Source organism: Labrus mixtus, chromosome 20, assembly GCF_963584025.1.
Source record: "Labrus mixtus chromosome 20, fLabMix1.1, whole genome shotgun sequence".
Classification (NCBI taxonomy): Eukaryota; Metazoa; Chordata; class Actinopteri; order Labriformes; family Labridae; genus Labrus; species Labrus mixtus.
In genome coordinates this window covers 1,061,403-1,183,298 of record NC_083631.1, presented here as the reverse complement: position 1 = coordinate 1,183,298, position 121,896 = coordinate 1,061,403, and the positions used below count along the sequence as shown (strand labels likewise).

At 38.6% G+C, this 121,896-nt stretch overlaps 3 protein-coding genes across 5 annotated transcripts in view; all 3 read right to left on the bottom strand.

The window, feature by feature from the left end:
* Positions 1-873: 873 nt before the first annotated feature.
* Positions 874-73,518, bottom strand: LOC132953894 (potassium voltage-gated channel subfamily C member 1-like). Of its 3 annotated transcripts, XR_009665677.1 has the most exons (6): positions 72,737-73,518; positions 38,733-38,864; positions 36,814-37,675; positions 31,860-32,072; positions 6,415-10,893; positions 874-3,216 (listed from the first exon to the last, which is right to left on the bottom strand). XR_009665677.1 is itself a non-coding variant. In XM_061026249.1 (5 exons), exons 1-5 carry the CDS (start codon positions 73,277-73,279, stop codon positions 3,203-3,205), a joined length of 1,764 nt encoding a protein of 587 aa, XP_060882232.1. In that variant the 5' UTR covers positions 73,280-73,518; the 3' UTR covers positions 874-3,202. The 3 variants fall into 3 exon arrangements, 2 of the variants coding, with proteins under 2 accessions (XP_060882232.1, XP_060882231.1); XM_061026249.1 differs by lacking the exon at positions 6,415-10,893; XM_061026248.1 differs by lacking the exons at positions 874-3,216; positions 6,415-10,893 and adding an exon at positions 12,344-13,852 and having other exon boundaries at positions 72,737-73,512.
* A 28,819-nt stretch (positions 73,519-102,337) lies between these two features.
* LOC132995633 (pyruvate dehydrogenase (acetyl-transferring) kinase isozyme 2, mitochondrial-like) lies at positions 102,338-112,967 on the bottom strand. Its single transcript, XM_061065703.1, has 11 exons — positions 112,688-112,967; positions 110,514-110,655; positions 108,663-108,734; positions 108,365-108,552; positions 108,168-108,257; positions 106,714-106,791; positions 106,401-106,477; positions 106,128-106,226; positions 104,462-104,572; positions 104,159-104,272; positions 102,338-103,969 (listed from the first exon to the last, which is right to left on the bottom strand). Exons 1-11 carry the CDS (start codon positions 112,815-112,817, stop codon positions 103,826-103,828), a joined length of 1,245 nt encoding a protein of 414 aa, XP_060921686.1. The 5' UTR covers positions 112,818-112,967; the 3' UTR covers positions 102,338-103,825.
* A 3,022-nt stretch (positions 112,968-115,989) lies between these two features.
* Positions 115,990-121,896, bottom strand: part of prkar1aa (protein kinase, cAMP-dependent, regulatory, type I, alpha (tissue specific extinguisher 1) a) — a 12,838-nt gene continuing 6,931 nt past the window's right edge. Inside the window, exons 10-11 of the mRNA XM_061065704.1 lie at positions 121,682-121,763; positions 115,990-119,659 (exon numbers count right to left, since the gene is read on the bottom strand). Coding sequence (XP_060921687.1) covers positions 119,487-119,659; positions 121,682-121,763 — 255 coding nt within the window. The 3' untranslated portion in view covers positions 115,990-119,486. The remainder of the gene's footprint in view (positions 119,660-121,681; positions 121,764-121,896) is intronic.

The window sequence follows — 121,896 nt, the reverse complement described above, 5'->3', positions numbered from 1 at the left end:
TAACAGATGTACTAGGCCAACCCTGTTTGAACACACAGAACAAAGATGGCTGCCTCTCATCCAAGGGAAATCACTATTTTGTTATAGCAGTCTAAACCCCTCCCAATGTCAACATACCCTTTTGTTCAAGTTTGACCACAGCGTTTAATTTAGACATTCTTTGGAGTTTTTGTGTATTACCTCGCCAAACAACCATCTATGTTTTAGCTCTGCATATCACACTAGTAGTATAAGTTAGGGTTATACAAACTGTTGTCATGTTGCATGTGTGGAGAATGATACTTGTTTTGTTAGAGTCCCTTTTGTTTTATGAAATCTGAAATACTTGGAGTATAATTGAGGTGCAACTCTCTCTGGAAGAAGTACATTGGCTTCAGCTGTGTTTTTATATTTGATGCACATTGTGTTAATTAAACTCACTAATAAATCTGGCACTGTCTAGCAGTAAGATATCAATATTGAAATGTCTTATTGCCTAAATTCAGTGGGTAAATAACAACTCTTAGAGTGAAGCGACAACAAGCTTTAACTGAGTGATTTTGTGGCTACATTACAGCTATTTCAAGTAAGTTAATCCATCAAAGTGCCCTTTAGAACACATGTTGGAGGGAAATATTCAAAATAAAGACAAAAATAATCCCTTGTGATAATCTCACAGAGTGAAAGGCTAAATTGGGTAAAGCTACACCATGAAAAGGCTACTGGAGCAAACAGACATGGCATGTTTAAATGGAGCCCTTGATTCTCCTAAACCACATAATATATTTAGTTTCACATACACCAGACCGCAACAAAGAGGGAGAACATTTATTTGTTAAATGTCTTATTCAATAAAATAACATTTTTGGTGAATTCAGGCAAATCTGGGCAAAATTGGATATCAGTTTTCCTTCTGCCGTACTCCAAATCCTAACCCTGACCTCATCAAGCAGGAATTAATTTTTAGTTATCATAACTTATATAACTACAGAGAATAACTGAATGACCAAAAAAAAAAGAAAGCTGAGCTAGTAGGAAAATAGTCCTTGATGAAGAGGCAGCCATCTTGGATCACTGTGTGGCTTAAATAACTTTACATTGCATTTTACTTAACTTAACCTGACCGCAGATTTCAGATGACCATTCTAACCTTGAATGCAGTGCTGCCACAAATATATAAGGGTCAAGACAAAATTCCAAGGGAAGGATCGACAGAGAATCGAAAAACATGGACATCTCAAAGTCGACAGCACAGTTCAGTTCAATATAATCTTGATAGTTCTGGGTCCAGATTATCACACAGACACAAACAGCTGCCATCGGAGAGTGATACATACAAGTGTTGTTGTAAAAAGGCTACAAGAGGAAGGAAGAAGAAAGAGAAGAAGAAGAGGAGGAAGAAGCAGAATATCAGCCAGGTGAGAAATAGAAGTAGTAGTAGTAGTAGTAGATGAACTTGTAGTAGCAGAATAAATACTTGCAGTAGTTGGGACAAGTCTTCTTGGATTTTCGAGGGTTGGGGATCTTCTTAAAGAAAACAACACAGGGTAGATGTTGCACCCTTTTTTTTCTTCATTATTCGGGTTTTGTAATTAAAACCATTTTTTAACACTATGTTACATTTTTTTATTTATTGCATATAACATAATTTTTTGTTTAATTTTCATGTTTAAAATCTCAATTACTAGCCCTGTTATTCATGGTGGGGGTCAGAATGGCTTGCAGAAGTCATGCAAAATAGTCATGCTGGTAAACAATGTCATAAAAATGCATTTTAATTTGAAATCACTGCAATTTTTTTTGTCCCTGGAATAGTTTCTCAGAGATGTTCTCCCACTCCTGCTTTCTTTAAAAAGCTTCTGTCTTCTTGCTACACATACCCAGAGGGAGAAGCTATTGAGTTTGGTGGTCTGCAGAACCTCCTCCCCCTCCTCTTCGTTTCCTTCAGGAGGGGAAGGGAGCGCCTCCTCATCCATTATACCTTCTGAGAGTGCAGTTTGCTGCAGGATATGCTGTTTTACACGTATAAGCAGACAGTTTGGGGGGTTACAAGTAGCTTGAATGGACATGATGATGATTTGCATTGAAATTGCTGGGAAGAAGAACATTTAGGGTCTTTCCCCCCATTTCTCATGGACTCCTTCCCTTCTCTCTTCTTTCTTTTTCCAACCATTGTGACTTTGACTTTCTTTCTTCTGGTGTTAATTGGTTTCATTCATGCCATGCATTTTTGCTTAAGAGGAGGAGCAGCAGCATTGCTGAGATGCAGGAAAGGATGGGTCAAGATACCATAATGACCCAAGAGGGAAGGAGAGAGTGAGAAAGAGAGAAAGACTTGTTCGTTTCCATTCACAGGTCCTCTTTTTTTTAGCAGAAGTTAGGGATAGTTTGTGTCTCTGAGGGGTTTTGTTCACCCCCAACTGTTACGTCCATCCGTGTGTCTGTCTTTGGGTTTAAGTCCATCACAGGTTGGATTCAACTGGTTGTTTGACATTGGCTGAGATCTCTGTAGTTTAAACAACCAGTTAAACTCGATGTCCCAAGTTCATTATTGTCTCCTGGAAGATCCAGATGATATCAAATAGACGGGATCATGTCAAAAACATGTGATATGGCTAATGTGTTCTGATATGTATGAGTAGATTTCAGCTTGCAGTTAGAAGTCCTGTTGCTCAGCAGAGATTAGCAGGCGAGCTCAGCCTGCGTAGCCTTTTGAGTACTGGATCAGACTCTGCTGGAGCAGACATCACGATGGACCACTCCTCACCTTGCATAGTGTTTTGAGTGCCAAAATAATGGATTAAACAGAGAAAATCCACAGTTGCAAGCTTCTTAAAAAAAAGAAGAAAAAGAAGAAGAAAAAACTCAACCAAATCATAGAAAGTTGTGGGCATAGAAGGCCTTCCTGTTCCATATCCAAGTGGGTCATTGGCCCTCTGACTGCTACACTGGGAGCATCCATGCTGGGGTTTGCTCTGGAAAACAGCCCAGAAGAAGCCTTTTCTTCACTGTGATCGTCAGAGAGGTTGCATATGAATGTGTCACACAGATGATGAAATGTCTGGGTCAGAGTGTCAGCAACGGTGATCATTTCTATCATATTCTTTCTTTCTCTTTTCTCTCTATCTCCCTCCCATTTTGTTCAGTGAATCTCATCAGGGGAGATGGAGGAACAGTGGTTTAACGTTTATTGTTTCCCTCTTCTTGTAGGGAAATGGGTAGATTAGAAACTAAGCACTGAAAGGGAAAAAGAAAAGAAGATTTAGTAAGGATCTGAGGTGAATGAGTATTGGCTCTTGACCCTCAGACACCAGACCATGGCATCAAGAATGATCATGCACAAATAGTATATATAGTTTAATAAATACAACATTTTCAAGCATAAAAGCAACCAAGGATTGCCCAAACACCATCATTTAACAGAAGCAAATGTTGTATCAGTTGGTAAAGGCTATAAATAATTCAAATGCAAAATTTGGTTACCATCCGATTGATCTTATTTCTGATTTTTATTTTAAAGTTGATTCAATAGGAGCTAGGTCTGGTGCACATGATGGTCAATTTGTTGGAATGTAACTGGTGGGTAAAGTAATGTTTTCTTTGATATCATGACACTCAGATAAACAGTCCTTGAGTGGGATGCAGCAGCTGTTCACACTAAGACAAGTTCTGACAGAATTATCACTAAGTGGATTTTTACACTTTTATCGATAAGTTGTTAAACCCGACAAACCTTTTCTATGAGAGAGAGATAACATAGAGATATAAAAATAAAAATGTACTTGCAATAACTGTCTGTAAAACTGTTTGCTAAAGTAAGTAATAGATATGAACATGGAGTGTTGACTATTGTTGCTTATTGGAATTAGCAGTCCATCATACTTAGAGTTACATTTTAAAAGTTAAATATCTGCACTGTTCTTTTTTTTCTTTTCTGCAACACTGTAAACAGAGCAGTGCAGGAGCAACAAACACACAAGTGAAAATAAGCCCACTGGTGAAATCCCTAAATAAAGTTGTTTGACATTAAATGTTTTTGGCTTTGGATCAGGGGCTGCAAGCTGAGCTACTATTTACTTCCACTAGCTAGCTAAAAAATATATTTGATGCTCTGAAATGATAGTTAAAAACCACATCTGCATGACATTAAACAATAAAAAGGTAGTCATCTGGAAAGGTGGAAATAATTATGTGACTTACAAGTCAAACAAAAGACTGATATAGGTTGATATAGAAGTTTAGTAAGATGCTGAAACTGCAAAAAAAAGGATTGAACTGTTGTCTCTTATATTAAACAGCCAAATCTGATTCCACTGACAGAATTCTGACTCCTGTTGAGGCCTACAATTATATATATTTGACCTAAAACTGGATTAATGCTGTTTATTAACGACTATGGGGTAAACACGTTTCTAAAAATCTTACAACATGTCGTTAGATTACACTCTAGCATTACATAATTCTAACATTTCACCAAATTTCTTAATTACATCAGTAAGCTGAGCATAATTGGAGTCTTTACATTTCTGAAGTTTTATTGGTGCTACTGGGCTGAGCTACCAAACAATTCTTAATGGCTGCTGCAATCTTTTCTGGAGCTAATGGTTTTGAGATTGTTTTTTCTTTTTAAAGAAATTCACATATAATTGACAAAGGACCAATTATTCCCACAGTACCATAAAAAGTCATCCATTTGTAGATTCATCTTTGGACTAATGAGCCAAACTGACATCATCACCGAACATGATTTACCCACCATTACATAGAAAAATAAAACTTTCATCAACAGTTATGACACTACAACTTTTCTGGAATGTTACCTCTTTCTGAGGTCCAGAAACCATATTATATTGGCCTGTTTCCCAAAAGCATCAGGGTGGTATAAGACAAACCTCTTTGATCATGTGTCTCAACCATGTTGGACTTGTAATGCTTTAGAGAGTGACATGTTTTTGTAAAAACAAACAATCTAATTTCAAATTCCATTTTGTATCTTGAGCTTTCAACTCCTTGTCATGATATTCATTAGCATTGGGTTAAAGGTGCATAAGTCCAACGGCCTTTTGTCTACAGAACACATATAGAAACATAATCACTGACTGACTGGTTATGTTTCTGTCAGCCAAGGTTGATGATCAGATTTTATAAATATCTTGTTTTATTATGTGTTTATAGCAATGTGATATCAAAAGGCGTATGCGGTGACCACTCAAACCTTCAAATGAATCACTTCAAGATAGGAATCAAGCATTTGGGAGGGGCGAAAAAATGAAATTTCAATAACATTGTGAAAGAGTTGCAATTTAGCTAGATTTAGAAAAAATATCATGGTTTGTGGTTAAATAAGTACTTAAAAATTAGGAGCTATAGAAGTTATAGAACTTGAGAATAGCGTCTTTATGCTAATATCGACTTTTGGATTCATATGAGAATTAAACATATTAGAGATGCTGTTGGCAAAGAGGCCGTGTTCTAAATAAGACTGAAAGTGTTAGCCATTGTAGAAACCCCTACTTTCTGCTACTTTCCAAACTGGCTGGAACAAGACCAAATAATCTTCAAGACTTCTACAATGGCCGACTGAGCATTTCAAATGACCTGTAGGTTTTCAGTTTAGCTCAGTAATAATTCAACAACATAACACTTTACACAAGAGCAAGAAAATGATACACCAAAACACATCACTTAAGCAAAAAAAGACACATCACTGCAAAGCTCACCCAGCAAAGCTAACATGCAAGGACACCAAGAACACAGAGCTTAAAGTGACATGCTAACATTTCTCTTGTCTCACATACACACACAGACATACACACACACACACACACACACATATATATTCTGCTGAAGTCCTTGGAGGGCAATTCAGTCCTCTGATCTAACAAATCTTTGGATGCTAATTAAGAGATCAGGAGACACAGAGGTCACAAACATTCTGTAATCAGAAGAAGTCAGAGGTTAAACAGAGGACTGCAGCCAACCAGGACAAGGCTTAAATCCAGACCAAGAGATGAGAGTGGAACATCTCAGCTGGTGTGTCCGGCACATTAACAGACCAGACCTTGGCCAAATGTCAATGGGTTTGACTTTTGTTTCATCCCACTTCCTTCAGACCGGAGGGGTTCACTAAATCATTCATTTCATTATTTCTAGTTTATTTCACTCTGGTGCTGCTTGTGTTTGTCTGGACGACAAACTACAATTCTTCCGCAACAGTGTGGGATTACACAAGCTGGAGTGTTGGTGAAGGCTGTTTGACCCAGGTGTGGTACACACAACGGAAAGGAAAAAAAGTAAGGAAATATAGTGCAACACAAAAACACACAACATAAAACAAAATGTCACACCAACACAGAACCACACATAGTTGAGGAAACACAACACAAAGGAGCAAAAACAGTGCACAAAGAACAACAGTGAGGTACACATTCTTACATGGAGAAGTCTCGCTTCTTTCTTTTCTCCTCCATATCATCACCACACTTTTCTGTCTTCCCCAAACTTTTCCTCCTTCATTTCCTCCCTCTGACGCAGCTCAGCTGACAGTCGACACTCATTTCATCCCACATTTCATCCCCCCCACACCATCTACAGTCTTTTTCGTTCATTGAAATGTCCATTCCTGTCTTCCTCCTTGGTGAAATCCAGTGTTTTGCAAACCTTTTTTTCAGGTGGGAAGGTGCTCCACTTTCACTCAATTTCCTTTTTTTGGTTTATGCTATGGGAGACTTCTGGGTTGGGGGGGTTGGATGGTGGGTTGGGGGGTATAACGTCTCACAGAAAGCAGGACAAAATTATTAAGAAAGGGGTGAAAGTGGTGGGACTACACAAGGAGAAGACAGGAAGCACAGTTGGACGAAGAATACGAAACAGCATTTTTGGAAAACAAAACAACAGTAATAAAAACAGCACAGAAGCTAGGAAATGCTCTTTTTTTTCTTTCCCTGCCTTTTGCGGACATACAGTACATCTTTGAGGAAACATGGGTGGATAGGAGAGATTGAAGAAGAGATACCTGAGTTGTGAATGGATAAAAAGGAAAAAAATGTTGGTAACAAGGGGAAAAGCATGAGAGGAAGAAGAAATTTGGATTCAAAACTAATTTCAAGGGATGCCTCAGCAGTGCAGTGTCTCACAAGGAAGTCAATGCAACTTCATAATAATGATGATTTGACAATTTGATTAATTGCAGAATAGTTTTCCAAAATGAACCTGTATAATATTTTGTATAATATTGTGAAAGAAAAATAATCACACAAACATTTTTAATTAAGGATTCTGCAGAACCTTGACTTGCCTGATAGCAGTTATATTGAATTTGTTTTAATGAGAAGTGTTCGTCTTTTTCTATTCAACCTCAGTCTTTTTTAAAATCTGGTTACACTATATGCATGGTTAAGGTAAAAAAAAAGGTAATTTCTATGGAAAATAAGCACCAACTTTAAATTTGAGCCAAAGAGTTAAACACCCATCTGCAACCAGACTCCCACACCCCTCAGCCTGAATTTATGGTCGTTAACATTTAAAGGTTGGTTGCTTCAGAGTGTGATGCCATTCATGTTGTTTGTAGACTTGACCTAACAGCAGGAGTGTCATCAAACGTTAACATGGACAATGTTTAAGAGGCCCAAATAAAACATGGGTAAAAGGTATCAACCTCTGCAGGCGGTTTTCCCAAATTAAGGGAAGGCTTATACTCTCTGTAAATCCCTGTGTTTACTAACATTGAGTATTTCAAATCAAGTTACACTCAATTAAGGTTTGTTCAAACTTACATGGTCAGCTGGGTTAGGGTGGGTTTGATGAAAGGGGGCCTACAGGTCAGATTGGCCAAAGGTGGCCTAGCAAATTAATCCGGCCCTGATCTTCCTCCTCTGTGAGAGGCTGCATTGAAATATTGCTTTTTCACATTGCAGAGGCATCCTTCCTCTCAACTCACAAGGCCTGTGTAGAGAACAGGGCAGGACAGGACAGAAGGCAATGCAATGCAACATGAACAGAGTGAAGTCACAAACAGATGATGAAGAAGCAGACACGTGAAATGATGGACAGGGGGACTTTTGGTAAGGAGGTATATTGGGAGAAGAAGGGTCTCTCCTCTCTCTTGCAGAAGAGGAGTTGAGACAGTGATGGAAGCAGCTGGATTTTTTTAAGCATTAGTTCACAGTTACTGCTTCTTTTTGCATATATCTGATAAGCACGGGGCTTTCAGAACAATTCTCTGTGAAAAGAGAAGCAAAAGAAAGAAGAAAAATCATAAGCTACGATTGTTAATATGTTTCTGTTATCATAAGTCTCTCGAGATCGATAAGAAAGCAGCTATACAAGACCAACTAGAAACTAAGCCCCTGCCCGTCCTGCAAAAATAAACTCTCCCACCCCCACCCAGCCCTGTTACAGTACCTAACGTGGTCCTTATCGACCAATAGCATCCTAGCATTTTGGCATGCATAATGTCAGCCTGTTCTACCTCTTGCATTCAAAGAGGTTAAGCTCTTTTGTCCTGCATGCTTTGTTAGTGCATATGTATGCATCTTAAAACACATTCATACACACTCTTAGTAGTCTAAATATTATATACACATTCGTTATGATCAAGACTAAAATCTTATCAAACTTCCTCACATTATTAGTCATATCAGTATCATTATTGCTTGCGATGGAATCCCCATGCAGATTACTCTAAAACACAAACTTTACATATGTACATCATCATGACAAAGGACACAAATCTCAGTGGCCTTGAGGAAATGACAGACTAAAAAGGAGTGGACTTTGGGAAGTGAAGGGAGGATAGGCAAAGGGTGATATGGTAGGGAACAATAGACAGGTTCAGAAGAGAGACTGGCATTTGTGTTTACATATTTGCATGTGTTTGTTTGTGTGTGTGTGTGTGTGTGTGTGTGTGTGTGTTCATCTGTCTGATGTGCATTTGGGGTAGCAAATTTAATCCTGAGCATGAGCTGAATTCAAAACTTCAAAATTATGACTTCTGATGCCCCGCTCGAACAAGAGGTGAAACAGGAAACCCTGCAGAGCCATTAATAAGGCTCAGTTAAGGTGAAGGGAATAGCTTAACATTTCAGACAAAAAGGGTATTCATGTTCTTTTTGAGAGCAAGATGAGGCATTGGTGTGAACTCAGTCCTCTGCAGTGCAGAGCTAGAGTTAGGAGTCATTAGGATGATTGTTTGCCATACAGATTGAAAACTAAAGTGAAAGTTACACCACCACCTCTAAAGTGTACTAATTAAGATGTCGATCTATTTTCTGTATATAAGTAGATTGGCGTCAAGGTTCCAAAAGACAAACCAGTACCACAATGCCTTAAATCTGCATTCAAGCTACCACCAAAAGGGGGCGACACCACTACTTGTAAAGAGAAACCTCATTGTATGCTAATCAATGGGAAAATGACCCAACGTCTCACTCAGTTAGTTATTCTACACAAAAAAATTCCAAATTAGTTTTTGGACTCAATCGCTCTCTTTTAAAGTAGCAAGATATTCTTTCAGTAGGTTTAGGTTTATTATAGAATAAAATAGACATAAAGTAGTGCAGGCTTTATGGTGTAGCTTCTTTGTGACTATTAAGCAGCAACCATGTCAAACGGATGCTGTGTGTTTGGTGGTACTAAATGATACTCTCAGAAGTCTGCTTTTAATCTTTGTGGTGGGTGAAATAAGTTTAAACTTTGTTTTTTGTAAGTCAAAATAAGCATCCAAGTCAGTATCACAGATGCTGTAAAGGACAGTTCAGATGCGCCTTGCTGAATGAAGATGATGAAAGGTAAAAAAGAACAAACCTTTGAGGTGTTGGTGTAAGCTTTGATTTAATGCCAGGCGTTTGCTCTCTGGCTTAAGATCCAAATACACCGCACAGGCATTGAATTGATATGTTTCCTCATCTTACTCTCGGCAGAAAAAGGAATCACAGTATGTGTTTTTTTTTTTTCCCAATTTGGGAAACCTTTCCGTTCATTTGGTGCTCTCACCTTCCAACACTGCAGCCTGAACGCAAAAACAAGTGACAGATAGGAGATGCTTTCAGAGCTCTGAAACATTAATCTGAGAAAGTAAATCCTCGGCTGTTTTTTTCTTCCACAATTAGCATATTTGTACTATCTGTCTCTTGACACATTTATTCTTAAACTAAACTAAGTCAGTCTTTACTAAGTTGGAAGTGATGGGAATCTATAATAATACAAAAGGAATGATTTCAAGGTAACTGACATCCTTTTTTTTTCTGTGAATTTTTCATTCTGGCGGAAGAAAAAGAAGGTGAGAGCTATAGAGATAATTACAGGACATTAAAACCGAAATTAAACTTAACCAAAGACACATCAGTACTGTCTACAACAATTAAGAAGTGTGACAATGTTACATGACATTGCTGCAACATCAGAAAATATCAGTTTAAATGTTTTTCATTAAAAAACAACCTTTCAATTTTGTGGAGAATAAATTAAATAAGTACAGACATACACACACTGAAAGGATGACATCATCACATATAGATTCTTTATAGGTAACAGTAAAACTAAACTGAAGATTTTTTTCCTCTCTCAAGAAACAAAAAGAAAAGTCATTTTTTCCATCAAATCATATTTGTGCATCCTAGTTCAAAGGTAGATGCAGGTCTAGGCACACACACACGCACACACTGACACACACATTCCCACACAAATATCCTCAGCACACTCGTTCAGTGTGCTGCTGATTCAACATTACATGTCCGAACAGAAATAGGCAGATCCCACAACTGCTGTCTCATTTATCTACATTGCATATTTCTAGGTTTGTATGCTGTCTGTTGTTCATGTTCTCTCTCTCCTCTTCTTCCCATTTGGCTTTTTGTTGTCCAGTCTTCTTCTACCAGGGGCTGTCACTCCAGTAGCCGTTCATGGGGCCTCCTACTGCTCAGCCGCAGCCGAAACAAAGAAGAAATGGAGGGACAGAAGAGGAGGAGAGGGTGTGGGGGGGGGGGGGGGGGGGGGGGGGGGGGGGGGCAGTTCAGGAGGGGCAAAAAGAAGGGAAAGAAAGAGAAGCCAAAAAGGGAGAAAACTAAAAATATTGCCATTGGCCGCTGAGTCACACTGGATTCAGTGTAAGTAGTAACGTTGTAGGTGATAGTGGTGATGGTGATGATGGTGGATGAAGTCAGACTTGAGGAAAACTCTAGCATTCACACTCTGGTTGGGTTATAATGTGAACTTCCTCGAAAAAGTAGAAAGCCAATCAATCTGCCACCTAAAGGAAGCTGTTTTCAGAAACACATAGATTTACTTTCTTTCTTAAGATCATGTTTAAAGGTGAATATCAGTCTCTTATCGATGAATTAACACAGAGGTGACGTCCAGATGTAGGTAGCCTATCTTAGCATGAAGAAGTGCAAGCAGTAGCCCATGTTTACCAATGAGAACAAGGCTAGCTGCTTCGCCCTGTTTCCAGTCTTCATGTAAAGCTTGGCTTACCTCACCTGACTCTTAGCTCGGTTCTCAGTGCACAAAGAAAGAGAGTGATGTCTTTTTCTCATCTCACTCTCGAAAATAGAGCAGATAAGGTCATTTGTATTGTTCCTTTACACCTTGACTTGTGATTGCACAAAGCACAAAAAAAATCCCTGTCTTCCGGCTTCGCAGCTCAGCCTTTTGCTGAGATCCGTGGTGAGAGATAATGGAGGGCAGGTAAGGAGCGATGCTAGCAGAGTGATGAGGTGTGGTAAAGATCCGACCCTACTGACAACAGGTCCTGGTTCAGGTTCAGGTTCAACCAAAATAAAAATGATTTTCCTTTTCATGTAACAGGTTTTGTCCAGCTGTTCAACAAAACATGTTTTACGCAGCAGCTCTTCAGTGTAAGTCAAGAGACAGCTAAGTCTGTATAAGTTTGAGACCTTCCCCCCTAGCATCCCTCAATCCTCTTTGACAGTGATTCCCAACCTTTTTAGCTTGTAATTCCTTCTAACCCTATACTTAACATTTACTTAACAGTACATTCTCGAATCAAAACATTGAGGACACAGTCCTCTTTATATATTCTGGATTTATTTTACATTGATCAAACTTGGGGTAGCGATTACATTCTTCAAACACTTTGAAATAAAAGTCCTTAATATACTCTCATTCCTGTATTTCGTTGGATTATTTATACCAGGGCTTATATAATGATTACAATTTTTAAACTGCAATTAATTGCTAGATTAAAAAAAATGATCACGATTAAAAGCGTTGCAAATTTGAGATTAATTGCACATTCTATTATTAATTAATAAATACAAATATTTCATTTTTAGTGTCTTGTCAAAATAACTTGAAAGCGGTTTGTTCAACTAATTACCTCAACATATCACATAACCTGTCTCAAATAATATCAAGACAAGTGTGACACCATAAAAAAACTGTTCCTTATTATTGGTGTGTAGGATAACCTCTTAAAAAACACATATTTTCATTATAATGGATATTTAAATCAAAATTTTTAAAATAACATTTCATGTTATTTACAGTTTCAGTGCATGGAACATTAAATAAAAATTTCTTTGCTGATTTAGCATAAAATTGAATGTGCGACCCTTTTGGTTGGAAGGCTAGGAACCACTCTCTTCTGCGTTCCATCCTGAGCTGACAGAAACATTCTTTACACTGCTTCTCAAGTGTTTGAGAAATTACTCCTGCATGTCATCCTATGAGCGTTGTTAGCATTAGCATTTAGCGTCTTAAGCTTGAGGAGGAAGCGGCAGAAAGAGGGGACGCTACTGCTTTTATAAGATGTTTACGGAGTTGATGTACAACTACAATCTCATTGAAAACGATTTCTCACTGCATTAAAGGGATGTGCAGAGAACCAACTACGTGTCCCTTCAAATTAATGTGTGTGCAAGTTTGCATGTGTGTGTTTATATAATTTAAAAGAAATACAAACAATATAACATCTACTGCCTACATAGCATTTTTTTTTTTTAAAGGTGCAGAGGTGCTACGCTTTGGGTTATTTTCTCTTCAAAGATATGCGTTTGATTTAAGTGTATAAAAACTTTTTCTTTACAATCATTTTGAAGCTACTGTGTATGTTCTTGTTCTGGAGATTCTCATAATAAAAGCATGCATGCTGCAGCGTGATGTTAGTGTCTGTGTGTGTGTGTGTGTGTGTGTGTGTGTGTGTGTGTGTGTGTGTGTGTGTGTGTGTGTGTGTGTGTGAGTGTGACGCTTAATATTAGAAAAGTCTCTTATTTATAGCTACTCTTAAGTATCACTCTTAAAGTATTGAAGTGCAAGTGCAGTTGAGAAACAGGCAAGAAGTAGCACAGCTATAGCTAGGAGTAATCTAACTCAACTATCATTTCAGTCTAAACTAGACTCTATCCTTGTTAGTAAGGCAGATGTTTAGTTGTGAGTTAAAGTGTGTGTGTGTGTGTGTGTGTGTGTTTGTGTTTTTACACTTGCCAAAGCAGCTTTCTAAGCGTCATAAGCAAGGTTTGGATATTAAATGGTTCTTAAAATAGGTGCCTAGAGTCTCTCTTGGTTTGCTGTTGTGTCTTTACGTAATGGTGATGAAAGAGCAGCCAGGATGAACCAAATGTCCATGAGACCTTCTGTCCATTTTTTAGCTTTTGTTTCTTTTGCATGTTCCCCAGGGAAAAAAAAAAAAAAAAGGAAAAAAAACCTTAAATATTTTGTTGTTGCTGTTGTTGACATTTTGTCGTGTTTTCCTGTCAGCTATGCTACAAGATGGAGGGAATAGGGGAGTGGCATCGCCTGAGTCCAGGTGGTTCGAAGGGTTCAAAGGTGGAGTTGGTGATGGGGGTTAGGCGCAGTGGGGCGCCCGTCAACCCGGAGATATTATTGAGGCTGCGCGACTTCTCATAACCCGTGGCTACACGAAGATGACAAGCACAGGTAAGGGCAAAGGTTAGAGGAGGATTAGGCAATATTGATATTGAACGGTGTTCAATGTTGTAATGAAGGCGATGTGTGTTGATGGATGGAAATGCAATGTTTCATGGCAGAAAGTAATATGATAAATTCATTTATGTTATGTTATGACAGCATTGCACATCAGAAATAGCAAATATAAACAATTTGTTACAGTTACAAGCATTTGTAAATGAAACAAAGTTGAAAAAGATAAATAACTCAAAACAAAACCAGCCCAAAGCAAAAATATTTTAGACCAAAAGAGGAAGTTAGAAAAAGACAGACAGACAGATGGATGGATAGAGGGACAAACAGAAAGACAGACAGACAAAAAGAGACAGGACAAAACAGGAATATTGGTTATGAAAATAAGCTATTAGTTGCCACAATAGCCCTTAGACACCTAGGTATGGTGCTAGTTCAGCACCGCCATGAGCTGTGTAAGGTAGGGAGGATGCATTAGTCCAGTGTATGTACACATACTGTATTGAAGTGAAATTATTCAACAAGATTTTTGTTCTTGTACATTCACTGGACTTGCTGCTCTGAGATTCCCAAAAAGTACATACTTTGTCCAGGAAACTGGACTTGGTGGTTTGATGATTTTTTGGGAAACTCAGAGAAACTCATGGGTAAATCATCTGGAGCTGAGCACAGTTGGAAAGACACACAATGCATGTAAACATTTGAATCTTAAAACATCTCCGCATTGAAGACATTTGATCTCAGAATCCAGGTGTTTTAACCAGTCGAGACAACAGGCTGCTGTTATCAGGGAAACAGTCACTGAGACTGACAGAAAGACAGACAAATTGACAGAAGACAAACCCCTCCTTAAAGTTGGGCTTAAAGTAGTAGTGTTTCTCTTCATTTACAGGGTAAAATGTAAGTTCAATAAGTTGACATAGGTTGACATTTTAAAGCTGCAGCCATGCTAGCAGCTCTTTGAAGCTAATTTTATGGCCAAAGCAGCACTTTGTCCCAACTTCTTTTAATCAGCATTTTCATGCCACCAGAACTGCTCAGTTTAGGACTTTTGCATTCACATTTGTGAATTAAGTCAAAAGAAAGATTAAGAGGCTAAGGCTGATTGTAAATGAATAATTACTTATTCATTAGTTTTTTTTCGTTTATTTGACAAGCAGCTTAAATTAGCAGAAAGTGGCAGAGTAAAGCCTGGCGTACACTGTACGGCTGAATTGTTTTTGATGAACGACCTAAGCTCATGATTTATGTGCTCACATTGAACAAACAGATTGTCCGACATGACCTGAGAGCTCACACTGTACGAGTTAACACGGGGCAGAGCATGAGTCAGTAGATACTGTATATGTGTATTTCAGTTGTCTCATATGCACGGCTCAAATACACACACCAGCAAAATCACTCTCACACACACACACACTCAGCATCACCCATAAACACAACAGTAGCTTAGTCCTAAAAAATATTCCCTGTCATCTGGAGGTCAGCAGAAATTTCCTGCCAACGTTTCTATTATTAAAGGAAGGTGAAGACATGTTAAACAGGCATGCCTGCTGTTGCCACAGCGATTCAGACATTGTCTGTCAGAGGCACAATCAGGATAAAAAAGTCCAGAAGTATGGGAAGCGTGCAGCTGTACCACCAGAATGGTCTTTATCGGCCTAAAATCATACAGTGTACGCTCAGTTTAAGGTGGTGTTTCAACATGTTGGGTTTGCACTTGGTGTACAAACATTGCAAAGAGACTATACTGAAGGTTCATCGCCCTGACTGTGACTATTTAAGTACAATGCTTAACAAAATACACAGAGGTTTGGTAAAGCTGTTAAAACAAAGTATACTCTGTCAGCCGGATGCAACGACCCCTTAACTGTATGATGTTGATACAAAAAACAATGTGAGACAACAGGTCAAAACTCCTTATTCCAGCTGACATATGATTGCAAGCATGGACAGTAATGTTCACAATAAGATTTGATATAAGCCTGAAAGAGAAATAGATTGTGTCTGTTTGACTTTGACTTTAACGGGCAATGTGGTCATTGTGGACACTGTGCTGGCTACTGAATTTTTTAGAGGTTCCATTTGACATATATCGAGGTCATCTTAAAAAAGAAGAGCATAGCTACATGGTTTAACGCTGACACCCGCCATTAACTTAAAAAAATTCAAAAAGTTTTGTCTGGCAAGGTAGTCTAAAAATATATAGGAAGGCCCTATAAATGGTAGAACAGTCTATTAGTCCTCTTAAATGAAAGGACATCAGAACAACATATCAATTTATTTTTAGCACTGTTGCAAGGCTACGAACGTGCTCCACTTAGCCATGTCTCTATAGTTCTTAATAGTGACAACCTCATGAGCTTCTTTAACATATAAAGTTAGGTGTATAGTTATAAACCATCCGCCTGTGTCCCAGACCCCATTACAACAAGACTGCTTTCGGAAGTCGTACCCATGATAACTACTACTTTCGATCAATCTATTTACCCTTTATCGCCTCAAGAAGAAAGTAGTGCCACTGTAAAACAAAGTGAATGGCTATGAATATTGATATTATTATGATGTAAATATGTTTATATGTTTGCATTGAACTATTTCCCATCCTTGTAAAAAGTTCATTTTAAAATATGACTTGTTGGACAACCACTGTAATAGGTATAAGTTATATACCTATATAAGCTGTTGTTAACGGCAGAGCAGTATTAATAAGAGATGTCGTGATGTTAGTGACGTTGAATCAAAAAGTGTATAATATACTGTACATGTATGCACAGCATTTAAATGCATGAATAATGTGTTGAAATTTCAAAATAAACAGAAACTAAATTGGTCAGGGGCTGTCCACGGCTAATGCTCGTCACATGGGGGTGCACTGCATAGGGGGGAATGTTTAACCATCTGGACGACTGCTCAAGCTGGCTTTGCTTTAGAGGAAAGCTGTGTTAAAGACAGTGCAACTGTTATCACATCTGTCCAGTCTGTGTATAAGAATAAATAACAGAACTTTTCTCCCAGCAAGTCACAAATATATATTTCAATAAATAGAATTGAACTCTGTCACTATGTCCTTTATGAATTACTAATTACTAGCTCCATAGTCCCTGTTACAGATCATGTTGGGCCTACTCGGAATCCTCAAGTGATGTTGATCATCTTGACAAAAGGAATTCTTATAATTACTGACACAGTGTCGCCATGGTCTCACTCAAATCTATCGCAGTATGGCACATCATTTTATGGACCATATTATGAGATATGTGGAGATTGAGCTGATTGACAAATGGATTTCAGGAGGCATTCTAGATACTGGTCACCGTAGTGACATTTCAATGTGTCTGTCTGTGTGTGTGTGTGTGTGTGTGTGTGTGTGTGTGTGTGTGTGTGTGTGTGTGTGTGTGTGTGTGTGTGTGTTCCATCAAATACTGAAGGTGATTGTGTCTCATTTTCTCAGATAAATGTATGCAAGTGTTCAACTGCATGTGCAAATACATATGTTTATTGCAGAATACCATGAATTATTCATGCCACATTCAGCTTCATAGGCTTAGTGCGTGCATGCTTGTGTGTTTTTTCTGCATGTTTACTTGTGTCGCAGCACATATTCTGCTGTGTTTAAATAGATGTGTTTGCAACATCAAGTCCTGTAACCATAGGCATAAATCAGCAGCACTGCGCCATTAGCTGATTGGAACACACACACATACACTGACATACACAAACACAATCACACACACATAAAAGCAGCAGCAGCTTTGGATTGATTGGGATCAATAACCTACATTTGCCAATGTACTGCAGAATTTATAGTGACCTGTAATGCCTGGTCTGACTGCTATCATCAGAGATCTTATGAATATGACTCATTTTAAGAACACAGGCCTGTTATCCCATCATAAAGAACATATGGGAGAAAACACATTTTTGATTGGCACTTATATGTCCTAGTGCATTAAATGCATTCAATTTAAATGTAGACGCCTCTTCTATGGCTCTCACAGTAGCCATAATGGTGGCAAATTTACAATTCGTCCAATGTGGCCAATGATACTGTATCATTGGACTATCTTAGAAGGATTTCATTATCTTAAAAAATGATCCTCTCAAAGCTTAAGTAAAATCTAAATTATTTCCAGAGAACGACCTAAATGGTGAAGGACTAGGAGGGAAGGGGCAGTTCATAAAAAGTTTACTGTGAAGACTAGACTTGAAACATGGTATACTATCTTTATTATATCTGTAACTCAGTTTGTTCAAATTCACACTGTTGTCCCTATACTCCTGAAGGGCTCCTCTTTACACATCTGGAAAATGTGCCCTGATGTGCCAGGGTTCAGCTTGGGGCAGCCCCATCCCACTTCAACTGCTAATTCTTAAACTAGTAATGTTAAAATATTCTCTAGATATGCTATTCAAAACATTTTTACATTTTACTTTAGGTGGCCCTGTTTTATGATCAATGAGTAAGTCTCAGCTAAGGACCCCACTGCATTGTAGTTGCCCCTTTCTAAAAGACAAAAATGATTTCACTCTAACATCTGCCTATCACAGCTGGTGTTTGTCAATCGGTGCTTTTTACAATGAGGCATATTTTGTGGTGCATTTAAACATTTTCATCTGAACACGTCTCGTTGAGTCTATGTGTTGATGTGTTTGTACACCAAGGCCAGTTTATTATTGTGTTGGGCAGTGACATTGTTTTCTAATCAATAACGATGTATTCTTCCTGTCTATTATATGGTGGGTGATCTTGGGATCTGCTCGAAAGGTGTCTCTTCCACAGCATATTTAGGAGCTGCCTTTATTTTTCCTGTACGGAAATTAGCTGGTGACTATTGGACGCAGTTAGAAGAAATACTCTCTTATATCATGCTCCTGGCTGAACAGCATTGCCTCCAACATTTGTATTTTTTTTCTACAGCCAATCACATGTTCAGAGTCATTTTGAACCATCATTCACTTCTGACAACTGTGAAGCCAATTTCTCACCCCTAATTCCCTTTAGAAATCCAATAGACCTAACCCATTCACTAACCAGACTATACCCAAGCGACTAAGCTACTTAACTAGGGTTAGCTAGGTGTCTCATATTACGACTTAAATCGAAGCCTATCAGGCTGTAGCCGTTAAACTAGGATAGCTTCTTTACATCTACCAACACGACATAGCCTAATAATAGCTCTATGTTTTTAACAATTAAACATTGATTTCTGATGAAAACTCTTTGAAGCCAAAGCAAGCTAAGCGAGTGTAGCAGCGCATCTGTTAGCTGTGCTGTGTTGTCGGATTGTTATACATACCTGCACTCAGTCAGACTTTAGTAACACAACGAAGGGGGAGAGACTGAGGCGGATAGCCTACGAATGGAATGGATACACCAGTGTTAAAATGAAATGAGGGAACATGGGGGGTCAAGAGTTGATAGGAAAAGAGGAATAGGAAGAGGAAGAGAGGAAATACGTGGAGGGGGGACAGTTGATGGTAGTTATGACAAAACTGCGAAAATGAATGGGACGGCATGTGCCAACTGTGTTCAAAAATCACGATAAGTCGAGATAAGAAACACATGTTTCCTTTTCCATATATTTCTTTAAAGGATAACTGTCAATTAATGTACAATACTTGTAAATACACAGATAATTTGTAAATCTATATTGTAATTTTTTTAAATAGTTAGTCATTTGGTGTATTTGTTTTATAGAATATTGTTTTTACGGTCCCAGCTGCACCCATTCCCCTGTGTGAAAATAACCTCTGTTTTGGAGTGTCTGTGTGTGTCTTGGTGAATGTTTTCTCCAGGCCAGATACCATTCACCTGTGGAGTCTGCTGGAAAAGCTTGATTGGAACACAGCTGCAGGAGGCAATTAACCAATCAGAGGATAGCCCTGCCGACACACTCCTTTAAGCAACGTGGTCAGCCAGCAGTGTAGTTCGTGTATAGTTATTTTCATTTATTTCACTCTTTAGACTTAGCATGTAAAACACTTATTTAGAGTCCTTCTGTTTTACTATGTTTTTGATTTGAGCAGCACTCGTTGGCCCTTTCAGTTTGCATCACCTTTTGTTGTGTATCAGAATGCGCTTCTTTTGTAATAAATAACTTTAATTCACCAAAAACAACTGGTTTTATGTTGCTTCCCTTTCCCCACACTGTATCTATAAAGTGGTAGTATGTGTCAAGCTACGATTGGTGATTCATTCAGTAATGCAGCACAGTTATTTCTTCTGCTGGGTCTTCTATAGTAAAAATTTCCACTCAGTATTAATTGCAGTTTGCAATGCTTTAGGTATACAGTATATTGCATGCATATTGTGAGTGTATAAGTACTTGTCATAAGTAACACACTAGGTGATACTTTGTTGGCTTTGTCTTGAAAGAGGACAAAACAGCCAGGCCGGCTCCATAAGAAAGAGCAATTATGAAATTCAGACTGTTTATACATATTTAATTAAGAACAACCAACACACCCTGGTGGATGTGTGGACTGTTGCTTTTGTGATTTGGTTCTCTGTGGGATCAAAAAAGGAGAAGAGGATCAGGATACAAAAGCTATCCTTAAACTACAGGTTTATCTGTTCATAGGCCAAAGAGACGCACACACACATACAGTTGCTATAGTAATTGGGGTCTCCTGGTGAACAGATAAGGGCCAGCAGTTCATTTTGATGGTTTTGTAATACCTTCTATATATTTTCTGAAATAGTAAAGTAATAGTAATAGTAAATAAATCAATACATCATAAACAGTTGAGGGGAAAAAATTACAACTCAAGGTGCTTTTGTGTGGTCAAAATGTAAATGCTATTGGCTCAATGATGAGATTTTCTGGACTAGAATAACCTGCTGAAATTGCTCAAATGTCAACATAGGAACAAATTAAAACATTCTCCAAGTGCTCTGCTTGTGAAAGTTCTGCTGTCATTGAACATCCTGTTGCTTGGATGCTCTCTAAAAGATTTCTTTAGATAATAAGAATAAGGAATACACACAATGATTTTTAATAGTTTTGTAAACTTTAAAATGGTCTGGAGACCTGCGGGTATAAAGTCTAATGGTTGAAAGAATGCACAGTATAAAAAGAGAAGAATTACTGTTCATAGTTTTGTGTATGATCTGTGGTTACTGCATTGTGTTGAAGTTGAGAATAGAGTGTGTGAGATGTGAAAATGGAGGGTGACTTGTGAGAGGTGTAGAAAGGCTAATGATAAAGGTAAGGAAGGCAGAGGGGAAGAAAGGGGAAGGGGAAGACTTGGGGCTTAGGAAGAGTGTACAGTAACAAACAACAAAGGCAAATATTATCCTAATGTCAATCTGCATGCAAAAAAATATACATGTGTTTCAGTTTACAGCACAATAGTAATAATATTAAAGATTGAAGGAAGCAAAGCTTTCTAAAGTATTGGTTTTTAGATAAGATCACACAAAAAAGAAACGCTTGAAATGTCATTTCATCCCTTGAAACCACATGTGGATTTGAGATTGTCCAGAAATAATATTTGCATCAAATACAGAAATATAAACATGCAATTTGTAAGTTAAACATTACACACACACACACCCAAATAACATGTATGTGATATGTTTCATAGCTCAGAGACAAGAAGAGGACAGAAAGGCAAAGAGGAAACACACATGCAGAATAGTTGAACGAGCAGGATGAAGCAGGCCGACAAGACAATTACAAAAAGGATCTAATTATGAAGGTCTTAGAGTAATATTGTACTGGATATAGAACCCAGCAGACTAATGAGATTAGTAAGATGTATGTGTGTGTTTAGTTCGAGCGGTAATAAAAGTGAAACTTTTAATGTACTGTGTAAGCCACATTGACAATTTGCACAGCTACAGTTTGTTATTTCAAAACTACATGGAAGCTGGTTTGGGATTAATGAGGGAGGAGAAAATGGATCTGGAAATGTTGTTTAAAAGATAAAGGTAATTAATCAGCATCAAGAGGGAGATGAAAAAGAGGAATTATAAACTAATACCAAATCACATTGATCCTTAAAAGGTAATGCGTCTCTCTTATTTGAAAAAGCCATTCATGAAAATTTGATTAACAGGCTACAACGGCAGCACCTGCAGAGAGGAGAAGAACAGAGTCTGAAGAAGCCTGGAAATATAAATCTTTAGAAGGAGGTAACCTTAAGAAGCTGTTAGGTCATTTTACCGGATGATGTTGTCACTTAATATTAAGAATAACACTGACATGGTTTATAAGCCACAATGTCTGCTCTATAAACATAATCGAACAGTTTACACTTTCCTTAGCAACATGATTCGACTCCCGGCAACCACAGAGGCTAAACTGTTGTAGGAGCACTACGGAAATAAAATAGTGTGAGTGCAACACAATAGGCCTCTGGGGACTCTGACCACCGATAATGATTAAATCCTGTCCTTAAGGCCATTGATCATTGGTTAGAGAAAAGGAAAGAGAAAGAAAAACAGTTGTGTGTTAATGAGAGACGAATGGAATGAATTCTAGTCAAAAGGTGGTATGAAATTCTATCTTAGTGGTGGAACTCAAGGGAGATGTCGTGAAAGACTGAAAGAGAGATGAGAGCTTTCCACTCTGCTATGGCGCAGCATATCTCCTTACATCAATGAGCCGCTAAGTAAGACTCAAGAGTCAGTTCATGCCAATGGTATCTGTCTGTCAATGAAGACAATCAATACTATTTCTACAGAGAGCAGGGAGGAGGAGGACAGGAAAAAGAGAGAGAAAATTATGGACGGGAAAAAACAAAACAAGGGGAGCACAGACGGCAGTCAGAGAGAGCATGAAGTACAAAGCGAGTGAGTGATTAATGCAACATTTCATTCCTTTCGCGACCTCCACCCACTCACTGATTAGGTTTCTCAACCAAAGGAGAGATAGACGTGTGCAGTATCATAATGCGGAGTGTGTCTGCTGCCTTTAAAACTAATGCAGTTAGGGGGGTGTAATGTGCAGTCTTGGCCTTCGGAGGCACTAGCAGCACTGCACCAACAGTCACTTTAGAGCTCAGTACCTCTCTGCAGTTCTTTTTTTTTTCTCTTTTCTGAGGGAGAGCAGGGAGGCAGTGTTCTCCTCTCTTTCTGCATTCTAGCCAGCACCATTCATTTATCCTGTTTTGCACTGAGTCAGACCTTGGCAAGTTGCAGAGTCACTGAAAAAACAGCGTTTTTTTTTGGGGGGGGGGGGGGGGGGTTGTTCCCTGCACAATAAGGACAAATGTAACTTAAGGTTTTAGTCCCCCTATGTAAAAGACAAAAGATTTATGCCTTTTCTTAAAACTGACTCTCCTAAGAAACAACTATTTGTAGTAAAGGTTTTTTTCAAAATCCAGTAATAAGGCTTTGAAATGTAACTGAAATGTAAGAAAGAGATGGCTTTAAATACATTAAAAGAGCAAAATCCCCAAATGATTTGATGAATGATAGGCTTATCAGTGTGTAAAATCTGTTCTTCTATAATTCTGTCTTGATATAATATTTGGATATTCTCAGGGATAATGTTAACAAATGGTGTTTAAAAAAACACTCTGCCCTTATGAATGAACAGCACAAAACACAAAAACATTGGAAAGCTTATACTTTATCAAAATATTCAACAACATTCTGTGTCTCAAACACATTCTTAAGTAAAGTAATGGTCTATAAACATTTCTGTACAGTGACTTGTATCTTAAGCTGTGTGTGTTGCTGTATAAAATCCTGATCATGAATCAAACTAAACGTCCATTCTTAACTGTCAGGGTCATAACTTGAAGCGCCTCTATGTCACATCAGCAACGGCTACTGTTATTCTGTTTAGTAATAACCGGTAAAAGCTTTGTGTATCTAATTAATTCATAAAAAATGGCAAAAAGGAGAGTCTTCAATGCAAAAAGGTAAGTCCTTTTGCTCTGTGTGTTGTGTCAGGTTGTCATTTTCTGATAACTACTCCAGTGTTTAAGAATCAGGAAGGAAGACATCTCATAATCTCATAATATATAATATAAGATTCAGACTGCCCAATCACACATGGCTTGCTTATATATCAGTGGAGATCAATGACTGAATGCTAAGTAGATTGTTAGCATGATGTCAAACATTACATTACATTTATTTGCTCAGGTTTGGCTTACCACGTATTTCAAATCTTTTCCTCAAAACCAGCAAAGTATAGGCTATTTGGGCGCTTTTGCTTTTGGTTTCATCATGTCCTTGTCTTTGTCATCATTTACATCACAAAAGGTTTCATTCATCTCACAGTTCCAGTTCTGCCTCATGGCATGCTGAGTGCAATTCAGCCCACTGTATCGGTATGAATCAATAATCTGATCAGAACTAAGGCTTGACCCTAAATGCTTTGTTGCAACCAAGTCCTAGAATTCGCCTGTCCACTGTTTCCGTAGCAACAGTGGGGAGATATAAGGATAAAGTCAAGCAGCGAGAAGAAAGAGAGACAGGAAGAGAGAGTGAGAGAGCATGTAGGAATGTTGAGGTTGACGTCAAATGATTGGAGAGTAAGACAAAATGAAAAGATCGAACACAACAAACCAAATCTTAAACATGATGTCATGGAGGTAAAAGTAAAACAGAAAGACAGACAGAAAGACAGACCAACAGACAGACAGATAGATAGATAGATAGATAGATAGATAGATAGATAGATAGATAACAGAGGACAGGTCCACTCATTTCTTTGACCTCTTGTGACTTGTGCCAAGGAACACCAAAATGTCTACGCATTTCACAACATGGAACCAAGCTGCAAGCCAACAGGAATCCTTCAGGCGAGGATGAAGCTGAAGTAGATGTTGGAGAGTTTGACATCGATACAGATTTTGGTTTTAGTGCTATTCGTGTTTCGCTGTCCTAGTTCAGTGTCTTTGAAGTCCAGCAGTTGTAGTTTGCATGCGCCCCTGTCTTTAAGCTTGTGCATACAAAGGCATGAGAGCCAGTAAAGAAGCAGCAGCACAAGAAGAAGAAGAAGAAGAAGAAGAAGAAGAAGAGCACTACAATGCAATGCTGCCATTTCTAAATGCCTTTGAAAAGCTCAAGGTATAGTTCTTTCCACCCCTCGCAAAACCACAGATTTGAAGGCGTTGGATCACAGTTACAGTTGAAACTTTAAGATCTGTAATAAATCCCATCCAAGCACAATCTGTGGTGATGTCAGTGTGAAGGGAGGGAAGAAGAAAAGAGGGGTGTCTTAAGAGAGATTGGAAGAGAGCCGTGGTGGCACATCTAAAGCTATAGTGTTGTGACTATGTTGAACGGCTTGATTTACTCTCTCAGGACTCTTGTCCAAACACAAATGTAATAATCTATCAATTAATCAATATTTGTTTGTATGGCGCCAATTTTTTCTAAATGTTTTCTCAGGACACTTGACGAAAGAGCAGGTAAAATACCTTACTCTTTGTTAGATTAAGCACAAAGATCCAACACTAATCCATCATCGAGCACTAAGCAACAATTAGCAAAGTAACAGTGGTAAGTAAAAGCTTCCTTTTAAGAGATAAGATAACTTTAAAGATGAATAAGGCAAAAATGTGTCTTACCAGTGGATTTGAGGCTTAAAAGAGCAGAGAGAAAAAGGCTAAGAGCCCAACACAGCTCAGCTAACAGTGCCACCACTGTGCTAATCACCACAGCCCTTCGAAGTTGTTCTTGTACTTACCAGAAAGTGTTTGCATGTTTGTCTTTTTGGGATTACAGTTTGTCTGTCTTTCTTTCTCCCAGCCCTGCTCACATATCTCATAGATCTTGTTTGTTTATGAACTTCAAAAACAACCTCAAGCTGTCAAACCTTCGAAGCACTACAGTAGTCAGTGTTCCAGTGCAACCCAACAGAGAGTCAGACGCAGCTAAGCTACGAAAGACGTTTTTTTTTTGGAATGGGAACATTTTACAATGCTTTAGTTGATTAGATGTATAATTCCCCCAATGAACTGAGCCCTTAATGTAATGGCTGGCGCTGAGTCAGCTATCAAACAAAATAGTACTCTCTGTGGACTGCACTGTAAAAACTGACCTGAGCTCAGTTCCAGAGGAAAGGACAGAGAAAACCCTCCAGCTAACCAATCAGCAACCAGCTCTTACTCTCAGTGGCAGAGCAACGAGCCAGCCAATGCACTTCAGCCACTTCCACTCTGGCATCCACCCATAACAAACGCATTTCATTGGATCACCATTTATACCTTTTACTTTGATACTTCAGTTGATTTTTTTTAAAGAAAGTCATTAATTTTATTTCTGAAAAATAGTTTTTAAATTTTGGTTAACTTCAATTATGTTTGTTTTATCTCACAAAGATTTCTTAGTGAAAAATTAAACCATCATACAAAAATAGTTGTATCATCAAAGTATGGAAAGACCATTTCCCCAAAAAGCATTCTGGCATTTAGACCCACCAACCCCTTTTGAACAGGGGTGTGGGGCGTTTGTTTCATGGTGCCCCCTATCTGTAAGTACCAGAGTGAGAAGAGACTGGGTGAGAGGAAGAGAAGGAGGAGGAAGAGGAGGAGCAGGAGGAGGGGAAGACAGCTACACACACAAAATACAGACACACAGAAAAAGGACAGACATACAGACAGAAACAAAGAAAAATAGAGAAAAAGACAGACAGACAGACAGACAGATGGGTAGTGTGACACAGACAAAAAAGAGCCAACATACAAACATATGACCTGACACAACCTGGAGAAGGAGACAGTAACACAACAAAAATAACAACAACAACAGCACACATCAGACATAAACCCGCACTTTTCACTTGAACCTTACGCCCACTCTTTTCACCCAGGTTTTTCCTCTTCCGCAGATCAAGGGGGATGGCATTTCCCTCTCTCTCACACACTATGAGGCTCACCGGCAGTCCACAGAGGCATGCATTTAGTCACACACACTCATGTCTCACACAGTCAGACTCACATAGTGTGTTCATGTGGTTGAGTACAGCTAGGTTGAGTTGGATGTCCAAATGTGAGGGCTGATTCCTCTAATGAAACTATTTAGGTTTAAACTTCAGGAATCAAAATGTTAGTGTTTCTGTGAATTAAAATATGATGTGTGACTGGCATCATATTTGTGTCACAATTCTGAACAGGAGATGGAACATTAATAGTCTTTTTTTTAATTAACACTTTTTACATTTTGTTGAGGATTCATCATGAAAACTAAATTATTTGAAAAAAAAACTTGTCAAGTACATTCATTAAGATTAATTTATTTGCAATCATGCTATTATCAACACCTTTAGTGCACAATAACTTGTGGTATAACTACAAATATGTATGTATATAATCTTATAGCCTAGGTAATACAGCTAAGCAAAAAGCAATATCAATAATACATTTGTAAAACAAATATTTCTCTCCTGACATTCTTTAAATAACCATCTCCAAATGTGAAATTGGGACACATATACAAAGTTAAACTAATTCTATATGTATTATGTGTGTTTTATTTGTATTAGCTGTAGGAGGGGATGTTGCCCGCCCAACTACAGGACATCCAGTGGAGCTAACCTGCTTGATGCTATCTTAATGCTAAACATGTTTAAAAATAGTAGCACTAACGAGATGTAGCAGTAGCACATGGGAGCATGATAGTTTGGAAAGGTGAAAGCCTGTGGCTTAAAATGAAATGGACTTATACGGACTCTTAGATTGTTTACATTATGTTAAAAAAAATGTTTTAGATTATATCCATGATATGTATTCTATCTACTAAAACCACTGTCTTTTGTGAAGCAAATAAGACTATAATTTCTATTTTGTAGTGTATGGGCATCACACACACACACACACACACACACACACACACACACACACACACACACACACACACACGCACACACACACAAAAAAACACATACACAAACCATGCATTTGCCTCCCACTGCACACACAATTAGTATTCACTGTATGATGCTGAAACCACACTTAAGAGCTTTACAATAAAAAAGCACCCTTCATGCACCTCTTTGCATTCAATTGTGTTTATGTGTATGTGTTTGTTTGTGTGTGCGTGTGTGTCTTTGTATCTGTGTGTGTAAGGGTGATTGTTTTATGTTGCGAGGCCTCAGATTAGGAGACTGTGGCTCAGTAGTCACTAATTGCATGATTACAGTTCATCCCAGACTTTCCACTCCAAGTCAAAGTGTCATGAACCCCATATTGTAAATAATTATAAATGTGTTTGTGAATAGGAATGTAGAGGGTTAGGGGATAGAAAAGCTTTATATAAGCAAAGTACATTTACAAACCAGAGTTGTGTGACCTTATCATGTTGGTATTTCTGGATGCAGAACTCTCCTCTTATTCACTCTGTTTAACTGTGAGGTCATATTCTGTGCATTAGCTGTTTGCACTAATCCCTCCTGTCAAATACAACTTTTGTTGTCTTCTGTTTCTCTTATCGTTCTGGCACTTACACATATGGAATCAAACTGATACGACATGTGCAGAGCTATAATGCAATGATCTCATAAACCAACGTTTTGTCCAATACAGTACAATGGAGTCCCATCTATTCTACTGTATCTAATTAAGTACTGATTAAAGGAATTATTAATTCCACCCAAACGTAATCTTCTTTTATTATTTTTACTTTATTACAGTCTAATCCAGCAGGGTGCAATCTAGTCTAGTTTAGCCTTGTGTTGTTTAACCCACTCTGGTATAACCTAATTTAAATTAATAGAACAACTAAGTCTAGTCCGGTATTCGATTTAACATGAATTAAATGTAAGCAGACCGGTCCATTCTAATTAGTTGTAGTCCAGTTTAGTCGAATGGATTTAGTCATGTCTGGTCCGATCTGTTTGGTTGTATGCTGGTGTAATCTAATGTTATCCTGTCTATAACTCTTTATTTAACCATTTTTAATCAAATCTACTTGTATCTAATCTCTTACATTCGATGTTGACATACTCATAACAAATCTGATCGAGTCTAATCAGGTTTAATCTATACATTTATGGGGGGTAAGGGTTGTGTTGTTTACTGCAGAATGGTTTTGCACCACTTTTTGCTATGTGTTTGTAAGATTTGATCCAGGAGGAGGTGGGGCTAACAGTGAGCTCTCGCTGTAGCAGAGCCCCCTTTTTGGCCAGAGGAGCAACTCCTCTACCAGGGAGGATGTCACACTGCTGGAGTTCGTGCCATCTGTTGGGGTGTGTACTTTGGAGTATGTTGTGTGAGTCAGAGGAAATAGCATGTGGAGAGTGTATAGAGGTATGTGTGTAGAGTGTTATACTCTAGATGACAAGTGAGGGGTTACATTTTGAAAACAAGTAAACATTAATTCAGTGTTAGCAGGTCATGGTCGCCAGAAGAAGGAAAAATAAAAAGGAAGATGTGTAAACACCGCTAGAAATCATGTAGATGAGGATTAAAAAGGGAAATAAAACAGTGAGATGAAGAGGCATTGTCAGAATGTTGAACATTAAACATGGACAGTTGATAGTGGAAGTGGGCGAAAGCAAACAGAGAGAGAAATTAGTAAAATAATGAAAAAAAGTTAGAAAAGTATGAAAAGAGGTACAATGAGAAAGAGATACAGCTGAAGAATAAAGAAGTCTGATTTGATGACTGAGGACAGAGTGACTCTCATCTGATCTGCGAAATCAGATTCTTAAGAATGTAAGTTCACATAATGAAGAGTTTCATTTCAAAATGATACACCGAAACATTCCTCAACATTAATAGATCAACAGTAGCTACGTTTCAGGATGAGGCTTAAGGTATTTTGTTTCCTTTTTCTGATTATCACTCCATCAAATCCCAAGAAATGAACAACGCTATGCTGTTACTATAATGAATGGAAGTGGCTCATTTGGGAGTTTTGTGGATGCTGAATGAAATTGTCAAATTGTCTAACATAAAAAGCCTTCTAACAATTGCAGGCTCAATTTCAAGAGGCTTTGAGAAAAGCTCAGAGTATTTCTGACTCTCAAAATTGACCCAATTAAAACATACATGGACTTGAAGTGGTTGAAGAGGCCGAGACTCAAACCAAGAGCTTCACACCTGGAATCAACAATCTGATATCTGCATTCAAAATAATGAAAATAAAAATGTTTTTCTGTTTGAGTAACAATTGCCCAACTGTTTTAAGAAGTTGCTGAGCCTTCAAAAAATACTGTGCATAAAGCCTATGTGTTAGTAAGTATACTAACATTCAATAATTAGCACAAAAAGACAAAGTGCAGTTGATGATGACTGGAATTATTGATGTAAAGTATATGGCTTATTCTGGCTTGATGAAGCCTGAGAAGTTATAGAAAAGATAATTCAAATCAAAACTTGTTATAACAGGGAGATGGAAAGTGCATGAGCCTCTTGAACAAAAATGCTGGTATGTATAGACAAAAAGTTAAAAAGAATGAATTGTATTGTGCCAGTACAAGGACACTGGAGTGTAAAAGAACAATTCAATCTTGGAAAACGTAAAACCTAGATGAATATTGTACAGTATGTATAGAAATGTGTAAGGAATAATAACAAAAATTAAGCTTGAACACACATTGTGTATTTAAGAATGACAAAGGCTTTGGTTGATGTGTCCCCAGTTAGCAGTGTTAGCAGATTGAGATACAACTGATGGCCTCCTAGTAGCAAAATAACATTCTGTGAAGTCTGATTAACTCAGGCAACATCCAGACAATTATGTTCTGTTTAAAAACACCAATGGTCAAAGCAACATAGGCATTTGTATAAGCCCTCAACACTAAGACTCAGAGAAACACTACATGCACCCTTTGAGCTCTTTATTGTCTTCAAGAAGATTTTGGAAAAGGACACAGGTGAGCATTTTTCACATTTGTTTTTGTTTTTGGCCCATCCACTCACCCTTGACCTTTCTTTCTGAGGTTTTGTGTTGCATTTTCTAGATATATCAGATTAACGAAGGGAAAAAAAGCACAATTTATGTGAAACATACATGACGCCTATCTTCTGCCTTTCTTTGGGATTTGTTGATATTACAGACAAACAGATTAAACACAGATCTTCTATGTAGCACTCAACATTAAAAATAAGAGGAACACTAAAATCTCAACAAAGGCCTGTTTTGAAATGAAACTTTATGTACACATGTTCAAATAAAAGGTGAACACAGAATAAAAAACACACAGAAGACAAATGTTTTCTTGTATTTAGTATTGATGAATGATTGCTGACCCACCTCAATGAATAATTAATTCACCTCAGTGAATAAAGCATTCTTTGACCACAATTCAGAAATCTGTCTGATAATAATATTTTACAGAGGATTAAATCCAGTCAATTCAACATTAGCCCACATGGCAGTGCTGCAGCCGCAGCCTCTGCAGTACCTCTGCAGCAAAGATGCGGGATAGATGCATGAAGGGGACCTCTCCTACTTCAGCTGTAGTTTGAGGTGCTAATAATAAGAATCATTAAGTGAAATATCAATGTTGTTCAATGGACATTGATATGTTGTTTGTGCTGCAGAACAGAGCTGGTCATGTTGTTCAGACATGGTGACACAGACTCAAAGTGATGGAGAGGGAGTGAGGAAAAAAAGGAATAATAAAGTGTGTTTTTGAGTGTTTTTGATTTTTACTTGTAAATTATTTTGAAGCCCTACATTCCACACATTCTTCAAAATGTATTCTATGATGTTTGTTCTTTTGCATCTTCCTTTTCTCTGTATCAGTGAATGATGGGTTCACAAGGGAATCATGAACACCTGTAAAATCCATTTTTACAAGTTTATAAGGTTTGCTGTTCTTCTTCTTTTGTTCTTCTTAAGTTGACCCGCGTCCCTCCCCTGAATGTGTATATAAGGGTGTGTGTGTGTTTTTTGTAACATGTATGTTTGACTGTTTCACAATGTTTTTGCACACAACACACCATGTCAGCACATATCAATCAGTTCCATGCATCAAGCGACAGCCCACTGCTGTCACTCAAGTACTGCCCTCCCCCCACTCCTTCTCCTCCTTCAATCCTCCACAGGACCCCCTCCACCCTCCTACCTTTCCGAACGTTCCCATCCGTCGTGCGCTGGAATTCCCCGGTGCTCAGCAGGAAACAGGCCCGGTCATGCGGGTAACGCTCACGGCTGGTGACGGAGCCAAGACCCCCAGTTGCTGGGCTACGCTCGTCCCCTAGGACCTGGTCAATGGTGGGGCAGTCCTCATTGGCCAAGGCTGCTGCATTGGCCGCTGCATCCCCATTCTGTTTGGAGTCTGTTGGAAGGGGTTGGTGCAACAAGGGGTAGATTTTGAGTGGTAAGGGGGTAAAGAATAGCAAGTGGTAGAAATTAAGATACAAAAAACAAGGGACAGTGCAAGGACGAAGAAACAGGTTGCAGGTGTGAGGAGGAAGTTGAGGATAAGAAAGAAAGTGGATGACGATAGGAAAGAAAAGGGATAGGGTGAGGAGAGGAGAGGAGAGGAGAGGAGAGGAGAGGAGAGGAGAGGAGAGGAGAGGAACAGTTAAAGAAGGCATGAGGTGAGAAAGTGGGGTAAAAGAGGAGAACAGAGAAAATAATAAGAAAAAAGGTGTTATGGGGAGAATAAAAAAAGATTGAATGAAGTCAATAGAAGATGATAAGTGGAGGAATATGAAGGGAAAAGAGAAAACAGGAGAGGAAGGAGAAAAGGGAAAGGAGAAGAGAGAGAGAGAAAAAACAATAAATAGAAACAAGCAAGGAAAGGAGGCAAGGCATAAAGATGATGTGGAGGGGGTTGAGAGAGAGTGAAGAGGAGGAAAGGTAAAGAAAAAGAAGATTGATGGTCAGGGGAGAGAAGGAGGAGCACAGGGAGAGTGGGTAGGGGGGATAGGGAAGGGGTGGTTGAGAGCATCAGAGTAATAAAAATGGAAAATGGAGATAAGACCAGGAGCAGTGAGGAGCAAGTCAGAGGAGGACAAGGAGAAGGGATTTGGAGATGAGAAACAGAAGCCAAAGAACGTGAGATGAAAGCGAAGTAGAGAGAGAGAAAAAAGAGTGGACGGTAAAAATAAAATCAAAAAGGGTAAAAGGAAAAAAAAGAATAAAAGACAGCGAAAGAGAAGAGAGTGCAGGAGAAGGGAGGGTGGGGGGAGGGGTGGGGGGTAAAGGAGCGTTAGTGCCTCGTGATAGCTGTCCTGATCACATGACCAACGCACTGCAGCAGAGCAAGCACACATACACAAACACGCACACACTTCATGTGCTACGATCATTCAGCACTAAATGAGAGGACCTAAACTAAGGCATGGGAGTCTGTTATATGCACACACACACATGCACGCACGCACGCACGCACGCACACACACACACACACACACACACACACACACACACGCATACACACACATATACACTCTCACACACACACACACACACACACACACACACACACACACACATGCATACACATTCATATACACTCTCACACACACACACACACACACACACACACACACACACACACACACACACACACACACACACACATGCATACACATTCATATACACTCTCTCACACACACACACACACACACACAAACACACACACACACACACACACACACATACACAGAGGAGATGGCTGTTTGAAAGAAGAGTTTGTATCTTTCAACACAGCTGTCACTCCTAACCTGATATGATTTAATGCTCAACAGCTATAGATATGGCCAAAGAGGTAATCACACAACCACACACACACATACTGCTAGTTAAATCAAGTGTTGTATTGTCTTTCTGACCACCATAATCAAAGATTTAGAACTGGCTGTCATAGAGTTCAGCCAAATCAGTCCATTCTCTGCACCAACCTTGCTCAGAGCAATGCAGGACTAACATCAGGGCAAGCAGTAAACTTTACAAATCAGTCCCTCAGTGTTGTTCTTTTCATGTCTGTGCATTTGTTTATAGAAATATTTAGCTGAACACAATTTGTGAGTTTTCTATTGCTGTCATTACAGTCCGCAGCACACATAGCAGACCTTAAGCTGAGTAAATAGTGATCTGCACTAGAATTGGTCAGATAAGTTGTAGTCATAGTAATATTAACCATTCATGATTTAATAGCATTGTTTCCATGTTTATTGTTCTTTTGTAAAGTATTTTTTCTAAGATCATAGCCATAAAACAAAATTTCACACGATGATTTAGTTGCAAAATCAATTCACAGCCCACATAGAAAATAATATTATTGGCTGCATTATCTGTAAATGGTAATGAGCCAACGCTATCATATGTTAGCTTGCTATCAAACTGTGTGAAGGTGTAGCAAACTCAGACTATGTGTAAATACAGAGCTTTAAGTCTGTAAAAACTAACAATCATAAACACACACACACACACACACACACACACACACACACACACACACACACACATATGCACAAAGTTGACTGCGTGCTGATGATTGACATGTCAGCAGCAGGGCAGAGACAAGATGATATGGCCTGGATCAATGTTCAGACAGGCAGAAAATACTGTATATCTATATAGAGCCAATCCGAGATTATTTTAACATGTCAGCCTTGGCAGTATAGAATCTGAAAATGGATTTGTCCGGAGAAAGTAATAAGCATTCTTATCCCGTCGCATATTAAAATCTTGTTTAGTGCACTCCCCTCATGAAGGAACGAGGACATCGGCAAGTTATTTACAGCATGAAAACAGAGAAGCACTTCTCACAACAGTTCAGTGCTTGAAATCCGACCTCTGGTCATCACTTTGATGAGAAAGTGAAAAACTTGGCAGTTCAATATAATCACATTTGTTAAGGCAGCTCCAGTGATTGACATAAGTATTTGAAACTTTGTAAGTAGTAAAGTAAAGAAGCAGAGATGACACGTGTCTGGCAACAGTAAATCACTTTTAACCACGCCAAACCATGTCTAAAACCACATCAATGGTAATACATACAAATACAGAAAACCCACAACCCTGTTCCAACACATTCATCTGAAGCCTGCACTCTTTATTGACTTTTGCAATTAAATTAGAAGAAACATAATTTATGATATGATTTTACTTCAATAAAGTGTGTAGGTAATTCTCCAACTATACTTCCATGGTAAGGAAAGCCATCTTTAGGTCTGATCATTTTTTAAGCCAATTCTCTATCCATCCCAATTTTCTGATTGTTGCTAATTTGAGAAAAAAAAGATGCTATTTGAAGATGTCAGCTATAGCTCCAATATTGCGCATTTAACACTATTTTGAGATAACAATGGACTAAAATCAATCTGAAAAAAGGAAGAGATCGATAGAAAACCTGACATCTCTATCGCTAGTTTTGTTCCTGGAATAGAGAGAAACTCATAAGGGTATGAAAGTGGTACTGGATGTAGGGCTGGTAAATAAATCCATTTTATCAATAAATCGGGTTTGTGGAAAACTGAGATTTTCCAACCCCAGGTTTGTTGCAACCAGCTGCATGTATTTTGCTGAAGTCGCTCTGCCTCATCTGTAGCCTGAAATAAAGCTTAGATTGGGCCCAACAAATCCAGCCCGACCCTACCCGAGCCTGTGCACGTTCTGTCCAAGCCTGGCCCAGCCCAACCCATTAACTGTAATTATGAGCCCGAGCCCGATTTAAACCCGACGATATTTTAATAAGTGGGCCGTTATAACTGACGTTTTCAACAACAATTTTGAGTTGTTTGAATGACAGCTTCCTTCAGGTGCCTGTTCATCGTTGAGGTCTTCGTTATTTTGCTTTCATAGGAGAGCAGCGTGCCGCACATAACATAGGTTCTGTTTACCTAAACTTCAGACTAAAACGACTGAATAAAAAAAAAGAGAGTCAAAGCTTTAGCCTGAAACTACATAGTGCAGGAAGAATATGTGATTTTTCACACTTAAATGTAGCAGAAATCAAGTATATCCTCTGAAAATAACTCTGTGAGTCATGACTGTCTACAATGGGTGTAACACCCGAGTCCCACTGTCTGTGATGCTTTCCAAGCTTTCTGAGCTGTATCTACAGCGTGTTTACATCGCCAGGACAGCAGGCAGGCTCATCCCCTCACGTATAAAAGTTATTTAATTGAGGGACTAGAGAAAAAGAAGAATAACATAATGTACTCACTGCTTATTTGAATGTTACATAAGCGTTTTAGATCACGGTTATTTTGTGTAAATTTACATGCAGTGTGAAGATACGAGCATAATATAGACCGCTAGCATTAGCATGCTAACACAACAATGCACTGCGAGTTGTTTTGGTTTCATGCTGGTGCTCAAGGGCGACATCTGGTGGATCAAAAAATCACATATTCTTCCTTTAAAAGACAAGTTTACAGCTTGCACTTCAACCTCTAAAGTAAAATTCAGGTTACTGTATTAATCCTTGAAGGTAATTCAGCTTTGTTACATTTTATTGATAAAATAAAAGCAAAACTTAAAAGAAAACTAGTAATTTTTTGTCATTTGTAGTTGTTTTTTTCAGAACAAAAATCGATACAAAATCGTAGCTTGGTGTGAAAAAATCTGAGAATTTATTTATAGGCCATATCTCCCAACCATATTTGGAGACATAATGTGTACTGATTTGTTGTTACCCTTGATGAGCAGATCCTGTGCTCAAAACAATTCAGGCCAAACCTCAAATGTGGCTGTTTAAAATGCTTGTGTGAATACACCTTTGTATTCATATGTTAAGTTAAAAATCAGGGGTTTCTTAACACCTCTTTTGTCGATGCTTTTATCTCTGTTCATATTTGTTTTAATCAAATACTTCATTTATTTTAAACATTTTTGTCAATTGTGTATGTGGGTTTTCTTGGTCTTATATTGTGGTTTTTGTTTTAATTTTTCCACTTTCTTTGATTGAAAAGCACTTTGGTCAGCAGGTTTTTTTTTATGTGCTTAATACATCACTTTGACACTTAACTTTCAGAGGTTTGGTTTCTATGCTCACATCCACACACTTGGACCATGGAATCTCTGACATACATGCCTGATCCCAGTTCTGTTCAACAACTTACCTGCCCTGTTGATCTCTATGATCTCCTCCTGCGCCAGTGGGCAGTCCCCAGTACCCATCATGCTGCCAGATCCCACCATGCCTGGCCCGATAACATTGCCCATCAGCCTGTGCGGTGAGGCAGTTGCCATTGCCAGGGCATCTGGCTTGCAGTAGTTGGGACTGCCTGGCTGCGGTGCTCTGGGGATGTGCTTGTTTCTCTTCTTGGGGAGCTTCTGCTTGGCCATGGCCAGGGAGTAGTACATGCCGAAGTTGTTGACAATGACGGGCACAGGCATGGCGATGGTTAGCACACCAGCTAAGGCGCAGAGAGCACCCACCAGCATTCCAGACCATGTCTCAGGGTACATGTCCCCATAGCCCAGTGTTGTCATGGTCACCACAGCCCACCAGAAGCCAATGGGGATGTTCTTGAAAGCTGTGTGGGCTGCAGCTGTTGGATCATCAGGGTCTGCACCGATGCGTTCAGCGTAATAAATCATAGTAGCAAAGATGAGGACGCCCAGCGCCAAGAAGATAATGAGCAGCAGGAACTCATTGGTGCTCGCCCGCAGAGTGTGGCCAAGAACTCGTAAACCAACAAAATGGCGGGTTAGCTTGAATATACGCAGGATACGAACAAATCGCACCACACGCAGGAAGCTCAGCACGTCTTTGGCTGTTTTGGAGGAGAGGCCACTTAGTGCCACCTCCAGGTAGAATGGCACAATGGCCACAAAGTCTATGATGTTCAGGGCGCTGCGGAAGAATTCTCCCTTGTCAGGGCAGAAAAGGACACGCATCATCACCTCAATGGTGAACCAAATGACACACGTGCCTTCCACCCAGGTCAGCCAGCCATCAGTGACGACCTCATACACGATCTGCAGGATGGAAGAAAAGAGGAAAGGGTATGCTGATTTTATCAAGCTGTCATTCATTTAATCAATCATTTATTAACTAATGCATGGACAGAATCAAAGAGATGGACAAAACAGATTTTTTTTAACATGGCAAACAAATTTGATGAATTCAGAAAAAGGTAAAAGTCTAGATAACATGCCATGAGGAGAGGTCATGTTGGGATCTGATGATGGAAATTATTTTACAATCTTTGTTAAAAACTACAGACTTAGGGCCTGGGTAGCCTAGCAGTCAGTGTGCAGACCCCAAGTACAGCAGCCTTGGGGGCCAAGTCCGGATTGCATAATTTGTTGCACACAGAAAACACTATCCTATTATTCCACTATGATAACATCTGTTTTTGTTTGTTCAAAGTTGATGTACCAGAAAGAAAAACATGGAAATCAAATAAACGGCTGTTGCCTTACTATTTTCTCTTCTGAGATTAAATTTTTGTTCCTTTAACAATTCGTTTTATTTATACACAAGATACGTAAATAAATGACTTAATTTATACCAGATTGATCCTAATGTTCTGCCTACCTCTGCATCAAGCTTACGCGGCCTAACAGGAGCAATAATTTGGTGCCTTCCTGACCCAGGATTGAGTCCAGTCATACTACAGTCATCATCCTTGTAATAATACTAGTAATGATACCAATAAAAATCATACAAATACTTATAGTACTACTACACTACTACTACTACTAGAAGTACTACTACTACAACCACAATATAAATAATAATAATAATAATAAAGTAAACAGATTCTAACAATGTTATAAGGGTTTTCACATAACATATGGAATAAGTGCATGTGCAGAGTGTCTGATTAAAATATAATGCAGATTGCATTATAGTAAATGTAGCATTGAGCATTTTAGGTGATGTACATATAGGGACAACAAGTCATGACATCTTTGCCGATGCAGCTTAGTTCTTTGCAATTTGTCTTTAACAAACCTAAAGATATACATATAAGAGATACATGACCCCGTGGATGTCTCTTTGATTCAGTACACAAAAACTTCACTGTACCTCGTCACGTGTCACATTTCCATCGATGACTGTCTCCGTTTTATTGTAGATGGTGTTGAAGGCTTCATGGGTCTCCAAGCAGAAGGTGGAGATAGAGAGGAGGATGAAGAAGAGTGACCCAAATGCCACATACTGCAAAGAGAAAAGCAGAGAGGGGAAGAGACATGTTACTATTTGCATTACACAAAATCTCTTTTCACTCAAACATCACAGCAAACTGTTACATCTGCACACAAATGTTTTTCTCGTCGGCTTTTTTTTTTTTTTTGGTTTTTTTTTGCCGTGAGTATTTTGGTGTTGATGTGGATGTTGGTGGAGGAGGAGGATTTGGGCCATTGCAGTAGAAAACAGCGGTCATGCCAACAGGCTGCAGGTAGGGGGAGCCAATAAAACACTAAGGGAGTGCTGTTAATTCAGTGTCCTGACTGCTGCACTCTCATTGATAACAGCACAGTCTGAGGGATAGAGGGAGAGCACAGGCTGGTGGATAGTGTAAAGGTAATTAGGCACAGAGGCTAAAGAGAGGGAGAAATACAGTACTTGTAGAAAGAACCATATACATGACAAAATAAGCAATAAAGAGATGTATTCATTACTGTAACATTATGGAAGCACGTATCATGTACAAACCATTATTGATTTCAGTGTCCTTATCGATCTCTCACACCAAGCACTTTTTCCTTAAAAAAGAAAGGCCACCAATACACCTTTTTTGCAACAAGCAAGTCATTTATATTTTAAGTTGCTTTATATTTTTCAATACAGGCTCAAATAGGCTTATTTGCAGAAGAAGCAACTAATCAAAGTTAAAATAGATGTATACTGCATATGTTATGGTTTGAGCTTGGATATATGTTAAAGTAAAATGTCCCGTTAACATATTAAAATGACTATTGTTCAGAGCTGGACCTTTACCTGTTTCTTAGGGGTGAAAATGGACTATGCTGATCATAATGCTGGTCACAAATGGAGTTTAGTGATTCATTCCACCGCCTGTGTGGAGACTACAGAAAAATAAGAGCAACTTTAGGCCACTGTTGTGAAAGTAGGACCAGGCGCTTTATTGGCGGTAGAAGGTGGGTGGGAGTGTACACCTGGATGAAGGAGTTCAGGTAGGCATATTTCTAAAGGAGCAACAGGGTTTTGTAATTGGTGCAAGCAGCAGCTGGGTGCCAGTGGAGGGAGATGAACAGCAGAGTGACATATGCTCTTTTGGGTTGGTTGAAAACCAGGGGTGCTGCTGCGTTCTGGATTAAATCTGTGTGTAAGGGAGACCTGCCAGTAAGGAGTTGCAGTAGTCAATGCAAGACATTACAAAAGACTGTACAAGTAGAAGTGTAGCATGGCATAAACGGTAGGGTCTGATCTTTTTTTAAATGTACAGGGCATATCGACACAACCGAGCAATTGAGGTGAACTTTGCGACCCTTGAAATGACCCATTCACAATATTTTGATCTATTTTCGTTTTAATATGTAAATACCAGTGGCAATTAAAAGTCACCTTTTTCCTGGAAAAATGAACACTAAACATCTCTTAAACAGATGTCAGAAAAACAAATATCTTAATCATCCAGAAATGACTGCTGCAGGTTCTGTTTATCCAGACACATACACATTCTCACACCTCTGATAAAAAAAAGTCTCAAAATGTTTTCCCTCATGGTTATTTTCTTGTGCATGTTTTGATCGTCTCTGAATCTTGGAAACTGTCCCATTTAGACTTAAGATGACATTCAGACTATAAGTTTTATAGTCTTCGAAAAAGTCTCATATTGCAGCATTGTTTCCACCAACCTACCAGTACCATAAGAGATTTCAAATCATTATGTTCTTTCTTTTTTCTTTTATATTATGAATAACAAATGGCAACATCTGGTGTTGAAAAATGAAGCCATTGCAGACACATCCATACACACCGATACTAAAATGTCAGTGGACATGAATATGTTTACCTGTGTTCAATAACAAATTTGTAATGAATGGCTCAATTTTTTATAGTTTGAGACAGCATTTCAAATATGGCCGCTGCCATAGATGGGCTTCAACAGTTCCTGTTTCAGAAACCAATGGGTAACAACATCACTGAGACTACGTCCATGTTTAACACACCCTAGTAACAGTGCAGTGCTGCAACCTAAAACCAGCAATTCATATAACAGATTTTAAACCATGTGTTAACTACTTCCTTGTGTGTGTGTGTGTGTGTGTGTGTGTGTGTGTGTGTGTGTGTGTGTGTGTGTGTGTGTGTGTGTGTGTGTGTGTGTGTGTGTGTGTGTGTGTGTGTGTGTGTGTGTGTGTGCGTGTGTGGTGTGTCAGGTCAGTGATGAAGACAGACAGATGAAGTCTTCCTCTAATCCTCAGGGAGCACATTAAGTCCCACAGCTTATTATCATGGTCTAATTTAACACTGCTATCTAGAGCTGCCCTGGATTCACACAAGCATTCACACACACACACACACACGCACACGCACACACACACACACACACACACACACACACACACACACACACACACACAGGCATTCACACGTTAATTTACATGTTCTAATTTTTCAACTGGAAATTACACCTTTAAAAAAATCTATTTATTAGTGCACATGTAAATTTACTTCATTTGCAGTTTATTGAAGCTGGGGGGAATTCCCTTTTTTTAAGTAAATTCTGTGAATGATACTATACCTTCTTTTGAAGTTTTGAAGTCAGAGGTGTCAGAATTTTTTTTTACTAATGTATACATTCTGAGAGAACAATTTCATTGAAAAATCTATCTAACTAATCACGCAAGAGATGACTCAAAAGCTGAACTGTCATTTCCTCCATACCTCTTTTTTAGCTGTTTAACAGAAAAAAGACAGAAAGGAAGATTACGTTTTACAAACACGAGTGTCAAAATGACCCTTCATTGTTCATCCCCCTTAGGGTTTTTAGCAGGAGCCAAACCTTCCACAGAGGTGATTTTCCCTTTTCCAAAAGCAGATTTTATTTCTAGGAGTCAAATCATCCACAGGTTCCACTAACTTTCTCCAAATCAAACTGTTTTAACCATTAACCACATGCTGCATTATATTAATCTGATGGGTTTGGGCCAGGGGTTAGGGTTAGGGTTAAGGTTGAGTGTGTTTTCCTTATCATAGTGATTATTTACACGATTGCTTTTCACATCGTTAAGATAAAATTAAAACCATTTCAAGATCCTATCAACACGGCAGCAACAATCTACGCATCTGTTAGACCAACGACAAACAAACGATGATAAATAACTGCATTATAAAATACCATTTGAAGATTTACTGTACTCTCTTGATTATAATATTGCATCAAAAAGGGTCCCCACAATCAAAATCCAGTGATGATTTGGAAATGTTGGACTGTTTAAAACAATTTGGTCTGATTGTAAGGTTAATCAGTACCTGAGCCCAGTTCTGAGTACAAACATTTCAAAAAGGCACGCACATCCAAGAAAGTCTAAGTACTGGGTGCTGAACAAAAAACATACAAAGACAGAAGTTCTGAGTCCCATGACAAGGTCATTGTGGAATTTGGATTTGGTGCAGCTGTTGAAGCACTTCAGAAAGTTTAACCTCTAGACAGACCTACTGATGCAGACTCTGAAGCCGTTTTCACATATGCACTCCTGAACATACTAGATAATTCCAGGAGGACTGCTCCTGTTCACATATGCTCCTCACAGCGAGAGACTATCCCTGTCAGAGGGGGGGTGTCTCCTGATGTAAGACGTGACGTTAAAAAACAAAGCTACAAGACATTATAATGAGAATATTTGCCTTTATATCAATGCTACATGTAGTACAACGGAATGACAACATCAACAAAACAGCAGAGAACAACATACTGGGGATCAGAAAACAGAATGCAGCCTTTTAATTACGTGCACGGAGAGCGTAGTGGTCTTGTGTATACATTCTATGCACCGTGCAGCAGTTACAGAATATAAACGTCACTCCCCCTCCTATTGGCTCGAGGGGAATTCTCCAAAGAACATCCTGCGGCGTTCTCACATCAGCTCACCCGGACTTGCTGCGGAAAAAATACTAGTGGTTCGTGATGAGAAACTCCAGGTGAAGTCTGAGCAAAGAAATTTGGCTCTTCGCGTTCACATATACAGCTCCTCCTGGAAATACCCTTTTCACCTATAGAAGCTATAGAGAGAAGTGCATTTATCCAGGAGTGGGTTACACTTACAAACAAGCTTCTATTGGCTGAATTAGGAATATTGCTTGAAAAAGATTATTCTAGAGAAATTGTGTTGAACTCATCAGCCAAATACAGCCTCACCTGTAGTGCTGCGTTAAAAGCTCAGCCCCTCAGCAGCCTTTTTCTGCACCCTTATGAAATGATTTGTTTTGACCTTACACATTGTGTTTGAAACGAACCCGTTGTTTTCTTCTACAGTAAAATTGCTCTTTTATTTCTACTGTATAACCATTTTTAAGTAAGAAACACTTCTGCCAGCCAGTTACTGCCCAGAGGTTCCTGGCTGGAGAGTCTGTCTGCATTGCCAGACAGTTTGGCACATTACCAGCAATCATTTGGAATCTTTTGGCTGGTAAAAAATACAATCGTCTGACTAGTTCATGTGTGGGTTATAGTCACCACTGTTCATATCAAAGGGTTAGGAAAGGTTCAACTTCTAACCTGTCACATAGCAGGCAGAAAGAAACATTCTTATGCACATTTAATTCCCCAGTTAATGGAAATGGGGACCTTCAAAACAGACCATTACAAGTCACCTAGTCAGCGTTCTTTTATTCTTCCCATTTTTGTAGTTCTTTTTGTTATGATGATTATGTGAAAGACAAATTAATATTTTTACACAATAGACAGTCCACTGTGGGACTTAGGTTTGTATTCAACTGTTTTTGATATTATCAATGGTCAGTAAATCCATGTTTCTGTATAAAAAATATATATACCGTATATTACCTCTTTACAAAGTTGTTTTTTTGTTAGTGGCTGCCATTTCTATGATTGGTTGAAATTGATTCAACACAAGAGGGATCGCAAACCAAAATCCAGTGTTATTAAAATAATCTCAATTTTACTGTATATATGTTCTACAGTAATTATTTTTTATTGCATGGCTTGGTGGAACAGTCATTACATTTCATTGCACATCTGTATGAACATGTGACAAATAAAAATCTTGAATCCTAAATTAGCCACATGTACCTACAGCTCCATCCAAGCTTTATTGAATAAACCTATTATATCACGGTTTGTGTTAAAACTCTATCCTGATTTTCTCTAGGCTGACTAGCAATGGTCACCATGTATGTAGTAAAACTGGTTGTTTACTGTTCTTACTTAAAGTGTCAACTATGCAGAAGCCTGTATCTAGTTACCATAGCAACGGGGAAGAAGTCAAAATCTTGTTTCTTGTATGTAAAATGGTCAAATCTAAAAACTTAAAAGAATGGATAAAGGTTAATGGAAAGTCACTGAAAAGAAAAAGTATTTTCTTGTCGACCTTAGCCTATGGACTCTAAATCATGTTAGCTTATTAGCTTTCCATTGTCAAGTCATATTTAAGATTTCTTCTACTTCCTCGTGATAGACTTTAGCAGGTTATTGTCAAACCTTTAAAACCTTAACATATTGAATGCAAAGTGAATGCAAACATGAATCATGTTCTTTTTTCACTAACCAGAGATTATGGCATTTGTGGGATAAAGCCCCATAGAGGTGTATACTTTATGGACTCATCCTTTTGTTGTAACTCAACATTTCCTGCTGTTTCTTCTTTTTATGATAAGTTTTCAATTGGAGAATTGACTGGCTTTAATTGAGAAACAGTTGATGTAATGTATTTGTGGCTAAGATTAGCACTGTCAACAATCATCACTGATAAATCATCATTTTATTATCAATCAAATAATTTGACTTTGTTTGGCTGCGCAATAAACAGATACATCAGCCGCTGGCCGAATCAACCAGGACTGAAATCTTAAGTATTACAACTTACAACCTGTCATTATTCAGGTATTCATCTTTTTAGAATTGCAATTGAATTAACATGTACTATCAATTAACTGTAAGAAACTGTAACTTTTAAATACTGTCATGTACACCACAATTATTTGAATGGGCTGTGTAGGTCTGTACAAGCCACAATATCTTGGGCCTAATCTATGTATGTACCCTACTACTACTACAATTCATCTCTTCTTCCTCTTCCTACTTTGCCTCATTGGTCGCTGCTTCTTCCTCTCTTTTACATTCCCTTGTTCCTGCCAGTCATAAAGAATGACCTAAATCTCTTTCCTTACATCCTCCCCAGGACAATCTCCACTCTTTCTTTAGCTTTCTCTCTTTGTCTTCTTCATCAGACTACCTTTTCTACCGCCTGTCCATTCTATTTTCTCCACTATTTCTGTCGCTCTTTTTATACTTTTCTCCTTCATTTGTGTTCTTCCCTTCACGTCATCTCTCAGCTGTGTTAGATCTCTCCTCATTCAATTCTTGTTGTGGTCTCAAATCTCTCTGGCTTTTAACTTTGTATGTGTTTAAAGTGAAAGGGGCCACTGGTAGTGACAAACCCAGGGAATTAGTACCCAACCTTTAGTTATTTGTGGGGTTGTCACATCATCACACAACAGATTTGAGGTTCACAAAGCGGCTATTTTCAGCAAAACAAGCTGCCATGCTGCAAAAGCTTCAAAACATATAATCTAACTGTATTTTTCTCAGATGTTGATGAAGACAAAAAACAAGACTTAAAGAAGAGTTAATGTTGAACTGGCATTACTCAGGAGAACAGAAATACTATTCACAATGAATAACAATCTAGGGGAATTTTTTCCTAAATCTGGTCAAAACTATGCAATTTATTGCAGGTTTCTGGAATTCCTCTTTGGAAAACCTTTTTGAATGAATCAAAAATAAAATAAATCCTCTTAGCCAGAACATAATTTACTTTGAGATTGTACCGATGTTCAGGATATGTAGCATAGATTGTCTATAAAATAACACAATGACAAACAAAAACATGTGAAGTTGGTATTGTTTGCCAAAGAAACCGTCTAAACTCAAATAAAAAGTCAGTCATTTAAATAAACTATGCGGTGTGAAGAAATAAGTTGTTCATGTTTGCAGAGTTCGAATTAAATACTCTCCTATTAAATAACAGCAGATGGCAAGCCACAGTTGAACAGATCTGCTATAATATGATCCAGATTTTCTTGGTCAGAAATCATTGAATACTTCAACATTTTGCTGACATAAGCTGACACATTATTTAAACTAACATGCTAAGCTGTTACGTTAAGTAAACAAAGACCAGCTGATCACTGAAAGCATAAGACAGAAGCTTGTTTAAAGCATTTACATGGTCTCTTGCTGTTTTGCGTGTGTTCAGCATAACGGAAGAAATAACATTAAAACGTCATCCGGTGATTTCAAAAACGCTACCCCGTATGTATTACCTAAGTACTATAACATAACATCAATACTGAAAGAAAAAGGTTTTAGGGGGTTAGAGCAGTGATAAAAAGCAGCAGGAGCTAGTGTGCAAGTAAGTGAGGAAGACTTAAGGAAAGTGGGATGAGAGGAAATGAAGGAAGATAGGACAATTACAAGATGGGGATGAAGCAAGAAAAAAAGTGCTCTCAGCTTGGGACGGAGGATCAAAAGCTTCTAATTAGAGTCACTTAGCCTGGCTGTGGCTGAGACGTGCCCAAACTCATCACACTGATCCCATACCGACCTATATATCATTGGAGGAAAGACAAAGAAAGAGAAGATATATATCTACTAATAATAGCGCAATACTTATATGCTAAGTGTTAGCCGTTAGCATTAGCTAGTAGAAACACTTCTATTGCTTGGTTCACAGACAAATACATTTTTGTAGGAGAGATACTATGGTGTCAACATAAAGGTTAACTTAAAGAAATGGATTTTGAGCAAAACAATGATAAAATAAAATAAACCCATCAAGCCTGAAACATCCTCAAATCCTTTTATCACAAAAGTTGGCAACTCAGAGTTTCAAAGGAGTAGATCTAGGGAAAATAGCGACTCAAGTTCTTGCCAAGAATAAAATGAGTTGAACAACACCACTCACATGTTTGCCAAATTGTTTAAAAATGTAAGTGCAAAAGTGACTTATATTCGCACGCCTGTTTCAGGGCTACAAAAGTTCCTGGAAGTGGCTAATGACTTGCCGTAGAAGACAGAAAATGCTGACTTTCTCAGTATTTAAACTGTAAATGTTAATGGAAGAAGCCTTAGTGACGTCACCAATCTGTTACTGCAGGGGGCTTTGAAAACCCATCGATGGTTTTGGCCGTGCTGGAAATATTGTCTCCCCCTAAATTTTAGTCAACCTAACGTCAGGCTGAGAGCTGGAACTAAGGTGGATTTGAAGCCTCTTGGCAAACCATTACTTTGTACCACTGGTGTAGTGGCGCCTAAAAAAGTGAGTTTAATCTTAATTTTTCCCCAAAATGTTTTTTTTTTAAATTGGCCCGTCCAACAAAGGATAAATAGCCTCTGTTTTAAACAGTGACATGTAAGCCTGTGTTATAAACAGTGACATGTAAGACTTCTCCTTCATATTTAGTTAGTGTGTACTAGCCATTTAGAGATGGAGTAGGGAGAGTCAGCCCTTCACCGTCAGGGAAAAGAATTTCAATATTCTCAATCAATGAATGGTGTATATCAGATGAGATTTAGAAGTGGGTATACCCTATGGAGACTGAAAAATAAGTGAGAATACTCCTTATACCTGCGTATACCCTGCACTACACCACTGCTTTGCATCCACCTGTCAATGAGGACAGCTATGCACCTTATTGTAAAAAACACTTGTCCTTCATAAAATCAAAACGAACGAGTTATTAAAAATGTCCCGACCCGTACAGTGTGTGCCGATCGAGACATGAGCTTTTAATACCATCTAGTTTTTGAACCAGGCTCTAAACATGTTTATTTCTACTGGTAATAATGACTTTCTTTAAGGGGTATGTAATGTATGTAACTTCCGGGAGACACTTGACGGGCTGCAGGTTTTTGCACTTCCGCATTGGCATGATTTTTTAACACCAGAAAAAGGAAGCCAGGTTGCTGATTGATATTTAACCAAAACTTGTCATCCTTCACGAGACATTCTTTTTGTGCAAAGTCTGAAGTTGTCAAATATTAAAGCAATTATGTTTACTAAAAAAAAATTTGAAAGACTTTTTAAGAGAAACTTTTACAAGATGAAACATTTCCCAAATCAGAAAAATTAATTAAATGCTGACTCTGTTTTAACAAGATTGTTTTACAAATTAGACTTTACTGCCAAGAAAAAGAGCATAAAACAACAAATGTAAACGTGGTACTTTATATCATTTTATTTGTCCTCATACTAATATAAGAGTTATTAAGGAAGATGTTTGAGCTTCATTTCTTGCATTAGCTGAATTTCAGCCACACCTGACTATCTGCAGAAATTATAACACAAGATTACATTTCTTCATAGCCCTAATAAAATAGTTTTGATTTAATTGAATACAACTAATCCTGCCTCCACCATGCCAAAACTAAATCAAAGAGGTGCAAGATCACAAATGTTGCACCAGTGATGAGAATGACAAATGATGTCATCCTGCTGATAGTGGCAGAACTGTTATGTTTGGATCTGCTGAGCACTAGTTTTCCAACGTGAATGTCTGCTAACAAAGACATGTTCTACAAATTACATGTTATTTATTATTTCAACTGTAGCTGTGTAACACTTTACATATGTTAGTCACATGAAGAATAGTTTTCTGTAACTGCAGCCAAAAGGTTTGGCGAGCCATTAAATGACATCACTTTTTTCTCTCCTTTAGCAGTGACGCAGCACTCGGGATGTCCTCTCTCACACTGCAGAAAAGACAACCACATACACACAAACGCACACACCGTTTTCCTTGTAAAGGTGACTTCACTACAAATAGCCCGGCTGAAGATTTGCATACTGTTTACTGTCCCAAGAGGAGGATACAGCAGTATGTTAGCTGAGCTCCCTCCACGCACACAAACACACAGCACACACTTAGACACACCAGTTGACGTGTGAGTTATGCCAAGTCAGTAAGAATCTAACTGGACAGGCTGTGTGGATATGTATGTGATAAAAGAACACTGTGACAGTAGATGTTCAGGTAAGAGACAGCCTGTCTGTGGTCATGAAGCTATGTTTTGTTTCAGACAAGAAAAAGTGGTGCAGTTGGGTTAGGGTTAGGGTTGTGCATTACCGTGTTAAAACAGCTGGGATGCCTCACAGTACCTCCCTCTGTGAATTCCCCATTCTCTTCTCCTCCTGTTCCACTTTATTTTCCACATTTATACTAATTTACCTCTATGCATCTAGTCATCCTTTGTGCATATAGTCATCCTTTGTCCTTCTGCAGTTTATGGTTTTCTGCATCCCTCAGCTTGATGGTTGATCCTCTCTTCCGGTTGTTTACAACATGCAGCATGCATGTGTCCAAGATTAACTTCAACATAAAAAAGCACAAAGGTCTGGGGATACTGTAATTGGAATTATAATGAATAATGTCAGAGGGTTATTGAAACCATTAGTGGTGGCCTTTTTAGCAGATACTTTGTAAAAGCAAGAGATCCTGAGTTCTTCAACAGGGATAACGGAGGCAGCTGACTTTAGGATTTTTTTGTGAGCAACAGTTTTTTTTAAGATGTGGCTGATCAAAACATAATTCAATCTAATTTGTTTGAAACACACTGAGTAAGATCACAACTGATGATTCGATAAATTATTAGCAAACAGATCCAGCTTTCGTCTCTGTTAAGTCAGTACTTAAACATTGCATGTCATTTCTTAAAGCAAAAGCATTTGCAATGGTGGACACCCCACCATTTGATTGTGATTCACTCACTTTTGGAGCTATAGCCACAAATGTCCACTCCAGGAACTTTAGTTTTGTAACTCTCACATTGGCTTAATTTTTCAGCACTTTGGGCTGCTGCATGGTATCAAGTCATTTTTGTATGATAAATTGGCTCTTAATTAAAAGATGTAACTAAACATCCTTGTGCACCATGTTGCATTTATTTGTATTGTATAGGCCCGGACAGGTTTCCACTAAAGCTTCTGTCCTTTTCCTGCTACTCCTCCTTTGCTTTCTCTGTCTCCTCTTCAACCATATGTCCCTTCTCCCCTCCTCAGAGAGATGCCTACTACAGCCAACCAGCCTCAGCCTTGCATAAAGCACTCTAATTGTAATTGCCATTCGGCCTTCACCAGACGCAAGTGTAAGCAAAGCTAGACTGCACTGAATCAGCAATGGGGTGGGGATGGGGGGGTTGTCGGGGGTGGGCTGGAGGCTTGTGGTTTAGGAAAAGAGGATCGATGGTACTCCTTTGGATAAAAAACAATAGGATGTCTTTCATTATAAATTGATGGATTAAATCTCATTAATACAATCACCATAAGTCATTAATACAGCTAGTCACGTTGACTTTGGATTCTTATTCAGTCTGCATTGTAGTAAGTCCAGTTAGTGTAAGCTTGAAGAATAACAAGCATGCACCGTTTAAGGGGGAAAAAAGACATATCTCCTGGCTAATTTAATCTAGTGAGTAAATCTGTTTGCGCTTGAAAAGATTGTCTTTGGATTTCCTACTGTGCTAAAAGACACGGACCAACGGATACCCAAGGTAGAACAATGACATAGGAAAGCTGGAGTGGGAGGGGAGGAGCAGTCACACCGCGATAGGGCTCTGGCACAGAGAGAGCCCCTCATCCATACGCTGGCTACAGCACTAAACAGCCCCAAGCCACGCTGCAACACTTTGCTCCCTCTCAGAGTGTGTACATCTAGAAATAATCCATTTTATTGTTTAATAAGACACAAAGAGGTCTGTTTTCTGGTCGTTTTTTTTCAGAGGGACAAAACGACATTTCTAAAGATGGGTTTAAAAATCCTTAATCAAAACTCCAAAAAATGAAATAAGAAAAAATAGCAGATAAACCCTGAAGAAACCTGAAAATACTACTTGTTTGGATCAGCTTTCTTCCTCCTTGCCCCCCCTCCCCACCCCTCCCCCTGCTGTGCGCTAGCGCCGTTGCAGGCTACAGATTGCTGCAGTGCTTCACTCTGTGCAGGGTGAGCTCCAATACAGTTAGTAGGAAGGATGCAGCTCTGCCAAATGTGCTCTAGTCTGCCAAGGCTCAGAGTGAGGGCCAAAAGTAGAAGCTGCCAGAAAGTGAATATACTGCACCTAACTGGGGAATAGAGCAGGCCAGTAGGGGCACTGTCCAATACTGTGGTGTCCACTAAAAGAGAATCCCACCACCCCACCCCACCACCGCCCACAGTTAGCACTCAAAGCCACAGGAAACCCAACTGTTTAGAGCTGCAGAAGCTTGATTGTATTTGTGTTTTTTGTGGGATTTTTGGGCATGTTTTACAAGAGGACATATTTTGTTATTGTACATTTTTAACAATTGAAAACCACATTCTAGAGGCTTTAATAACTGACTCACAACCACACGCAGTCTCATCCTGTTACCACTTGATGAATGTAAATCCAATTGGTTTTCCTCATCCTTTTAGTTGGGTCTTGACTATAACCTCTGAGAAAAAAAAATATGGCAAAAGGATAAGCTTTAAGAAGTTGAAATGTTTCAAAGTAGGGAGCTGCAAGATGTTTCCAATGGTTTTAACCTACATCAATTTTAATGGTACCAAGCAGTTTTCACATAAAAAATTTACTGGTAGAGTTTTAGTTAAAGTATGATTGTTATTAGATTTATATTTTATCAAGGGTCTCATCAGATCCATGTAAATAACAATCTGGTAGTCTATCCAGTCTATACTACATTAATTACTTCCTTCCCTGATCTGTATGTGATTCTCAGGACACTTGTAAATTTCGCAGAACTGTAACAGATAACTTGTTTTATTATTCTACACATGAATGAGTCTATAGCCTTGACAGTTTGGCCAAAGTTGCATTTAACTAAATGCAAAAATCTGTTCTCACAGTGATAATGGTAACATATTGATATTAGTCCGGTAAGATTTGCTGAGTTATGTTATTCAAGCATGCTAGCATTCAGACATTTACTAATTAGCTCTGAACACAAATTTAACTAGGCCTTATGAGAATGTCATTAATTTCCAGGTATTTGGATAATTAACTAATTGAAAATCTAACCATACTGCCTCTTGTGCAAAGTTCAGTGAAAGAGGACTGCATGACTGGAGCCTCCCATTGTCAACTATAATGATTGACAGCTTGGCTCCGCCTCCCTGCCTCTTATTGATATTTTAACCGTCTGGTTAGATGAGGTCATCAACTGAGGAGAGCACTCTGCTAAGGTCATATATTGATCATGTGTGTGTGTGTGTGTGTGTGTGTGTGTGTGTGTGTGTGTGTGTGTGTGTGTGTGTGTGTATTTATGTTGGTATATTCGTGTGGGCGTTCTTATTTTGTCAAAAACAGAAGCAGTCCGATTATCGATGGGGCAAGGACACAAGCAAGCTCACTGTAGATTTGAGCACTAAAATACGATAATAATGTTTGTGCTTAAGTGATAAGTGATCGTTAAATAATGAACAAAATAAAAATACTAGAATTGTAGCGGTCTCAAGCGTCTATTTGTCTTAAAACTCCACAACAGCAAAGACAGAACTGGCGCAGCTAGAAAACGGGAGATATAGTTCAACTATCAACCCACTGACCTCGACAAACACACAAACATACCCATATTCACAGATACTGCAGGGACCAAGCAGCTGGTTGTGTTTCTTGGCTGGATGAACAATCAATGGATGAAGACCAGCAATCCGGCAAAATGGAACCGTCTACACCAGAAAAAAAATCCTCTATGTTTTCTAGTGTTTCGCAGATAAATAGAAACAGCACACTTTCAGCCAATGACTTGATAATCAGAATTTTGTCTCTTCTTGCTTGAAGCAGTAGGATTTGTGAATTCTGTAGAAGCTGTTCCTCATTTCTCTATCATCTCAGACTCAGTGACCATCCTCTAAATGTGCAGCTGCAGGCTACAACAAATCTACTCTGTCTTCTTACGAAGAGTTTTCCCCTTTAAATATGTCCAAAAAAGCAGGTTTGCGATTGAAAAAATAGTGAGAGTAAAGTCTTTCACACATTCACAAAGTCATTTTGTGTTCTAATGCACCAGATGGTGACATACATACCAGAGTAAGTCACATTGGCCGGTTAAACAGGTCCACATTTTAAAATATCCCAGATGCTGATTACATCTGTATTTCATCAGCTAGACTTATTATATTAAGTTATTTGTTCACCCCACCTATTTTCTAGATCTCTTCAACATTTAACCTTTGTTTTTTTTACTTCCAGTTGTCCTTCTTTTAAAGTGTTAAGCTTCCCATATTGTCAGTAGTGCTATAAGGCTGAGATCTAGACTTTCTTTTGAGACACAATGGTAAACAGAACTAAGACAATTTTATAGACTGAAGATAAAGTTGTAGGTGTTTTTTTATTGGTTTTGTTGATGACCTGCCATCCTAACCTCAAGGAAACCCACAAGCAACCATCCTGACTTTCATGCAATGGCTGCCACACAATCAATGTAAAACAAACACAGAACAAATAAAGCAAGGTTGTTATCACAGATACTGATACTAGCTGATTAAATAGCAGTTACTCTACTTGAAATCCTTGCATTTTAACCCCAATGCTAGCTGTTTGGAAGTTTGGAGGGAGTAAATGTAATATTAGCTTTAACTGGGTTAACAGTGCATAATTTTTTTAGGTAGAAAATGTTTATGCTGTTTAAATAAGCTGTTCACATTGTCCTAAACAAAACCAATGCTGTATGCCATTTTACCAGAGAGCATACAAACTAAGGATTGATATGCATAATATTCACCACACATAGCCTAAAAAAGAAACAGTATAAAACATTTGTCTTTTTCTTTCTTGAAAACACATAAAAAGAAACTTGCAAGAAGGAGAATGCACGTAAAAAAAAATTTTGGTTTAGCCCTGCAGTTGAGATAAATTCTTCACAATTGGACAGCGATGCCAGATGTCTGCCACAGCAGCAAAAAGCTAATTTTCCTGAGGTTTCTGTACAACAGTGATTTGTATTAGTGAGAGAAGAGGAAATGGACTGCGCTGTCTTTTTGTTCTCATATATTTTCTGGTACACTTGGCCTATCCAACATATCTCAACTACGGTACTATGATGTAGAAAAAAACGCCTCAGGGTACATTAAGCAGCAAGCATCCCGTCGTTGGCTCATTCTTGCTGTTTGCTTACTTTACCTTCTTCATCCCCTTACTTCCTTTTTTTTCTTTTTAAAGGCTACATGATGAAAGTGGAACACAAAACCAACATACTGTAGTAGAATCAAAAATAGGGAGTAGTATGTGTATGTCTGTGTGTGTGTGTGTGTGTGTGTGTGTGTGTGTGTGTGTGTGTGTGTGTGTGTGTGTGTGTGTGTGTGTGTGTGTCTGTGTGTGTGTGTGTGTGTGTGTGTGTCTGTGCACAGCCTTAGTTCCCTTGAGTGATTTAAGAAAAGCTCAAGACCTTGGGGATGACAGGAATGAGAGCAAGAAAATGGAATATGATATTATACAGAGGGTTGAGTTAGAGAAAGAATGTTCTGTTTTGTTATGTCCAGGGTCCAAAATGAACCATTTAGTATATCTGCCAATGGCTGGTAAACTGAAAAGATTACCAGTCAAACTTTTCTCTACCTGCTTTACAACTGCATATGCAATTATTTTGAAGTAAACACAAAGTTAACTAGAATATGTAACTAAGTACATTTACTCAAGCTCAGAACTATGAAGTGTTAAGTAGCCTACTTGAACGCAACTTGTATAGTACAATGTCTGTATACCTTTACTCCACGCTTAAGGTTTTATTGCAGAGTATTTTTACACTGCCATTATAACTTCTTGATTACAATTTATGAGTATGATTGTCTTGTCCACACTTTACCAGTGCACCCTCTTGACTTAAATGTCATTTACACATTCCTCTTTTGGAGACCATTCTGTAGCTAGCTGTGTGAAGTTAAGCTACACCTCTGTGTAGTTTCTTTGCTGTGATTGAAGCAAGAATTAGCAATTGGCAATGCAGCTCCGCACCATTAAAACTAAATCGTTAGCTGATGTTTCTAGCCATTCTCCAGCCTGCACAGGCTCCAGCAGCTACCAGGGGCAGGTAAGCTCAGAGACTAGCTGACTGTTCGAAGGAACACTAACCCTGAACTTCCACCAGATACGTGTGCATTGCGTGTCCGGTCCGTGCACCCTCGTCCGACAACACCCCCTGAGATGCAACGCAGCTGAGCCAGTGGAAGCACACACATTGAATAAAGTAAAAAACCTATCAGCTGCCGGAAAGGAGCAGAGACGGACCGAACAGACATCTGGTGGAAGTTGGCCGTAAGGCGTGGAAGCACACGGATAATCAAACACTAGTGGATGAACAGGAGCTTCCTCTGCTCAATTTATATGCAGTTACTATAATTACATTGCTTCTACCAAAAAAAATCCACTGCAAGGTTTTGTTCTAGGTCCAGTTTTATTATTTATTTTCATGTTAGACATCAGTCAAATAATCCAGCACCACATAGCTATGCAGACAACCCACAATTATATACCTTTAGTGCAAAGGCCGTTACTCCGGGGGAATGTTAGGGAACAAGAAGTGAAAACTAGTGTTTACGCTGCAGATGTAAACACCCCATGCAAAAGTAATGTTGTAATGTTGACCACTGGCTTCACCAAAATAACTAAAATCATTAGCATCTGTTTCCAGAGGCATAGTCTAATCTTGCCTACTAGGCAATGAAAGACGATGATTGCCAATGGGTTCAGAGATTGCAGTCACAAATCACTTTTGTCCTTGCGAGATAGTTCCTCCTGTTGGCTGCATTCTCTCCTTCCGTCGGCTCCACTGTCAGTACCGATCTCTCACTCACACATGTTTGGGAATTCAATTGAAACGTACCCAATTGCAACAGAAACAGGAAGCCATTACTAACAGAAAACAGTTCCTAACCAGAGAACAGACAAAAAGAGTTCATGGTTTCAACATCTGCTCAGCAAAAGACAGTTTTCCCAGCAACTCATACCGAGCAGGGGCTAACAGGAGAATCACAATGGGTTTCATTATTGTGGATTTTAGCAGTGAAACGCATAAGTAGATTAACTGAGTTAAGGTGAATCGGTTTCTCTGTTCCGACATACAAATATCCCTGTCAGTACAGGTAAGATTGTCCTGCTGCAATGTCCAGAACAGGGGCAACAAGTTCTGCACTTTCATCCCATATAGATATAAATAACCTTGAACACCCTAAAACTGAAAGTCAGCATTTCCACAGTCATTGTCAATGTTTAATTTAACCTCAACAGGCCAACAGTAAGTTCAGCTCTGAGAGGCTCTGCTGAGGTGCAAGCATCCCATGATTGCTAATGCTTTTGACTTTTCAGCTACTCTCCCTGATGTCTTCCTGAAGTTACGATTCTTTTGAGTTTTCCCCCCTCACATTATAAAGGTTTAAAACATTCCTATTTTATGCCTTTTTCTGTGACATATACACACACATACTAGAATGCAGACAGATAGTCAGACATGGGGAGTAATAAAGATCAGCACTTGGGGTAATTACAAAAAAATCAGAGCAGCAGAACTGCTTATGGAACATAACCTGTTTGACTTAAGCAGCGAGCGCTAAGGTTAGCATGAAGTGTTCACACCTTATAGCATTATTGGCTGCTTTTAAAGCCTATCAACATTCACAAAAGGTCACACTCAAGCAAGTTTACAGGAAACACATCAATATATAACGTGAATGACATTGCAGAGCAAGAAAGCTTGCAGGTTGATAACATCGCTCTGCCTGTATGTACAGCTTTTACAGAGCTCCTAGCATGACTGACACTAGGGGTTGCTCTTATCAATTTAACAAACTATTTCAAGATTAAACCTGCCTCAGTCAACACTGAAACATTAAAATACAACACAAACATACTTTCCTGGCATTTCCAGAGCAGCCGCACGCATTGTGATTGTGCGTGCAACGTGAAGAAATGTTAAGTAATCTATTTCATCTAAATCATCTAATAACACATAGGACTTATACACATAGACACAGACTTACACCTGTAGACGTGTCTTTGAAGTTGGAAACATTAAAGCAGTTTAATTTCTACAGTGTTTAATGACACATTGCAGAATATGGTAAGAGAAAGGAAAAGTGTTATAAAGCAGGAAAATATACATTGTGACGATGAAAGTGAAGCAAAATAGAAGATTAATAAAAAAAGAAATTCCAGTCAGTGATTCCCCCTCTATCATAATTTGTCATGACATAATCCCTCCTTTACCTCCCTCTCTCATCGCCTACTCCTCCTGATGAACCCATCCTCCAGTTTCCTCTCCCGTCTGTCTTTCTGTCACTCTGAAACGATGTGCTGCAGCATTACACCGCTGTCATCATGAGATTCTCCTTTCCTTCACTTGCATCTTGTACCACTATGCGCGGATACTACACAACTAGAAACGATCAATCAGGAGTGTGGTTTGGAAGAACTGAACACAGCAAACACACAGGAGATTTTATAGAAATCATTACATTATCGATGCAGAGCATGAAGACTAACCAAGAGGTTTATGTCATGACTGTGTGTGTGTGTGTGGGGGGGGGGGGGGGGGGGGGGATGGGGGGAAGGGTGTGTGTGCGTGTGTGTGGGAGAAAGAGAGAAACAGCAGACTTGGCAGTAATGCTAAAAGTGCTGAGGTAAAATGGACCAAAAAGGACCTTCTCTCTCTCCTTTCCACTCTCCCTATGTCTTGCTCTTTCTCTTCTTTTTAAATGGAGGGAGAAGGGACTGTTTGTGCCAAAATAAACAGAGGGAGGAACCAAAAAGGTACACTTAAAAAGCATTTGCTCTTTTCTCTGAGATCCTATTAATGTAACTGCGTCTACTGCGTCTACGGTTTTTTTAATCAAGGTATCAATCGTAGGTCAACTGAAAAATCCCATATTGCAGTGAGTCAACTGAATCTTTTTGTAAACATATTTTAAAGGAATAATTCAATATTTTGGAAAACACACTTACACTCGTTTTTGTCGAAATCGAGGTGATAAAATAGATACTCTTGTGGCTGAAATGTATCAGTAAACCACATTAATTCAGCAGCAGGTTGATTAGTTGCCCAAAGATCAATCAAGTAAACAGCAAGACTTGTTCGGTCCAAAACATATACATAAAAATATCAACACCTTCAAACTATACTAATTAACTTATTGCATCTTTTGTAATCTACAGAAACACCAAAGTGTAAGAACAACTTGTTTTGTAGGGCTGCTCCCAGTAAAAGATCGGATAAACCAGTCCACTCGTACTTAGTAGTATGTAAGATCACCAACAAAACAGTTAATAAATCTCTGGTCTAAGATTAATCAAATTCTATGGATTTCTCTCCAAGCTGCCGTCATAGGGCCACTAGAGAACAGAGTTTGTGTTCTCTTGTAAGGCACATTTTTCTGCCCATGCTTTGAGATGTAGATATGCTTGCAGATCTGTAGGTATACAGTTAGTCATGTTAACATGTTTGAAATGCAAACTTAAACTTGCTGTGTAAAATGTTTTCCACGTATAACCTCTACCATGTTTATCAGATTGTTTTATTAAGTGGGTTTGAAGTACATGTCATTAAGTGTATAACCCATGGAGATGCAGATCAGTATGGCTCCTTTATTGGGAAACCAGCCAGAGTGCCGTCAACACCAAAGCTAGACCACTGAAGTAGGATCACTTCTACTGTAACATGTCGTTTTTGCTCATTTTTAGAGTCAGACCTAAACACCATAGTTAATGTAAATAGAAATTCTCCATGTCTTTGGGTTGAAAGCTGCATTTTTTGTGTTACACATACAGTACATGTTCCTCTAAAGTAGACTGATTCTTTGTTCGGGTCAGCTTATCGTCATCTACACTGGGTGGTGCACTTACTGTTTTATGTTATTTACTTTCTTTGTCTTTTGAGATTTTTTTGTTCTCCATAAACTAATGGGGGAAAAAAATTGGGAAAATAGAAAAGTCTGTCCTTTAAAGGTTGTATTATCTGGGTTGAGCATCAGCGTACAGATCAACAACGGACACATTTCAGCACAAGGAAATGCCCCCTTATATTCAGGTGCAAGTGCTTCACACACAAAGTTATTTTTCACACAAAAAGAGGGCTGCTATGTACATGATGAAATAGACCAAAGCAGCAATTCAATACATAAAAAATACTCAGGCTGATGAGAGTCTTTAGGCTGACAGAACACAGCATTCAATAGAGCTCATAGTGTTGGTCATAATTCTGTTGATCATTCTGAATGGGAACCCCATTCACATTCGATCCATTTTTTCATGTTTAACACGTTTATCTATATTAACTTTGTTCTTGAATTATGTTAGGAAAATAATTACATTCTCTTGAATAAACACATAATAACAGTCAATAGAAAGTAATATAATTATTCATAAGTAAAGAGTTTGTGAAATGGAATCAATTCTATGTGTTCATTAACATCCTTTCAGTTTTCTCCCCCACAGAGCTCCAACACGAACACTGTCGCAGAATGTGTGTGATTGTGTGTGTGTTTGTTAGACTGCACCAGGGGGCTCATCTCCATGAGTGTGCATTAGAGGCGCTGTAACACTTCTCTCCCCACCAGGGGGACGAGGTGTATGAGTTGAAATGACAGAGTGAAAGAAGGCTATATTTAGAGGGCAAAAAAAAGGAGTAAGAGGGGGAAGGATGGAAGGGAGAAAGGGATCGTCTAATGGGTTTTAGGCTACCTGAGGAGGCGGACTCAGAGAGAAGCACTGCTGCCGTGCATTGCTATTTGGTGCATTCAAGGGTTGTACATCAATGTAGCAGGGTAAAAGCTTTATTTTTATGTCAGTTCAGACCATGGCACTACTTCTTCCCCACAATTCCCCTAAGGAGGAATTGTTTGGAAAATCATTAGATTACACCAATTAAATTCAGTTTACACAGCTTCTATTGGTTCTGTTGGAACAAAATGGCAACATTTTAACTCTCCTTGTATCAGGATATATAAACTGTGGCTCAATCATTATTTTTGTCACTCCAAATGTCAATGCCAACTGACTCTGTTTTAAATGATCATTTAACATTGACAAAATGCCTTTATCCTCCTTCAATGAAACTCTACAGAGATACTGTGAATTGAAGTGGCAACTGTAATTTTGTGATGCGGTCTGTACAGCTGAAGGACATGTGTCAAGTGTTAAAATGATACGTTGGTTTGGTAAAATGACTATGAAAGGTTTCCTAAGGTCAATACCTCCCCTGAGTTAGCTCTTCAGATGTCATGTTTGTCATGAATAAATAAAGTCATGCTGACCGCAGTGTGTGTTTGTGTGTGTGTGTTCATGCGTGTGTGCATTTGCGTGTGTGTGTATGAGAGAGCGAGAAAGAGGGTGAAAGAGTTTAAACTTAAGCACAGCTTTGCCTGAGATTTATGTGAATTTTCTGATCACAACTTTTGTTGCTGTTGTAAGCCACTGTGGTCAGGTCCATCATGTCTGTCGCAGAGGTTTACCACACGTTTCATCCACACGTCATCACAAGTTATCAACCTGTTTAGGTCTATACAAGCCCTTTACAGATTGTGATTCTGCTAGAGTGTAATGTGTGGCTTTTTATTAGATGTTCATAAAAAGAAGAAAAATTTAAACTTCCTGATCTCCTACACTAAAAGGTTTATATGGGATTAAAAAGGCATTGATGTTTTAAGGAGCTTGTCCTTAAAAGTGCTGATTAAAGTCTTAAAACAGATTATGTAAAGCACAGGTACACAGTAAAACAATGCCTTTTGTGTTAGTGTAACTTCAAAATAAAGTCAAAATGTGAATTAATTCTAACTTTTGATTTGATCTAGACTGTATTTGCTCGCATGGTAAAGCATATGTTCTATTGGTAATAAAAAGTACCATACCAATAACATACCATGATGACATGTAAAGGAATGTGGTTTCACACTTTATTTGATTAAAGACTGTATCCCATTCCTGACTCCTCATCATTAGGTTCTCTCACTGTCTATATTAAGTGGATTTGGCTTTCTGGCTCTCTTAAGCCAACATTACCTTACCTAACTCGTGCTTTTACTGATGGCCAGGAGAGGGGGCGACCAATAAATGACATTATGTCAAACTATTTGCAAAACAGTTAAATTCAGCTTGGAGCAAAGCAAGCTCCACCTCATCCCAGGAATGTGACTTGAGTTAGTTAGGTAGGATGATGACAGCGCTGAAACCATCAGTCCAGCTACTTTCAGCGAGTTGCATTTAATTTCTTGAGGATCTGCAAACCTCAAAGTGAAAGTGCTATCTGTACACTATTTCAGCACAGGACCCCATCTATTTCAGCAACTGCATCACCATCTCAAAGTGCCAACAAACCATTACAAGCAATACAAGCTCCCCCAAATGACAATTTATTGTTGATTCAGCACTTTTGTACCTCCAGAAATGCTTCTATTTTCGTGTCACTATTTTGTGCCAGCGACCCACATTAGCCACTTCAGTGCTGGATAGCACCACAGGGGAACAAACAAGCACATGTAAAGCTTTTTTTTTCTTCATAGGACAGCTCTGTTAGCTGAAATGTACACCCTGTCTCAGCACTCTCAGCAGGGGACAGCTCTGTGGATCAGCACACTGACAGGATTCATGCACTGTGAGCACTCTAGCAATCAGGCGTTCATCCAGAATCCTGTGGTACTCATTAAACACCGCTACACAGTATATACCATATCTAAGAGTGTTTTATTTATTTATTTTTATTTTAAACTGTTACAACATTATCATGATGCTGTCACAATTTGAGGGAAGCAACAACATTCATCTTCAGTTTTCCATTAGCTTAATTTAGGGTTACAAGATGTGCAACCTTCAGTGAGGTGATCTGGCACTAGAACCATCCCTGACGCCCAGACACTACCATTGGACCGTGTCGTCCCAACCACGGCCCGACGCCCAGCCGCCACCATCGGACTGTGTCGTCCCCACAACCATCGACGTCCTCATTCATGCACGGCCTGCTCCGATCCTACCTTAGGGGCAAGGAAGTGTGGACAACATGAACACGAGGAATAGAAATCCTGCCTGCATATTATCCCATATGCTATTTTGTAAAGCGTCTCGAGATAACACTGGTTATGAATTGACGCTATACAAATATTGATTGATTGATTGATTGATTGATTGATTGATTGATTGATTGATTGATTGATTGATTGATTGGTCCACACATGCTGATTTACATCCTGGAGGTATGTGGCAGTAGCCATTAACTGGAGCTACAATCCAGCAAGTGACGTAACAATGGAAAGAAACACAAACATCCAAAGGAGTTGAAATGAGAAATCTGCAAAGTTGTCTTTTTCTGTTGCAATTTTTAGACCCAACTTTGGACCTACCTATCCAACATCACTCTATACACTTTGTTGGTTGCTATTGTCTTTGATAAACTAAAACTAACGGCCATGATGACTAACTTCAATTTAATATGCATTCCTTATGTATTACCGACAACAACTACTTTCTATCCTTCAAGTATATTTTTAATAACAGATCATAAATATTATCAGTATTATTATTATGATGTTTATTCAAATACCGTGCTTACATCACCAAGCGTGAATTCTAGTTTTAATAATTATTACTGGGCTGTAAGGCACACAGTGCACAGAAACACAGTGTTGGCTGCTTCCCACACAATGCCTTCTCATCAATCAGTACATCTTCATCACCAGCACAATTATTGTGGAAATTAGTTAAGTGTGGAAATTAAGTTTGGACAGTCTTCACAAAATCATTAAATGTCCCCATATCCGGCCATCATGCAGACAGTTTGCCATAATTCAACCTGAAAATTAAAAGCTAGTGCTTACCAATCCAAATGCTGCTTAAAAATATCCTAGAGTGAAGCACAACGCTGATTGACGTGAGCACTTTGACATAATTTAAAGGAATAAGTGTGGGTCATGTAAAAAATAAGCACTGCAATAGAACTTGTGTGTAATGAGGATTGGTGTGTGTTTTGGTACTGTGGGAAGCCTACGTGAAAGCAGCAGCAACAACAAGATTAATGTATTCATATAAAAGAATAGTGGTGTGCCATAGGACGATCTTAGATCGTGAAGGATAAGAATGGGTTGATGATCTGCCAAAGAGGAAATATCGTAGTATCGGGCTACAGTGTGCTTTTTAATTCAGTTTCTGCTCCCACAAAGATGCTGCCCCTCCCCTTTTGCTTAGCAGCTGAGCTGGAATGATGGCTGAAAATGAAAACGAAACTTAAAGGTTGAATCAGTAGCATTTTTTGCAGCTTGTAAACACAACATTCAAACTGGGACCCTCCTCTTGGGCTCATCGCCCCCAGAAGCGCACACTCACTGCAGGATGAAATGTGTATGTTTACTGCTTGTACCTATACACTGCAAGCAACCCCTTATGTTCGGCACCCTACTGTCCAACACAAAGCAGACCAACTCTGTGTCTGTTGGTAAAAGCCAGCCTGAGGTTCACCCTTGTTTTGGAATTAACTTTATCCGCATGGCGGTTCGGCTCACTATTTTTGCTGCCTGTCTTGGCCAGGACACTCTTGAAAAAGAGATTTTTAATCTCAATGAGTTTCTTTCCTGGTTAAGTAAAGGTTAAATAAAACTATGATTGTAGATTCTCTTCTTTGCTGCTACATCAATGTCCGTCATATTCGAAAGTTTGAATCATGTCCACTTCCTGAATTGTACGCACTGCTAAACTCACCTGTGCTCTGTCATTGGCTGGGGGAAACACACCAGCACTGAGTGGCACCTGTTTGAGATATTTCCAAACTGACAAGACGCAAGAAACGGTAAATTGCAGAGTTTGCACAGTAAAGGTTTGCACTTTGGATGGCGACACAATGAATGACCTTTTACTGATGCTATAACAGTCTGCTGAGAGTCAAACAGACAAACAGTCAGCAATACGAGATATAATACTGTTTTTTAAGCTGTTGCTGCTGGTGTTTTTCTGCTCTTTCTTGGCTTTTACAAGTTATTAACAAGCCTCTCCACATGAGGCTCACCTGCTATGATAACAGAATCGGATCGAAACAAGGTTATGAAATGGAGGGAGGCAATGATATCAGCGAGGTCCAGACCTCAGTTGTTGAAAAAAATATTTTCAACAGTACAATTATTCATTTCCATGCATGCTGCTAGAAGTAATTTCAGTCAGCAGCTCTTTCTGTTCCCGCTCAGCGTGTAGCAGGCAGGTGAGAGTGAGTAACCATGGTGACTGTCTATCAATCAATGCTGTCCCGCCCCTTCTGTAAATAAAACTAAAGTTTTAGTAAAACCTACTATGGCCATGTGTCACAGAATATACACATTCTGGATTATGTATGATGATCTTAAACCAAAATAATGTAAATCCAGTGTTTTCATAAAAAATGACATAGCCCAAGGACAAAGGCTACTTGTATGAAACAGGGCTAAAATAGAACAGAAACAAAAGGACCTGAAGTCATGTTTTAACTATTGGCAAATATTGTACAATTTCATGGATTATCCAAACATTGTTGCTGAAGACAAATACATTTTTCAAATAGAGTAAACTTATTAGCAGTTTTTTGTGAATATAAAAACATCATACTGGGAAATAAGGTGAGTTTGAACTGAAGGTTTTTATCTTGGCACCCCAGGGCAGCAGATAACAAATCTAATGTTGGGGGCTACTGTCGTTGGATGCGGGTCGATTCAGCCGGAGAACATTAAACACCTGCTCAGCCATTACAAATTACAGATGTGCATGAGTGTGTGTCAAGGATTGTGTGTGAATGATGTGTCACTGGGAGTTTATGTTAAACAGGAACCTTAAACAGCGCCAATGTTACTACCAGCTAGTAAAGGGTTAGCTAGTGATAGGGTTACTCAAGTCGTGCCTTAAGTGATAGCCGAACCTCAACCACTAATTCATCCTGGTTGAAGGGATCTGTTAGACTTTCTCTTTTCTTGACCTGAAAGGTGTGTTTAGACAAAATCTGAGCAATTCTTCACAAAAAACGCAACTAGACTTGACATCCACACTTTAAAAATCTGTCAACTCTACTCGCACTTCAAAAATTGTTAGCTGGTCTTGACTTGCAGAAAAAACAAGGAAACCATGAATCTTTACTGTTTGCAAATCTGCATTAACCATGCTGTTGTCCCCGGTTGATGCTAGAAACCGAGAACGGGGCGGTGTGTTATTTTTTTACCATTTTTTTCTTTCCTGGAGAATAAATATTTATGCATTGTGTTTTACACAAACTAAGACAAATGATCTGGGTTACTGCAGAGGTCAAGCTGGCACCAGTATTGCAAGATCCAAATCAACTTGGCTTTTGGGCAGAACACAGCTTGATAACAATGACATGATTACAACTATTATCATAGTTGCAAGCACTGAAATAGACAGTTAGATTCAGTGAGGTGTTCATAAGATTTCATGAGATGTTCCAACAGGGATTAATCAAGATTCCTTTGAGATTTGGTAATATTTTGTATTTTGTTTAAAAAAAAAATCTCGTAGGTAGATAAAAACCACAAATGTATTCTTTGTATCCAGAGCCTGATGTCTCTTATTCCTCTGTGCCATGAAACTCAGTTTTTTAACAGTTAAAAAACATGAATGAGACACAGCTCTACTGGGTGACATGCTCCATAACATGAACACATTTCGCGGAAATTACCGCCAAACTAATGCAATGTTTCTTCCTGTTCTGGTTTTCAAGAATAGAGCTTTTTTTCTTATAACTTAAGGTTTTTCAATTTTGTCTTCAATCCTTACCAATGGGCTAAGGGTCGAGAGTGTTAAATTGTTCTTTATAGCATCAATGGATTTGTACATTCAAGAATGAGGAACAATACGTTATGTTGTAGCTGTTTAAAGATACCGAGTTGTTTTAGAAAACTGTCTTGTTGCAATCTTGGCAGCTCCTTGTGGTTTTCTTGAAGCCCTGTCTGCTCTCTTCAGTGTTAACAAACCACTGAAGAGGCAAGAGTGTTCAAACCGGGCTGATAGGTGGAAGGAGATGAGCTGCACTTCCACACACACACACACACACACACGCACACGCACACACACACACACACACACACACACACACACACACACACACACACACACACACACACACACGTACAAACACACACACACACACGTACAAACACACCACAGCAGATCATTCTGCAGTAATCTGCTGCATGTTTGAGGGGCTTACTGCACATGCTGTTTTCTATGCTCAATTAGCTTCTTTCGCACAATTGTGTACCTCTGCACTTAGCCTATGCGGGTCTGTGAATCTGTGTGTGTGTGTGTGTGTGCGTATGTGTTTGTTGACCCCGGCAAGCAGAGAGGACAGTGGAGATCACTTAGAGGTTAAACGCTTTATTTCTTGACATGTCATCAAATAAAGTATGGTGTCCCTCTTTTTCTCTCCACCCACTCCTCTTACATTCACACCTCTCCCTTCTCCCTCACTCCCTCCCTCCTTCCCTCTGTCTCTCTCTCTCTCTCTCTCTCTCCTGCAATGGGCACCAAATAGAGAAGAAAGCTCTGTCGCAGCATTATCCTGAAAAGCACAGAGGGGGAAGGGGGACCCTGGTGGATATATTGCCTATAGCGCAACAAACCACTAGAGTAGGAAGGGGGAGAGACAGAGCAGTGCTAAAGGTTTTAAAAGGAGGAAAGACATCGACATATGTCAATGTTACCATCTTGCACCATTTTCTGTAAAGAAGGTCAGAAGCAATGTACCTGATCCACAAATAACATTGGCCAAGTCATTGTTTTTGGGTGAATTGGTTAATAAATGTGGCCAGTTTCCACCCACTGACCAGCTGTCTCACCTTCGCTCTTAAAGGGATAGTTCAACAGTTTGGGCTCTGCTTGTTTATGTATTTATTTATTATTTTTTATAAGACTGAAATGAAAATATGGATTCAAATCTCAAATCTTTTTTTGGGGGGGAAGAGGTTTTTCTGCAAATGTATCCTCACTGCCTCCTCAGTTGAGCTCAAACAGCCTGTATAATCATAAATCAGGTTCTTAATTTGTCTGTTTCGTTGATGGAAAAGAAAACGTAACACTGCCCAATTTATTATGGTGTGAGGGCTCAATAATTTCCATTTTAAAATCTGTTTTTCTAAAATATTCGTGCTAACACTCAGGCAGACGCTGGAAAATCCTTGCATTTATTTGTAGCGCCTCTATCCATAAATTTCAGTCAAGTGTTTCAACTACTCAACCAATACCTGGAGAAATATCTCAACTGTTCAATGAATTCTTCTTTGTTTTTTTTGTTGTTGTTTTTTTACTTTACTTCACCTTTTTAACAATTTTTCCAACACTTCCAAATCTGACTCTGATCTCTATGGGACATATGCACAATCATTTGGCACCTGCTGTAGCCAGTTTGTATTGATTGTACAGGAAGCAGACTGTAACTGCAGCTTCAAGAACGCTCTGCGCTGACTTGTAATTACAGTAATAGCAAACTAAATAGATAAAATATTTAAAGGTAATGTCGGCAGGTTTTAGCAAAGCGTGATGATGTGTCATTGTCATCATATGCTAACCCCCTGCCGAATGCTTAGTAAGGAGAATTTTCATTGATTTGTGTTTTTACAAGAAACAAGCCACATCAATAGTAATGGGAATGGTCCTGATTTAGCTTAATGCTAAAAAAGACAGCAGAATGAAAATCATGAACCTTGATTACTCAGTATCACAACTAAGTCTCTAAAATGAGGTCAAAATGATATTATCACTGATGCAATTACTGTGTGTGGCGTAACAGTAAGTGTGTGTGTAGGTGTCTGTGTGCCAATGTGTTGGTATTTATTTCTTTACTTGAGGGACTAGAAATTGTCATCACACTCCATTGTGTGGAAAAAAGGGAAAGAGAGAGGGGAAGAGAGAGAGGAAGAGAGAGAGAGAGAGGAGGGGGGTGCGTGTGTTGGAAGGTTTTGCTTACAAAGGAGCACCATTCAGCTGAGACGTCCACCTGAATGAGGCGAGCTGAGACGCACTGCCCGATCAATAAACGGATACGAGCATCCCAGCCTGCCGAGCTCAGCAAAAAAAGAAAAAAAGAGGGGCAGCGCGGATAAAAAAACGAGGGGGTGCAGAAAGTGAACCCCATCCTGTTGGTCCAATTCCTCTCCTTCTTTTTACTCTGATTTCATTCAACACCCCCTCACCAAAAACACCTCCAATCCAATGGCAGCCCCCCTCTTCTCCCTCGGTGTCTCCCTCCCTCCTTCTCTGCAGCAGACTAGAGCGCAGTCAGCTACTACGGGGACTGCAGTGTTACGCTATAGCACAAGCAGAGAGCTGGAGAGAACCAGAGGAGGGGGAGAAGTCGAAGAGGGCGGGAGGGAGAGGACGAGGAGGGGGTTGGGGGGACTGAATTGCGATAATAAGCAATCCAGCACTCAGCTCTAAAATCGTGGTAATAAAGCAGCACAAGCTGTCAGTGGTGATGACGAGAAGAAAAGGACAGGGGGAGGACTGTATAGGCTAAAGCAGATGAGAGGAAGACTGGAAGGAATAGAAGGACAGGAAGGAAATCGAAAATCTTGCCACCGTTGCAAGGATGCTTCATATACTCGGAAAGCCAAATGAACCATTGCTTTTTTTAAACATCTGCCTTTTCCGTCTACTTCAACCGAGACGTTGGCAGGGAAGAGCAGCTTCGTCGTCATCGTTCTCCAGCAGGCCAATCATCTTAAAACCAAGCCGGCCGCATGACCCCGGCCAACCTGAGTGCTACTGCTGTGCTGGCTGCCCCCTCCATACTTTGCAACCTATCTTTATGTCAACGCGCTGGCACAGAAACTATTGACTGCAACACTTTCAAAGTCACCTCAGCTGTCACACGGATTCTCCCCCATCCCCCCACCATGACACAACCCTGGTATTAAATTTGGCCTTTTTTTTTTTTTTACTGTCAACACCCTTCTGTTTTTCAATAAGTTGTTTGGCTGTCAATTTGTTTATGACCTTGTTGAGTTTTAACCATTAAAGAGATGCAGGAGCTGAACAAAAGATGCAACAAAGACAAAGAAATTAGCATTCCTCATAAATGGTGTAGATACTCTCCACCCATACTTAATAGTAGATCTTTACCTTTTGCTTGTTCCCTTAGCATTTGCTTTGAACCAGTGGTTTTCTACCTCCTGTTGGGGCTGAACATGTATGAGTATATCTGAACATGACCGAAAAATACACAAATACATACACATGTTATCAAGCTTGCTGATATCATCTGAAAGTAAGCGGCAGTAGGTTCTAACCCAGGCCCTTCCTGCACATCTTCCCCTCCCACTCTTCCTCTCCCTTTTCAGGTTTGACTATGTAATTAATTACAAAATAACAACAACATTGAAAAGGAAATCTTTACATACAAACATACAATGTTTGAAGCCCATGAAAAATGACTGAAACCTTTAATGTAAAGGCTGCTTAACTGTGCACAATTCTAAAAATGCTCTCGTTCACTTTGGAGGTAGACAGAGCTGCATTGAGCAGCTACAGTGCAGTGTTGCTGCACATTTCAACTGTGTTTGCTGCAGTTTTCAGTCATCGGTCTGAGGACTGGACATTCACAGTCTGATTTTCTTCAAGAAAACCACATGACTGAAGTCAGATGTAGGATATTCATTAACTCTTTGTGCTTATACCTACGAAAAGTAGTACCCTAAAATGTACACAAACCCTGTGAGCCAAGTAGGGTATTCTCGATACCTTGAGCATCTGCACGAGAAGCAACGACTTTCAACTTACTCAAAGGTTAACACATACTGTATTTGGCAATAAAAGACACTCTGAGCAAACTACTCTAGCCAGCCAACATGTGGGAAGTCAACTCATGGACATAGTCGAAAGACTGATAGAGTCCACCTAAGGCTGTGGTAGTGGCGGTGAATGAAACAACACAACAGTCAACTTTGGGTATTTATTTAACCCACACCATAATGTAGTAGTAGTCCTGGAAAAGGACATTTCACTTTAAGCATACATTAGAATCGTGTCATTTGAATGTAAAATACTAAAAAGTGTAAAGGCAGACAATTTCTTCTTCCAGAGTCAATAAGCAGTCTCTGTGTATATGGCAGAGTCCACAAAAAATACACCTAACTCTCAATGATCCAGGTCAGCGCTGGCTCTGCAAATGGACATAGATTTTTGAAGCTAATTAAGCAGAGGGAGAAGAGGAAGACACGAGTGAGAGATGGGAAACTGATCGCACAAGCGGACAAAATGATGAAATTGGGTTGGCGGAGGCAAGTAAAAGCTGAATCACAAAAAAAAGTTGATTAAGCTGAATCCTGTGGGCCCCTCCTCAACCGTGACAATATAGCCAAGACCCTAAATTGTTGAGTTTCACAACTGAGGTAGCTGCATTCCAAGAAACCCAGAACTGGTTCTCTTGTCCACAGAAATGATCCTGACAATTATCATGTACGCTAGTAAATCACTTTTGAGGTTGACATTCAAACAGGCCTTGTTCAGGTTCCCCTGACCAATTGGAGTTGACTTGACTTTGATGCGTATGTAGTTACTCTCTTTTTAACTCTACCAGAATACACACGATGACAGTAGAGCCACACAATCTTATTTTAGCAAGAATGGCTGACAATTCAGTAAAGTGCAGGGAAAATTTGAGTCCAGTAATCATAAATAATGTTAAAGCTGTGAATATGAGAAACCATTGAAATGGTTGATGGATCTCAATGTCACCTGGAAGGAAAAAGAAACCCCATGGAGCTTAAAGCTTCAAATACAGCCATAGTCTGGGATCAAGGTGATATAGTGATATGTGATATACAATACCAGACAAATGTTTGGACACACCTGGTTGAAATGCATGTTATTATCTTAAAGACATTTTAATCCAAAGGCTTATGCTTCAACGTTTGCCAGGTGTTATGTAAATAGAAATAGTGAAGTTGATGCCTATGTATCAATGCATTTCTTTCCAAAACAAAAATGAAATGTATTATTTTTATGTTTTTAATATCTACTATTATTCTAAAATGTGGAAAAAAGTCCAAATAAAGAATAACCCCCCTGTAGGTGTGCCCTACATACAGCTTACAGTTTGAATAATAATAATTGATAATACTGTTACTGTTGTGTGTCCAAACTTGTGTAGGTCATAAACCTACTATGCTGCAATCTTTATTATTAGCTTTCCTACATTGTCTATGCCTATATACTGTATATGCATATGCATTTGTTACCTTTCATTGGCTCTTTACTGATGCCTATTTCAGCACCATGGACAGAGAGAGAGGAGGTCAAATTATCATCAAAAATAAATAAAAATGCAGTAAATGACATGCTGTTTTGTAGTAAGTAAAGTTACTGAGGGCTAACAGCGAAATAAGACAATAGTTTGTCACTAAATATGCACATTTATTGTAGATTCAAACATGACCTCCTCCTGCAAGACCACATGGGCTTCTTTCAGTCTCCCAATGTTTTTAAATTTTACCTTAAATTCAAGACATTCTTCGTCCACCTGTTTGATACATGCAGCTTTGCAAAATGCTTCCATAATACACTTTGGAAAATCATGAAGAAACAAAAACATTTTATGTGCACAGACACATTACAACACTTCACATTACAGCCTTTTCCCCACTGTTTTACATGAAGGGTGAACAAGTGTATTTGGTGTAGGGCTGTGCAAAGACAAGGTCTGAACACTTGAGGTTTAAGCTTTTTTTTTACCCTTTAAGGCATTCCTTCAAAAAGCTTTTGCCTCGGTTGCCTTCAGGATACTGCACCAAGGTCTTTGTGCAGAGATCTTTTACTCATAGAAATCACCCGTGTAATGTTAAGCAGTGCATAGGCCTACTTTCTCAGCTAAATTAAAACCTGCTCTAATATTTATAAGCATAGGCTTAAAATGACATTTGATCCGTGATTGCTATGAACTCATTTGATGTGTGCAACAGCAAAGTCAAACAAAAACGGACTAATTAATAACAACTAGTTCTGAAGCAAACACACTACAGTCAAATACAAATGCATTCACCCTCACCTGCTAGCACATGAAAGGACATATCGTGAGCAAACAGTAATGCATTCAAGTGCTTTGCTCAGCTACAGAGAGACTTACATGCAAAAATCCAGCAACGTGACTAATAAAGCATTCGTCTCTTCAGTTTGTATTTTTGATCCATCAAAGGCTATTACAAAATACAACAGATGAACGGAGACACGACTGTCCGCCAGCATTTTCACCGTCACTTAATTGGTCATATAGCTGATTATTGGACTGTGGAACAAATTCGACACATGTAAATTCATAGTGGAGAAAAATGTATTCTCAAGAACTGCAATTTCTAATCAAATCATGTTTAAACTGAAGAATATGATGCCATAAAAATCATTTGGTGCTCCAATTTAGACTGTTAAGAAAAGAGAGGGAGAGAAGGGCAAAGAGACAAATGGGCATCGGCAGTGGCCACCGCTTTAGGCTACACTATATCAATTGGTGTGAATTAAAAGGGAAGCAGCCTCAGCAAGGTAGGTAAGAGGAGCAAATGAGAAATTGAGAAAAGAGAAGCAAATTGATGTGCATGATGTAATTCGCAGAAATGACGAGAGGAAAAATAAGGTGGGAGAGAGACAAGCAAGATATTGACGCAATAAACTATCTATCTATCTATCTATCTATCACTGCAGTGGAATTTACATTTTCAACACTTCCAAAACACTTTACGGGCAACTTTACGCACAGCAATGCGTATTGGCAAAATAGCCAAACCGGTTTGTGAGTGCGCGCTAGAGAAAGAAAGAAAGAAAGAAAGAAAGAAAGAAAGAAAGAAAGAAAGAAAGAACGAAAGAAAGAAAGAAACGAGGAGGTAAAGGACAATGACTTTTCCACTGCTCATACACTTACCCGTGCGTATTTGGATGAGTAGGGGTCTTCGAACAGCGCCCACATATTGGGCTGCCACACCTGCCACCACGTCGCCCTGCGGCCATCCTCCTGCATGCACAGCCGCTTCAGGTCACCATCTGCCCCGCCGGTGAGTGCCGGGTCATCTAAGGGTTCTTCTGGCTCGGGGGTCTCAAAACTGTCCAGGGCTTCCTCTGCGTCGCGATGCTGCCGGTAGTTCATCCAGCAGCACGCCTCCACGTCCGTTTCATCGATGCCCCAGAAGGCAAGCTCCTCCTCAAAGAGGGGCCCACAAACATCACCGGGGCAGTGGAGCTTACCGGTGCGGTAATAGTTGAGGATGAAAGCGAAGGTGGCCGGGTGGCGGTCGAAAAAGAACTCGTCGCACTTGGGGTTGTAGTCGAAGTTGCTGTAGGCGTCGGGCTCGGTAAGCCAAGACAAGCGCGTCCCCGGCAGCGTCTTCAGGGTGCTCCGGTAGGTCTCGTGTCGGATCCCACCGCAGTTGATCACGATCTTCTCGCTATCTGACGCCGAGCAAGTCATGGCTGCGCTGGGGCATGCTTCGGTCGGTGCGCCCGACTGCTGCTGCTGCTGCGGCTACTTTCCGTCCCCATCCACCGCCGGTCCACGCTCTGTAAACTGCTGTTATACCGTCCCGGCAAGGAGTCACAGGACCAACTGATGAGGAGGAGGAGGAGAGAGGAAGGAGGAGTCTGCGTATTTATGTGTGAGAGTGAAGGAGATGTCTGCAAGTGTGTGTATGACGAAAAAGCGTAGAGGGAATGAGCCTATGTGGGATGCGGAATTTATGAATAGATTTTCCCGTTGAAAGACTGATCATCCTATTAACTACCTATTTGAATTTACGTTTTAGATCATTTGATGTTATGAAGGTTACCACGACCTTTTATGCAGAACAAATCAATTGAAATTTCGCTGTTTCGGCTCTCTGGTTCTGTTGAATTTGCTGCATTCTGGGCTTGAACTGCAAAAACCGAAGATTTATGGAACAGAGGAGCAAAGGGAAAGACAGATTGAATGACTGTTTTACATTGGTAAAGCCCAAATGCATGGCTTGAAAAGAGCACTTGTACCTACAACGCACTAATAAGCAAATAAAAAAGCTTTAAAATCTATTCGACTGTCCGCAAAATGTTGAACATGGTGACAGGGATTTGCTCCTATTCAGACACAGCTGCATCAGTGAGGTCCAAAACTGATGTTGTGTCTCTACCTGAGCGGTTCAAAACTAATGCTGACACCGAGATAGAAGAAACACAATGTCTCAAACTTCAAGTCTACAGTCGTTGCTTCATCCAATAGTAAAAGTCGTAAGATTTCCCTTATAGCCTTAATTTAAGCCTCACCCACAAAGGCATAGGCTATTTTATTAGTTTTATTATAATAATTATTCTGGTTGATTATACCTGACCAGTTGAAAATAGGTTAAGCTATGGTTAGAATTTATGATGTGATAAATTCTAAACACCAATATGATAAAGGTTATCAGGTCCTCTTTCCCAAACATTTCTTTCAAAATGTTCAGGATAGTGGAGCTGTCAGTCAACAGAGTGACTCCGAGATCGAAAGGCGGCACCTGGCACGTGCCACAGCACATGGAAATGCTGCTTTGTTAGGCCTGTTCGACATGGCACAATAAATTCAGCGGCATCTGCATTTGCTGGTGGCCAGTCGGCAGGCCGTCCATGTAAGCACTCATATTTTTACTGCAGAATGGCCAATCTTCAAACCACAATGATTCATGTGTGAGTTACATTATTACCATAGGACTTGCTTTAAGATATTTACTGCTGTAAGTGTGTACTTTTTTTTCTTTATTGACAATAACGTGGCGTAGCCTATTAAAAGATTGAATACGTTTATATTGTCCCTTTTCCATGTATGCTATTGAACGTTTAACTGTCTGGTATCTCCTTGAAGACAGAAAAGTATTTAATACATTCTGTATCAGAAAGCTCGAACCAGAGCTTATCCCAGCTAACAACGTTAGCCTAGCCACAACACCAGTGTAATGTAATTAGCCTACATAAAAATGTAATTATATTGCCGCCAACTGGCAGAGAACTACCTCTATAAAATTAACACAATGATAGCGTTCAATAGAACTTACAAGGTGTAATCAATATGCAGTCCAATACACCATTCATACACTTGTCGGTATAAAAGATTAATGCTGTGTTCACACAACATATTAGCCATAAATGTAGCCCATTTCCTCAAGGCAGAGGTTTATATAATGCGTACTAGTGGGATCACACTTTCTGCTATTGCTTACTCTGACTGGCTGGTTGGTATCAGATTTGGCTGCTCAATATGAACCTTTTTTTTAGTTATAGGTGCAACACCATGCTCCTTCCATTTTAACTCTTTCTTATAGAACACATTTGTAATTTTTTATTACAGTAAAGTGGCCTACTAGCATGCAGTTGTGTTAACGTTGTCAACCCTGACTGCAATTTGGTAGGCTAACGTTCAGCTGCTAAACTGCCATTGTCTGTACAACAATGTTGCTGTATATTATTTGCCACTCAACAGGGACTCAAGGGAAGAGGGCAATTAAGAAACTCTTTGAATTGATTTTTCATTAGTAAACTTGTGTATGAACGACATCGGTCTGCATAACCCTTGATTGGTTACCAGGGATCTCAGCATCCCGTGCTCAGCTTCTCCATTCTCACAAGACTCTGGCGTTGACCTTTTACCTTTCAGAAAAATCACGTTAGCAAGGTGGCTTGCAACATGTCTCAAAATCTGCCTTAAATCACAAAGGCGATTTGGAGTCTCACCAGCCTCCACAACCTCCCAATTTAGTACGAGAAGGAAATATGAGGTAGGAAAACTTTACAAAATTCCACCAGTCCGTATGTCGTGTTCCGTCAGAATCTGATCGCTCCCTCTCTAGTCAATGCTCATGTCTCCACTGCACATGCATGCACATGCCGGAGCATGCTTGATTTGAAAAATCTCATTCCTTTCTTCAGTTGATTAGACATCCTCTAACAGAGCAAGCTTTTGCTGCTAGTTGATGCAATGCAGGAGTTTCAGGTAAAGAGAAAGGTCAGTATCAGCCACCTGTGTCTTTACGCTTTACCGGCCAACTGTGTCCTGTTTGCTGTTACATCACTGTTAAGTCATTTCATCATATTAAGAGTTAAAGCAATTGATAGGGTTGGCAACTATTTTAGTACCAAATATGGTACTAAATATGTTTCAGTTACAGGAGTTCTGTGAAACAGATGTGAAATACTCCTTAACTGACAAATTATACCACAGACCTTCATTTTAGATCTTTTTAAACAGAAAGTGAAGACCAAAGTTTCACATTCTGTCACTGTGTTCAAGATGAAATTATTATAGAGGAGACAAATATTTTTTGACTCTTACTGTATCTTGAGACCCCCTGTAACCCCCTTGCTGATATTGTTGTACCTTTTGCTAGCTTAGCCTTCTTGTGCAACTCTGTAGCAGCTTGCTGTGTTAAGTCATGCTCACCTCTGTTTGAAAAATTCCAGATGGTATAAAGAGCAAAAGGCTTTCATTTTTGTCGCAGCCACCTTTAACTAAGCCATCTTTGCTTCCTATTGCTTGTTGTAGCGGCAAAATATTTTCTATTTGATCGGTTTATGCATATTTTAATCCACACTTGTGCGGCACAAGTCAACCAAACAACACCGTCCATGAATGGAACTTCACAGGATTCAGTGATTTTGTTGCGAGCTTAGGGGGTTAGGTGACACTTGATGGACATGATCAGTGCCTGATGGGCTAATGGCTGTCTCAGACCTGATCTAGGATCGTTAAAGTGTCTTCTAGTGATTGGAGAGAAGTAACAGCAATATACTGGACAAGCTGCTTTCGCTTGAGATGAACAAATTTTGTTTGAATTACGGGATGTCCCAGTTAATGCAAGACGGTTGACAACCCTAGATAAAGACCCCCCCCAAAAGCCCTGGAGGGCCTGATTCAAAAACATTTAACTGTTTTTTTTGTTTTAACACATTTTCCTTGTATGTCCTGCTGATTTTACATTGGTCTGTGTTTTTATCTTACATTGTAAAGCACTTTGTTTTTAAATGTGCTTCATGAATACATTTGGATTCATCTTTATTCTACTGGTTTGATTACCAAGTCAGTTTGTGTTGTAGAGGAGTCCTCTGCAGGTCCCAGTAAAAGCCCAGTGAATGATTAACACTGAGGGAGCTCATTTGAGACTTGTTTTGTATATTTTCCAAGGTATAATGCGGCTTCTCCTGATTTATACTTTAAACTAAATCCAGCAAAAAGAGGTGAGTTTCGACCTGAAGAACAAAAAAACAAATAATTTGAACCCTCAACTTTTAAGTTGGGTTCAGACCAAAAGTGAAGAACATATTTGCCTTCTCACAGGAGTTTGAGGGCATAATCATTTAGGTTTATCCATATTAAAAGCAAAGCAAAAAAGTACAATCTCCAAAATAAACACGGTCTGTTTCTGGAATTTGACATCTCTAGAACTACTGTCATTTTTTTTCAGCTTAACTGTTCCAGTAAGTCTTGTGGCACTTTCACACATGCACAAAACTCCTGAAAACTTCCTGAAATTTTTGGGGTGAGCTATTTTTTACAAATCCATACAGCTGAATTTTTTAAAACTCCAACTTACCCACATTTTTTCCAACATGCCCTCTAAAAATGTTTTAATGTGTGTTTTAAGTCAGGGTGATCTGATGTGAAGAAGCAAAAGGAAAATTCAACTTCGCGAGTAGGAGGGGGTGATGACACTTATATCCTGTGACCAGAGCACAACCATAGGCTGTGGTGCAATCTCTGTGCACTGCAGAAACTGCTTTGTGATGTTCTCTGTTTACCGTTGTGTCTCCACTCTTTTGTTACACTCTTGTGATACAATGAATAATGTGGTACTGATAAACCTAAATATAAAAGCAACAATTGTCATAATAGTGTCGCACAGATCACAGTGTAGTAAAAGTCAATGTCATATTGTCAATTTTTCAATACATGCTGGGCATACAGAAATATTGAAAAAAAACGTTCTCTCCGAACCACAGTGCAAGCTATAAATATATATTTATATATTAAGTATAAAAAGATTTTAAAAATATAATACAAAAATGCCAAATATAAGGATAAAAAAACAGATATAGAAATATATTGGAAAATAACTAATGTAAGAATTTCCAATTTATTTGTTTGCATCCTGTATCCTGAAATTAATTTATGAATGTTTTCTAAGTATTTTCTGTGCACCACAAAAACTAGTTTTAGTGTAGAGCCAGAAAGTCCAATTGGCTGGCCGGTTGGCAGTGTTTGAAGGGTCAAACTCAGGATTTGCATCCTTTACACTGGAGTTCCAGACCAAAGGTCAAACTGAAAAAAGTTACATCACAATTTGGCTTAAGTGACCTATTATTAAGTTTCCTTGATTTAACTTCCTTTTATGAAAAACCTGGATTTTTGTTGTCAGCTTTCCAAAGTTTTGGTGCATTAAGTTTAGGCACCAAAAATGAGTCAAGTGTTGTGCACCAAAACAGGTTTAGGAAAAGACAACAATTTTAGGTAAAAGTATGGTTAAGTTTTATTTATGTTCATTTTAATGTAGAGTGAGCAGCTTTCTCTTGGATGTAAGAGAAAGGACTACGGGCAGAGAGCCCAGAAGCCCTGAAGGCTGCAGGAGAAGAGGTTTTTACCACCGTCACTGGATGCGTTTGAGCTGAATCACTTGAAAGACTTGGCAGGCATGACCCTCCCTTGTCTCCTCTTTTTGTTTTTGGTAGAATTTAAAGTGAACATGTTTAAGCTAAGCAGCCAAGCATTATGTTTGGACGAACCTCCATTTACAGATTCTAGAGAAATGTAGAACCTGCACACAGTAGAGCCGTTTTCACATATGCACTCCAGAGAATATCTAGATATTTACAGGAGGACTTCTCCGGAGATTCTCCCGACCTAGCCGTTCACATATGCTCCTCACAGCGGGGGACTTTTCCTGTCAGAGGGGAGGGGGGTCGGGGGATTTCCTGAGGTAAGACGTGATGTAAATAAACAACGCGGAAGTAGCAGCCGAAGCAACAGAGTCCTCTACACGACGTTATAATGAGAATATTTGTCTTTATATCAATGCTATGTGTAATCCAATGGAATGACAACATCCACTACAGAGAGGAGAACAACATACTGACAAACAGAAAACAGAATGCAGACGTTTAATTAGAGCACAGAGATCGTAGAGGTCGCGTGCAGACACTTTAGCCGGTCACTATATAAACATCATTCTCTTTCCATTGGCTCAAATTGAAATCTCCAGAGTGCTGCCGCGTTCAGACATCAGCTCACTCTGACTTTCTGCAGATAAAATACTAGGGGTCTGACAGGATAAACTCCAGGTAAAGTCCCCGCGAAAAATGCGGCTGTTTGCATTCACACATAGCCTAAAGAACCTCCGGGTAGCCAAATCTCCGGAGTTTTTCAGGAGATTTCCGTATGTGTGAAAAGGGTTTAGGGCTTGAACAGACTTGTCGACTAGTGGACTGGTCAACTTTACTTTAACCCTGTGATGACAATTTATGCCTGATGTCGGCTGATCGCTTTTTAGGATAGAATATGAACACAGATACATGATTTATTTTTTGTCTGCATCATGATGTTGTTATTTCCGCAAACTTGATTCCTTTTAATTGCAAGTAAAACACAAGAATATCATAATTTTTCAGGCTTACACTGCTTAAGTGAGCCAGAGTGAAGACACTGTACAACTCGTACTTTTGAACTGAAACTCCAAAGATGAACAGGCGCTATACTCAAAGATGTCATGGACCATGAAATGACTGTGTTTACGTTGCAGATGTGATGCCGCTTGCAAAAGGAAGTCTTGACTGGAGTTGTTCAATGCTAACTGCTGGCCTTACCGGAATTACTGAAACTTAACATCAGTTCCCAGAGGCATATATTCACTTTTATACAATGTTCCATCTTCATTTGGAAGATTTGGACAGATAATCAGTATAGGAAAAAAGGTCCTCAGTGCAATACAACCAAGGTCTAAATCATTAGTGTAACGTGAGGGTCCAATGTGTGGTGGATGGATCACTCTAGTTAAGAGAAACAGAAGGATGGAGACGGATAACTTTACTGTCATCCACATTGTTCTGCTACACAACAAATACAACACTTCCTTGTTACTCATCACATGTCCCGTCATTAGCCAATCAGAGGTTAGGATTATTAAACTCAAGGCAAACATTATGACAAACACAGAAGTAGATTCAATATAATTTGGTCACAGTTACTAGGTGCTACTGCAAACATTAAAACATGTAAGTATATCAATATTAACTTTGTAAACTCAAATATGTAAATAGTTCACTGTATAAATGTTAACTTATTTTTAACTTAAATTTAAATACATGGATTAACTCAAATATATGAATTTACTTAACTTTTAAATCTTACATTAGGTTTAGGTGCTCGGATTTGGAAGGTTAAAAATGGCTTTAATATCAATATTGTAACTATTTTAACGGTTTTAAAGAATTACCTTTTAAATTAACTAAAAACATGAAAATCTTAGTTTTCCACATTTTTTACTCGCTTGCTTACTTTATCTGAATTGGCAAGCTAGCTAGACCTTTAGCTAATCAATTTGGTCAACAATAGTGATTCAATTTAGACAAAAAGTGTTTACACTTGGGTTAATGTGAAAGCTGTTATTGGTTTAGTACCTGTAGCTGCTGCCTTGATTATTTAAGCAATGCTTCAGTTGATTGATAGACTATTTCTGTGGGTTACCACCTATTGGCTTAATTTTACTCAGCATTTATTTTGACAAAAATGGCACATCCTTTTGTAGCTTTCATGTCTGTGAAGTGTTTGCGCGTATTGATAAAATGATTTGAACGTTAAAAAAAAAGGTTTGTTGGCTAAAAGGGAAAGACTGCTTTCGTATACCTCTGTCCTAAATCAAGAGCCTTTTGTTTCAAATATTGGTAATTTTTTATATAATTTATCGTACGTATAGTTAAAGTATGTAATAGGCTGCATCCATGTTGTTTGCATGTACCATTATTTATACACATGACCACAGGGCTTTTAAGGTACAGATAATTAAAATGATACTGACCCTGTAATGTACTTAAAGCTGCTGTGTGGGTAAAACAGTTCCTTTTTTAGGGAAAATGTTGATTGATAAAATATCCATCACAGAAACTGTATAGTTAAGCATGTAATATCTCAAAGTGAAATCACCTGAGTTTCAGTATCTCAGCACTCTACTTAGGATTTGCGTACTGCATGAAAATGAGTCTCCTTTACCAAAGGTCTCATCTGTCCTCTCTCTCTCTGCTGCATCACTTACTCCCGCTACTCCCTCTCCACACCGTCTTTCAATCTACTAAAACACTTGGCTCAATTAGAGCAGAGCAGGAGGGATATGATAGAGTGTTTTACGCCCACTGCCCCTTCCCTCTCTCGTTCTCTGTTCCTTTCCAAGAGAGTCCCTCCACCGGCAAGAGAAGGAGAGAGAGAGAGAGAGGGAGAGAGAGAGTCCAGAAGCAGAGCGATATTTGCTGAGCTCCACAAAATGGGAAAAAAGACTGCAGACCATCAGATCATTAGTGCGCTCCCATTTTCTCTCTTTTTCTCTAGCATGTGGTATTCTCTCCATTTCTCTCTCCACCTCTCCTTATCATCTCCAATGTGTGTCCTCTCTCTCGCCCTCTCTCTCACTAGTGCAGAGCTAATGTGCTGAGAACAGTCTGCAGCACTGTGCTCTGCTGTATTAGGTGCACTACGACGTCACTAAGAACAGACACACACACACACACACACACACACACACACACACACACACACACACACACACACACACACACACACACACACTGTACTAAAGCCTGATGCTTTGGAATACCCTCAACCACCCACATGCAACCAATCTCATACATAAGCTTATCATGTTGTTCACACTTATACACTCAATCCCTCCTCCTCCCATAGGAGCCAGTCACCTTTTAAAGGGATAGTTGGGTATTTTTGAAGTAGGGTTGTATGGGGTAATTGTCATTAGCAATGCTGTAGTACTGGAGTCTAGCTCAAACCCTAAATTTTGATGACTTGTGACTCGACTCAGACTTGTGTTCTCCTTGTTTTATCAGTTAGGGATGGTGGCCTGGTCCCTGCCGTGAGAAGGAGGCCAAAAAATAAAAATTCTGATAAATAATGGATGGGTTGCAGGTATTTTTGAGTTTATTAAAGGGAAACATCACCCATCTGAATTAAGCTTTGTATCATTAGAAACCTGGTAGTATTTTTGAATGGTCGTGCATCCCGACCTCATTTTCCCCTGAGACGGGAAATCTCCATATTTCTTGTCTGAAAAGGATCCTCCGTTGACGCAAAAAATCGTCATTTTGCATCATCGGAGGCTGCTTTGGTTAGAGGGGGTGAAACTACATCGCTAGTTCCTCTTGTTTTCAACCCACCCATAGGCGGTTTCCTTGTTCTGATTGAACATCCTGGTACAAAGCAATAATTCACCATTACTTCAGAAGTCTTCATGAATTTGCCAACCAACTCATCACTAGAAATTGTGTGTGAAATGAATTTCGCCTCAGTCTGGTAGCAGCTAGCTTGGTAGGCGGAAGAGCGATTGCTCTGGTCGCCGGGTTCTCTTGCTTCAGTGGGAGTGGCCTGCGGTGCTGTGCATTCTGGGAGTTATTGTCTTTCATCAACATGAGCCAAAAAGACACTTTCTGACTTTTCTCGGTCAAGAAGGCACCAACTTCAAAATGTATTTCACATTTCTACTACATGTATGACCCAATGTCAATACAGATTCATGTTTCAATTGAAGTATCCCTTTAAACACCTGCATTGATCCTAATGCAGCATAAATGATTAGTGGGTCTCCCTGAGAGTGCTGTTTTGGGTTGAGTTTGGTAGTAGGGACTCGACTCAGTAATGGAGACATTACTCAAACTATACTCCAATTTTTCTTTGGTGACTTGGACTGAAGTCGGGTAACGGGGACTTGACTCAGATTTTTCTTTGGTGACCTGGACCTTACTTGGACTTTTAGCGCTGGGGACTTGAAACTAGTCTGGAACTCGAGTCCTGTGACTCCTACAGTATGTAGGATGCAGTATGTTCTTCCGCCTGTTCATACTGATTAGCTGTTCAGGTCTACTAGCTTCAAAAGCGACAACAAATACATCCATATTTAAAAAAAATAAATAAATAAATCAGCAAATGTATGACATGTTGTTAACTGTGGTTATAAGAGATACTTTTATCCAGCAGATAACACAGAGGAAACAAGCATGTTTAGCGCCTTTTCAAGAGCACCCTTAAGCATCTTTTTCAAGGTGTGTTTCCTTCCTTCTTAAAACATTGTGCAATGCTAATTTATTTCAACCTTTGTTAAAACCTTCATTTTAATTATAATTGTGACCTATATGACATTTGCACAAGTTGAGAATTAGACTACATTCCTTATAGAAAAAAGTACTCTCCTTGTGACACACCTCTAAAAGAACACACGCCCATTTTACAAACACAGACCTATGCACAAATCCTTAAGGAGATGGACAGTGCATTAGCACATGTAAACACACACACCCATACGCACACTCAGTTAATTAATTTAACATGCTGACTAAGGAGCTATGGAGCTCTTTGCAGTATGAGAGTGATAGAGGAGGGGACACATGCACACAAAGTACACGTATATAAAGTGCACACATGGGATGACACAAAGTCAACCTGGAGAGATCTGTGTTTGTTTTGACATTGCACCAGTACATTGGGTGTGTGAGTGTGTGGATGACAAAACACTTATAATATACAGTACCAATACTTTTCATTACCTTCTAAAACATCCCAGTAAGTATTGTTTTATTCCAGCAGTCATCTGACATGTGCAGACGGCAATGACCCCTCCATTTACTGTCAACTGTGACCCGTTCATATAAATGGCTCATCACTTCAAACTCCCTGCAAACACAGGTACAATCCTGCCCTTCTTAGATGTCAACTGTGCTCTGATTGGTTAAGACAGCCATGAGACTTCCATCTAACACTCCTGAGTCAGTGATTTAATATTTGAAACTAAACTAAGATCAGTCACAACATCTGTAACTAAGCTGTTTTGGTGCCTCAACCTAGCCAAAAAGGTATTTATAATTATGAGATGGTCCAGTTTGGTTGGGTTTAGCTACCTACACTAGATGGTAAGTTTAGGAAGTTAGATCTTAGTATCTAACTTGAAAATCAACTTGAGCAACCAATTTGCTTGACACTGTGTTATAAAAAGACAATCATTTATCAACAGAATCAAGCCTCTGCATAACTTACTATTCACAGTTTAAAGACTCCCAAGAATCAGATGAACTGGTGCTCCTTTTGGGGAATGGAATACACCAACAAACAATGGAAGTTTGAAATTGCTTAGCTTTTGAGCTCAGTTGCTTTTCAATTTCCCAATTAGATTGCAAACAATGCAACACGGAAGACATTTATCACCAACCACTGGCTACACTGGTATTACCAAGAAGTCGGCTGCTGTTCCCAGTGGCATGTATCGTTTTTAGATGATAGCCAGTGGGTTTCAATAATGAGTGTTGGTTTAGTTGGGAAATTAATTATTTAATGGTATTTCCAATACTCTTCTGCAGTTATAGAATATTCAAAAGGTTATTTGGAATTGTTAAATGATTTGATTCTAAAATGGGTCCTGCAGTCCGAATTCAAAACATTGGAGAGATCTGTCTCCTCCCTATAGTCAAGGCAAACGCAGGTTGCCATGTTACCACCACGGAAGCTTCTGTGTTTAGCCAGCTCTGGATCGGTCTTGAAAACTTACTGTGTTCTAACCTCTCTCCACTTTCAAAAGCATCTCCAATATTGATCCTAGTTTGACCACGTTTCTGGTTGTGCAGCTTATTCGAAAATGCAGAGGTTTTTTAGGTCGGGTAGAATCAGTGTGAACCAGTTAAATTCCCTGCTTCCATCGCTGCAATATCTGTTGGTTTGCCGTTTGCCTGGCATAATCTGGCTGACCAAATCGTGTTAAAACTGTAAACCTTATCTGGGCTAAACAAAAACAAACCATTCCACAACGGAAAAGAAACTAAGGAGGAGGACATACTATGGCTGCTTCATTGTTGTCAGAGAAGCCAGAACTTTGAGTCAACATGTTTCCTTAATTTATAATGATATAGTAAGTCCATGTTATGATTTAATTCAGTAGATATCTTAAATATTGGTCCTTTAAGCCTTGATTTATCACCAAATTTAACCTATAGGACATCTAATGCCCATTTAATTAGGTTTCATATGATGATAAACATATATTTGCCCAAACCATGCTATATCAAAGTGTGACAGTTTAAAAACAAATATTTTGTTGTTTTTGTGTTTAGATAATTAATCAACATCATATTCTGATTTCACATGTGACAGATCAGTCTGTGTGAAAGAGAAACAGCTTTTCTGAGAGAGACCACCATAAAGTCTACACTGCTATGTCAAAAACCTTGCCCATCCTGACCCATATCAACATGCATGGTGTGATTGTGGGACTCTTTTTAACAGAGGAGACAGGTAACTTTCATTTCAAGTGGGATTAATAAAATGGTGAGGTACACTTAGCCCAAAACCGGAGTCTCCAATGCCAGGAAGGGGGTTGTATTTCAATCTGGCAAGTAATTTCAGTTGCACAGCTGAGTAAGGTCAAATGCACCTAGAGCAAGTTGTCGTATTGGAATAGAGCTCTGACAAGGTGAGCAGTCGCGTCCTGTTATAGCAAAAGAACCCCTGACTATGCATGATCCTGTTTGTGACCAGGGGTGTAACAAAGGGGTGGCAAGTGGCCCCTGAAATCTGAATGACTACCCCTACTGCCAGCCCAAAATTCTAATCTATGATTAAATGGACTTGACTTGACCTTCTATTGCACTTTTTTTTAGTCTTCTGACTTCTCAAAGCATTTTTTACACCGCAGGTCACACCTACCTATGCTCACCCACACTGATGGCAGAGGCTGCTAAAGCGGGGTACACACTACAAGATAATCGGGTCAATTTTGGGCCCAATTCCCCCCTTCCGACCAAAGTCAGCAAAGGCCCGATTATCTGATGTTCCAAAGATTATCTTTCCAGATTCTCCTGTGGTGTGAGGTGTGTAAAGAGTGATTTTAACCTCCCCAATCTGCTCGGAAGACGATCAGGGCCACCCCGATTTGAAATCGTAAATATTAAATGCGTTCAATATTTCCGATCGGAAATCCTGTTGTGTGGGGAGAACACGAGAAAGGACGGCCGAGCACGGACTCTGTGAGTTGTCACGTGGAACAGAACAATAGCCAATAGGGAAGAAAGCTGACTGACAAAAAAACATTACCATGGCGACAAGAGCAAGAAGCATAAAGTGAGATGGACATGATATATTCAGGACCAACTTGTTGATTTGCGGCAACAACATGAGTTATATTACAACTTGTCCTGTAAAACAAACCACAATCCAACTGACAAGGAAAGAAGTTGGACCAAAATGTTTACCGTAATGAATGTACCAGCTAACAGCTAGCCACATTTACCTTGCCCATCATGTTTGTTTACTCTTAAATCGCATCTGACCATAAGAACTGAAATGTTAATCAGTCATGATTGTTGTCATGTGTGGGGTCTCTCACATTTTCTGTCCATGAGTATTGACTAATCCATTCATACACATTTACGTGCCGCCACAAAGCAGAGGGAGCAACTTGGGGTTAAGGGTCTTGCCCAAGGACACAACGACATGTGGCTTCAGGAGCTGGGGATCAAAACCCTCGACCAGTCAGAGTCAGACATTTACCATGTTTAACAACACTATTCTGTTTAGTGATGACTGTTTTAAAGTACTGTTTACACCAGGTGGTCTGGTTTGGTTGAGTAGGGTACGGTTAGGTACGGTAAACCCTGACCGTGCTGCCTTGCCTTCTCCACTTCTTTTTGTCTCTTTTTTGTTTGTACAGTAGTAAAAAAAACAGCAGTTAATTTGCCAGACTTCTTTCTGCATGTTTTTAACATTTACCAAGCAACAGTCTGTTCTTCTATAGAGAAATAGTAGGTCTTAGAATGCAAAAATTTAAAATTCTGAAATCTAATAAACTGCTTTAAATGAGGTTATGTTTAAAGTTTCTGATTTATTTTGGATGAGAATCACCCTAATTATTTTTTGTCCATTTTATCTTTGAATGATTTTGTTTCACAGCTAGGTTAAACTGTTAAATTACAACGTATTTTATTGTAACTTTTAAGTAAGTTAAGTCAATTTTAAGTAATGCCACAGAACAAAGCTGTCACGATAGAAACCATATACATCTAGTTGCAGTTTTTGGCTACTGCAGCGACTGTGACTCAAAGGTGGACGGGTCGTTTTCCAATATGTTAGCAACATGCTGAAGCCGAAATGTTGAAGTGTCCTTGGTCAGATAACATTTTAGATTTCATCAATGGAATCTGGGAGCTGAAGGAATGATGTGTTGCTTTTTTAGTGTGAGATGCTGGTGCTCTAGTGTGAAGGCTTGTGGATTAGAATATTATATATGACCTCAAACACATTCATCCCTCCATCAGAAAAAGAGCTTATTATGAAATAGCAAAGAATGACATACAGATTTCTGTCTACTGTGAATTTTGGCTCACTAATCTTTTAACCTGTCATCTCGTGTTTGTTGTTCATGTTGTCTTTTTTTGTTTATGACATATATTTTAATGTCCTTGGGTCTAAGGTTGTTTTAAGACCTACTCCTGACAGTGCTTTACTAACCTGCTCTTACATCAGTGACCAAAGGAGGACCAAGGGCAATAAGCTGCATTGTTGCTACAGAGAGAGAGACAGAGTCTATCTGGATGTCTCTCTTGCCCTCTCTCTCTCTCTCTCTCTCTCTCTCTCTCTCTCTTTCTCTCTCTCTCACACACACACACACAAACACTCACACACACACACACACACACACACACACACACACACACACACACATACACACACACACACACACACACACACACACAGTGCAGTTTCTGCATCTGTTCTTCGATCTTTATACTGCAGTATGGTGCAGGGGGACACCTAAGGGCCTAAAGAGAGAACTACAGGAGACCAAAACACTGCAGTCTCCCCTCCCTCTGCCTCCCCCCTCCCCCTCCCCTCTCTCTACTCAGGGGATGCTTATCAGTATGCTAATGTGTCTCCTTGCTTCCATTACTGGTGTCTCTTCCTTGAGTCTCAGCTACCCCATGCAAGGATTTGAAAAAGACATGCAAGAAAGAGACTGAAGGATGGAAGCCAAATGAGAAACCCTTGTTCCCACAACACCAGCTCGAAGTGATAGCAGGTACTGTTGACTATCTGCACACAAAGCTGTATCACCTGTGAAAAAGACAGATTTAAATGTTCAAAAAACACATATAGTCAATTTAAAACCCTTTCACAATAATGGATGGATGGACTGATACATACATACATACATACATACAATACATACAATACATACATACAGACATACATACATACATACAATACATACAATACATACATACATACATACATACAATACATACATACATACATACATACATACATACATACAATACATACATACATACATACAATACATACATACATACATACATACATACAATACATACATACAATACATACATACATACATACATACATACATACATACAATACATACATACATACATACATACATACATACATACAATACATACAATACATACATACAGACATACATACATACAATACATACAATACATACATACATACATAAATACAATACATACAATACATACATACATACATACATACAATACATACATACATACATACATACATACAATACATACATACATACATACATACAATACATACATACATACATACATACAATACATACATACAATACATACATACATACATACAATACATACATACATACATACATACATACAATACATACAATACATACATACAATACATACATACATACAATACATACAATACATACATACAATACATACATACATACAATACATACAATACATACATACATACATACAATACATACAATACATACATACAATACATACATACATACAATACATACAATACATACAATACATACATACATACATACATACAATACATACATACATACATACATACAATACATACAATACATACATACAATACATACATACATACATACAATACATACATACATACATACATACATACATACAATACAATACATACATACAATACATACATACATACATACATACAATACATACAATACATACATACATACATACAATACATACAATACATACATACAATACATACATACATACATACATACAATACATACATACATACATACATACATACATACATACATACATACAATACAATACATACATACAATACATACATACATACAATACATACATACATACATACATACATACAATACATACAATACATACATACATACATACATACATACATACATACATACAATACATACATACATACATACAATACATACATACATACAATACATACATACATACATACAATACATACAATACATACATACATACATACATACAATACATACATACATACATACATACAATACATACATACAATACATACATACATACATACATACATACAATACATACATACATACATACAATACATACAATACATACATACATACATACAATACATACATACAATACATACATACATACATACATACAATACATACATACATACATACAATACATACATACATACATACAATACATACATACAATACATACATACATACATACAATACATACATACATACAATACATACATACATACATACAATACATACATACATACAATACATACATACATACAATACATACATACATACATACATACAATACATACATACATACAATACATACATACATACGTACATACGTACATACATACATACAATACATACAATACATACATACATACATACATACAATAAATACATACATACAATACATACATACATACATACATACAATACATACATACATACATACATACATACAATACATACATACAATACATACAATACATACATACATACATACATACATACATACATACATACATACATACATATAATACATACATACATACAATACATACATACATACATACATACATACATACATACAATACATACATACATACAATACATACATACATACATACATACATACAATACATACAATACATACATACATACATACATACATACATACATACATACAATACATACATACAATACATACATACATACATACATACATACATACATACATACATACAATACATACATACATACATACATACAATACATACAATACATACATACATACATACAATACATACATACAATACATACATACATACATACATACATACAATACATACATACATACATACAATACATACACACATACATACAATACATACATACATACAATACATACATACATACATACAATACATACAATACATACAATACATACATACATACATACATACATACAATACATACATACATACATACATACAATACATACATACATACAATACATACATACATACATACATACGTACATACATACATACATACAATACATACAATACATACATACATACATACAATAAATACATACATACAATACATACATACATACATACAATACATACAATACATACATACATACATACATACAATACATACAATACATACAATACATACATACATACATACATACATACATACATACAATACATACATACATACATACATACATATAATACATACATACAATACATACATACATACATACATACATACAATACATACATACATACATACATACAATACATACATACATACAATACATACATACATACAATACATACATACATACATACATACAATACATACATACATACATACAATACATACATACAATACATACATACAATACATACATACATACATACATACATACATACATACATACATACATACATACAATACATACATACATACATACATACATACATACAATACATACATACATACATACATACATACATACATACATACAATACATACATACATACAATACATACAATACATACAATACATACATACATACAATACATACATACATATATACAATAAATACATTCATACATACAATACATACAATACATACATACATATATACATACAATACATACATACATACATACAATACATACATACAATACATACATACAATACATACATACATACATACAATACATACATACATACATACAATACATACATACAATACATACATACATACATACATACAATACATACAATACATACATACATACATACAATACATACATACATACATACATACATACAATACATACATACATACATACATACATACATACAATACATACATACATACATACATACATACATACAATACATACATACATACATACATACAATACATACATACATACATACATACAATACATACATACAATACATACAATACATACATACATACAATACATACATACATACATACATACATACATACAATACATACATACATACATACATACAATACATACATACATACATACAATACATACATACAATACATACATACATACATACATACATACATACAATACATACATACATACATACATACATACATACATACAAACATTTGAATTTTAAAATTCTGCAGGATGAGATTTTTCATCAGAAAGCATTACTTACACATGTACAGGACAAGATCAGCAAAGAAAAAAATGTAACACTCTATTTATAGGGGCGGCAAAATCAACACAAAATTATATTCCCTGACAGGAGCTTTAAGGCACCCAGCGCAGTAGATCAATAAAAGAAAATGAGGTTTCAGTGCAGATGAGTTGTTTAAAAAAAAGATGCGTTGGAGCCGATATATTGATGTTGGATTGATACAGAATCCTAACTTCACTCATTCTAAAATCGCCTAATGCTGTTTGACTTTGTAATAGTTAAAATGTAGTTTGGTCATTTTTAATCTCAAATATATGAACTGAACGTATTCAAATATTTATTGTAACGCGGAGGCAGTGTGACCTTGTAACATATATGCCAAGATCCAGACTACGCTGCCTGGAATCAGTGCTATACCACCACCTGCTGCCCAGGCTACAATGCACTCGAGCCCCATACCCATCCCTGCAGGTGGTGGGCCCACAGGGTGGAGGCTTCATGTTGTTTCTTTGGGTTTAACGCCTGCAATGTTTGCTGTCGGGCTCCCCCCCAGTCGGCAACTTATGGTCATGGTTACTGTGTTCCCCTTCTGCCACTTTGTGGAGGTTTCTGAATTTGTCTTTGTCTCGACCCTCCCCTGGGGCCGATTTGCTTTGGGAGATCCTATCAGGGCCTATAATGCCCTCAACAAGATAGCGTCCAGATTCACAAAGCCATGCAGACCCCTGCCCCATGATAAGATGCTGATTCATGGTGGGGCAGCAAGTGAAGGAGTTCGAGTATCTAGGGTCTCGTTCACTAGTGAGGATAAAATGGAGCATAAAATGGACAGACGGATTGGTGCAGTGTTAGCAGGAACCTGAGCAGAAAGGCAAAGGTTTTCAATTTACCAGTCAATCTACGTTCCAACCCTTACCTATCGTCATACACTTTGGGTAGTGATCAAAAGAATGAGATTGCGGATACAAGCGGCTGAAATTAGTTTCCTCTGAAGTGTGGCTGGGCTCAGCCTTAGACATAGGGTGAGGAGCTTGGACATCCCGAGAATAGAACATTGTCTGTCCATAGATTGTATATACAAATGGTCAATGTACCTCAGCCTCCCCATGTTAAACAGGATGAATCCAGAATATCCCCAGGACGGGCGGTGACATATTGCAAATTTGCAACAGCAGTATCGTGTCACAGTTTGAGGAACAACAAAGAGGAGGACCCAAGTGCAGCCAACCATATATATTACAGAAAACAAAACAGATGCAGTAAGCCACCATCACAGACAGAAAGGGGGAAAATGTGTGGTTTCCTATCATTGGCCAGCTATTGAATTAGCCACAGGTGTTGACCAATGGCCCTTTATTTCTTTGCATGTTCAATCTGCTAGCCTCTCTAGCTCCAACCTCTTGACCAAATATGGTCACATCTCACAGTTGTTCCAATTTTTATCAATTTAAATATTAACGTTGTCTTTGACTACTGATGTAATGCTGTCACCAGGACTCATCTCAGTCTATCCGTTGATGGTCAGTAAAATCCTCATGATGAAAGGCTGAAGCATTGTTAAACTCCCTTCTTTCATTTTCTATCTCTGCATGTTCAAAATACAGAACATGAGATATGTTGAAGCCGTTCACATGTAAGAACTGTTGTACCATTAAGTTGTTGTACCATTAGATCGACTTTCAACGTACTATTGAAGGTGGAAAAATTACTGATTGTTGCTTTGACTCCAACTCTTAGCCTTTTACTACATTGAATAAAAGTGCAATCAATCAGCCTAAAAAAAATTGGTCTTCACTTCGACTTTGCCTATGTTTTACACAGTCTTTATTTAAAACCTAACTGTAAATGTGTGAGGATCTCCCTTTATTCCAAGCCGAGCCAGACCTGAAGGAATTTAATATTTGATGTTTAATACCCCTGTTCTTGTGATCAAAGACAGGTCCTATGTAGTAAACCTGCAAGATGGTTGTAATTGTAGAGAGTGAAGAGGCTTTTTGACAAGAGTCAAGAGAGTGATTGGACTGCAGTTTTCAATCTCTCAATCGCTCTACTTTGTCTCTCTGTGTTCTCCTAGAAAAAAAAGAGTGCATTCGATCAGTATGTTAAAAGCTCCTTGAACTGAAATAATCCTGAGTCTCCTTCTTTTTCCTGCCGTTTTCCTACATTCCCTGTGCTAAGAATAAGCTCTATCAAGTTCCTTTGTGATTTGGCTTAACATAATTATACCCCTCCACTGCTACCTCTACCTTTATCTCTGTCTGTCTTACTCTCCTGCTCTCTCTCATTTTCTGTTGTCTCTGGTGGTCCTATAAACGGTAGACAATTAGCAGGGAAGGGTAGTTTTATTAATTAGCCTGTAACAAGGGCTGAGTAAAAGAGATTGATTGATGATATGATGGAGGAGAGAGGTGTAGGAATCAAAGAGTGAACATGTTCACTGCTGTAAAGTACGATTAGGATAAAGAACATGTAAAAATATGGACTGAACTGATCTAAGGCAAAGATGACAAAACTATGTTTAAATCAAATAGTCTTACAGACTGAATAATTGAGGAATGCCTCGTAGCAAATAACTCCTGGACAAGTGTGTAAAATGTGTACTAAGAAGTGAACGAAGCCTCCAGATCTGAAAATTGGAGCCAATGGTAAAGTGCATTAAAGAGGCATTCTTTATTTATTTTTGTCCCAGTAGTAATGAATTAGCATTTTCAGTTCTTGAGCATTAAAGTCACTCCATGGAGTCATTTGTTACTTTTTCGGTTTTGTTCAAAACCATTTTTCTTGCAACAAAAATCAGCATCCCAATACATTTCTCATGTTATGGATGCAACTTTTTCTCAGGGCCTTTGTCCTCCTCTACAACCAGCAACCTCCATCCTGTTGTCCTAATATGGTCACCTCTGGCTGTCAGAAAACAAGATGGCGATGGCCCAAATATCAAACCTGAGGCGGAAAATCAGTCATCAATTAACCATTGATGACATCCTGGTGGTAAAGTATTTTTGAGTATGAGTTCATCCATGTACAGTATGTGAGTACTCTTTTTAAGGTGCAGTTGGAAGCAGGCTGGGCATGTGTATGTGAGGTTGGGGAGGTATGTGCGTGTGAGTCCAGTGGTTCACCTCCTTTTCTCTCACTCTGTGTTCATTCATTATTAATCCCTCAGCAACCCCTCAGCCCCCTCATATATAATGGCTGTGAGTTGGAAAACCTTGGTAGGTCTCAGGTGATGTGAAACGCCTCTTGCAGCCTGTTAGGAAATGCATGGCTCTTGACACCACCAGCTGTGAGCTAGTTGTATATCTTATAACTTGACTGTATGAGCATGAAATGTTCATATATCAAGGATGGTAGGGAAAAAATTCAATGTGACACCTTGATAAGAAATAATTTATTACATAGTTTTTAATTGACACAATTTTCACAGTATATGACAGTAAAGCACAAAAATTTAAGAAAGAAAGTTTCTCATTCTGGCAGGAAAGTGATCTTGTCAAATTGATATATTTTTCCTGTCATCTCAGACACTGTAAAACAATATACAGGAATAACGCTGGAAAAAATATCAATGAACAATCAATGAATCTATCAACATTAACTTGATGGAAATTATTTTATATTCGGTTGAATTTAGCTGAAAAAAAGTTCCGATTTTCAGAACTAAAAGCACAAACGAGACTTCTTCTAGATTGCTGTTTTTTCACCCTTAAATACTGTGATGAATTTAGCTTGTTCACTCAAGCAGAATATGAGATGTAGATGTAGATGTATTGTGCCTTGGGTGATTCGATGGATAAAGTAGTAAGGAGTGTTGTGAAGGATAATCTATGCTTTGTTTACTCATGGGCCATGAGTTAACTAAACTACATCTAGGCTAGGAATGTTTTGGTGATAGTGGGACATAACTGTTGAAAACACACATAAATAAGCAGTAAAAATAGAAAATAGATCATATTTAAAACATGCAAAATTATCATCACACAGACAATTAAAGTCACTTGCCAAGTTTTATTGAAGTCAAGCAAAAATATCAAGTTTCCAAGACATCACAGACTTCTTTAATGTTTACAGACTAAAAACTGACATTTGCTGAATAGAAAATGAATCATTGATTAATAAATGCTATTACAGATATTTAAAAAGGCCATTTACCTGCAGTCCACTGAGCATGGTATATTGTGCTTGAAATAAGTAGTCCTTTCTTTAGCAATTAACTATTTGATTTTCTTGCTTAAAGAAAGAATGTCAGACAGGTTTCCAAAGTGGGGGTCGGGACCCCCTGGGGGGTCGTAGGAGACACTGTTGTAAGAGACACTGTTGAGACACACGTGAGATTCCTTCAAAAAAACATGTTAAAATGGAAAGTGGTTTAAAATTGCATATTTCAGCCATTCATTTTAAAATATATACAAAAAAGTAGTTTCTTACAGTAGGAAATGAAAGAAAAAGTACTATGGAAGTTTGTAAACTTATATGAGACATGATATGAAGGTGAGTCTTAATTTTCTCCACTAGGGGTCACTACTCAGCCAATCATATTTATGACCAAACTAACAAAACTACAACCATAGAAAAAAAAATTGAAATTATTTGAAATGTGCACTAAGCATGGCAGTTGAAAACTTTTTACCAATCTATTGTATTTAACCTGGTCTAACAGAGTAATGCATGTTAAGAGTGGTGGACTTCTGAAACAAGTCAGCTCTTCAAAGTCATGTTTATAGTATTTCTTTTGAAATGTGGAAATCCTTGTATTCTGGGTGATATAATATTATTAAAAGGGTTTTGATCCGTTAGAGAGAGCCAGGTTCTCTTCATCCCAAAACAGGTCGTTACTGTTATGCAAAAGCCATGATGGGGTGACCTGGACCACGTACTGCTGTTAGTCCAACAGAGTTTTGGCACGTTCACCCATTACAAATCTGTCTGGTCTGGGAAGGACTGCCATGAACCTCCCATGGTCATACATTACTCAATCAATAGTTATATCACACTGAGGTCGCTAAGCACTATGTTGCTGACTCAGACATTTAATACACCAGCGCCCTGCTTATTAAGCGCATAGGGTTTGAACTTCAAACACACTGTTGACATTACATTTTGTCTCAGGAAACATTTGAACAGACAAAAAATAAATACAGTCTGTGTGAACTTTGTTATGAAGAAAATAAATTCATAGGAAGCAGTTTATAAATTAACACATTAATTGAGAGCTGCCCAGCATCTTATCCAAATGAATTCATTTACAACTTGTGGTGAACATCTAGAACAATTTTAGTAATTTTGTTGATCTTCTAAGCAGTAAGAAATTATTTATGATTTATTTTCCTAAGAAGAAAAGATGCTCAACAATTTCTGGGGTGATTTTTCAATCAATCAATCAATCAATCATTATATATCATTTGTAGAGCACAAATTGTGTTATCTCGTTTTACAAAAGAGCATATGGGATAATATGCAGGAAGGATCTGTCCTTTGTATTCCTTTTCAAGGTAAAATTATTTTAATAATCCCATTTACTTTATTGTGTCTCACAATTCTAAATAACCAAAAGTGAATATGCCGACAATGTGATCCCAAGAGCCAGGGCAAATACAAAATAATTATAAAAGATAAATACAAGTATTTTGTATGGCCTGTAGGTCATCTTTGGGAGTCAGTAGGCATTGAGGCCAGCTAATGTTGGTTTTGATCTTTACCTGAGATTTGTGAAGAGAAATAAATGACATATAGCCTTTTACACAAACAGAATGGAGGCTCCAGTCTTTACCGGTAGAAGTTGGTTGACCTGCTTTCAGTGATCCCCATTAACCTTTGCAACTTTCTTGCTGTTCAACATCAACATTGCTTCAACCTACTTTCACTTCATTGTCCCACCGAGTTATTTTTTTTATATAGGACATTATCAGTCTTCAAACCACTCAAAGAGCTTTACACTCCTGCCAGACTCTCCCTTTCACACACACATTCAGACACGGATGGAAGATGGGCCAACCTCCAATTTTTTGGGTTTGCTAAAGACAAACTTCTACTCTGAGCATCAGCCACTCATTATAATTTCACACCTGATTTACAATTCAGTGAGAGAAAGAGAGAGATGGTCTGTTCTCCTTGTTTGAATCAAACTTCTTGTATTTAATCAGCCGCTGAAAATATAATAGAGATCATTGTTAAAGTTAAGAATTCCAGCTGCTCTCTTCGTATGACTTTGTACCCACTTCTTGAAGAAACCCTTTAAAATAACCTGTTCATTTCTGCACTCCTAAATATTATATGACTGTGTTTTTATTCTTCAGTTCTGAGGCCTTTGGATTAAACTTTGGAGTGCTTTGTCCCTGGTTTTAAAGTGGGCTATATAAATAAAGGTACTGATATTATGTTTCATAATCAGATACACAGACTGCATGATATCTGAAGTCCCAACAAACACACCCTGCATGGTGGCCAAAGTCCCTGCTTTGACCCGTTACTGTTGTGAGATGAAGCAGGTCATCCACACAGAAAGAAACACACAGACACACACACAAGCATTCTGCCACGTCTTTCAATCAATCAATCAATACATTTTTATTTGTATAGCGTCAACTCATAACAAGTGTTATCTCGAGACACTTTACAAGAAGCAGGTAAAATACCTTACTCTTTGTCTGTTAATATTACAAAAGAGCAGGTAAAAAGACCTTACTCATTGTTACGTTACAAAAAGCAGGTAAAAGACCTTACTCATTGCTATGTTACAAAGATCCGGCCTATCCATCATGAGCACTTTAGCAAAGCAGCAAAAGTTACAGTGGTAAGAAAAAACTGCCTTATTAAAAGGCAGAAATCTTCGGCTGGATCCCCGGCTCATGACGAAACAGCCTTCACAGGTCTAGACTGCGGCGGGCTTGGAAGGGGATAGGGGGAGAGATGGGATAAAATGCAGGAAGAGAGGGATAGGGAGCAAGGGGGTGGGGGTGTTGTTCAGGCAAGCCGTCCATCAACGATCTCGAGGAGCCTAAGAGAGCTCAAGAGCTCCCAGGAAAGTAGGTGACTGAGATTTACAGATAGATACATGCAGTAATATGATGTACTGTATATGCACAGAGAGAGAGAGAGAGAGAGAGAGAGAGAGGAGCTCAAGGTGCCAGTTCCCCCGGTAGTCTAAGCCTATAGCAGCATAACTAGGAACTGGTCTACACCAGCACCAGCCCTAACTATAAGATTTATCAAAAAGGAATACAGACTGTGTCTGCCTCCTGGACCCCGGCTGGAAGATGATTCCAGAGGAGAGGAGCCTGATAACTGAAGGTTTTACCCCCCATAGTACATTTAGAGACTGTAAGTACCACTAGCAGGCCTGCATTCTGGCACCGTAATGTTCTCGAAGGGTAGTACGGCACTAGTAGCTCCTTCAGGTAAGATGGTGCCTGGCCATTTAGAGCTTTGTAAGTGAGAAGAAGGATCTTGAATTCTATTCTAGATTTTATAGGGAGCCAGTGCAGAGAAGCCAACACAGGAGTAATGTGGTCCCATTTCCTGGTTCTGGTCAGTACACAAGCTGCAGCATTCTGGACCAGTTGAAGAGTCTTTAGAGACTTACCAGAGCACCCTGACAAAAGAGAGTTACAATAATCCAGTCTGGAGGTAACAAATGCATGAACTAGTTTTTCTGCATCACTTTGCGACAGGATATTCCTGATCTTGGATATATTACGAAGGTGAAAGTAGGCTGTTCTTGAAATTTGCCTGATGTGAGAGCTAAAGGACATATCTTGATCAAATAGAACTCCTAGATTCCTAACAGTGGTGCTAGATGCCAGGCTGATGTCATTAAGGACAGTCAAATCACTAGAAAAAGTCTCTCTGAGGTTTTTAGGGCCTAGCACAATAACTTCAGTCTTGTCTGAGTTACGTAGCAAAAAATATCTGGTCATCCAGGTCCTAACGTCCTTAAGGCACGTTTCTAGCTTACATAACTGACTGGTACCATCGAGCTTCATTGATACATAAAGCTGAATATCATCTGCATAACAATGAAACTGTATGGAGTGTTTCCTCATAATATTTCCCAGAGGAAGCATATATAATGTAAAGAAAATTGGTCCAAGCACTGAACCTTGTGGCACTCCATGGCTAACTTTGGTGTGCATAGAGGACTTATCATTAACATGTACAAACTGAGATCGGTCTGATAAGTAGGATTCAAACCAACTTAAAGCAGTCCCTGTAATTCCAAGTCAATCTAGTCTGTATAATAGTATCTGATGGTCAATGGTGTCAAAAGCAGTAACTCTAACTAGTGCAGTCTCAGTGCTATGGTGGACTCTAAATCCTGACTGAAACTCCTCAAATAAACTGTTGTCATGGAGAAAGTCACACAGCTGATTAGCTACCACCTTCTCCAGGATCTTTGAGATAAAAGGAAGGTTGGATATAGGCCTGTAGTTAGCCAGAGTTCCTGAGTCCAGAGTAGGCTTTTTAAGTACAGGTTTGATTACCGCTACTTTAAATGACTGTGGTACATAGCCTGCCAGTAAAGACATATTGATCATCATATAATATAGAGTTGCTAACTAAGGGAAAGACTTCCTTAAACAGCTTGGTTGGGATTGGGTCTAAAATACAGGTTGACGGTTTCGACGCAGAAATAATTGAATTTAGGTCTGAAAGGTCGATTGGAGAAAAACAGTCTAGATTAATATTAGGTCCTGGAACTGGTTCTGGCATATCAGACGTATCTGCACCAGGTAAGGGCAAGAGGTTACCAATTTTGTCTCTGATGTCTAGAACTTTGTTGTTGAAAAAGCTCAGGAAATCATTACTGCTGAGGGCTAAAGGAATACAAGGCTCAATGGAGCCATGACTCTCTGTCAGCCTGGCTACAGTGCTGAAAAGGTATCTAGGATTGCTTTTGTTTTCCTCGATTAGAGAGGAGTAGTAGGCAGCTCGAGCGTGACGTAGGGCCTTCATATATCTTCTATGGCTATCCTGCCAGAATAAACGAGATTCTACCGTTTTGGTCGAGCGCCATATTCTTTCAAAATTTTGCGACATTTGTTTTAGAGTACGGGTTTCTGAGTTGAACCATGGAGCCACTCTCCGCCGCTTGATAACCTTCTGTTTCAGGGGAGCAATCGAATCAAGAGTAACTCTCAGCGAATCCACTGCACTATCAACAAACTGATCTAGCTGAGAGGGACTAAAGCTATCATAAGAGTTTCCAACTGGGTTGAAGCACGGTACTGAATCAAAAGCAGCTGAAATAGCTTCCTTAAATCTAGCCACAGCACTATCCGACAAACTTCTAGAGAGCACATTTTTATTAAGCAGAGATAATTCTGGTAGGACAAAGTCAAAAGTAATAAGGAAATGGTCTGATAGAAGAGGATTTTCTAGGAAAACTAAGGTTTTGGATTTCAATTCCATAAGCTAAAACAAGATCCAGGGTGTGGTTAAAACGATGAGTAGGTTCGTTTACACCCTGGGTGAAACCAATAGAGTCTAATAGTGACATGAAAGCTGTGCTAAGGCTATCATTATCAACATCCACATGGATATTGAAGTCACCTACAGCAATTATTCTATCACTGCTAAGGACTAAGTCTGATAAAAATTCTGCAAATTCAGATAGAAACTCAGAATATGGGCCAGGAGGACGGTAAACTACAGCAACTAGAACTGGTTGAAAGGTTCTTGAGACTGGATGTGGAAGACTAAGAACAAGGCTTTCAAAAGAAGAAAAATTCAGCTTTGGTCGAGGGTTAACTAGGAGACTAGAATTAAAAATAGCTGCTACTCCACCAGCTCGTCCAGTGTCTCGAGGTATATGAGTACTAAAATGATGGGAGGAGTGGATTCATTCAAACTAACATATTCATCTCGACACAGCCAGGTTTCAGTCAAACAAAGTAAATCAATGTGCTGATCTGATATCAGATCATTCACTAAAAGAGACTTGGATGCTAAGGACCTAATGTTCAAAAGTCCGCAGTGAATCCTCCGATCTTGTAGCAAAATCGTATTCGTAGTTTTGATTCTAATGAGATTTTGACGATCCACGCCGTTTGGATGACTTATAAAAACGGGTCTGGGCCGGGGGACAGACACAGTACCTATAGTATAACTACAGTTCGATTCAGAATTACAGCTATAGTGACTGGGAGACAGATCTAAGGGAGGCACAGAAAAGTGTGTAAGACTGCAGCTCTGCCTCCTGGTCTGAACTCTGTGTTGTTGTCAGGGTTTTGGACTAATAACCTCTGCTATGTTTCTAGATAATAGAGCTGCACCGTCCAAAGTGGGATGGATGCCATCTCTAGCTAGCAGACCAGGTTTTCCCCAAAAAGACTGCCAGTTATCTATGAAGCCCACATCGTGTGCTGGACACCACCTCGACAGCCAGCGGTTGAGTGATGACATGCGGCTATACATGTCATCACTGGTCTGATTTGGGAGGGATCCAGAGAACGTTATATAATGCCATCTTTCCATGATGGCGTTATATAACTCTCAGTCTCTGACTGGTCCCAGTTCAGATATATTACTTTCATGTGTAGAGTTCATGGCAGACATGAACAAAACAAACATAACAAATCCACACCTGAACTCCTCTGTGTTCTAAAGAGCAACAACAACAAAAAACAAGAGACATTCATCCTCAGTCATAACAATAAAGACAGAAGTTCAGTTATTTTATGGATGATATATTTTCCAAACATTTCTTTATAAAAATAAAAGTCCTCAAATATATATACAATAGAATACCTTGTGATGATGCATAGTCATGGCTCGTGAATGCACACAGTGAATCACAATAAACCGTTTAACACAGATACATATATACATACACACATTGCAGTTTGGACCAGTTACAGGACTAAAACAAAAAAGCTGATTTCAGAGCTTCTAAACATTAAGCAGAGATAATTAATGAATAACCTGTGTTCTGTCAACAGATCACAAGTTTACATAACTCCTGGACATTGTTAGAGTCCCTTCCAAACACAACCTAAATGATCTTTAATCCTTAATGTTCACTATCAGTAACTAAGCAGCTGAGCAAGTGTTTGTTCTGCATCAGTATAAGGCCACAAAACAGAAACTGAAGAGAGACTTTACTTAGTGACAAGTTGTACAAGACAAAAAAGGTTTTAGAAAAAAAATACAAGTCATACTCCCACTGACTGATTCACTCTTACAGCAGGAAAAAGAATACATGTCCTGTTTTAGGTAGAAAAAAATATCACAACACTTCTCTTTGAACATGTTGAGGCACTTTTTGTTCTGATGAAATCTTCCTGCTGGCACCTTGTGATCTAAGACCTGATCAGCTAAGTAGAGCCCATAAATACCTATTCAGTAATCAGCGAAACTGATCCCTTAGATTACAATGAAATGTTATTTTTCATGTGAGGTTAAGGTTGTAATTATTGTAAGAGTTATATCCCGCTGTGAGACATGGTGTCTAATGCTCTGATCAGACCTACCATCAGTTAAATTCCCCTCTCCAGAATTCTCTCTCTACTTCACACCTTTCTGGAACTGTGAGGTTGACTCTGTTTGTCCAACTGGTTCATCTCTTTCTCTGTCTAAAGCATGTGTGAAGAAAGCAGGAAGAGATCTAAGAATAAGAAGCTGGCTCCGGACAAGGAAGGACCAAGACAATCAGGAGCCGGTCTTCTCTTTTATCTCTTTTGGTCACTTCAGCTTTTGTCCACTATCAGGCTAAAATTCTGTTGTGTTTAAAAAGTATACCTAGATTTGAAAAACACTTGTGAGATTTGTAGGCATTGTTCTAGAACTTGTTTGTTAACGCGTACCTAATTTTTATTTTAAAAACAACAGTCCTTGTAGAGCCCTGCCACCATATTACAACATTTATCGGTTAGGTTAGATATGAAACGTTGGCAGCTTGGTTTGGTATAGAAACCAAAAGTACTTGGTTAGTTGATGTTCTAGACTAAAATAATGTTTCAATGTGGACTTAAAGTTTCACATAGGAAACAGACAGAAGTCTCCTGAGTATAGGGGAAAAGCGAGGGTCCATGTGTGCGAGTTCTGAAGATCAAGAGTCACCATGTCAACATGTTCCCTAACTCCCTTCAATGACAGGACACTTCATGGCCTGAAAGTGCTGGGGGTAAGAATTCCTGCTGGCTCAGACTCAATCACTTGGAGGCGCGGTAGACGGCCAAGTCAAGCGGCTCCCTGGAAGGAATGCACCAATCGTCTGCCTCCAAACTCAGCTTGTAGTTGCGCAAAGCGGTCTTGTTAAAAACTGGCAGTCTCTCCACTGAGTCTGTGGACAATGCCTAGAGACACACCAAGAGAACACATTATAATACAGCGCATGGTTTTCATCTAAATATAATAATTAGTTTAATTATAATGCTAGCAAACTGATAGAAACTTGGACATTTGGCTTCAGTTTAATCTAGAATATGTGCCTATCAATGATGAAATTAGCCTATACAATAAAATGTATTGTGTGTGAATGTTACCTTTAGGTGTATGACGGCATCAGTGCCGTAACCTTCCATAGAGTAGAGCTGCAGGTCTCCTTGGAAGTAGCGAGCGTAGAGACGAGAGATGGGCAGGCCATAGCCAAACCCTGCCTGTAAACACACAAACACACACACACACACACACATACACACACACACACACACACACACACAGGTAAGCTCTTCTGATGTTTTAATAACGTGTTTGAATGTGTGTGTGTGTGTGTGTGTGTGTGTGTGTGTGTGTGTGTGTGTGTGTGTGTGTGTGTGTGTGTGTGTGTGTGTGTGTATGTTGCTCACCAGTGGGGCTCTGTGTTTTTCTCCAAAGGAGGGTCGAGGAGCTGTCGAGTACATGTAGCTGAACAGACGCTCTGTCTTTCTGAAGGGAACACCACCTCCTCTGTCACTCATCTGCAAGAGAAGCAGAGATGATGATGAAGACCTGACGCTGAGAGCTGAGCACTCATGATGGAGGTAAGAGCAAATTAAATGCAAGGCCTTCCTCACATTTCAGGATTTTAGCAGTCAAATTGTTTTTTTTGTACTGACATTTTTCTTCAGTCTGGATTTTTCCCAGTAAACTTTTAACTTATGTTGAAATGTGAATCTAAAAAGCTCAGTGTGATACAGATTAAAGTAGCATTCAGATAATCGAACATGAATTGTATAGTATAGTAAGCAGTTAGCATCAATAAAAATGTAAGAAACTATTCATTTCTGTGAACAATACACTGACATAAAACTAGGTTTTGAAATGTACATTACATTTTTTTGGTTACTTGCTAATTTTTGCAAACATGCGATAGACTTTTGATGTACCATGAAACTGTTGTGGCAGTTGCACTTACAGTTTAGAGAATGTTAAGACTGTTTTTAAAAAATAGCCAAAAAGATAGAGAAAACTGTAACCACATAAATGTTGTACTGTTAAGGAAAGGAAACTGATTTGTTCAATAAAAAGAGATTTTTTTTCAGGTTTTTATTTCTGCTTTTCATTTAAGGGTCATTTTGAGACACAGTTTTTCAGTTGGTAAAATGTAGCAGGCAGCGATAAATCTAAATACAGAGATTCTACTTACAAAATGGGTGATAGTTGTCTATGGGTATACTTAATAGACAAATGGCAAATAATCATCAAATAATCAACAACTTCTAGGAAGCTGCCTTACTTCACAAACTGTCTCTGATGATGTCAAATAGGTCTCACTTTGGAGTCAGCAGCTTTAATTTGTTAAAATGCCAGCTTAGTTTTACTGAGGTTGAGTATTGAGTAAAGGTGCGCTGAGCCAATCCTGTCTTAATATGGATGCAGGCTGTGCCAAGATCAAATGATGTCAGTGAATATGCTTGTGGAGGTGGGTGGTTGATCTCTTGATGATACCAAGTGTTTATGGGCTTTATATAACTAAATGAAAGAGCTGAATAAAGTGAGTCAGTGTAGCAAAGGGCAAAGGGCAAAGGGCAAAGGGTCACAACACGTCATTCATATCAGAATGAGGATAAGAGGAAATCATTCAGTCTATCCTTTCTTTCTCTTCCAACAGTCCTCACATCATTAACAGTGCTTACATAATGAATGTGTAACATTCTTCAGCAGTACAGGGAGGGTTTATACGTTTTTTGTTTCTTTTTTTAAGTAAGAATGTTTTAGTCGTGCCGACTTAGTAACTATTCTTGGTTTGGCATTTGGGGCATTTACTGTAGATAATACGTCTCTTGTTCAACCTATGATGTGTTAGAAAGCTTATTTCAAGCTCTAATAACGTGTGCTAAGCGGGGGTTCTAGTTCTTTTCTTGTCTTGCATTCCTTTGCAGCATTGACACAGAATTCAAATTCCTTGATGTGACTTGATAAGGTGTCATGCTGTTTTCATGATAAACCGCTGCTCTTCCCTTTGCTCTTTCTTCCTACTTAAGTTTACTTTCTGCAATGTTGTCTTTTTCTGACACAGAAGCAACAACTTACCGTGATTGACAGGTCCTCTCTACCAAGAGCGACCATGACCTTGATGGGTGGGAGGGTCCTGCTGGCCTCGTGGTTCTCAATGGTGGCTCTCATGGAGTTCTATAGAGAGGAAACAGAAATGTTTACCAGCTAGTAGGTGAGGTACAAAATATAAAACTATCATGGTATTGGAAAAAACACTACAGTGGCCCTTTAAGTTCTAGTAAAGGCTCCTTTAATACTAAAGCATATATGATAAAGTGTTTCTGTTTGCAGCAGCTACAGTTTTATTACCTTGAAGAGCTCAAAGAGCATGTGGTACAGGTGAGATGGAATATAAGAGATATGGATTGGATCTCTTATGTTGTTGGCTAGAGGAGGGGGAAACAAAACAACAAGCAGGGCTTTAAAAACACACACACACACACACATTCAAGGCATAAAGGTCATATAGTGGCTAAAATGTGTTTCACTGCAGACACCATCCACAGACTGTTGTCCACAGACGTTCTATCAAATACACTGACTACATAAATAAGCATCTAATACAGCCCCACTTCAAACTCCTCCATTAGTAAAGCTTTAGGCTTTTCTTTTTGCGTCTCACCATTCATCTGCCTGAGCTCCAGCTCTGGGGCTCCCAGGTAGTACTGCTCACAGAGCAACTTGGCACTCTCATAGGCATCTAGAGAGATGAAAAAAAGGTTATTGTTTGCCCTGTGGACAGGGACAGGAAGGATAAACAGATTTGATACATACAAGTTGATTTTAAGAACAAACAGCAAGTGTAATGGTCACAAGCAGGCTGCCCAGACTCGTTCTGTTTTTAATACTGAAACTAGGCCAGACTGGATAAGCAGCCTGCCAGCTCTGTCCCAGTTATCGACCTGATTCATTTCATAATATGAGGAGTTCCTTTGCTCCATTACAGATAGTTCTTGTTATACAATAAGAGAAAATGAAAATACATAGCCGTGTTTTTCTTTAACAGAAGACAACTACAGATAAAAATACAAATAATTAAAACAAATCATCTCATTTTTACCATCACACAGCAGCCGCTACATGTATGTGCAGGTCTGACTAACAAGTTGTTCTTTAAAAGTCTTGCTGGAGTTTGGACCTTTCCTAACATTGAGCCTGTCCGTGTACCGTGTAGGAGAAGAAGTTGTGCCAGAAATTCACAAATCAAAAGTGATAGTTGGTGGGAGGTCTGTAAGCCAAATGTTACATTTAGGCCCCTCTACTAGACGAATCCAGCTACGATAAAACCAGCTTAAACAAGTTTTACACCAGTCCACTTCTGAAGCAATGTCACGGCTTCAGACAATTTTCCTAATGCTGTAACAAAAATGTAAAACTCAAACTTTCTCTCCTTCTCATTCTAACAGAATCTAACATGTTTGTTGTGGTTGTATTTTTTTTGTCTGTTAAATGACACCGACGATGTCGTTGGTAACCAGTATACAAAGTGTCAAACAAAGTGTCCACACTAGGGAGGACGGTAAACCATGGAGGGAAGGTCACTGTCCTCATGCCCAACTGAATGTAACACAATAGTTGAAGATTTGCTTGCTGTTAAGTAATGTAATGATGTAAGCATGTCAGCCGTAAGCTCCAGTGAACCAGTATACTTTTAAAGCAGAGAGTAAGAAAAGTAACTGAACAAAGCATTTGACTAGCTTGTAATGTTAACCTTTCTAATTTGATGACCTCCATTTTTCATTTTCCTGTTTTTATACAAATTTTGAGTTACATGTACACATTGCTACTACACTAGTAATAAAACTGTGAAATGTTTGTATGTAACAACAATTAAACAACTAAAACATCCTATTATAATGGATGAAAGATGTAAGGATATTGTAAAACAAATTTAAAATTAAATTTAAATTTTTTTTTTAAAAGATTGATAAATGAAATAATTTTTCAACATCATGGTTGAAAAATTAAGAGATTTTATTGAGACATAAATTAATTGAGGGAACATTTTGTGATATTAACCGCAATTCTAACAAATTGAGACCTACTCTCTTTATTTCAGCCTCCTTTTCTTCTTACCTCGTGCAACCTCTGTTACATCACATATGGAGTCAATACAGCCAATGGTGTATGGGTGGGCGGGGTTTGTGTTGCCATAGAAGACGAGAGCTGCGAGAAAGTAGAGAAAAACAAAACTGGTGATATATCTTCCTACTACAATTGCCTCTAGTAATGAATGTGGGTGCAACTTTAGTGCCCCAACCGTGTATACTTACTGTGCTGGTTGATGAGCATGCGGATGGAGATACGGCTGGTGTAAAAGCGATCGAGGAAGTACTGGATGTTGTGGTCGTTATTAGCATCCTGCTGACCAAAGACATCTTTGTACTCAATAACTCCCTGAGCCATGGTGGGGACCACCTCGTTGTGCCGGTTTCTGATCACTTCCAAGATTTCCACAAACCTGAGTTGGTGACAGAGGAAGTTAGGTTGGAAAAAAAAAAAGGAAAAGTCCAGATTAAGTCCAGACCTGTCCTCTGCTCGTTTACTTATTTAAATCTGTGTTACACTCACGTCTCAAGGACTTCCTGGTCATCAGGGTTCTTGTCCAGAAACTCAAGGATCTCCATCAGGCTCTGGATGTACCTGCAAGAACATAAAAACAGGAGAGTCACTGAATATTCAGCATGTCTGATATCACAAGAGATAGAGTTGGCTTGATCATGGCAGATAAACATGTATACACATTAAACCCTGCTACAGCCTGGTAGTATTATGGGTTCATTCCAATGGGTGAACAAGAATGAAAAACAGAGAGAGAGAGAGAGAGGGAGCGAGAGAGAGAGGGGAGAAAACAGTGTGGAGAATGTAAACACAGCTTTCCATCAGCATCGACATGTGTGTGTGTGATGACGTAATGTGGGGAAAATAACACCAATGTGACTCTTGTTCCCTGAGATGACCCTCCTCCCAGTCAGTCACGAGAAACTGAGCAGCAAGTCCAGGTTGCTGTATCTTATTAACAATTCATTTTCTATAATATGATTATTTCTGCCACGGTGTAAATTTCTGTAATTCATGTCACGTTACATCAAAAATCATTTGTAAACAAAGCATCTTCTTCCTATTGATGTGTAAATAAAGTTAAAGGTCAGATTTGTGAGTTGATTAAATGATTTTGCTGATTTTTCAAATAAAATAATATATAATCATCCTTTTTACAGTTTGTTGCTGTGACCTTAAATATTGTGCTTTGTTAAAAAAAACACAAAAAAACAGATAACTCTCAGTTAGTTCTTCATTGAGTGAATAAATCTGTCTCAGATCCCTGATTGACCTGAGAGTTCTCTAAATAATTGAGAACTATGTTCCAGAGACTTCATAAACAGGTCGGCTGGACTCTTCTAAACATACAGGATGTCACGTTTCAGTCATTAGACCTTTAAGCTGTGATTTAACCGAGGCCAGCCACTGTATCTACAACGGACGAGTCATGAGATTAACACTGCACTGTATCCATCATGATGTGTCTCCTATTACATTCAGGTCATCCGGTCACCCCTCAATTCCTAGAAAGTTCCTGAAGCTATCACAACATGCTATCAGGAATTGGAAAACACAGAGAGGGATTTAGGTTCCATGGCAAAATACTTAAGAATTTTTAAAATAGCCTCTAAACATTGACACTTAATCAAGCACACAGTTTGTTTGCTTTTTACAAAAACAAGTTGAATGTTACCTTGAAAAATTGAAGAGTTTTAACATTTTGTGTGTCTACTTTTATAACCTCTCCCACTCTGTTAAAACATTTCATATTCATTATTATCTGGGTTCAAACTTTCAATACCTCTTACAGTTACTTTATTCTTAGAAGTGACACTGTGCCTGTTTCTCATCCTGTCACCTGTTGTGATGCTACTGTTGTGAACGTGTTGTTCCCCTCACTGTAACAACATCAGGGAGCGAGAAAAAAGGAAGAAAGGGAGGGCAGGGGGGATAGAAGAGTAACTGGAACAAAGTTCAACCCACACACACACACAACCCCACCCCAAGCCCTCTGCTTGGAAATGTAATCTCTGATTATATCTGGGATAACAATGTTGGACTGCTCTTTATTGCAGTCATATAAATGAAAATCTCAAATATTGGGTGCTACTCTCTGGGGAGTTTGAAAAGACTTTCACAAGTCTTGAGATTGTGGTCTGTACTAAACAGGAAAGTTTAATGTTGTGCTTCAAGTAAGTTTATGAAAATACTCATGGCTTGACAGTAGCATAAACAGGTATTACTGCCTTATTTGCCAAGATGTTAACGTTCTGCATAACATTTATTTTATCAGATGTCACCAACTCAAGTGCAATATGTTATGTAAGGCATTCCGAATCATCAATAGTCATTCTGTGAACACTCAGCAGTTTATCTCACCAGCTCTGGACCAGCTGGACAGAAGGCGTGGACCGCAGCCGGTCTGGAAGGAGGTTGATCTCCTTCATGATGTTGGACAATCGCACAGGGAGCTCCTGACGAAGGAAAACAAACGATGTGCGCTCACAGGCGTTGGTTGAACCTGCAGAATAGACAAAATTGGATTCCAATTGAATGGTTTGGTTACAAAATGTATAAGGCCATGAAATAAGTTTGACTTGGTAACCTCAACATAAGGTCCACTGGCTGGGTTTTTTGATGGTACATTCATACATAGTGTATGTCTCACATACTTGATCAACAAGACAGGGAGTGAGATGAGTGAGTGATTGACAATTCAGTAAAAACTTAAAATGGTCTAAAGTTAAGAATAATTACCCAATACTTATTAATGACTACACGCAGTGAATAATCATAATATACATACTGGACTGTAAAAACTACATAAGAGTGGAGATGAGGTCTGAACAGTTTGTGTTCAAACGAAAGTCAAACCTTTGCCTGCTTTTCTCTGAACCTCTCCTTTAAATGTCACCTGGTTGTGTTTCTCTGCAAGTTTCAGTGTACATCAATCTGTGTGACATTGACACTGTAACTGTTACCTTTTGGGGTGCAAATATCGCCAATGTACATAAAATCTATATTACATGAGCGATAGAACTGCAAAAATCCATCCCTCTCTCTCACTCTCAAAGTCTCTCTCTTTGTTTTTCCCTGCAGAGTATGTGAATGTCAGTTGACCCTCTCCTGACAGCAGTCAATAATAACACATAGTTACATGACAGGTTGAATTAGGGGAAATTGTTCACTAACAAATTGCAGATGTCATTAGTGTCATTAGAGTGTTATAATAGACCAGATTTGATCAAAATTCTCTTCAGGCATTCAAGAGATGTTGCATTCACAAGGATAAACAATGACATCACATCAGTAATGTTTTTCTCATCTTTAAGGCATTTTTGTGTCATAATCATTTATCTCTTAAGTTATGGTGAAATCTGTTTGTAGAGAGCTGACCCTGACCTTTGACCATCAGATCTAATCAGTTAGACTTAGGTCAAAGTGGACATCTTTGCTAAATGTAATAAAGTGCCTTACTGGTTTTACAAACATATATTGTTTACCAGGGTGGGACAGACTTAAGGTTGCAGTGACCTTTGACCTCACACTAACAATTTCTTATCAGTTTATCCACAAGTTCAACTGGGTGTTTGTTTCGGATCGGAGGCTATTCACTAAAGGTGATCCTGAGATGTGTTCACAGGAATAGTAGGGTCAGACTTATGTGACCACAAAAAAAAAATCTCTCAGTAAAGTATAGGCTACAAAAAAGATCCCAATGTCACAATATCACAATGTGTTCATTTGGTTCACTTGATTATCCTGTTACCTATACGTAAAATAACTTGTGGAAAGAAAAGAAAAGTAGCACCCTTTTTCAGGATCCTTGTCCCCTAAAAATGTTGGGATAGTGGCATAGACAAGGTAACCATCGTTTGCCCCTGTCATTAATGTCATTATCAAAACAAAAAGATGTGTAATGGAAATTTCTGTATACAAGAGTTTGTTTGAACAAAAGTTCTTGAGTCAAGTAATTTGTCTTTGTTGTTCTGTTTGCAAAGTTCATAGAAAGGCAGGAAGTCATACAGAGGTTTTTTTGTAAGAGGGAAGTGATGAGGAGGCCTCTGAAGAACAGCAGTATTTTGTAAATGTCACAGAAAGTTAGATAGTTTTAGCACATCAGCGTAATGAAATCTCCATGACAGTTGTCACCATCATCATAATCATCACCACCGTGATTGAACACACTGGAAGTGTTAAGGTTGATTTAGACTGGTGGTGTGAGGCGCACCCAAGTCCGAAGCATCAACTTTACATGCTGAAGGCAATTCGACCATTTTTTTAATAGATATAACACGTTATGTTTTGGACACGTGATGTCAACCTTTTTCCTGTCCCTATGGAATATGTAGGCTATTATACTTCAAAAACTCGAATTCAACCCAACCATAAGAATGACGAGCCAGCATAAAGAAATATAAAAACAAGTGAAAATAATAATTTATATTATTATTATTGTTATAATTATGAATACTTCTTTTATTATTGTAAATAAAGAAAAAGAAAACAAGTGTTCAGACTACAAATAAAGTTCCGAGGACGTAGGTACTCACCGAAATCCAAGAACTGCTTCATTGAGAGAGGAGAAGGAGAGAACTTGGAGAAATGATCGATGTGTTTTGGTACGTTAGCCAACGCTGCAGTCTTCATCAGAGACCGAACAAACTTCAATTTACTGGTCATCCTCAAAGTCTATCGAACAACATAGAAAATACGATGTAAAAAATACGATTTCAAATCATATAGCGTCAAAATGGACAGTTTGCCTAATTGTTGTTGATTCAGTTGAGAGGTCTCGAAGAGGATGGGAGTCTGCAGCTGCACACAGGGAACTGTTACTTAATAGACGATCCTAGCCAATGGGAGAGCGGGGTGGGCGGTAGCCAGCGAATTGGATTCCAGGAATCCCGCTGGTACAGTGGGAAGATAGTAAACAAGGAGACATGAGTGTGACCGGGTCATTGTCGTGTTTTACATAACGTTTCCTCCGTCTGATAAACACCGTGTGTAGCTGTATGCTGCCATCACAGTGGTACGGACTGTAAAAATATCAACACGACCTGAACCATACGGGACACACGGGACGGTTTGCTACACCCTTTGCCTCTTGTGAGACATAACAACATCTGCAACACCTACCCGACCACCGACCCAAATGCATCGCCATGTTGAAAACAAAAACACACATACACAACTCAAAAACTGTTAATCGATAAGTAATATTTACAAATGACGAAAGACGCAGTTTAGTGATATTTAAGGCTCATCTTAAATTGTTTCAAAGGTTCTTGTTCAGTGACAATGACCCTAATGGAGTCACATATTTTTATTTCTTTATTAATATTTAGATATATTTGTTTTGGGAGGGGCTTGAGATATTTTTCAACCTTTAATGTAAGCTGATGGGACACTGCAGCAACAGAAGTGACCTTGTATTTTGGTCTTTTTAAGTGCATTTCACATTCCGGTTATGATTTAAAGAAAGAATGGATTATTTGATACAGTTTAAGGATTGTTTTACAGCTTGCTAAACTGAATTGCTAGGTTTAATGTATAAAGAAGCACTTGAAGGACTATTACAAGTTTGAAAAATTAAAAAATATATATAAATAATGGCTTTAGTAATGGCTTGGAGGCTGCCAAACGTCAGCGCTTTACTCGTGGCTGGGAGCTAAAATTCATAGATTAGGTGGTGGGGACAAAACTGCATTGCCTCAATCCTGGGACTGAACTGTACTGCAAAGCCTTTTTTGGCTGGGTAGATATGTTTAAAAAACATTTTAGTTTAAAGCTTAAATGTCTAAGTATTTAATGTTTGTGTTTTGTTGAATGAAAAACTGCAGATATTAGGTCGTATCATTTAATAATTTTCTCAAATGCAGTTAAGGGATTCCTAGTGGGAAATGCTCCTTGACTCCTGGCTGAGAAAGTTTTTTATGGAGATTTAAATTGAAAGACCTCTAAATCTTTGCCTTTAATCCAAGGTTTTTCTGCTATCAGAAAAGTAAAGTGATTCTGAGCACCAAATAAGTCTGTGAAAACGGAATTGGAGCGTTTCAAGTCCATACAGCGAAAAGAGTGACATAAGGAGTACATTTAATAAGTGCCCACATGTTGTATGCTTAAGAAATATAACGTAGTAGTAAATAAGGCAGTTGGTTGGCCATTCCTGTTGCTCTGAAGACTCATGCCAAAAGTCTAAATCATTTTTGCTTTAGTGAATCAAATCCTATGACCAATGTAAGCGTTCATACCTTTTGTGGCTCAACATGCATGTGGAATAGAAATGTAAAGATTTTAGGATATTTTAAAGATACCTCTCCACTCTAGCTCTTTCATTGCAATTTGCCTAGAGAAAAACAACTTTAAAGAGCTGAACAATTGTGCAAATTTCAAATTATGATTGTGCTAGACTAATGAATTAGATGAAAAAGTTTACTTAATCTGACAAGTCCTCAGTGTTGGCAACATTTCATTGGATGGATGGATTTTCATTTTGAAATATAACCGATTGGGGAAAGGTTGAATTTGAGAATGTCTAATTATATCATTCACTAATTTTTTTAACTTTTCTTCAGATTGAATTATTTTTTTGTTTTATATTTTTTTAAATAGTTGACTAAAAGCAAGATTGTATGAAAATTGTGGAACATTTGCTGTTTGAATGGAGTGGCAGGCTGTCAGTATGAATAAAATGATGAGTTTAAAGTGTTAATAACTCTGCCCAGTCATTTTATAGACAAAACTACCATGACCATGTTTTATTTTTTGTAAAGTCTCAAAGGTGTAAGTGAGGGAAAAAAACAATATTGTCCTATAAGAACTGAATGTTTATTTAGAATAGTTCCCAAGTTAAAAAAAGAGAAATAGTTAAGAAGAGAGAAACACAGCCAAATCATAATGTATGTTGTTTGTGTTAATGAAAAAATGTTAAGGCGAGTCCACACACCAACTGGCCACTGTGGCTCAGAGTTGGTTGCCTGTCAACTGGAAGGTTGGAGGTTCAATCCCCAGCTCTTGCAGCCACATGTCTGATATGTCCAAGACACATACTTCAAGTTGCTCCCTAGCTTCAACAGCAACATACTTTACATAGCAACCACTGCCAGTGTTTCCCCTACCATTATATTAGATTGTGCTAGACTAATGAATTAGATGAAAAAGCTTACTTAATCTGACAAGTCCTCAGTGTTGGCAACATTTCATTGGATGGATGAAATGTCCCCCCCCCCCCTTGAATGTCAAGTAAAAAAAAAAAAAAAAAAATTGGGCCTTTATTGTTATTATTGTAGAGATGGGATAGTGGATAGAGTGGGAAATCAGGGAAAGAAGTCATTTAAGGATACCTTTCCGATAGAACAGGACAGCCGTCGGCGTGCCCCCCCCCCCCCCCCCAACGCTGTAAACCTAGGGGAAATACTGACTGCCATAGTGTGTGTATGGTTAGGTGTGACATGCAGTGTAAAAGCACTTTAAGTAGTCAGAAGACTAGAAAAGTGCTATACATTCTCAAGACCATTTAACAACTACATGTTTCTGATGTGAATGTTGCATGCTGGGAACACAAACACTAACCTGTAATAAGCTGACTTTAAATTGAGTCTCTGTGGGAAAGTTAAATTATGTCAGTTATTTATTAAATATGAGGAATATTTTAAGGACTTATGAACAACTGATACTAAACTCCAAAGAAGGGCGTAAAAGTTCTACAATGTGAAAAGTGTGCGAGATCCAGGATGTTTTAAGGTCTTTTAAACAGCTGATTTGTGACTGAAGATGTGCAGACACAGTTGAAAGAGTATGATTACCTTTTAATATGTGACATGGGTGAGGATATGTAAACAAAGACTCAATGAAAACACTGATCTCTTTATTGCTATTTAACTGCTGTAAGAACATCCTACAGAGAAATCAAAAAGTCACACTGTAATCAATCTGAGGAAAGGCACAAAAAACTGTAGGAAAGAAATCTGCTCTTTCAGTTTTTACAAAGAGTGATGGTCTGACTGAGTGGAGCACAGTGATCTTTATAACAAAAAAACAAAAAAACAAAAACACCACACTATGATATTGAGAGGATACAAGTAAAAAAGAAATGTACACTTAATATTGAAAATACAGTATCGAGTTAAAATGACACCAGACTATTCAAAGGGCAGATAGGTGTGATCCCACTGAGTTAAGACATAATAAATCAGAGACATTGCTGTACATCATGAAAACACGTGCCAATAAAATGCAAGTGTTTAAAAAGTGTTATATATGTTTTTGAATAGCATTCAACAGTGTGTCATTTTATTAAAGCATGTAAAAAATATTGATGACTCACTCTAAATTCCAGGGTGTATACTTATTAAGAGTTCCAATGAAGTTTTTCATCTATTCACCATGACAATGAATTCTGAAAGGTACCAACCAGAGTGCAGGACCTTCACGCTAACTAGCCGTTTAGCATCCTAAGCTAACCAACACATTCGATTTTCCAATCTCCCTCCTTACCTAGCTCTTGAATTTTAAACACCCTGTATTTTAAGAGTCGCCCATTGGTCGATGCTCTCCACTGGTGGGTGCCATGCACCAATAAGCACTTTCAAAAGGACTCCTACTACTGCAAATCTTATTAACACCTTCTTTTTCCATTTTATGACTTTGAAATCTAGAAAATCTCAGCATCATACTTAGCACCAGCTCTGTTGTGAAAGTAAAGCTTTAGCTTAGCATATAACCTTTTCCCCTTTGATTAAATAGTTCTGTATGTATAAAAAATGTGTAACAGATTAATCATTGATTTCGAAAAAAACATCTGCAGAAGAGCTGTTTATAGAACAATAAAGGATTACATACTGTCAGCAGAGTTACAGGGATAATCAGACATTTGGAAGTGAGTTTTTTTTAACATGCTCTGCAAACCCAACATGGAGAGAATTTACCTAAAAGGCCACTTAACTCAAAGAGCAAAAAGAAAACAAAGTAAATGTCTAGTATAAATGAGAATGTTAAAAAAAACAACTGAAAAATGTTAGACATAAAAACGCACGCCATCAGTGTGAATTGAGTTTTAAAATATATATTTTGATAAAGAGGACTTTTGCTGTTGTTTTTACGATGTCCTCAGTAACTACGTACATTTTTCTTTAGAATTATCATTTTCCAGGGCTTGCTACTTATTGAAGAATGTCTCAGGGGCTAATTGAAATGTGCACTCACATCTCTGTCCTTGCTCTGAAAAGAAGTTTAGACTTTCCTCACAATAAGACACAGCATCGCTGTACAATTTGTCCTGAATTATGATACAAAAGGCATAATAATGAAAATAAGTCATGGATATCATGTATTATCCTTTCAGAGTGTCCTAAATAAATCAAAGTTATACAAATGCAAATCAAGTGAACATATCAGATTTTATTTTGCACGCCAGGTAACCTGTCCTGTTGTCACTGTCTATTAAAAGCTAAAAATAAATGACTTTATACAAGTTTAATAAGAGCTACATTTCATCATTACCACTCTGAATCTTTGTTCTCTATTTTCATTTGCTATGTTTTTTGTCTATTGGCTGCTGTTGCTATGTAAGCCCTTCACACTCACTTTATTTAAAAGCCACAGTGTTGACCTTTTTGGTTATTATTATCTTCATATTATCTTTTCATAATCTTTCCCTTTAAGCTGGCTCTGGTAACATGTGGAGGTAAGCATATTTAAACCCTGTTAGAGTTGATGTTCATTAGTTATTTACTAGTTATGTATAAATAATAAAAGAGAAATAAAGAAACCATGTTTAAGTGGAAAGAATGTTTCTGATGAAATACTTCAAGATGTTCTATCTAGTCTATACTAAATATTTAAAAGAAAAACCTAACTTTGCATAGATAGTTGGACAGTTTCACAAAGATGCTTTTAACTAACACTAATACTGGCTTGCCAAAATAGTTACGATGTTTAGCAAATGTTAACAATCTTAGAATAGCATGATTAAAATAGCTAGTAGCACACAGTACAGCTAAGGATTCTGGAAATGTCACGTTTTGCAGATATTTGGTCATAAGTTTGATGATCATTGTGTTCGAGGATCACAGTAAAACCATGAGGACGGCATGGATGGTCAATCTTTTAAGATAATGTATCTTATAGTGCTGAGATATTTCAGTTCAAACCTAAGCGATGGAAAAACTAGCCAAAAGGTTCAAATTAACTTCACAAAGAGCAGCAACAAACACATACAACCCATTTTGTGTCACCTTAAAAAAACTCATCATTCAACATAAAACTAAAAGGTATGCTATCTAATAGTAAATTCAGCTGTCTGTGATTCAACAGGGCTGAATTTCATATTAGCTTGCGTACATTTTGCAGACACTTAGTCTGTTTATGTAAAACTGAAGAAAAATCTAATTTTCAAATCACCAATAAAGTGTGAATTGCCACGCTGCTGTACTGCCAAGTACAAAGTATCATGATGCTACTGTGGAGTTTACACTTCTTTTTAATAGGTAGAAGGCATGTGATGTGCCAAAATGTTCAATGGTCAAGGCAACACTTCCACTTTTGAGTAACCTAAGAAAAGCCTATAAATACAGTCTGTAAGGAATATTTGACATTTTCATTATAATTAGGTCAAATTGGTAAGGGGCTCGAACCCAAGATACAGGTCTGATGCCCTAAGGCAGGAGGGAGAGGAGGATTATTGTAACTGGACTCTTGCTAGTTTACTCTACAGATCAAGCTATTTTACATAAAACAAAACTGGAATCACATTAATCAAGTCCAGTCTAAAGATGAAACCTGAGCTGCCCCCTCTTCTCTCCACTACATTATCGAATCATAATGTCACTGTCAATCTTTCTGATTTTATACGGCATAATTGAGTGTGACAATATATTTTCGGGTTTGTTTTAGATCCCACGACAGCTGTTTCATCTACAATATTTTCTGTGTGACCATAAAAGATCTCTGCTTTTGTCTAGATAATTAAATATCATGTAATAGCAATTTCTGTATAATAGTTACCATTTGATTGATCTCAATGATTTGTTACAGTGATCTAAGTGTGAACACACAGTTCATAATTCATACACTACCTTATCTCATCTTCATCTTTAAATCGTACGCAAACACCTATTCGATATTGGTATTTAACCTTTGACCTCACAACTTTCCGTCACACAAACAAATGTAGGCTTTGAAGTACTAACGGAGAAAATAAAATAAATATGATAAAAGAGAGTAATAGATGTAACAGATGTGAAGTGATGTGAAGGCGTGGTAACATACTGTATGTGAGAGAGAGTAGAAAATAAAGCTCATTTGCGATACTAGGACCTGCAGTAGAGGCAAAGGAGCTTACTGGCAGGCTCAGACAGACAGGGAAACAAAGCTGTTGTACTGCTCAATGTTTCTCTTCAGGATATCAGAGCAAGGACCGAGGACTCGCTCGAACCGTGGACGGTCCAGTTTGACACACTTTAGGGGTCCGCATGCAACAACGGTGGCAGCACGGGGCCGGTTCATCAGCAGGGCGATCTCACCTGTGAGTCATAGGAAAGACAAACAATCAGAAAGAAGTTCTCACAGAAAAATCAGCCTGCCCATGGTGTCCTGCTTTGTTATTTGTGATTTTTGGTAGTAGTAAAGCTAATTTTACAGTGGAATACATAAATGTATTAGTGTAAATGTAAATGTGTAGTAATCAATCAATCAATCAATCAACTTTTATTTGTATAGCGTCAACTCATAACAAGTGTTATCTCGAGACACTTTACAAGAAGCAGGTAAAATACCTTACTCATTGTTATGTTACAAAAAGCAGGTAAAAGACCTTACTCATTGTTATGTTACAAAAAGCAGGTAAAAGACCTTACTTATTGCTATGTTACAAAGATCCGGCCTATCCATCATGAGCACTTTAGCAAAGCAGCAAAAGTTACAGTGGTAAGAAAAAACTGTCTTATTAAAAGGCAGAAATCTTCGGCCGGATCCCCGGCTCATGATGAAACAGTCTTCACAGGTCTAGACTGCACCGGGCTTGGAAAGGGATAGGGGGAGAGATGGGATAAGATGCAAGTAATAGTATCAATCAATCTTTATTTGTATAGCGTCAACTCATAACAAGTGTTATCTTGAGACCCTAACCCAAAAAGAAGGTAAAAGACCTTACTCATTGTCTTTTAACATTACAAAAGAGCAGGTTGTTGTTTTAGTATAAGCCCCATAATACAGTCTCCTGGTGCTAAGAACAAAGCTGTTGCAACTCAAAAGATTAATGCAAGACACATTTCAGAATTTGGTTGAACAATGTGCTGCCATCGTCTATAATGATTTTATGGAAGAATTTATAGAACTTTTTTCAAGAAGATTACCATATAATTGACATTTCAACATATATATCATGATTATCAGTGATTTACTGCTTCTTCCCTCACCAAAGACCAGCTCAAGGGGGCGGTACTTCACTGTTAATATTATTCCAGCTGGTCTGAGGAGTTTAGCTGCATAAACCCTGCCGGATGTAGCCGTCAGTTTCTTATTAGATAAGAGGCCTCTACTTTTGTCATTATGTAAAGAAAACTCTTTTTTGACATCATTTCAATGTGCTAGCTAAACCTGACTCGGGTATCCAGTAAGAAGCAGGCCAGTTAGTGGGCGGCAAATAGAGACAAATAGTTATAAATAGAGTGTCAAGTTTTAAAAAAAAAAAAATCCCATAAGAGAAAAGGTATGTGAAGACCCTGGACCCTGCAAGTGAATTAGAAATGCAATACTTGTAACAGAAACATGCCCCCAATGAGCAGGGCCTGCATTAGAGAGAGAGATTTAGAGAGATTTACCTTTATTGATCCCCGCAAGGGGAAATTTCAGTTTTTACACTCTGTAGTCATGCAACACACACACAGGCTGAAGTATATACACACATGCACACAAACAGGATCCTATGGACATGCACTAATGGAGAGATGTCAGAGTGACGGAGCGGCCCACAGCGGGTGCTCCTGAGCTGATGGTGGGGAGGGGCTTTGGTGCCTTGCTCAAGGGCACCTCGGCAGTGCTCAGGAGGTGATCTGGCACCTCTCCAGCTACCAGACCAACTTCCATATTTGGTCCGCACTGGGACTTGAACCGGCGACCCTCCGGTTCCCAACCCAAGTCCCTATAGACTGAGCTACTGCCGTCCTATTAGCCTCATGATGGGAAGTTTCTTAATTAGTTTTTAGTAAGTTTCTCTGTCAGTCTGACATCAATACATTCAAACCAATGTATTCAGGGTTTCACACCTTATATTGACCTATACAAGGTTCAGGGATTATTTACTGACCTGGCAAAACCGTAGTGAAAAAGGACACTTTTTTTAATCTGAGACTGACAAACTGTCGATTCAGCTTCTCACAAGGGTCCATTTGACAATTATCTTGGGTAAACTTTTAAGGGGATGCCTTACACTGTATTATCATCATTATCTAATTCTTATCTTCAAAAATAATGCCTGTCACTATGTCTTCATAAGATGTGTGATAGTGCCTGTACTGTAGTTGTCAGATGTGTGAGGGTCTTACCAAAGTAATCTGATGATCCGAGTCTTCCAACCTCCACAAACTCCTCATCGCCGGACCGCCTCTGGAGCACAGCGGCTGTGCCCTAACAGCACAATAAAGACATTTTTAACAACACATCACAAAAAAGATCAAGTCTCGTAATCAAAGACAAAGTATTGATGATTACACAACCCGAGTTCTCACACCCCATCTCTGTTCTGCCATTGAAGGTAGTA

Excerpts from the sequence above, each read along its gene's own strand:
- LOC132953894 (XM_061026248.1), bottom strand. The coding sequence starts at position 73,279 with ATGACTTGCTCGGCGTCAGATAGCGAGAAGATCGTGATCAACTGCGGT. Across the intron at positions 38,865-72,736 it reads ACTCATCCAAATACGCACGG|TATGTGGCATTTGGGTCACT; the intron begins GTAAGTGTATGA and ends TTCTCTTTGCAG. Across the intron at positions 32,073-36,813 it reads CATAGAGATCAACAGGGCAG|ACTCCAAACAGAATGGGGAT; the intron begins GTAAGTTGTTGA and ends CCCTTCCAACAG.
- LOC132995633 (XM_061065703.1), bottom strand. The coding sequence starts at position 112,817 with ATGACCAGTAAATTGAAGTTTGTTCGGTCTCTGATGAAGACTGCAGCG. Across the intron at positions 104,573-106,127 it reads GAGAGGACCTGTCAATCACG|ATGAGTGACAGAGGAGGTGG; the intron begins GTAAGTTGTTGC and ends CTTCTCTTGCAG. Across the intron at positions 104,273-104,461 it reads AAAAACACAGAGCCCCACTG|GCAGGGTTTGGCTATGGCCT; the intron begins GTGAGCAACATA and ends GTGTGTTTACAG.